The sequence below is a fragment of the Lycium barbarum genome, chromosome 9, assembly GCF_019175385.1.
Source record: "Lycium barbarum isolate Lr01 chromosome 9, ASM1917538v2, whole genome shotgun sequence".
NCBI classification, from domain to species: domain Eukaryota; kingdom Viridiplantae; phylum Streptophyta; class Magnoliopsida; order Solanales; family Solanaceae; genus Lycium; species Lycium barbarum.
Window position 1 is genome coordinate 4,326,880 of NC_083345.1, and position 144,179 is coordinate 4,471,058.

Consider the following 144,179-nt stretch of genomic DNA (forward strand, 5'->3'; position numbering starts at 1 on the left):
TGATATAAAATTAGGATTTACTTACAAAAACAATAATATAATATGGAAAGCAATAAGTTACATATTTTAACACTTAAATGTATATATACATGACTTATAGTCAGTTTGGTAGGACATAAAAGGAACTTGAGAAGTGCTTTTATAGAGAAATATTATCTTTTCCTTTTTTTGAGATGTTTTTCTAAATTCCTGATAATAAAAAATATTTTGAATGTTTCTACAAAATGAAGAATGTTCTTGAATGTTTCTACAAAATGAAGAATGTTCTTGATAAGGTGAGCTTGAAAAGGAATGTTTTTAGGTTTTCCATTTTTCTTTTTCTTTGTTGCTCTCTTTTTTCTTTTTTTGGAAATGATTAAATGAACCTAAATAGAATAACCAAAATTTGCAAATCTTGTGGACAGGGGTGTTCACGGTTTGGTTAAAAACCAATCCGAACCGTAAACCGAACCAAACCGATTAAATAAATCGATATTTGTTTGAGTTTGATTTGGTTTGGTTTCAACTTTTACAAAATCGATAATACTTGGTTTGGTTTTATTAAAAATTAACCAAAGATTAAACCGAACCGACCAAATAATATTCACAATTTTATAATTATATATACATTATATTAATTTTTATAAATAATTTAAATACTTTATTTACTTTTTCATCAATATTGTCTTTATCTCTATTAGACTAATAAACTTTACACTTTAAGCCCATTTCTTAAAAAAAAAAAATCATGAATTCACACTCATTTATCAAAGAAAAAACTATGAGATTTACCTAAAAAAAGTTATATTTCTTTTAAACTTTGTTCCCTTGATTAAAGCTTATAGATCTCAAGACATTATAATAAAAGAAAATTATAGCTCCCACAATAAAAGGATAATAACGAATTATAAGTTGAAAAAGGATGGAAAAGTCTTTCCTAATCGTAGAAAAAAAAATGAAAGAGAGAAATGACATTAGATTTCTTAAAACCGAATCAAACCGAACCAAACCGATGGTTATGTATTATATTTGATTTGGTTTGATTTTAATAAGGCCAAACCCATCGGTAGACATCTGTGGTCGTCCAGTTCTTTCACTTGAGCACCTAAAGTGAACCTTATTTCATTTAGACACCCGAGGTAGGATTTCAGTGGGTCATTTAGACATTTTTTGCTGACATGGCAACTTGGGTGAATTACACACTAAATAGGCGCGTGAGGAAGTTAAATTTTATGATTTTTTTTTTTAATCTTTTCCTCTTCCTTCTCTCCTTCCAACAAGTTTTATTTATTTATTTTTAAATTACTTTTTTCTTCTTCTTTTTCATTAGTACAGTAGTACTTACGAAAGCTTTAGTTCCATTTTTTTGCCTTTTCTTTTTCTTCTTTTCTCTTTGCCTACTTTTCAGCCTTTTCAGATTCAATTTTGTCACTATTTGAAGTTTGTTGCCAAAAATAGGACTAATGTGTTTAGCTAAGGCCTAAGGTGAATCAAATTCTTTGCTACAAGAAAGAGGTGACGAAGGACAAAGAATCATGGCTGGATTGAAGAAGCTTTCAGAACTTGTTGCTGGACCCAAATATGGATGAACTTTGTAAAGTACTGGAAAGTATTAATTGTAACCCAAAAAATCTTCATGATTTATAAAGTTATGCTCTCAACTTGAATAATGTAGATGACTGTGTGTAATGAACTTTTGCATAATTTTTCATTTGGGTTTGTTGTTTTTTATTTGGAATTGCTTGCTTGATAAATTAATCATTGTTGAAAACGAAATGAATCTGTAAGAAAATTAGGAGAGAAAATCAAGTAGAAATTTTGATAGTGATAGAGAAGATGGATGAGAAAGAAAAGAAAGAAAAAAAAATGGAGGAAGAGGGTGAGGTTGGGGGAACGGAGCTGGAGGAAACATGGAGGAAGAGGGTGAGGTTGGGGGCAACGGAGGTGGAGGACAGAGGGGTTAGGTGGGTGGGGTGAAAATAGTTTTTTTTTTTTTTTTTTTTGCTCCTTTTTTTAATTTACTAAATAGTTTTAAAATAATTTTTCTACTCATATTTTATTCTTTAATAATTATTTTAAATATATATGCCACATGTCTTCACTTAATTCGCTGTTTTGACACGTCATTAGCGAGTATATTACACTCATTTTATATACTTGACTGATAGTACAAAAATTGTCTAACTGAATAAGGTATTATCCATCTTAAGTGTCTAAATGAAATAAGATCCACTTTAGGTGCTCAAGTGAAAGATCTGGACTATCACAGATGTCTACCGATGAATTTGGCCTTTTAATAATTAAGAAACCGACTAAGTTGTCTTGGTTTTGATTTTACCCAAAAACCGACCCATGAGCACCCCTACTTGTGGTATCCGTGAGACACAATAAATGTAATTTCAATTCTCACTGTTCCCTTTTTCCCCTATTGTACTAGAAAAATTAGAAGAAGAGAAAACTAAAGATAACAAATCTGTTTCTTCTCGTTTTCTTTTTCAATTTTTTTTTATTTGAATTAACTTTAAAGTGAAGTATTTTTTAGCATTTGATGCTTATCAGTAGGGGTGTACAAAGAAAATCGATAAATCAAGTCAAACCGAGAAAAAAATTCGACTAGTGATTTGGTTTGACTTGATTTGGCGTTGGAAAAAAAAAAACCAATCATAATTGGTTTGGTTTGGTTTTAGCTAAAAAAAGTCAAACCGAACCAAATCAACCCGACATTACATGTATTCAAGTTTATAAATATTTTATACATAAAAATATTTATTTGAGATGTAATTCATAAATATTTCTTAAATTTTTCATAGTTTTTTGTCTTTTATCATATTAATTCAAGCTTGGACTTAGAATTTTGAATGTCAATAAGTTTTTATAGCCTATAAATGTTAATAACTCAAATAAAGTCCAACAAACGAAATTCAATTCTAACACTAGGACCGACAATAATGTTGGATATCTTTTCTTTAGTTTTGCATAATTGGTTTAGAGAGTGAAAATACATAACTTAATTTTATTTTTTCTTTGTCATGTGATTAATACTTATTAGCCGTACTTATTTTAGCATGACTTAGTATTTTTAGATTATGATCATTTTTTATGGCTTATTAATTAGCAATATTTATTTTAACCGATTTTTTTTTAATATTTTAATACAATGTCATCACTCATCTCACATTTTGTGTTATTTTCATAAGAAACACCTTAATTATATAGTTGCATCTTACTAGGACTAAAGAAACATTTGAAGTAAAAGTTATATGTTTTATATGAAGACTTTTCCGGAAAAAAAAAACCCGAAAAATCCTAGAAAGCTCAAGGTTGAAAAACCCGAATTTTATTAGTTTGGATTGATTTATAAATTTAAAAACCCGACGCAATTGATTTGATTTGATATTTAAAAAATCCGAACTAACCCGGTTCATGTACACCCCTGCTTATCAGCTTATAATTTTAATCGGCTAACCCAAAAGAAATCATAGCTTCATATCACTCTAAATATTAGGAATAAACAGAAAACATAATATTTCACGTCGAATTCGATAGGCAGTCACAAGCCGAACTGCTAGCTTTTCATAGTTTGTAATAATCCACGATCCAAGTCTTTCATAGGAAATATTGATCACTTATTATATTTTACACAAAGCATTACACACAGACACACACAAATTACATTTTGCATAAAACATTCATAAACACACAATTTAATTTATCATATATCTTAAGCAATATTCTTTTGTTGGTTCATGAGCTTAGCTTTAAGGAGAGTTCCAAAATAACCTTCACCAGTAACAGTAGTTTTGTCACATTGGGACCTCCATCCTGCAAAAGCAGAAGGGACACAATTGTAACAGAGCCAACCATCACTGCAGTCACTTTCGACATTGCAATATTTGAGACAAGTTACTATGTCCCCCACTGGAAGTAATTTTTGTTTCATCATTTCAATATCTACCGGTAATTCTCGTGTAGCCATCACTTGTGTATTCGGAGACCATGAGAAATTAACTGCATGTAATTACAAACATAACAACTATTAGAATCATTAATATATAGCTCCTGGCCGTAATTTATGTGAGGGTGTTTGACTGGGTACGACAAAAAAGAAAGACTTTAAAACTTGTGGTCTAACTATATACATTTTTGTGGTATTATAAAATCATGTCATCAAGACTAAAATGAGAGGTTTAAGTTAAATAGTTTCTAAATGTAGAAATGCGTCTGTCTTTTCGGGACAGACTAAAAAAGAAAATTGTCTCACATTAAGACATATTGACCAGCGGACAAATTATCTAAATGCAGGTCGCAGAAGAGTCCACACTATGGGAAGTTTTAGGGCTCGAACCCGAGAATATAATATACGTATATACACTTACACACACACGTTAATATAATTTTTTTTGGTTTTCCACCCGGTGTCCCGTTTCCGCATTAGAGCCCCACTATATCCGAATTCGCGCCGCGTACGTAGAGCCATTTGGGGGGGGGGGGGGGGGACCGCTCCTTACAGGGGCGAATTTGTGTGTATTTTTTGGATCACGTGAACACATGATCACTCGACTAATCTCGATATATTATATGTATAATTCTGAAAATATATTAGATTAACTAAGTGAACACATGGCCCAAATAGGCTAAGTGGAGCACTGGTCAGAGGTTATATTTATATTATCAAGGTCAGGGGTTCAATCCCCCGCTCATGCAACTTTTTAAATTTTTGCTAAACTGCAAGCTTGCAATGAACCCACCAAACTTGGTCTCTTGTTTATTTACTTGTGAAGCTGACTAAGGTATTTGCAACTATAAGTAATGATGCTATTATGGATCGTTTTCAAAGGATGAAGCCATGTCGAGTACAATTGTAATAGAAGGGTTGTTTAGTGTTTTTGGATTTTATTAGCTCTTCATTCAGTCTTATGATAGGCCCTTGGATTTTGTCAACTCTTTAGACTTATGATAGGTTTTTGTTATCTTTGTATGAGTTGATATTTCCTCTTCTTTTGTAACTATGCATCTCTTTGATGCCATTGTAATTATAAAACAACTTACTTCCTAAAAAGATGTAATTAATTATCTTTTGCTCGAGAAGTCGATGTCCCCATAAAAATTTATATCTTATCTTAAAGCAATGGTGAACCCATCCTCATGAAATCCTGGATTCGTCTTTGGCTCCTTACCAAGGATATTTCCATACCCAGGGCTCAAGCCCGAGACCTCTGGTTAAGGGAGGAGCAGTCTCATCCGCTGCATCACATCCTTTGGTGGATCACGTTAATATAATTTAACATGTTATAACATGTTACTTACCATATATTTTACGTGACTTATTAATTGTGCAAGTATTTATTATTATACGGGTAATGCATGAACTTAACACTCCTTGCATATATACATTTAGAACATTGATATAAGTTATTAATCTTCAAAGAAAAATAAATTAAGAATGGTAAAGTAATGAACCTGCAGTTATAACAACAAGAGCAATCAAGAAAAATGATAGCTGAAGGAGGGGACGTCCAGTTTCTGCCATGCTGAAAATATATAAACTTGGCTTGCACTTGAAAAGTAGAATTAAGAGTGTTAATAATTAATCAATGATGTTTTCATCTCTTCATCAAAGGATATATTTATAGTGCTAGTAAGGTGCATAAGTACTATGCAAGGTGATGAGGAAATATAAGTTATGAAACTTTTTTTTTTCCATTATCAGTTGGCTCACTTAGATGGTACATTACAAACGTGAATCACACCACTCACATCCACATCACAAATCAATTGGGATGGTTGACTCAAATTGATTTGTGATGTGGATGTGAGTGGTGTGATTCACGTTTGTAATGTACCATCTAAGTTAGAATTTTGAATTTATGGGATCTGAATTCTAGAAGAAGAAGAAAAAATAGTTTATTTAGGCACTGAATAAATTATTTATACATATTAAGTGAATCTTTAAAGATAAATATAGTGTCTAGGCTACTGGATTTTGCCGAACCTATAAGCAGAACTATTGCTTCACCTCTGAATGATGGATTCAACCTTTAAAATGTTAACACTGATCTTATTAGATTTTTGAAATTATAGGTTATTCAAAATATAATATTTATTTAAGTTTTAGTAATCTTTTAATATATATTTATGTTCCGTATTAAAATAGACTGAACACGTAGCTAATGAGCTGCATGCATAGCAACGAACAATAAAGAAAAAAGAGCGACCCTACTTAGGCTATAGATCAACTTATCTTCCATCCCCACATATCTGTCATGCGTGATGATATATTCGATATCAGTTTAATTTTATTAGTACGTCGATAATGTAGAAGAATATTTATAATACCAAAGTTATTTTAATTTTATCCGTTGTAGTTGGTACTCTGTCTTATTTTAAAAATTATGAATTTCACTTTTTATAATGTTGACTTACGTGTCTATATCTTTAATAGGTGATATAATAGATGAAAAAATTATTTACATTAGTGATATACATAAGTTAAACTCACCCGATCAAGGATTCGAAAAAATGTGCCTGGTAGCCATATATCTAAGGTCTAATTAAGAACGTTGTTTCAGTTAAAATCCTTTAGAGGAATCACCCGATCAAGGAGGTGAATTGGGAAGCGTATATATTTTATTTTTTATTTTTTTACAAAATTAAAGATGCAAATACATTATGGTTACCAACTCCCAACTACCATATTTTTGTACAAAATTAAAGATGCAAATACATTATGGTTACCAACTCCCAACTACCATATATTTTATATATATAATTAATTAATATCATTTTTTATAAACTAATGATATGTCTAGTAACACAAGTCAAACTTACTATATCTAGCACCTAACCCTAATTAGTGTTTTTTTCCATTATTATATATCACATGATAATGACACGATAAAATTCTTATTCAAAAGGAAATAGATGTAAGCCTGTGAAAATAAATGTTCACATATGATGCTCCCTCCGTCTCAAATTACCAGTCACTTTCTCATAGTAATTTCTATTTTGAAATAAAAGAAATAGCTCCGTACATGTTTTTTTAACTCTCATCATCTAGTGATCTCAATTTTCACTACTAAATAAACTGTCAATAATTACGCATATATAGCTAATTCAAATGTGTTGGAAGTTTAAAAAATGATTTGGCCCACTTTGGGAATGCAGTCTTTAGGTTTAATGCAATTACTTTAGGGGTCTTACGCTTGAATCAGCCTTGTCTAGGACTTCCAACATCGGCTGCGCTCAACTGTTTTGCCTCAGGCAAATACACTCCTCCCTTTCTTAAATATTAGTATTCGTACCCGTGCGATGCGCGGATAATATTAAAAAAATTATTTCTAATCATTTTAAATTGCTACATCATATCATAATTTGATATATTTTTTGTTTGAGAAGTTTTGATCATATTGTCTTAAAAAAGTTCAACCACTATATTATTTCTCTGTAAAAATTATGCCCCCAACACCACTCCCTAGTGACCAAACAAACCTATATGAAAACAAAGATAACGAATTATATAATTATCAAATAACTTTTATGTTTCATTTTTTTTTATTACATTGTTCATTATTTAAAACTATTAATATAAGTTTGTATTACCTTATTACTTGTCTTAATTTACCTATCGAGTGTTCTCCTCATTAATATAATTTTTCTTACTCGTGAATTTTAATTTTACTCTGTTGTTTACAATTATTCAATTTCTTAAATTTATGAATATTTGTGTATCACTATATTATTTATTTATTCTATTATATTCTTAAAATTAATTAAAAGGATAAATAACCTCATTTATCTCTACCCCCACCCCCCCTCCTCCCACCCCAAACTCCCACTCTCGTTGAACATATGTTGCTGCTGTATTTTAATCAATTTTCTCTATTTAACATTTTTACGTATAATCAATAAGTAGGGACATTGTTTTTGCATTAATTTTTTTTAAGAAAATCACTCATCCATTACTGTAATCAATATAATGGTTGAAAAGATATAAAAATCTATGCTAGTGCATATAAATGAAATTAAAAATTAAACAAAAGGAGATTATGAAAACTACCGTTTAACATAAAAGCTAAGAAATGTAGAAGATATCTTGCAACTAATTTAGAGAGCAAATAGGTTAATTATTAAGTGGAATATGAAACAAATTATTCCTGTAGAGTTTTCTGAAGTCACGACCCCCCCCCCCCCCCCCCAACCTAAATTCATATAATTTTATTTTGTCATTCATATGCTTACATGATCAAAGAATATTAGTATGATATATGATATTTCATAGTTTGTATGTTATTTAATATTTTTCTCATCACCTCAATTTTTTAAAACTTAATGTAACATCTCTACTTTATTTCTAGATGTTTCAGTTTCAATACATCTTAATTTGATATGCTCATTATATATATATATATATATATATATATATATATATATATATACATACACACACACGCATACTTCGTCAATAATGCTTCATTGTGCAATTCTCAATATGCAAAAAGCAAATCTAAGGTACAAAAAACTCATCCATTTACTTATATTCAAATTTAAGAAGTTGCTTATTTACTGTTTCTTTAACATGAATGCACTATAACAAAAAAAATCATATACTGGTAAACAATAGAAGCATATACTATATTTTTTCCAACTATTTTATAATTAGCAGTTTAGTCCCAATTAATATTTTACCTATAATCCAAATAATTCAACAAAAATTTATGAATTGCATCTCTGAATTCGTACTAATTATAAAAACAGAAGTTTTTAAAAAATCATTTTCCATATGATCTATCATTATTTTGAATAAATTAGTATCAAGTGCAATAAAAAAATTAAAATTTCGTTATCTTCTATTTTCAGAATAAATATTTGAGTTTCCCTACTATGATTTTTTGTTTTTAGAAATTTGTAATATATTGTATTTCTTGTGTGTATAAATTTTGGTATGCGGAAATATATGTTCAAGATTTTATCATAGTCATTATAAATATATGAACGTACCTAAAGAACATATCTAAAATTTTACTTGACTTTGGTAAATATAACTTAATTAACTTGTATATAACTAATATACCCAAATAATCATAATTTTTTCCAATCATGATAATTTTTGTTTATCAGAAAAGTTGTTACAAACCTGCAAGTGCATAATGGTTGACGAAGGCATGAAGTTATTACTCTACAATTCTTCTTTTTTGGTCCTTGCGTCAAGCTTCCAGTTCTGTTGTATCCTTGCAGAGTATAGTCAACCTCTATCACCATTAATTGTATCTGATTATCTAGTTCATATTGCACCTATCGGTTCAAAGGAAGAAAAAAAACGCTTATCAACCTTAAGCAAGAATATGGAAAAAATCATAACAAATAATAAGAAACCTTTTGTTCGTCCTAATACAATAAAAGAAAATTAAAAGGATATCAATTTTATGTCGTCATATCCCGTAATACAACTATCACCATCTGCACACAGGAAATGAAAACGTTAACATAGAAGAAATCTTTGAAAATAAAGAATAGGAGAAATGCGGTAAATATAAATTCACAAATATAGCTCACGATTAATAACAAAAGAGGAGAACATCTAATATTATGTATTACTCAAGGGGTATATATATAAGAGGTTAAGAAGTTGGAAGTTTATTCCAACTCAAATTTTATTTGAATTCAACTATCATATCAATTTGTTAGAGATAATTTTAAAAAATAATATAATGTGTGTTTAAGAAGATAGATTTCTAAGATATCTTTTATCTCATGAGATCAATTCAAAATATTCATACGAAACAGAAGAAGATGTAGTTACTATTCCTTATCCTTGTTTTACCTTTTCCTTACGTTTTTTCCTCTGTTTTTTTTTTCATTTACCTTCTTTTCTTTCTTTATATATTTATAAATTTTATTTTCTAACATAAAAGGATAGGTTTCTGCCACATTTATTTTATGTTTCCTACGTGAGAAATTCACCATATTTATTAAACTTTGTTTGATTTTTTTTCTTTCCATTTTTTGTTTTTACTTTTGATTTTATCTTTTATTATTTCAGCAACATAGTCTTATTCACATGATGCTTTATCTTTTATTTTTTAATTAAAAATCTATATATAAGAACATTTATTAAAAAGCTTTATTTTTGAAGTTTAATTTGATGTGCTTACGTGACTCTTTTCTGATATACATAAGATTGGATAAAAATGTACTTATCTAATGAATTAGTTTCCTTTTTTCAGTTTTAATAATAACAAAAGAGAAAGAAATAAAAAAAGTTAATGGGATATTCTGTTACGTTGCAATTTAATTTGGCATTTTCCATGAAAGTATTAGCATGATTTTTCCATCTCTTGTAAAACTGATACTTAGAGTTGATTTTATGACCATTGCTTTTTTTTGTTAAACAAAAAAAAAAAAAAAAAAAACTTATTTGTTATCAGTTAAAACCATAAACTTAGTTATACTTTATCAGAAGAAGCAAATCCTTATATGAAAATTCAAATTCAAACTCAAATTCAAAAACTAACCATAAACAACTCAAACAAATTATCTTTCTATTAAGTAGTATCTGCCGATAATATCCATCTTTATCTTTAAGATTAACTTTCATTCATTATTTTTTTTTTCTTTCCGTTAATTAACAAAGCAAAAGTTAATAGGTGCATGTATGAGAAAGTTTCTGTGCTGATATTTGTTTTCAATTTGCTCCAGTTAATTAATATCACTATCTAACAACTTGCCACTTGCCTTAATTGCATGACAGACTACCCTAATTGTGATATTATATAGATAATATAATATAGATACAGTCATATCGGTATAAATATATATTTATTTTGTCTTAAGCTTTTTTCTTTTTGTGAAAATACTCTTTAATTTGCTTACTGAAATACATTTCAATTGCTTAAGTTTAAACTTCCAACTCACGTTAGCTTAAGCAAAAAAATTATTGATTACCACTTTACAGTAGCTTCTTGTTTTAATGATAGAAATAAGCTAGCTTCGTGTTAAAGGAGGAATGTACTGTAGGGTAAATGTAGTTGCATAAACTAATAGAATGTACACAGTTTATTTTGACATACCTCCCGCACAAACATCACGCAATACGCTACGAACTTGCTGCCTTGTTACCTTGCTTTAAAAAATTTCCTTCTGTAACAATAATTTTTTGAGAAATATATAATTATGTCAACCATCAAGTTCATGGCAAAATGATGAAAAAAGTGTAAATAAACATGTCATGATTAAAAGATAAGTAACATCTATTATATAAGCCAAAACATAATTTTCTTCTGTCAAAATAAAACCAATTTCTTTTGCCTTAAAAAATGATATGGAATTTGATGCAAAAACAAAAGTAATTATATGAACAAAAGATCGAAAATAGAGAACATAGCTTTAAGACTTTCTATAGCAGTTTATACAAAAGCAAAAACCGCGTAATTTTAATGATTTTACCCCTTGAAAATCTAAAATCGAAATGACACAAATACCCTTAGGTTGAAATTTAATCACCAAAAACAAGCATGTCGATCCAAGCATTATATTCAATTCACTCTTCTAATATCGTGTGTGTATGTATATACATATATATATATATATATATATATATATATATAGAGAGAGAGAGAGAGAGAGAGAGAGAGAGAGAGAGAGAGTCTCCTGGTGCTACTTACATCAAACATAGAAACATATGGAGCATGTATATATTAGAAGAATTCTTCTACTTTAATAAAAATGGACTCGAGAAGCAAAAAAAGTATCAAAAATAATATACATGAATGAATTTAAATTGCCTCTAAAAAACTCACACATCATACGTGCATCAATGGCCAGTAGAACTTACTATTAAGGATCACAATGACAACATAATCTTTATGTTTTCTTGAAAGACTAAGCAAGAAATGATACATAGAATAAATATTTGAGAGAGAATTTATGTAAAGAAAGAAAATTAAATTACCTCTGCAAAGTACCAAAGTGATATGTGGATGTGGAAATAGCTAATAGAGCTTAATGTAAAAGCATAAATATAGCAAAGAATAAAATGTTTGAGTTCATGTAGAACTTTTCAATCGTGAGGTCTCAGTTCCTTCAGTTTTTAAACGAAAATTATTGATATCATGCATGATATACTTATCCTATTATCTCTCATTCAAAAAAGATTTCTATTTTTTATCTAGTTGAAGCTCAACAAACATTTAAATGTAAATACTTATCCTATCTCTAATTAATTAAAAAAGAATGTAAATATTGATAGAGAAACAATTTAAAATACTACTGATCATCCGTTGACTTCAATCTTTTTAGATAAATGTCAGTAGATTCAAAATATACGATATAGATAAAGATTGTTTATTATTTAAAAAACCTTTATATTGATTGCAAATTCAATTTTATTACATAGCCAATTAAAGTTTGTCTTAAAATTGCCAAGTGGCTTGTTATTAGCTTGTCACTTGGCTTAACCACATTGCTTATACCTCTCCTTTTTATATATATATAGATAGCCAATTAAAATTTGTCTTAAAATTGCCAAGTGGCTTGTTATTAGCTTGCCACTTGGCTTAACCACATTGCTTATACCTCTCCTTTTTTATATATATAGATATAGATTAACTAGATGACCTATGCCCGTGCTGCGCACGGGCCCAACACTTCGGATTATAGTATATCTATTTATATGCAGTTGTGTTTAGATATTATTAATATATATATATATATATATATATATATATATATATATATGTTCAAAATATGATTAATAAAACATTGTAGTTTGTGCTCCTTATCTAAAACTTTATTATATTCATGTTTGCTACGAAAATTTATTAATACTTTTTAAAAGAGAAGACTTGTTTAAAAGAAAACTATTTCTTCTCTTTGAGATAAAATAATAGCAATCTTTAAGCATTAGTTGATACTTTCAATTTTAATTCGATTAATTTAAAAGTATAAAATACTTTTTATTTTTTTTATCAAATTTTGATTTGGATAATTCTAATTCAAATTATTAAATTAATTTTACATGTTTAAAACGAAACAAAGTAGAAATTGATTTTCTATTTAAAGGAAGAAATGCTACTCCCTCTGTTTTAATTTGTTTGAACCTATTTCCTTTTTAGTCTGTGCCAAAATGAATGACCTCTTTCCTAATTTGGAAACAAATTCACTTTATGAATGATTTACAGCCACACAAATTTTCAAGGCTTATTTTGAACCACAAGTTTCAAAAGTCTTCCCTCTTTCTTAAATGTCGTGCCCATTCAAATGGGTTCATATTAATTGAAACGAAGGGAGTATTTTTTAATTTTTGGTAAATATTCTCGGTTTAGCTCATTTTACTTGTCATGTTGTCTTTTGCATGGTTTTTTAAAGAAACGTGAATTATAATTATAATTTGACTAATTTACCTTATTCATTATTTGATATTCATTTAATATTAATCTCTTTTCACATTTATTAGAGTAAGAATAAAAATAAAAAAGTAATTAAATTATATCTTATTTTTTAAATATATATATATATTTTAAGTATATTTATTTTAGTAAACATAACAAATAAATGACATGGCGGAATAACAAATACAACAATTAAATATTTTGAAGAAAAGTAATAATATGGGGTCCATGTTTTTTGCTGTGCAATAATTTCATTTGCTTCCACTAATGGGTTAATATGCATGTGACAATGAATCCACTATAACTGACTTGATGGGGATACTTTGGGAATTACTTGAATTTTGTTTGATTTTTTAATATATGGGGTGCACGTTTTTTTTTTTTTTTTGGTGTTGCCTTTTTTTTTTAATATGGGGTCCATTTTTTTTCATGAGTTTGGAGAGGGTGGGGTCCACTTTTTTCTAATGAGTTTGGAGATGGTGGGGTCCACCCTTTTTTTAATATTGTTTGAAGTTTTTAGTGTGGGGTCCACCTTTTTTTTTAAGAGTGACTGACGACGAAGCATGGGTAAACTACTGCTTCTATATAGTAGAAAAATAGAAATATAATAAAGTATTTCTATCTACTTTTTAGAAGAGTTGGTAATATAAAGTATAAAACGTTATTTTTTTGCCCTTAAATAAAAAAGTGGGTGGGACCACAAAGGATTTTTTTTGCCCTTAAATAAAAAAGTGGGACCGAACACGGACGATGATCTTGCCGCTATAAACCGGCTCTTCTATATAGTAGTAATAGTAAAGTAATACATATAATTTTTTTATCAAATTTTGATTTGAATAATTTTAATTCAAATTATTATATTAATTTTACATGTTTAAAATGAAACAAAGTAGAAATTTGATTTTCTATTTAAATGAAGAACTTCTATTTTTTAATTTTTAGTAAATATTTTTTGTTTAACTCATTTTACTTGTCATGTTGTTTTTTACACGGTTTTTTAAGGAAACATCAATTAGAATTAGAATTTCACTAATTTACCTTATTAATTATTTGATCTCCATTTAATATTTTTTATGACATTAATCTCTTTTCACATTTATTCGAGTAAGGAAAAAATGAAAAAGTAATTAAATTATATTTTATTTTAATATATAAGTTTTTTAAGTATGTTGCTGTGCAATAATTTCATTTACTGCCACTAATGGGTTGATACGCATGTGGCAATGAATTCATCATTATTGATTTAATTGTTTGATTTTTGTACTATATAGAAAAGCCGGTTGGCTCAATTTTTATTTTTACCATTGTTTGTTTTTTTAATATAGGATGCACTTTTTTTTTTAACATTGTTTATTTTTTTAATATGCGATTCACTTTCTTTTTTTTTTAATATTGCTTGATTTTGTTAATATGGGGTCCATTTTTTTTTCCAGTGAGTTTGGAGGTGGTGGGTTCCACTTTTTTTTAAAAAACATACTACTTGGTGTTTAATATGGGGCCCACATTTATATATAAGTATTTTAAGTATGTTGCTGTACAATAATTTCATTTGCTCTCACTAATGGGTTGATACACATGTGGCAATGAATCCATCATTTTGATTTAATTGTTTGATTTTTGTACTATATAGAAGAGCTGGTTGGCTCAACTTATTTTTTTTTTACCATTGTTTGTTTTTTTAATATAGGATGCAACTTTTTTTTAACATTGTTTGTTTTTTTAATATGGGATTCACTTTTTTTTTTAATATTGCTTGATTTTGTTATATGGGGTCCATTTTTTTTCTCGTGAGGAGGTGGTGGGTTCCACTTTTTTTTTTTTAAATACTGGTTGGTGTTTAATATGGGGCTCACATTTTTTTTAATATTAGTTGTTGTTTAATATATATGGGTTACATTGGAACAGACGACGAAAATTTTAAATTGGAACGGACGACGAAATGTTGAGCCAACCGGCTCTTCTATATAGTACTAATGTATCGATAATATGATTAAGTTTGTAAGCTTAATTACTTGCAAGATTATAAGTTTCATTAATATGATAATAATATCTAAATGTTGGTTGAAGTAAGCAATACGAAGCTAGAAGTAAATATAGTTACAAGGAAAATGACTTTTGTCTATAAATTTTTGGGGAGATACTATATATAGACATTCGAGGTAGGTGTTACTATATATAGACATTCGAGTTAGGTGTTCGCCTTTCCTCGAAAGCGAGCTTTCACCCCCACCACACATGCAGGTGCGACGAGTTACTTGATGTCCTCGTGCCTTCCACTTGATGACCTTCGCTGCCTTATACATTGGTGTCCTTGGGTACCATTTATGATAAGTAGAGTGGTAAGTAGCTAGGCGGATTTCAACACTTGTTGCATTGAGAATCTCACAAGAAACTAGGAGCGCCTACTGTAGTGTATAATTAATTGACTTCTCCTTCGTGGCACTATGGGGGACCAGCATCCCTGACCTTTTCGTGTTGAACTACTATATGTTACAAAGATACTGACTGTTATGCAAGTAGATTAGGGTAAAAATTTACTCGGCACCTGATGTTTATACAAACCAATTGATGCAAGACAACTGTAACATACACTACATTAAGTTTTAACTGCTAAAGTTAAATTGCCTTATTTAGATTGATGTAAACACTGAATTCTGGTAAATATTTACTGGGTAAAATAGGTGGATTTGTTGCATTTAAAACAACTTTTGTTCTTGTATTGGAGAAAGAACATTCCACTCTCATTCGTCTTCATAGAATCTAAGCCCCGATCAAGCTTTAAAGCTTGAGTACAACAAAAAGACTTACATATGAACACCTTTCAGAACTTTGACAAGCAATCGATCAGATTTTATCCAATGTACATATCAATGTAAACACTAATCTTAAATCTGAAGGCATATAAACATCAAACTCGCACGGATTAGATCCGTGTTTCAGCATAGGTAGAAGTACTTAATAAGAAGAAATATGTCGTTGCATTGGTAGCCTCAACAGGGATGGCCAGAGGCAGAGCCAGGATTTGAACTTTATACGTTCTACCTCGGGCCGAACCCGTACATCTTTTAGCTCTGCCCCTGGGCATGCTAATGACCAGCAACGACGACAGCTTGCAACATGTTCGTAGCATTCATCAGAGTGTAAATCATCTCAACCTTTTGATCTTGTTAGTGGCTTCCGATATATTTTGGCCCCACAAGGAGTTTTCTAGGTTTAATCTGGCAAGTTGTTGAGAAGCCTCGTGAAATTTATCCTCCACGGTACACGTCTCTGTCTTAAGAGCGAAAATAACTTCGTTGACATCTTCGTCCAGCTGAAGGTGGAAGAGGTGAGGAAACACCTGGAGAAATAACACACAATTTGATTCGGATAAAGCATCTAATGTCGTGAGCTTAAGCTAATTTTATCCAAAAAAAAAAAAACTCTCGGCCAGGGGCGCGACTGTTAAAAAGTGCTCTATCGATGATTTGTTATCAAATCGAAAGCACCAATTTATCGAATTTGGGCAGCAGATTATCAGGCTATGTTGCTCGGACTCTAATATGTTGACGGGTACGAGCGGATCCTCCAAAAGTACTATATTTTTGGAGGACCCGACATGGGTGCAGCAACATTTTAGGAAAGTCCAAGCAACATATTTATCAGGCTGGTAAGCCAAGTCAAAGTCATATGATAAGGCAACTAAAAATTGTGCAAAAAGCTTTTAGTTGAAGGACAGAAGCTACTATGTAATTCGCAAATTCGTGTGAGGGACAGTTTAATTCTCACCGATTTTAATTTGGAGTAAATAGAATCCTTGATGGCTTGTGACCTCGATACCAAGTTTATGGCAAACAGGCCTTGATCAGAAAGAGAATCTTTTGCTGCCGTAAGGAAAGACTCTTCTACGAAGTCTGCAGCAGGACAACTTAAACCAGAACTGCCAAAAAGATAAGAAGTTCAAAAATTAGCTACATAACATGGTGATATAGTGAAAAAAGGAAAGACGTATATAAGATAAATAGGCGGTGAATACGCTCATTTACCTCGAGTCTGAAGAGTCCACATCAACGATGAGCATGTCAATTTCTTCAGTGCTGCATCCTTGACATACTTTAAACCATCTGTCACGTGTACCTGAAACACCAAAGACATTGAAAGGTGACGGTTATAAGTTCTAACGAGTATCTGATTCCTGAGTTAGGTCTCTTATATTATTTATAAGAGATCATTTTGTTCTCCCGTAAAGGGAGCATAACCCTAGGTGTTAGTCAAGTTACAGTGGAGCAGGGTAATTCACTAATGCTCACATAATATTAAAAAAATTATAAGGTTTGATTGGCTTACATTCCCTTAGCCTTAAGCACAGAGATATAATGCCATGGCACGGGTGACCGAATGTAACAAAATGATTTTTAAAATCAAACTCTCATCATTGAACCTCTAAATCAAGCTATTTTATTCACCTTGTAATTTTAATAAAAAGTAGTTACAGAGAAGAGTCAAACATTAAATAAAGAAACAGAGGTGCTTTGAGAGCAAACAGTGTTGTCTACAGAAGTTCAAGATGAATTTTTTCGGTCTTTATTACTTTTGGTGTAAACAAGTAGTTTTAGTGCAAACAGAAGATAATTTTGACGTTTTGGATTTACTGTAAAAAGGAAGATCATGTAAGATACAAGCTGTAAGATGGATACATAGATTAACTGTTACCATTCTCCCAAAAAAAAAAAAAAAAAAAAAAAGGAGAGGGAGAGAGAAAGAGTCAAACATTGATTGAAAATCTCTCCGGTGATCTTGAATGAATGTTGCATTCTTGCATCATCCCATTCAACACTTGCATTTAGTTGTTAACTAATTAACCGAAGAATAAGCAAAAGAGAGGGGAGAGAAGAGAGGAGAAATAACATTAGTAAGAAAGGGTGGAGTGAAGAATGTTAGTTACCTTTAAACGTTCATCATCTCTAAAATCAAAATACTCTTTAGCAAGATCTACAACTACAGGATCTAACTCCAAAACCTGTGAATGTCATTATGAGCCAGTTTGGTAAGAAAAAATAATAATAACTAACAATTGGAAAAACAAATATAACTTATAAAAACCTATAAAGATTAACCACAACCATTTTTTTTTTTTTTTGTTGATAAGTTATTAACCACAACCAATCTAAAGGTTTATTTTCAGTTAGACTAGTCATATTTCTTAACGTTGGTCATGTTGCCACTCAGTTGACTATTCATACTTCTTTACCACATGGAATTGGCCCCCGTAAATACTTGGTTTGGTTTTATTAAAAATTAACCAAAGATTAAACCAAACCGAACCAAACTGACCAAATAATATTCACAATTTTATAATTATATATACATTATATTAATTTTTATAAATAATTTAAATACTTTATTTACTTTTTCATCAAAATTGTCTTTATATCTATTGACTAATGAACTTTACACTTTAAGCCCATTTCTTAAAAAAACAAAATCATGAATTCACACTCATTTATCAAAGAAAAAACTATGAGATTTACCTAAAAAAAAGTTATATTTCTTTTAAACTTTGTTCCCTTGATTAAAGCTTATAGATCTTAAGACATTATAATAAAAGAAAATTATAGCTCCCACAATAAAAGGATAATAACGAATTATAAGTTGAAAAAGGATGGAAAAGTCTTTCCTAATCGTAGAAAAAAAATGAAAGATAGAAATGACATTAGATTTCTTAAAACCGAATCAAACTGATGGTTATGTATTATATTTGGTTTGGTTTGATTTTAATAATTAAGAAACCGACTAAGTTAGCTTGGTTTTGATTTTGACCAAAAACCGACCCAAATCGACCCATGAGCACCCCTACTTGTGGTATCCGTGAGACACATAAATGTAATTTCAATTCTCACTGTTCCCTTTTTCCCCTATTGTACTAGAAAAATTAGAAGAAGAAAAAACTAAAGATAACAAATCTGTTTCTTCTCGTTTTCTTTTTCAATTTTTTTTATTTGAATTAACTTTAAAGTGAAGTATTTTTTAGCATTTGATGCTTATCAGTAGGGGTGTACAAAGAAAACCGATAAATCGAGTCAAACCGAGAAAAAACCTCGACTAGTGATTTGGTTTGAATTGATTTGGTGTTGGAAAAAAAACCCAATCATAATTGGTTTGGTTTGGTTTTAGCTAAAAAAAGTCAAACCGAACCAAACCAACCCGACATTACATGTATTCAAGTTTATAAATATTTTATACATAAAAATATTTATTTGAGATGTAATTCATAAATATTTCTTAAATTTTTCATAGTTTTCTGTCTTTTATCATATTAATTCAAGCTTGGACTTAGAATTTTGAATGTCAATAAGTTTTTATAGCCTATAAATGTTAATAACTCAAATAAAGTCCAACAAACGAAATTCAATTCTAACACTAGGACCGACAATAATGTTGGATATCTTTTCTTTAGTTTTGCATAATTGATTTAGAGAGTGAAAATACATAACTTAATTTCATTTTTTCTTTGTCATGTGATTAATACTTATTAGCCGTACTTATTTTAGCATGACTTAGTATTTTTAGATTGTGATCATTTTTTTATGGCTTATTAATTAGCAATATTTATTTTAACCGATTTTTTTTAATATTTTAATACAATGTCATCACTCATCTCACATTTTGTGTTATTTTCATAAGAAACACCTTAATTATATAGTTGCATCTTACTAGGACTAAAGAAACATTTGAAGTAAAAGTTATATGTTTTGTATGAAGACTTTTCTGAAAAAAAAACCCGAAAAATCCTAGAAAGCTCAAGGTTGAAAAACCCGAATTTTATTAGTTTAGTTTGATTTATAAATTTAAAAACCCGACGCAATTGATTTGATTTGATAGTTGAAAAATCCGAACCAACCCGATTCATGTACACCCCTGCTTATCAACTTATAATTTTAATCGGCTAACCCAAAAGAAATCATAGCTTCATATCACTCTAAATATTAGGAATAAACAGAAAACATAATATTTCACGTCGAATTCGATAGGCAGTCACAAGACGAACTGCTAGCTTTTCATAGTTTGTAATAATCCACGATCCAAGTCTTTCATAGGAAATATTGATCACTTATTATATTTTACACAAAGCATTACACACAGAGACACACAAATTACATTTTGCATAAAACATTCATAAACACACAATTTAATTTATCATATATCTTAAGCAATATTCTTTTGTTGGTTCATGAGCTTAGCTTTAAGGAGAGTTCCAAAATAACCTTCACCAGTAACAGTAGTTTTGTCACATTGGGACCTCCATCCTGCAAAAGCAGAAGGGACACAATTGTAACAGAGCCAACCATCACTGCAGTCACTTTCGACATTGCAATATTTGAGACAAGTTACTATGTCCCCCACTGGAAGTAATTTTTGTTTCATCATTTCAATATCTACCGGTATTTGAGACAGTCACTTTAGTTTTTTTGGATTTTATTAGCTCTTTAGTCTTATGATAGGCCCTTGGATTTGTCAGCTCTTTAGACTTATGATAGATTTTTGTTATCTTTATATGAGTTGATATTTCCTCTTCTTTTGTAACTATGCATCTCTTTGATGCCATTGTAATTATAAAGCAACTTACTTCTTAAAAAGATGTAATTAATTATCTTTTGCTCGAGAAGTCGATGTCCCCATAAAAATTTATATCTTATCTTAAAGCAATGGTGAACTCATCCTCATGAAATCCTGAATTCGCCTTTGGCTCCTTACCAAGGATATTTCCATACCCAGGGCTCAAGCCCGAGACCTCTGGTTAAGGGAGGAGCAGTCTCATCCGCTGCATCACATCCTTTGGTGGATCACGTTAATATAATTTAACATGTTATAACATGTTACTTACCATATATTTTACGTGACTTATTAATTGTGCAAGTATTTATTATTATACGGGTAATGCATGAACTTAACACTCCTTGCATATATACATTTAGAACATTGATATAAGTTATTAATCTTCAAAGAAAAATAAATTAAGAATGGTAAAGTAATGAACCTGCAGTTATAACAACAAGAGCAATCAAGAAAAATGATAGCTGAAGGAGGGGACGTCCAGTTTCTGCCATGCTGAAAATATATAAACTTGGCTTGCACTTGAAAAGTAGAATTAAGAGTGTTAATAATTAATCAATGATGTTTTCATCTCTTCATCAAAGGATATATTTATAGTGCTAGTAAGGTGCATAAGTACTATGCAAGGTGATGAGGAAATATAAGTTATGAAACTTTTTTTTTTCCATTATCAGTTGGCTCACTTAGATGGTACATTACAAACGTGAATCACACCACTCACATCCACATCACAAATCAATTGGGATGGTTGACTCAAATTGATTTGTGATGTGGATGTGAGTGGTGTGATTCACGTTTGTAATGTACCATCTAAGTTAGAATTTTGAATTTATGGGATCTGAATTCTAGAAGAAGAAGAAAAAATAGTTTATTTAGGCACTGAATAAATTATTTATACATATTAAGTGAATCTTTAAAGATAAATATAGTGTCTAGGCTACTGGATTTTGCCGAACCTATAAGCAGAACTATTGCTTCACCTCTGAATGATGGATTCAACCTTTAAAATGTTAACACTGATCTTATTAGATTTTTGAAATTATAGGTTATTCAAAATATAATATTTATTTAAGTTTTAGTAATCTTTTAATATATATATATATATATATATATATATATATATATATATATATATATATATATATATATATATATATATATATATTTATGTTCCGTATTAAAATAGACTGAACACGTAGCTAATGAGCTGCATGCATAGCAACGAACAATAAAGAAAAAAGAACGACCCTACTTAGGCTATAGATCAACTTATCTTCCATCCCCACATATCTGTCATGCGTGATGATATATTCGATATCAGTTTAATTTTATTAGTACGTCGATAATGTAGAAGAATATTTATAATACCAAAGTTATTTTAATTTTATCCGTTGTAGTTGGTACTCTGTCTTATTTTCAAAATTATGAATTTCACTTTTTATAATGTTGACTTACGTGTCTATATCTTTAATAGGTGATATAATAGATGAAAAAATTATTTACATTAGTGATATACATAAGTTAAACTCACCCGATCAAGGATTCGAAAAAATGTGCCTGGTAGCCATATATCTAAGGTCTAATTAAGAACGTTGTTTCAGTTAAAATCCTTTAGAGGAATCACCCGATCAAGGAGGTGAATTGGGAAGCGTATATATTTTATTTTTTATTTTTTTACAAAATTAAAGATGCAAATACATTATGGTTACCAACTCCCAACTACCATATTTTTGTACAAAATTAAAGATGCAAATACATTATGGTTACCAACTCCCAACTACCATATATTTTATATATATAATTAATTAATATCATTTTTTATAAACTAATGATATGTCTAGTAACACAAGTCAAACTTACTATATCTAGCACCTAACCCTAATTAGTGTTTTTTTCCATTATTATATATCACATGATAATGACACGATAAAATTCTTATTCAAAAGGAAATAGATGTAAGCCTGTGAAAATAAATGTTCACATATGATGCTCCCTCCGTCTCAAATTACCAGTCACTTTCTCATAGTAATTTCTATTTTGAAATAAAAGAAATAGCTCCGTACATGTTTTTTTAACTCTCATCATCTAGTGATCTCAATTTTCACTACTAAATAAACTGTCAATAATTACGCATATATAGCTAATTCAAATGTGTTGGAAGTTTAAAAAATGATTTGGCCCACTTTGGGAATGCAGTCTTTAGGTTTAATGCAATTACTTTAGGGGTCTTACGCTTGAATCAGCCTTGTCTAGGACTTCCAACATCGGCTGCGCTCAACTGTTTTGCCTCAGGCAAATACACTCCTCCCTTTCTTAAATATTAACTAGATGGCCTATGCTCGCGCACGGGCCCAACACTTCGGATTATAGTGTATCTATGTATATGTACTTGTTTTAGATAGTGATAATATATATATATATATATATATATATATATATATATATATATATATATATATATATACTATATTCAAAATACGATTAATATAACATTGTAATTTGTACTCCGTATCTAAAACTTTATTATATTCATGTTTGCTACGAAAATTTATTAATATTTTTTAAAAGAGAAGACTTGTTAAAAGAAAACTATTTTTCTCTCTTTGAGATAAAATAATAGCAATATTTAAGCATCAGTTGATACTTTCAATTTTAATTCGATTAATTTAAAGGTGTAAAATACTTATTATTTTTTTATCAAATTTTGATTTGGATAAATCTAATTCAAATTATTAAATTAATTTTACATGTTTAAAACGAAACAAAGTAGAAATTGATTTTCTATTTAAACGAAGAAATGCTACTCGCTCTGTTTCAATTTGTTTGAACCTATTTCCTTTTTAGTCTGTGTCAAAATGAATGACCTCTTTCCTAATTTGGAAACAAATTCACTTGATGAATAATTTACAGCCACACAAATTTTCAAGGCTTATTTTGAACCACAAGTTTCAAAAGTCTTCTCTCTTTCTTAAATGTCGTGCCCAGTCAAATGAGTTCATATAAATTGAAACGAAGGGAGTATTTTTTAATTTTTGGTAAATATTCTCGGTTTAGCTCATTTTACTTGTCATGTTGTCTTTTGCATGGTTTTTTAAGGAAACGTGAATTAGAATTAATTTGACTAATTTACCTTATTCATTATTTAATATTCATTTAATATTAATCTCTTTTCACATTTATTAGAGTAAGAATAAAAATAAAAATAAAAAAGTAATTAAATTGTATCTTATTTTTTAACTATATATATTTTAAGTATATTTATTTTAGTAAACATAACAAATAAATGACATGGCGGAATACCAAATACAGCAATTAAATATTTTGAAGAAAAGTAATAATATGGGGTCCATATTTTTTGCTGTGCAATAATTTCATTTGCTCCCACTAATGGGTTAATATGCATGTGGCAATGAATCCACTATAATTGACTTGATGGGGATACTTTGGGAATTACTTGAATTCTGTTTGATTTTTTAATATATGGGGTGCACGGTTTTTTTTTTTACGTTGCTTTTTTTTAATATGGGGTCCATTTTTTTTTCATGAGTTTGGAGAGGGTGGGGTCCACTCTTTTTTTAATATTGCTTGGCGTTTTTAGTGTGGGGTCCACCTTTTTGTTTTTTAAGAGTGACTGACGACGAAGCATGGGTAAACTAATGTTTCTATATAGTAGAAAAATAGAAATATAATAAAGTATTTCTATCTACTTTTTAGAAGAGTTGGTAATATAAAGTATAAAACGTTATTTTTTTGCCCTTAAACAAAAAAGTGGGTGGGACCATAAAGGATTTTTTTTTTGCCCTTAAATAAAAAAGTGGGACTGAACACGACGATCTTGCCGCTATAAACCGGCTCTTCTATATAGTAGTAATAGTAAAGTAATACATATAATTTTTTTTATCAAATTTTGATTTGGATAATTCTAATTCAAATTATTATATTAATTTTACATGTTTAAAATGAAACAAAGTAGAAACTTGATTTTCTATTTAAATGAAGAACTTCTATTTTTTAATTTTTAGTAAATATTTTTTGTTTAACTCATTTTACTTGTCATGTTGTTTTTACACTGTTTTTTAAGGAAACATCAATTAGAATTATAATTTCACTAATTTACCTTAATAATTATTTGATATCCATTTAATATATTTTTTTATGACATTAATCTCTTTTCACATTTATTCGAGTAAGGAAAAAATGAAAAAATAATTAAATTCTATTTTATTTTAATATATAAGTTTTTTAAGTATGTTGCTGTGCAATAATTTCAATTTGCTGCCACCAATAATTTCAATTTGCTAAATTTTGTATTCAATTTAAATGTATTCAAATCAACGGTATTCATTATAGTTACTTTTACAGTGTATTCACTTTATCATATTTAATCGATTGTATACAAAACACAAAATTTTGCACTAAAAAAGTTAACAAATACACTCAAAAAAATTGAATACGAAGAAATAAAATTCACTCTGCTCATTTGTATACACTTCAAAAATTAATGTATTCATTTGTATACAAGAAATAAAATTAACGAATACACTCAAAAACAGAATACAAGAAAATAAAATACACAAAACACTGAATTGTATGCCAAAAAATTAATGAATACATTGAATTGTATGCTAAAATTTTAATGAATACACTAAAGAAAAAGATTTTCCAGATTCGGCACCGGAATCTAACCGGAAAAGTCACCGCCGGCCAGATTCCGACAAAGCAAAATCTGACCAGAACTAAGTAGATCCGGTCAGATCCGGCCAAGATCTAACCGGATCTGACCGTGAAAACTCAAAAGCCACCGCGTTAACAACAAAAAATTTCACTGTTGGATCAATGAAGCAATGAAGATCTGATTTCAGCTCAACAAATATTCTAGCTTAAACTTTACAGATACTCATATGCTTGCATCAACCATAGATTTCTCTTGTAAATCTTTTCAGTCTTTCCATATCACCTGAGCATAAAAGATATCCCACCGTACATGAGCCTGAGTTTGGTTTACATGTAGCTCTTGGTAGATGCTTTTTGATACGCGTTAACAACAACAAATTTCACTGTTGGATCAATGATATTTTTAAAGTAAAACAGCAAGTTGGAGATGGCATCAATTCAATTATGAGAAGGTTTATGAGAAGAAGGGACGCTAATTAGATGAGAAGGTTGAAAATTGAAAGTTGCTTGACTGTTTCTTGCCGGAGAAGAGGGCGCCGGAAGCTCCTCACCGGAGCAGTGGGTAGCGGGGTAGGGAGGAGGGGTGAGGGGAGAGGGGAGAGGGGAGAAAGAGAGATGAGAAGGATAATTTGGAACTGAATAATGTGATATGGGGTATTCTACTTTGTATATATATATATATGTAGTTATAAGTTGTATTTAACATATTATAATTAGCTATGAGATGTAATTATTTTAAACTATAGCTACTAAATATAAATATGTGATAGAGTTAGTTATGCCATATAGTTATCCCTTTATATATAAGTATTTTAAGTATGTTGTTGTACAATAATTTTATTTGCTCCCACTAATGGGTTGATACGCATGTGGCAATGAATCCATCATTATTGATTTAATTGTTTGATTTTTGTACTATATAGAAGAGCTGGTTGGCTCAACCTTTTTTTTTTTTTACCATTGTTTGTTTTTTTAATATAAGATGCACTTTTTTTTTTAACATTGCTTGTTTTTTTAATATGGGATTAACTTCTTCTTTTTTTAATATTGCTTGATTTTGTTATATGAGGTCCATTTTTTTTTCTCGTGAGTTTGGAGGTGGTGGGTTCCACTTTTTTTTTTTAATACTGGTTGGTATTTAATATGGGACTCACATTTTTTTTTAATATTAGTTGTTTAATATATATGGGTTACATTGAAACGGACGACGAAAATTTTAAATTGGAACGGACGACGAAATGTTGAGCCAACCGGCTCTTCTATATAGTACTAATGTATCGATAATATGATTAAGTTTGTAAGCTTAATTACTTGCAAGATTATAAGTTTCGTTAATATGATAATAATATCTAAATGTTGGTTGAAGTAAGCAATACGAAGCTAGAAGTAAATATAGTTGCAAGGAAAATGACTTTTGTCTATAAATTTTTGGGGAGATACTATATATAGACATTCGAGTTAGGTGTTACTATATATAGACATTCGACTTAGGTGTTCGCCTTTCCTCGAAAGCGAGCTTTCACCCCCACCACACATGCAGGTGCGACGAGTTACTTGATGTCCTCGTGCCTTCCACTTGATGGCCTTCGCGGACTTATACTTTGGTGTGCTTGGGTACCATTTATGATAAGTAGAGTGGTAAGTAGCTAGGCGGATTTCAATGCTTATTGCATTGAGAATCTCACTAGAAACTAGGAGCGCCTACTGTAGTGTATAATTAATTGACTTCTCCTTCGTGGCACTATGGGGGACCAGCATCCCTGACCTTTTCGTGTCGAACTACTATATGTTACAAAGATACTGACTGTTATGCAAGTAGATTAGGGTAAAAATTTAATCGGCACCTGATGTTTATACCAACCAATTGATGCAAGACAACTGTAACATACACTACATTAAGTTTTAACTGCTAAAGTTAACTTGCCTTATTTAGATTGATGTAAACACTGAATTCTTGTAAGTATTTACTGGGTAAAGTTGGTGGATTTGTTACATTTAAAACAACTTTTGCTCTTGTATTGGAGAAAGAACATTCCACTCTCATTCGTCTTCATAGAATCTAAGCCCTGATCAAGCTTTAAAGCTTGAGTACAACAAAAAGACTTACATACGACTTACATATGAACACCTTTCAGAACTTTGCAAGCAATCAGATTTTATCCAATGTACATATCAATGTAAACACTAATCTTAAATCTGAAGGCATATAAATATCAAACTCGCACGGATTAGATCCGTGTTTCAGCATAGGTAGAAGTACTTAAAAAGAAGAAATATGTCGTTGCATTGGTAGCCTCAACAGGGATGGCCAGAGGCAGAGCCAGGATTTGAACTTTATAGGTTCTGCCTCGGGCCGAACCCGTACATCTTTTAGCTCTGCCCCTGGGCATGCTAATGAATAGCAACGACGACAGCTTGCAACATGTTCGTAGCATTCATCAGAGTGTAAATCATCTCAACCTTTTGATCTTGTTAGTGGCTTCCGATATATTTTGGCCCCACGAGGAGTTTTCTAGGTTTAATAATCTGGCAAGTTGTTGAGAAGCCTCGTGAAATTTATCCTCCACGGTACACGTCTCTGTCTTAAGAGCGAAAATAACTTCGTTGACATCTTCGTCCAGCTGAAGGTGGAAGAGGTGAGGAAACACCTGGAGAAATAACACACAATTTGATTCGGATAAAGCATCTAATGTCGTGAGCTTAAGCTAATTTTATCCAAAAACAAACTCTCGGCCAGGGGGGCGACTGTTAAAAAGTGCTCTATCGATGATTTGTTATCAAATCGAAAGCACCAATTTATCGAATTTGGGCAGCAGATTATCAGGCTATGTTGCTCGGACTCTAATATGTTGACGGGTGCGAGCAGATCCTTCAAAAGTACTATATTTTTGGAGGACCCAACATGGGTGCAGCAACATTTTAGGAAAGTCCAAGCAACATATTTATCAGGCTGGTAAGCGAAGTCAAAGTCATATGATAAAGCAACTAAAAATTGTGCAAAAATCTTTTAGTTGAAGGACAGAAGCTACTATGTAATTCGCAAACTCGTGTGAGGGACAGTTTAATTCTCACCGATTTTAATTTGGAGTAAATAGAATCCTTGATGGCTTGTGACCTCGATACCAAGTTTATGACAAACAGGCCTTGATCAGAAAGAGAATCTTTTGCTGCCGTAAGGAAAGACTCTTCTACGAAGTCTGCAGCAGGACAACTTAAACCAGAACTGCCAAAAAGATAAGAAATTCAAAAATTAGCTACATAACATGGTGATATAGCGACAAAAGGAAAGACGTATATAAGATAAATAGGTGGTGAATAGGCTCATTTACCTCGAGTCTGAAGAGTCCACATCAACGATGAGCATGTCAATTTCTTCAGTGCTTTTAAGTGCTGCATCCTTGACATACTTTAAACCATCTGTCACATGTACCTGAAACACCAAAGACATTGAAAGGCGACGGTTATAAGTTCTAACGAGTATCTGATTCCTGAGTTAGCTCTTATATTATTTATAAAAGATCATTTTGTTCTCCCATAAAGGGGGCATAACCCTAGGTGTTAGTCAAGTTACAGTGGAGCAGGGTAATTCACTAATGCTCACATAATATTAAAAAAAATTATAAGGTTTGATTGGCTTACATTCCCTTAGCCTTAAGCACAGATATATAATGCCATGGCAGAGGTGACCAAATGTAACATAATGATTTTTAAAATCAAACTTTCATCATTGAACCTCTAAATCAAGCTATTTTATTCACCTTGTAATTTTAATAAAAAAAATAGTTAAAAAGAAGAGTCAAACATTAAAGAAAGAAACAGAGGTGCTTTGAGAGCAAACAGTGTTGTCTACAAAAGTTCAAGATGAATTGTTTCGGTCTTTATTACTTTTGGTGTAAACAAGTAGTTTTAGTGCAAACAGAAGATAATTTTGATGTTTTGGATTTACTGTAAAAAGGAAGATCATGTAAGATACAAGCTGTAAGATGGATACATGGATTAACTGTTACCATTTTCCCAAAAAAAAAAAGGAGAGGGAGAGAGAGAGTCAAACATTGATTGAAAATCTCTCCGGTAATCTTGAATGAATGTTGCATTCTTGTATCATCCCATTCAACACTTGCATTTAGTTGTTAACTTATTAACCGAAGAATAAGCAAAAGAGAGAGGAGAGGAGAGAGGAGAAATAACATTAGTAAGAAAGGGTGGAGTGAAGAATGTTAGTTACCTTTAAACGTTCATCATCTCTAAAATCAAAATACTCTTTGGCAAGATCTACAACCACAGGATCTAACTCCAAAACCTGTGAATGTCATTATGAGCCAGTTTGGTAAGAAAAATAATAATAACTAACAATTGGAAAAACAAATATAACTTATAAAAACGTATAAACATTAACCACAACCAATATTTTTTTTTTTTTGGTTGATAAGTTATTAACCACAACCAATCTAAAGGTTTATTTCAGTTAGACTAGTCATATTTCTTAACGTTGGTCATGTTGCCACTCAGTTGACTATTCATACTTCTTTACCACATGGAATTGGCCCCTGTAAATATACATCAGCAGGGGATTTGCCTTCTGGATCGAGCTCGTCGCACGGGGCTTGCCTAGTGTGGGTTACCTCTCCTGTGTGGTTTGCGAGCTATTGCACAGGAGCTGGGTTTACCCTGTGCGCACCCAAAGGGTAGCGGCTGCGGGTTCCCATGTCATAAAAAAAAAAAAATATATATATATATATACACACACACACACATCAGCCAGGTTTGGGACTTTGAGTACTCATACCAACTCGGAGCTTGGAGATGGCAGAAGGCTTAAGTTTTGGCATGATAACTGGTGCCGGAAACAATCCTCTCAAACAAGAGTTTCCCTTCAGACAGGTTAGAACAGGTGCAAATTGATCCCTTGAAGGAAGATTGAATTAGATGGAAACACAGCACGGGAGGTGACTTTACTGTCAAGGATTGATATTCCATTCTCGTGAGAGAAGATGACATTACTGATAATTGGCCATGGTCCATGAAAAATCATTCGGGAAAGTAAGGCCCCTTTGAAAGTTAGTTGTTTCATATGGTGCTTAATGTGAGTCCTGATGAGTCCTGCCTCACGCAAGATATTCTACGTGTACCAATATAATTAACATAAGACTGTATGGATTACAAATAGATATACATTCTTCGGTCCCCTACTGTGCATTACCCTCAAGTACACGAGTGAGTAAATATAAATATCAGGTAACATGGACCTTGATGTCGGAAATAAAGCTAAATTCGCATTGTGTATGGTGAAGGCCGCGAACATGTTCAATTACGAGTGTTTGTAATTCCACATTGTGTTACTTGGCATATTAACCCTTATTTCCTTTTTCCATTATAAGTACTGCTTTCACATCATTTTCTTTTCCATCCTTTTACAACTCAAAGTTGGACCACAGATAGAAAATTGAGCGTCAAAGGTACAAACGGTACAGGAAAAAATTAAAAGGCAAACATAAAAGTCACATTTATGTAACCATATTTACCGTGATCTCTGCAAAAGTCAGGTGCTTATGTAGAAACATGGGAAGCAATCCTGCTCCAAGACCAATTACTACCGACCTCACCTGAAAGAGGGAAAATTGCAGCTTTAGCTAAAGCAATATTCTAGTTCATACATGTTATGTTCTTATCAATATGGACAAACATGTGGGCGGGAGGATGACTATTTATTTCTGTTCGTTCAGTCAAGACAGATTTTGAAATTCTATTAGAGTACCTTTTATGGTTCTTTTTCCTAACTTTGCTTTGCAATTATAATAATGAAAAAGGGCATGATGTGCAGTCTAGCACAATAAATTTGATCAGTGCCATTTATGTTGGCGTGGTTCTGATTTCTTATCTTGTTTATGTTACGTTTCCTCAGCAACCAATTAATTAGTACTCTAGTATGATATGAGTGCTGCACTGTTGCTTAACCTGATGTTCTGTCAAGCTCAATAATGTGTTAGAGATGTTGGTATTTAATAATGTCAAAAATCTTATGCACGAGTCTCTTTTAAAAAAGATATAAGTTGACTTCTTACCATGCCTCCTGTAGATGCCAAACCATCCAAATGAGAAGATATCAATGTAAAACCGGAGATAATTCCAGTATGATATGAACTCGCCAAATAACAGTGGTCAACTTTCAAATCGTTGCTCAATCCTGTAAAAGAGTTAATTTAATTGCACACCATACTGAAACTCAAACTTATAATTGATGCCTCCAAATAAATGGCTCTAGTTCTCCTTCCCCCCACCAACTCCTATTTTCACTCCCTTTCTTCCTTTGGTAGTTTGCAACTTCATTATAAGAAAAAAAGAAAAAAGAAAAAAAAAAGGTAAAAAGATGTTTCTTTGTGAGAGATTTTGTCTCAAAACTAGTTTTATTATTCGCAAATTATTTACTCTTGAAATGTCAAAGTTTTCCTTTGTTATATTCCAAATAATATAAAAGACCAGTAATATCGATATTCATCACATGGCTTACAAACAGATTTTAATTTTTTACATTTTTCTACAATTTAATTGGAACATATCTCTAACTCCGTCTAACAAAATAACACATCAAATTTCGGTACACAGTTCTATTTGGAACATGTGACATAAATTAGCATTACTGCAATGTTTTAATGTAAACAAAGAGGTTTTGAAGTATGAAGGATCATAAAGCTACCATCAGATGACGAGACATTAGAATTGGATCTTTTCGAATTTCCTTTCTTCTTGGATTTTGAAGATGACTGGCCTATCTTCTGATTAATATCAGCTATAGTTTTCGGTGACCCTTCTCTTGATAGCACAGCCTCAGATTGAACTAAACTCTCCGTTCTTTGGAAAGTGAGTCGACGAAATATCACATCCGTAGAGCCAAAGAGACAGCTGATATTGTCATCAACCTTCTCATAGATCACATCATCTACAATAATTGGACCAGTCAAGGGAGATGTGATCTACAGAAGACAATGGAGTACGAAAAATAGGTTAAATATTAAGGTGAAAAGATTTTCAAAAAGGCAAAACCGTTTAAACAATATAATATGTTGTGCACCTATTAAGATAAATTCAAATTTATAGTTATTCAACTTAATTTTCATTGACCTCTCGAATAATTTCCCGCTGCTTGATTCCATCACCTGCTGCCATAAAACTGAGAAAAGCACAAAAAACTTCTGTAAAATTTCCCAAATTAGAAACACATATGAAAACAAAACTTGGGTAAGCTTAAGTTTGTTTGCTCTTTCACTGTTGGTCCCCAACTACAACATGAAGGCAAAATTATCTTAAGAATTTCAGTAAGAATACTTGGAAGCATGTATCCTCCCACCGTAAACTTTATTATTAACAATCCACTAGGGGGTCTGAAGACCTCCCTGAGGCAACCTACAGATGCCCTCATCTTCCGAGTAATGTATAACGAAAGGGTAACAATTTCTTATTGAGCACCTTATCCAAGAAATACCCAAATTATTTTCTTAACCAACGAAATTGACGAAGCACCAAGGGTTTGCTAGCTCGTATAGAAAATCTGTTGAGCTCAAGATTTCTAGAAAAACATTTTTTGGTCCACAAAGATGGCTATTAGAGAGCTATCAATCAAGCTTACTAGGAGTTTGTTATTTCCTCATCAATAGAGCTCTACACGGAGACACTAAAATCTCATTGCTATGTAGCCAAAGTTATTATTCGCGTAGTCTGTGAAGCACTAAACAGTGCTGGACATTACTATATCTGCACTTTTGGGAGGTAACATGTACTCAGTGAATTAGTCAAGGGCACACATCAGCTGGCCTGTATACCAACATTTATAAATATAAAATAATAAAAAAGAAACTAGAACAGCATTGGACATAACAATGGAGACACTAAAGACTTACATTTATAGCTTGAAAGAACTGTCTTTATTTGTATAAAGAGTTTTGGGATTGCAAACTACACTAAAAACTAGTTGAATTGATTGATCAGACATTAGACCACTTTCTACCCATTCTACTCTATATATTTAGGTAGCTGTCTTTGGGTAATGGATAATAAAGGAGCTATTCACAAGTTAAAATCAAGAAATTCCCTTAAAATTGAAAACCCATTCAATATCAAGTAAAGGGAGATGGCTAAAGCTAAAGGTAAATTATGAGAAGTAACTTACGGTATCTGAGCTTCATCATCAGAATCTCCCGGCGCCAATTGCATTACCAGAGGAGATAGATCTTTCTGAGCAAGAAAAAGAAATACGCAGCTAAGCTGACAGGAAATCACTATTTTCATCAACTGATAAAACAACATATTACCAAAATCTAGCAAAAGTCACCTGGATATCGTCCATACTGGCGTCGGAATGGCTAGAATCCAAAAAAATCTAAGAAAACAGAATTCACTCCATCAGAGTTTTACAAAGATATCAGGAATAGTAAACAAGAGTATTTCAATGAACAAGTACCATTATTAAACGAGCAGCCTTAGAGCTTTCTACAACCACCCATTGTCCTTCTTCTGAAGAGAACAGCCATTCACGAGCTCGAGTCTGAAATCTAAGCATCAGTTAAATTCTTACACTTCTCAAAAAAAGACTAATGAACATGATCTAAGAACTCAGTACATACAAACATAATATCAAGATTAGGTCGACGGTCCAAATTTTCGTTTTCATTTCCATTTAACATGACTTTCCCAAACTACTGGCAGTGCAAAAATGAACTATTCATAAAAACAAACCCAAAAAAAAAAAAAAACAGCAATTTACTTACTGAAATACAAATTCATAGGCCAAACTGGGAATATTATAACACAGCACAAAATTATGTCAGCCTCCCAAACCAGGAATATTATCATCCGTCCACAAAGAAGTTCTGACTGTTGTACTTGTCAGAAAATTAGATAGACGAAAATCAAAAAAGTACATATCTGCACCATCTATTTCTCCAACAGTGTTCATTGTACCAAGTTCTTACTCATTAAAAAGTGAAACTAAAGGGTATCTTAAGCTTTTGTTCATAGATAATACAGTGGCTAACAGAAGAGAAAAGGAAACCCCAAAAGAGGGATCAGCTTAAAACTGGAAAAATATAATGATTTAACGAGCAGTTTGATGGAAGTGGAAGAAACAAACCTTTGGAACGAGAAACACAGCACAACGATATGCAAAAGGTCCAAAATCTTTTCGCGCATCAAGAAGCACAGCTCTGTAACAGAATAGTGAAACCCCAAGTTCACCTAAACTAAGCTGAACTCTACGACTTGGACGAAGCTCTGCCAGATTCCCCTCAACTCCGATTTTCAAGTCTTCTAGTGCATAAGTTATATCAGAACCACTGGAATAATCTGCACGAATTTTATTTTCATCTTCAAGTGCTTGAAAGAGTCCATGAACCTGTAAAGTAAAAAGGATAGCATCCCAAGATCTCATGATGTGAATATATAAGCATGCTTATAGCCTGTTTTGGCTAAGCTTTTGGAAACGCAACAGTGCTTTTTAAAAAAAATGCTTACTATATAAAGTTGAGGTTTTTGGCAAAGCATTTAGAGAAAAATAAGTGCTTTGGAGCAGTAGCAGAAGATGTTTTTCATAAGCTAAAAAAAAAATAGCTTTTCTCTAAAAGCACTTTGGAACATTGGCCAAGCACAAAGTTCTGCTCTAATATTGGCAAAAGTGTTTTTCAAGTTAATTAGCCAAACACAAACTGCTACTCTCCAAAAGCACTTTTTCGAAAAGCACTTCTAACGAAAAGCACTTTTCAAAATAAGCAAATTTTAGAAGTTTAGCCAAAGAGGTTATTAGTGAGCCAGCAATTGAAATTATCAGAAGGGGATGAAAGCCTTTACCTGGTTCTTTGGACCACCAAAGGATGACTGATCAACAGTTGACAATATTTGGCACAACGACGGAGAATTGTCTTTCTCGGCTACCACCATAAAAGTCTGTAGGCTCGACTTGTCAGATGGTTTCATAGCAATGGGATGAATCTCCATCTTCCACCCATACCGAAACTTCAGGAAGAGTAAACCTTACAAGAGAAGGATTAAGCAATAGACTGATCATTCTTGAACGCTGCATGGTATAGATTGAATAACAAGGAGCAAAAATGCATAAATATGCAAGGAGACATTTTGATTACCTAATACATGAGATTCAGCCAAAGTGAGGCAAATAAATCTCCCCCCAACTTTTAGCAATCTTTTAACCTAGTCGGTTTAAGGACATTTTGGCATGAGTCAGAACATAAAACACTTCATCATTTGCCTAATAGAAAATGATATTATATTGAGAACATACATAAAATGAGTGTAATGACAAAAAAATGATAATCACGTTTGATTTTTAGAACACCTCAGACAAATACTGAGTTCCTAACTTTGATCCAAGCTCAGGCTCCATTAAAGCATCCAATCCTCCCTTGTCAAGAATCACGCCAAAGCTCTCGTTTGCAAACTAAAAAATAACAACAATAGTTTAGAGAAGAATATAGTCCAAAACAGAGAACTATTAGACAAGAGAAACATCTTGCAAATTAAGTAGCATCCTTGACAAACAGCCAATAAGCAAGCACCATTTGCACCAGAATCAGGATGTGGCAGAATACTTATGTCTGCAAAGCAAAATAAAGTACTCAACCATCTGTAAAAATATTCAATTTTTTTCAGTTACCTTCACCTCAAAATAAAAATAAAAATTCAATTTTCCCCCCTTTTTTTTCACTGGTTTCTTTTTATAAGTGAGAACATTCAATCTCTCTAAAAACGATACCTTTATCCCAAACTTGGTAGTTACACCATTATATTACTGCAGTTTTAGTACCATCAAATGCTTAGATTTATGTCATTATAATAGGGGAGTGAACTCTTGGACAATATAATTTGCTCAAATCCTCAATGGACCAAGATTAGTGAGAACCTGGGGTGAGCGTTTGGTTCTTCGGTTCAGTTTTCTCAACCTTCAGTTCGGTTCTTCGGTTTTTGGTTTTGGCAAAGTGGGTACAGAACACCGAACCTAATTAGTTCGGTTCGGTTCAGTTTTATAATTCGGTTTTTTTGATATGGGCCTGATTAATGGGCTATTTTGTGTTTTTCTTTAAAAAAAGGACTACAAAGTTACAAACGCAGCTATTTTTCTCCATTGTAAATCATAATGCCATTTATATAATACTAATATCCAAACTACTCTATAATGTTTGTCACTTGCATTTCGCAAGATTCATTTATTAGAATCAGCAACTAAATTTTCACGTGTGGAAATCACTTCACTTCTCAACTGATGGCCACATATTACTAAAACAAAAATACTAATATAAAATTTTAAATAGTTAGAAGTTTAACCCATTTGTATAACTCAAAAGAAACTTGACATTAATATGTTTAATTTGATATTAGCATACGTCATACATTACAACAACTCCCTAAGGCAAATAGCAGCCATTAAGGCAAATAGCAGCTATTAATGTTATGCTAAAAAATTAAGCATGAATATACTCTTTGGGAATGATAAATAAGATGGATAATTTTAATTTTTCCTCCAGATTCAAAGGCAACTTTATCCAAGAAAACATGTAATGTTGCCGTCCCTGCATCTAATGCTCCGTGTTCTGATAAATTTATGCATTTATTGCTATTTATATCTTGCAAATTAGCTGCAAAAGCAAATCGACAATGAAGCATACACTGAAGCTAAGCGCAAACATGAAAATTTCGGTTAAACTGAAGAACCGGGACTCTTAAACCGAACTGAATACCGAAGTTTTAAAAAATTTGAAACCGAAGAACCGAATTAATTCGGTTCGGTCCGGTTTTTCGGTTCATCAGTATTTATGCCCACCCCAAGTGAGAACTGAGAACACCAAGGCAGCATTGCACAATTTCTTTCCAACATTTCATCCCGGTTCTATCGGAAACAACCACTCTATCCCATAAAGGTAGAGGTCAGGTCTGCCATCTTACCCTCCCCAGACCCCACCTGTGGGATTATACTGGGTATGTTGTTGTTTTTTTATTTCCTTCCAGTTCAAATTCAAAAAGAATCATGCTTTAGCTAAAAACCGTTAACAAATGGGACCTTTTTCTACCATCTACTGCTTTAAAATAACAGAATTTCTCCTGGTAACAGATTTATATTTTGTGCTATAATACATTACACTTAACTGTTCATCATAAAAAAAAGGGACATATTTTCACCTCTTGAAAGCAGAAAATGCATGATATACATTCTATAGTATCAAAAATTATAGTAACTGTGAATTCCAAACTACTTTTTGGAGCTTTTTTCAGTTTTCAATAACTGAAAAGCTGAGTTCCGAAATCTTTTTAAAAAGGTGACCTTTTTCAAGATTTAACTTAAATAAACCTTCTTGCAAAAGCTCAAAAACTAAATTTGCATACTCAACAATTCCAAACAAACCCGACAACGCTTTAACCCCAAAATAGATTAAGACCTCAAAGTTACTCATAATATGTATATAATAGAAATAATTATGTCCTACTACTTATTATTAGATAAACTCTTTTAAATGTTACTCCCTCCGGATCAAAAAGAATATCCACTTATCAAATCAAGAAAGAATTAACCTTATTTTTCCAAATTTTCCCTTATTAAGTATTATATGATCAAATCTCAATACTTATTTAATTAAAAACAGTTTAGTCAAATTATCTATTTTTGTCTAGAAATTAGCTTGTGAAAATTACTACCTGGACACTCTTTTTGATCCGGATGGAGTATTAAATAAACTTCTTCTTTTTTCTTTTCTTTTTTTAATTTAGGCCACCTATTTTATTGAGCCGTCCTTGAGCACATCACTCCATTTAATTCAACTCATGCCAATATTATGCAAAATTGTAACAAACAATGTTACCTGCATATTTGTCATATCCATAACGCGCCACTTCATAACAGGTCTGTCCCTAATATTTCTCCTTAACATATCCGAAATTACAACCTTAGAGAAATCAACATTGGTAATATTACAAAACCCCTCATCATAAACATACTCAGATAGCTTTGAATTCCCACAACCTGGTACAAGTATTTGCAATTCTTTTTTTGCAGAAACGACGTCGTTTAATGTGAGGTTAGAAAGAAGTGGTTCTTTGAGCTGTGGCCACTCTGCATACCATTCAAATGCATTATTTGAACCTCTGATAGTGAAAAAATTGTCCCAATTCTCTTTGCTTGTGAAATCTGTTAAGGTTTTTAGTAAGTCTTCTTGATTTTGGACATTCTTTTGCTGTTTTTTCTTACCCATTTTGGACATGAGGTTTTGGAGAAATGATTGATTTTTTTAAGGGTTTAGGGTTTTGACAAAGGTTTAAGGTTTGATGTCTTGTTTTTGGGCAGAAGGAAGAGAAATATGAGCTTTTATGAAACTAAAGGGGCTTTAAGCACAAAAAGATTAATATATTTAGACCATTTAGAGTACTATTTTACTGAGAGCCTGTTTGGATGGGCTTATGGCTAAAAAAAATAAGTTGGGGTAGTCTAATTTATTTTTTTTGGCTTATAAACTGTTTTCAGCTTATAAGCTGTTTTAGATAAGCTAAGTCAAATGGGCCCAATTATTTTTTTGAGCTTATTTTAAACACAAAATGATTTTAAGCTGGCCAGCCAAACACTCAAAAAAGCTAAAAATAACTTAGCAACTTATAAGTCAATCCAAACGGGCTCTGAGTCGTCCTTGAGCTCAAAATTGATATACATATATTTATTTAGACAACTTATTTTATTGAGACTAAGGCGTTATTTGGCCATAAATACTAAAAACAAATTTATTTTGTTTGGAATTTTTTAAGTTGGAGTTGTGTTTGGTCATAATTTTTGAAATTATAATTTTTGGTGAAATGTAATTGTAAGAAAATAAAAAAAGTAAAAAAAAATTGAAAAATAAGTTTTCCTTATTTTTGATATTCCGGAATACAACTTCAAGTTATATTTCGAATATTTATGACCAAACGTCCAAAAGTAAAAAAATTTAAAAAAAAAATCTGAAAAAAGTGAATAATTTTTACAGCCAAACGGCTACTAAAAGACTATAACATTTTCAATGTACCATAATAATCTACGTCATATTTGTCATGTCCATGACGCGCCACTTCATAACAGGTCGGTCTCTAATATTTCTCATCAACGTATCCGAAATAACAACCTTAGAGAAATCAACATTGATAATTTTACAAACCCCTCATCGTAAAACTACTCAGATAATTTCGAATTGCCATAACAGGAAACAAGAATTTGCGGTTCTTATCTAGAAACCCCTCAACATTGATAATTTTACAAATGGTATAATACAACTATCTCAATAACGTTGAAAACGTCCCATTCTTAGAAGCATAGTAAATACCATTCAAGACACAGTGAAGGCCATTCAAAACAATTTAAATCATCTAATTATATTTTGCAAGACTTTTAATTCAATGACAGTCAAATGGTTTGTTAAGATTTAAAACCAACGTTATAGTATTACCAAATTATTAGCATATTAAAGAGCCATCAGCTTAATATTAAAATAATGAAAATAGATACTAATAAAAGTATTTCTTTTTTGAGATATTCAAATTATTTTTACAAGAATTCCATCCGTCCCAATTTCTGTGGGGGTGCAGAGGTTTAAAAAATAAAGAAATATTTTTGAAATTTATTGTCCAAAATAAGTCACACATACTTGTTTGACCCTTTTGCGCTAGTACAGGGCTATATTTGGCCCTTTCCCTTTGTTATTATACGCATTATAGCACATGCATAATGAATTAGTTAACCAAACGATCCGTAGATTTTAGATGACAAAACTTAAAACTCAATAATTAATAAACAAAATATACTTTCACGTAGAAAATTTATAATCTACAAATAAAATATCTATGTAAATCAAAAACTCAGTTGTCCACACTTGCCACTGATAATTTAACTATTGACCATACACATATAAGTTTGGCCTAAAACTAATGGATTCTGCAGAATCCGTCTAACATACGGTGCATCCACCCCTGTTAAACAAGAAGATGCCATGATGATGAACTTGAAGGGAAAAAAAAACAGCATTGGAATCATAAGGAGAGACCTAATTGAGCGACTGCTACCATAAAAGATTTTACATTCCTCAAAAATATGAGAACAAGTACATGGGGTACATATAAATGTATACAAAGAGCCCGTTTGGATTGGCTTATAAGTTACTTATAAGCTGTTCTTAGCTTTTTTTAATGTTTGGCTGGACAGATTAAAGCCATTTTGTGCTTGAAATAAGCCCAAAAAAAAATTGGGTTACCCCAACTTATTCTTTTTTTGCTTATAAGTTGTTTTCAGCTTATAAGCTGTTTTTTTTAAGCCCATCCAAACGGGCTTTAAGTCAACAAACCCAAATAAAGAAGGTGAAAACTTTAACCATAAGCAGCAAAACAAAAGCTTAACCCAGCAAGCTGAAAAACCCATTAATCAACAAGTAATAAGGTGATCTGAGAGTAAAATTAAGATGAAAAAGATAAAGTTATCTTGATCAAAGAGGGGCTTTTTGAAATACTGTGTGCTCCTCGAAACTAAATGAAGACATGACTTACACCCAGTGGCAGAGCAACTGCAGAATTAGGCTCCTTTTCTGAACTTAATTGTCATTCTTTTTTGTGTAGAGAAAGCAGAATAAAAGAGTTTTTTTTTTTAAATGAAGATCTTTTTTTTTTAAAATAAAAAAAGAAAGCTAGCTGAGATTAGGTGGACCCACAAAAAATCTCTTGAAAAAAGGGGTCTAACTTTAATTTTTTGTCTTTCGCCAAAAATACACCGAGGTTCTGGGTACGAACTCCGGCTCAGTAAAAAAAAAAATGCAACGCAGAGTTTCATTGCCAAATTAGGCCTATTCGGGCAATTCAAGCAGAGTTTTTTTTCTTTTTTTTGCCTTCAGGCAAACCCCGAATTAAGGCAGACTTTTCGTGAAGCCTTGCCTTGTGAAATTATATTCTTTTGACTGAGTGAGGGTTCGAACCCAGATTCCCGGGATATTTTCTGCCACTTTTTTAAGCGAAGGATAAAAATTAAAGACCGGCAATTTGAGGGGCAAAAATTAAAGATCAGCGCCTTTAAAGGAAAATTCATGGAAAAAAATGTATATCAAGGACCAAAAGTCAAGCCAATATATTAAGGACCATTTTCTCATTTCTTAAACATTTGCCCAATATCTACGCAACCCACCCGTTAACTTTGACCCATACCCGAAAAAAAAGGAGTCTAGGTATGGTGTTTATTTGATCAAATAAATTTTTATCTTTTTTCAACTTAATTCAATTGAAATCAATTATCAATCCTTTGAATGAAACACAGGGCCCACTTAACTAAATCAATACTTTTCTACAAAGCACATTTTATCTCTCTATTTGTTTTATTTATTTTTTTGTGCCCCTTTGCTTGTTTAAATTCACCACAATTTTTGTATTTGTTCTTTACTTGATGCTTTTGTTTCATATGAAATTTATAGTTGATCCAATTCTTTTTGTTTCAGGTCAGTGTTAAGATTTTGAGTTTGTGGGTTCATATCGGACTTATTTTTTAAAGCCACGAGACAATTTTTTTTTGCTAGTGGGTTGCCTCATTTGTTTAAAAAAAATATCTGCTTGGCTTTAAACAAAAATAAGTCTACCCATTTTTTTAAACGAACCAGACCCAACTACTAAAAAAAAATTATGTCGTGGCTTTAAAAAAAACGCCTACTAAAAAAGTAGATAGACTTAAAAATCAAAGTCCAGCCCATTTGAAGGGCAAACCGTGCAATTAGAGATCTTTGCCCATTTGAGGGGTAAAAATCAAAGTCCGGCCCATTTGAAGGGCAAACCGTGCAATTAAAAGACAAGTAACAAGCTGGAAACAATATTTGACGAAGTCAACAGACCCAAATAAAGAAGGTGGAAACTTTAACCATAAGCAGCAAAATAAAAGCTTAACCCAACAAGTCGAAAACCCCATTAATCAACAAGTAATAAGGTGATTTGAGAGTAAAATCAAGATGAAAAAGATAAAGTTCTCTATTCTCTTTTATCTCTCTATTTATTTTTGTTTGTTTCAATTCTCCACACAATTTTTTTTGTTTAGGATTGTATTTGAATCGTAGACGGTTTCTACTTTGATTTAAATGTAACCTTATAATAATACTGTGTGCTGATAGAAAATATTAGGAACCTTCTCTGAACTTGATTGAGATTCTTGATTGTATAGTGAAAGCAGAGTAAAGGAAAAGTATATTATTCTATAAGTCAAGGTCTTTACCCCAACTTACACTCTCATCCTAACCAGCCAAAATTTTAAACCTGAAAATGACTAGGTGACCTTCCTCGTATTGACTAATCCAAAGGTACAGTAGTAAATGTTCTTTGCTTTCTATTATATATAACTCAGTATTATTGAATAGATGAACAGAGCAAAAATTTTCTTGATTTCTTCTCTACCAACTCAATTTTGATCTTTTTAGTAACAAAAATGGGTTATGGAATACTTGCGTTGTTTCTGCTATATATAACCTTTCTTTGTCAACTTGTTTCCTCTTCATCCTTACCTCATTTATGCCCCAATGATCAAGCTCTTGCTCTTCTTCAATTCAAGCACATGTTTATCATAAATCCCAATGCTTCTGATTTTTGTGAATTTTCTCATCCAAAAACAGTTACGTGGAACAAGAGCACAGATTGCTGTGAATGGGATGAAGTTTATTGTGAGGAGATGACAGGACAAGTGATTGAGCTTAACCTCACTTGCAGTCAACTTCAAGGCAAGTTTCATTCCAATAGTAGCCTCTTTCAACTCTCCAATCTCAAAAGGCTTGATTTGTCTTTTAATAATTTTTTCGGGTCGCTCATTTCGCCAAAATTTGGTGAGTTTTCTAGTTTGACACATCTTGATTTGGGGGATTCAGGTTTTTCTGGTCCAATCCCTTCTGAAATCTCTCATCTTTCAAAATTATGCGTTCTTCGTATCTGGAATATTTCCCCATATGGGCTTAGAATTGGACCTCACAATTTTGAACTGCTCCTTAAGAACTCGACCCAATGAAGAGGACTTGACCTTAGCTTTGTGAACATCTCTTCCACCATTTCTCTCTTCTTTTTTAACAACTCTATGGCTTATGGACACACAGTTATTTGGTATATTGCCCGAAAGAGTTTTCTACCTTTCCAGCTTGCAATCTCTTGTTTTATCATACAATATCCAGCTCATTGTTGGATTTCCCACAACCAAATGGAATAGCAGTGCATCTCTCATGGAGTTATATCTTGCAGGTGTGAATTTTACCGGTAGGATACCTGAATCATTTAGCTATCTAACTTCACTACAAACATTAGACATGCATTCTTCCAATCTCTCAGGGCCCTTTCCTAAACCTATATGGAATCTCACCAGTATTGACTACTTATCACTTAGCGGAAACAACTTGAATGGCCAAATTGAGTGCTTATCTTGTAATCAAAGTTGGACATAACTTGGATCCTTAATTATTTCACCCAATTCCCTAACTGGTCTAATACCTTCTTGTATATTCTCTCTTCCTTCACCAAGTGAATTAGACTTGAGCAATAACAATTTCACTAAAATTCAGGATTTCAAGTCCAAAACATTGAGCACAATTGTTTTAAAACACAATCAGCTGGAAGGTCCTATTCCAAAGTCACTCCTAAACCAGCAGAGCCTATCTAATCTTCTCCTTTCTCAAAATAATTTTAGTGGACAGATTGATTCAACTATTTGCAATCTGAAAACACTATCATCGCTAGATTTGGGAAGTAATAACTTGTAGGGAATGATCCGCCAATGTTTGGGTGAGATGAGTGAGCTTTGGCTTTTGGATTTAAGCAACAATAGTCTAAGTGGGACAATTAATATTGGAAACACACTCGGGGTCATTAAATTGGATGGGAATAAGCTACAAGGGAAAGTGCCACAATCTTTGATCAATTGCAAGGGTTTGGATACTCCTTGATTTAGGTAACAATGAGTTGAATGACACATTTCCAAATTGGTTGGGAATCCTACCTGATTTGAAGATTTTAAGTTTGAGCAAATAAGTTGCATGGCCCTATAAAATATTCAAGGGCTGAAAACTTGTTTGCTCAAATTCGAATAATAGATCTCTCATCCAATGGATTTAGTAGTGAATTACCGGTGAGCCTTTTTGAGAATTTTCGAGCTATGAAAAAAAATGATGAGAAAAGTGGAACCCGAGAGTATGTAGCAGATGTAACTACTTATTACTACACAAGTTCTTTGATAGTGACAACACAGGGATTGGATTTTGAACTTCCTCGTGTTTTGACAACAAACATAGTTATAGATCTCTCTAACAATAGATTTGGAGGTTATATTCCAAATATTATTGGAGATCTCATTGGGCTTCGTACGTTGAACTTATCTCACAATGGCTTGGATGGTCATATACCTGCATCACTACGACAACTATCTGTACTTGAATCACTGGATCTCTCATCTAACAAAATTGGCGGAGAAATTCCGCAACAGCTTGCATCCCTCACATCACTTGAAGTCTTATATCTCTCTCACAATCATCTTGTTGGATGCATCCCCAAAGGAAAACAAGAAAAGATATTAGTGTGTAACCTCTAGGTATTCAACTTGATCTTTATCTTTCAAAAGATTATTGTATATATATCAATGTATTTTCTACCTCCTTCATCCTTAAAGCTCTTAATTAACTTTAATTCTTCATTTTTGTAAATTGCAGGATTCAAGTCTAATATGTTGCTGGTGATGCAAATTTAAGCCTTTATCTTCATAGTTTGTGATTTTTCTGAAGTATTTGTTATCCTGTGAATAAAGACACTTGTTTTCTTCCTTTGAGACTCAGCCAAATTTATTTTCATTTATTTAAAGTGTTAGATTATTAGCAGAGTTCATGGCCACAACTGGTAAAGTTCATCCTCGTTATAATTAGTTGAGTAATTGGGCTCAAGCATAAAGTCAGTTAATAAATAATTGAGGTTATCTTGACCTTTGGTATTTCTATATATTATAAGCCACAGTTTGGTGGGACGAGCACAACACTCAAAGATTGTACAACAAGCAGTACAAATTGTACTATAGGGTTGGGCCTAACTCAACACGTGTATCTTTCTCCTATAATTCAATCTGCTCAACTTCTGAATACACAATGCTCCCATTCACTCGAAGACGCATCTCTGTCTGTGAGTATCTCAACTTTCTTTTGTTTTCTAGGTACTTCAATCTTTCACTTTGAAAATTCTTTTGTTGATGAGTATGTAATTTTTTATCTTTGTTGTACTTGTGATGTCTGGTGAGTTTTACTTATTCTCTTTCTTTCTTCTTTGCTGCATTCATTTCTTGGTGATGGCATTTTCACCGATCTGATTTAATTTTCTTCATATCTTGAATTTTCCTTTGGTGAAGTCTTACATGCAGGTCAGTATTTGTGCCCCTTTTGCTTAGAATTTTTCGGAAAGATACTTGATGTGTGTATTAGAATACATATATGTTTTCTTATTTATATCTGGGTGAAAGGTTGCAAGTGAGTTAAATAGAGGGAGAAGAAAGCACATAATGACTTCCTCTCTCAGATTACTTGAAATGAATAATCCAGTTAAATCCTGAAGCATCTCCATTATGTAATTAGAAATTAAGTTTCTCATTCTAATCAGAATCAAGTTACTTAAATTTCTTCCCGAGGCTCCATTGGTGATGAATCATGAATGTTGTTTAGCCCATACATGGAATAAATCTGATTTAGCTAGAGAATATTGCATTTAACTATTTATATCTACAATATCCATTAAAACACGTCAATGCCCATTGTAAATTGAATGTTGAGATGAGAGAAAAATACAGGGCTTGGATAGCAAAGACTTTCTATGTCTATGAACTAATTTACATGCCTTTTTTAGCAGTTGATGACATATAAGCTCTGCAATACTTTTGACTCCTAAACTGGGTACTGATTAGAAGTTTCTCATTCTAATCAGAATCAAGATAGATCAATATGCTAAGCTAGGCCTTCTTTTTTTCCTGGACTGTACTTATTTTTGCATAACTTAGTACTTTTAGATTATGATCATTTTTGACATGCCTTATAAATTAGTTGTATTTATTGTAGCATGACTTAGTACTTTTAGATTATGATAATTTTATTTTATGCAATTTCATTAATTTTTTTCGTTGAATATTTTAGTACAATGTCATCTCTCATCACGTTTTGTGTTATTTTCTTAATAAATATTTTAATTAGATCGTTGTATCTTACTAGGTCTAAAGAAATATTTGAAGTATAAGTTATATGTTTTGTATGAAGACTTTACCGAAAAAAACCCGAAAAACCCGAGCAACCGAAAAAACCGAGAAAACCCGAGGTTGAAAAACCCGACTTTTGTTGGTTTGGTTTGGTTTATAGATATAAAAACCCGATGCAATTGGTTTGGTTTGGTCTTTAAAAAACCCGAACCAACCTGATCCATGTACACCCCTAGTAAATACCATTCAAGACACAATGAAGGCCATTCAAAACAATTTAAATCATCTATTATATTTTGCAAGACTTTTAATTCAATTCCAGTCAAATGGTTTGTTAAGATTTAAAACCAACGTTATAGTATTACCAAATTTTCAGTATATTAAAGAGCCATCAACTTAATATTAAAATAATGAAAATAGATATTAATAAAAGTATTTCTTTTTGAGATATTCAAATTATTTTTACAAGAATTCCATCCGTCCCAATTTCTGTGGGGGTGAAGAGGTTTAAGAAATAAAGAAATATTTTTGAAATTTGTTGTCCAAAATAAGTCACAGGTACTTGTTTGACCCTTTTGCGATAGTATATGGGTATATTTGGCCCTTTTCCTTTGTTATTATACGCATTATAGTACATGCATAATGAATTAGTGAACCAAACGATCCGTAGATTTTAATTGACAAAAACAATAATTAATAAAAAAAATATACTTTCACGTAGAAAATTTATAATCTCCGAATAAAATATCTATGTAAATCAAAAACTCAGTTGTCCACCCTTGCCACTGATAAATTTAACTATTGACCATAAAATTCACGTTAACCATCTTTGTTTTATTTTCTCTCCATCTAGAAGTAAAAACATTAAAAGATACTTAGCATTTTGGTATATACTTATCTTGGATTACAATAAATCTGATGAAGATGTATGCATTTACTACTTTCAAGTCTATATAAGTACAAACCTTTAACTTCTTCTCTAATTATACAAAAAAGATCCAAAGGTATTGTGAAAAATGAGTTTCTCTACAACGAAAATTGTCTTCTTTATAATCTTAGCATCACTTACTCCTCTTGAAGTTACAAGTCTTTCACAAAAGACATATCATGTGTATATTGCTAGTGCTCTCCCATACTCAAGTCCATTGGAATTTCATTGTAGATCTAAAGATGATGATCTTGGTAATCACACACTTCTTCCAGGGCAAAATTGGTATTTCTCATTTCATGAGAACTTCGTTAGATCTACTCTTTTTTATTGTGATTTTGGGTGGGGTTCAAAAAAGAAAACTTTTAATGTATTTGATGATGCATTTACATGTATTAAGCAAGCAAAAGGTGATGAGACTGATATATGTTATTGGTTGGTAAAATCAGATGGGTTCTACTTAGCCGATATGGTTAACCCACCAGCACGGGCTTTAACCAAATACTATAATTGGTGAACATTGTAATCTTTTATCATCTTTATTTGGTTATAGTAACAAAATTAAAAGAATTCTTTATCTAAGTGTTGCCTTCATTACATGATAAAAAAAATTAGTACTCTATTTTAACTCGTGTCTCACTCTCCCTTTTAATCTGTTTGAAGAAAGAGTATCACTTTTTATATCTAGTAAAAGTTTAAAACTACAACATTAAAAAAAAACATTTTCCTAAACTGTGTTCAATCAAATGAAAACACATAAATGCAATAAAGAGAGAGTGTAATTGCCTACAGGATCTTTTGTTCTTCAAGCAAATTATTTAGATTCCCCAGGTTATATCATTTTATTGAGAAGTTCGTAAGGTGAAAGTATTTGTCTAAAAGTCCATGACCTATATATATAAACGCATGTGACTCCATTAGTACGTCATCTAACGATAAGCATAGGCTAGAAGACTCTTAGATTATTCTGTCATAGTGTTTTAAGGTTACAATTCGGTGTTCGATTAAGTTAATTTTCTACACACACTTAAACAATTATGACTAAATGTACGTTCCTAGCTATTTGATGTTTTCACTGTAATGGATCTGTATTTGTATTTCTTTCAACACGCATTCATTATATATACAAACACATATAAGTTTGGCCTAAAACTAATGGATTCTGCAGAATCCGTCTAACATACGGTGCATCCACCCCTGTTAAACAAGAAGATGCCATGATGATGAACTTGAAGTAGGGCTGGGCATAAATACCGAAAACCGAACCGAACCGAAACTTCAACAAACCGAACCGAACTAGTTTGGTTCGGTGTTTGGTGTCCATCGTCAAAAAACCGAAACCGAAATAGCCGAACCGAAGTTTGATAAAACCGAACGCGCACCGAAATTTAATACATTACCCAAAAAAATTAAAATAGTCCAGACCCATTAAGTTTAAAGCAAAAAAAACCCAATTGTAATAAGTCCTCTTTTGCATTTGTATCCCTAATTTTCCACTTCAATTGAAAAAATCAAATATCCTTAACAAAGAAAAGTAACTAGGATGTCTCTTTAGGATTAATGTATGTCCTTTATGTGTTTTCTTAATTATTTTTACGGTATGTATATAACACCTAGTAATCCTATATCATGATTATAGTTTTCTGTTCTTGTGTATCCTGTTTGTTTGATTTTAATTTATCAGTTTTATGTTTTATTGCTTTTGAGAATATGAATTAGTGTCAATGGAATCGCTTCTAATATTATATTAAAAAAACCGAATTGAAAAAACCGAAATCGAACCGAACCGAACTTTAAAAAACCGAAACCGAACCGAACTAGTTGGGTTCGGTGTTTGGTGGACACCTTCAAAAAACCGAATCCGAAATACCCAAACCGAAGTTTGATAAAACCAAACGCCCACCCCTAACTTGAAGGGAAAAAAACAACATTGGAATCATAAGGAGAGACCTAATTGAGCGACTGCTACCATAAAAGATTTTACATTCCTCAAAAATATGAGAATAAGTACATGGGGTACATATAAATGTATATTTAAAAATCTATACAAAGAGCCCGTTTGGATTGGCTTATAAGTTGCTTATAAACTGTTCTTAGCTTTTTTGAGTGTTTGGCTGGCCAGCTTAAAGCCATTTTGTGCTTGAAATAAGCCCCAAAAAAATTAGACCCGTTTAACGGGTGGGTTACGTAGATATTGGGCAAATGTTTAAGAAATGAGAAAATGGTCCTTAATATATTGGCTTGACTTTTGCGAAAGGCAAAAATTAAAGTTAGACCCCTTTTTTCAAGAGATTTTTTGTGGGTCCACCTAATCTCAGCTAGCTTTCTTTTTTTATTCTTAAAAAAAAAAATCTTCATCTTAAAAAAAATCCTCCTTTATGCTGCTTTCTCTACACAAAAAAGAATGACAATTAAGTTCAGAAAAGGAGCCTAATTCTGCAGTTGCTCTACCACTGGGTGTAAGCCATGTCTTCATTTAGTTTTCAGGAGCACACGGTATTTCAAAAAGCCCCTCTTTGATCAAGATAACTTTATCTTTTTCATCTTAATTTTACTCTCAGATCACCTTATTACTTGTTGATTAATGGGTTTTTCAGCTTGCTGGGTTAAGCTTTTGTTTTGCTTCTTATGGTTAAAGTTTCCACCTTCTTTATTTGGGTCTATTGACTTAGAGCCCGTTTGGATGGGCTTAAAAAAATAGCTTATAAGCTTAAAACGAACATGCGGATCATTTGCGTACCGTTCTTGCAGTTCTTCAGACTCAAGAGTTATTTGCCCAATTTTCTAAGTGTGAGTTTTGGTTGAACTCAATGACCTTTCTAGAGCATATTATTGCAGCCGATGGTATTCGGGTAGATACCCAAAAGATTGAAGCGGTGAAGACTTGGCCAAGGCCCACAACACCTACGGAGGTTCCTAGCTTCCTGGGCTTAGCAGGTTATTACAGGAGATTTGTAGAAGACTTTTCTTCTTTTGACCCATACTCGAAAAAAGGAGTCTAGGTATGGTGTTTATTTGATCAAATAAATATTTATCTTTTTTCAACTTAATTCAATTGAAGCCAATTATCAATTCTTTGAATGAAACACAAGGTCCACTTAACTAAATCAATACTTTTCTACAAAGCACATTTTCTCTCCTCTTTTATCTCTCTATTTGTTTTATTTATTTTTCTGTGCCCTTTTGCTTGTTTAAATTCACCACAGTTATTGTATTTGTTCTTTGCTTGATGCTTTTGTTTCATATGAAATTTATAGTTGATCCAATTCTTTTTGTTTCAGGTCAGTGTTAAGATTTTGAGTTTGTGGGTTCATATCGGACTTATTTTTTAAAGCCACGAGACAATTTTTTTTGCTAGTGAGTTGCCTCATTTGTTTAAAAAAAATATATGCTAGGCTTTAAACAAAAATAAGTCTATTCATTTTTTTAAACGAACCAGACCCAACTACTAGAAAAAAAAATTATGTCGTGACTTTAAAAAAAAAACGCCTACTAAAAAAGTAGATAGACTTAAAAATCAAAGTCCAGCCCATTTGAAGGGCAAACCGTGCAATTAGGGATCTTTGCCTATTTGAGGGGTAAAAATCAAAGTCCAGCCCATTTGAAGGGAAAACCGTGCAATTAAAAGACAAGTAACAAGCTGGAAACAATATTTGACGAAGTAAACAGTACCAAATAAAGAAGGTGAAAACTTTAACCATAAGCAGCAAAATAAAAGCTTAACCCAACAAGCTGAAAACCCCATTAATCAACAAGTAATAAGGTGATCTGAGAGTAAAATCAAGATGAAAAAGATAAAGTTCTCTCTTCTCTTTTATCTCTCTATTTATTTTTGTTTGTTTCAATTCTCCACACAATTTTCTTTGTTTAGGATTGTATTTGAATCGTAGACGGTTTCTACTTTGATTTAAATGGAACCTTACAATAATACTGCGTGCTGATGAAAAATATTAGGAACCTTCCCTGAACTTGATTGAGATTCTTGATTGTATAGTGAAAGCAGAGTAAAGGAAAAGTATGTTATTCTGTAAGTCAATGTCTTTACCCCAACTTACACTCTCATCCTAACCAGTCAAAATTTTAAACCTGAAAATGACTAGGTGACCTTCCTCGTATTGACTACTCCGAAGCTACAGTAGTAAATGTTCTTTGTTTTCTGCTATATATAACTCAGTATTATTGAATAGATGAACAGAGCAAAAATTTCTTTATTTCTTCGCTACCAACTCAATTTTGATCTTTTTAGTAACAAAAATGGGTTATGGAATACTTGCGTTGTTTCTGCTATATATAGCCTTTCTCTGTCAACTTGTTTCCTCTTCATCCTTACCTCATTTATGCCTCAATGATCAAGTCCTTGCTCTTCTTCAATTCAAGCACATGTTTACCATAAATCCCAATGCTTCTGATTTTTGTGAATTTTCTCATCCAAAAATAGTTACGTGGAACAAGAGCACAGATTGCTGCGAATGGGATGGGGTTTATTGTGAGGAGACGACAGGACAAGTGATTGAGCTTAACCTCACTTGCAGCCAACTTCAAGGCAAGTTTCATTCCAATAGTAGCCTCTTTCAACTGTCCAATCTCAAATGGCTTGATTTGTCTTTTAATAATTTTTCCGGGTCGCTCATTTCGCCAAAATTTGGTGAGTTTTCTAGTTTGACACATCTTGATGTGGGGGATTAAGGTTTTCCTGGTCTAATCCCTTCTGAAATCTCTCATCTTTCAAAATTATGCGTTCTTCGTATCTGGAATCTTTCCCCATATGGGCTTAGAATTGGACCTCACAATTTTGAACTGCTTCTTAAGAACTTGACCTTAGCTTTGTGAACATCACTTCCACCATTCCTCTAAATTTCTCTTCTTTTTTAACAACTCTAAGGCTTATGGACACAGTTATTTGGTATATTGCTCGAAAGAGTTTTTCACCTTTCCAGCATGCAATCTCTTGTTTTATCATACAATACCCAGCTCACTGTTGGGTTTCCCACAACCAAATGGAATAGCAGTGCATCTCTCATAGAGTTATATCTTGGAGGTGTGAATTTTACCGGTAGGATACCTGAATCATTTAGCTATCTAACTTCACTGCAAACATTAGACATGCATTCTTCCAATCTCTTAGGGCCCTTTCCTAAACCTATATGGAATATCACCAGTATTGACTACTTATCACTTAGCGGAAACAACTTGAATGGCCAAATTGAGTGCTTATCTTGTAATCAAAGCTGGACATAACTTTGATCCTTAATTATTTCATCCAATTCCCTAACTGGTCTAATACCTTCTTGTATATTCTCCCTTCCTTCACTAAGTGAATTAGACTTGAGAAATAACAACAACAACAACAACAACAACCCAGTGAAATCCCACATCGTAGGGTCTGGGGAGGGTAGATTATACGCAGACCTGACTCCTACCAAGGTAGGTCGGCTGTTTCCGAAAGACCCCCGGCTCAATAAAAGCATAAAAAGAAGTTAGATAAGGTTAAGAGATTCGGATAAGAGATTTAAAGCGATATGGAAATGAAATAATGCAAGCGACACAGATAATACAGGATAATTAGAGCACAGAAAATAACCGATAATAGCAGACTTGAGCAATAACAATTTCACTAAAATTCAGGATTTCAAGTCCAAAACATTGAGCACAATTGTTTTAAAACACAATCAGCTGGAAGGTCCAATTCCAAAGTCACTCCTAAACTAGCAGAGCCTATCTAATCTTCTCCTTTCTCAAAATAATCTTAGTGGACAGATTGATTCAACTATCTGCAATCTGAAAACACTAGCAACGCTAGATTTGGGAAGTAATAACTTGGAGGGAATAATCTGCCAATGTTTGGGTGAGATGAGTGAGCTTTGGCTTTTGGATTTAAGCAACAATAGTCTAAGTGGGACAATTAATATTGGAAACACACTCGGGATCATTAAATTGGATGGGAATAAGCTACAGGGGAAAGTGCCACAATCATTGATCAATTCCAAAGGTTTGGAACTCCTTGATTTAGGTAACAATGAGTTGAATGACACATTTACAAATTGGTTGGGAACCCTACCTGATTTGAAGATTTTAAGTTTGAGATCAAATAAGTTGCATGGCCCTATAAAATATTCAAGGGCTGAAAACTTGTTTGCTCAAATTCGAATAATAGATCTCTCATCCAATGGATCTATGCCCATCCCAAGTGAGAACTGAGAACACCAAGGCATCATTGCACAATTTCTTTCCAACATTTCGTTCCAGTTCTATTGGAAACAACCTCTCTATCCCATAAAGGTAGACGTAAGGTCTGCCATCTGTCATATCCCGTATTTTGTACATTCGGATATTTTAAGATAGTCGTGGTAAGTTAAGGGCAAGACTATTTTCCAAAGTTATTTTAATATACAAGTTGTTTATTAGTATGGAAATATTGAGAAAGGCTAAGGGTAAAAAGGGAAATTCACAAGGTGGTTCATGGTAATATTGTGGAAGGCTAGGGGCAAAAAGAAAATTTCACAAAAAAAAATTCAAGAAGGTTCTAGCCAAGGCCCCTCTTGTCCGTGTGGTGTGGGGTGGTCCCCACCCCAAGGCTTGGCCAATTGACTCAAGCCAAGGGTGGGGGCATGTGTCCCCCTTACACTTGAAGGAACTATATATATATATATATATATATATATATATATATATATATATATATATATATATATATATATATGAATAAGTGGGAAAAATCTAGACATATTTCATCTTCCATAAGCTCAAGAAATTTCAAGAAAAAAAAAGGACCATATTCGGCCATGGCTTGGCCGAATTTAGTGCTCTTGGGTTTGATCAAGAAAAATAATTTTCTTCTAGTAATTCAACGAAGTGGAACGTCCCTAACAACATGGAGTAGTTGTTGGAGCAAGCAAAGCATTCGTTGTGTAAGTTGTAGACCCTAGCCGAGTGGCGGAATCAAGGGATAAAGGTAAGGTCTAATCATCTCTTTCATATGTTATGGATGATTTGTGCATATTGTGGTATGTGGAAATTCATGAAATATGTGTGTGTAGGATGTGGACGAATGGGGATTGAATTGGTGAGATGTGAAGAATTGATTTTACTTAGTATTTTAATTGTTGTTGTGGTAGATTCTATGATGTAAAATGAGGATTTAATGGTTTGAAATGAAGTTGTAATCATTGTGGGATTGTTGAAGAAGTTAATATGATATTAGTATGGTTTCTTATATTTGTATGAATGAATTTGTTAAGAGGTGGGTTGTTGATATAATTCATGAATTTGGAAGCGAGAGATGTGTTTGGAAGATTGTAAGTTGGGTTGTTGTGATTGAATTGAATATAAGTAAAATGTTGTCGAATTATGTAAAAGGAGTTACTAACGTTAGAATGCATTTTGAATTGATTGATGAAGTCGTTGATGTGTAGATTATTGGCGTAGTTCATGAATTTGGAAGAAAGGAAATGTGTTGTTATTGTTCTCGTTGAATTTGAAAGGTTTCGGGTGAAGTGGTATGTTGGTTGAGTTGTTTTGAATATTGCGTGAATTATTTGAAGTGTTCTTGAATCATGTTAGAATGATTTCGGATTATTATTGATAAATTGGCCGAGTTCTCGGATTGTTGATTAATAAATTGGCCGAGTTAAATTCTCGGGGTGTGACATTTACAGGGGAAATGCTGCCGAAATTTCGGTAGATTGTAAATGAATTCATTTGAAGGACTAAGGCAAGTATATGACGATGAGTCTAATGATTGTGTCAATTCTCTTGAATGTAGACTAGAAAGCTTGGACAATTAAGCGTAGCTAATAGGACGTGGAGCAGGTATATAAGGCTTACCCTTTCTTTCTTTTGGCATGATCCTTGTGAAACGAATAGACAATGTATATGTATGATTTCAAGGAAACTCCTATTCTTAGAGCCACTAGGATGGCTAATGTTCTTGACTTCCGAAAACTGTTTTGCTATGTCTTGATACATGTGTGTGGCTCCAAAAGTTCTATTTTGATTTGATCCATAACGATATTCGAAAGGCTTGATATGACTATTGCTTTGATTTTCTAAAGATAGCTTCTGAAACGTTCAAAGAGGTTTCTGTAAGGGATATTGTCCATAACTTTCTCATACTAACTCGGATTGACTTGAAACGTGTTTATGATCCTCAAGTGTCGATTTATGTACTTATCCATCGAGTCTTAAAATTTGTTTTATATGCATATAGTTTCTCACTACTCTGCTCGTGCACGCCTCAATATGTCTTTCACTGAGTCCCGGGCCAGGATATGTCATCGTGCACACTCCACTGCATTGTTCACCGAGTCCCTCATCAGAGGGTCGGGTACGGTATATGTATATGATGATATGATTATGGCACCGAGTCCCATGACGGGCCGGGTACGGTATATGTATATGATGACATGATTATGGCATCGAGTCCCATGATGGGCCGGGTACGGTATATGTGCACATAACTTCATTCACCGAGTCCCTCACTAGAGGGTCGGGTACGGTATATATATATATATATATATATATATATATGCATGCATGCATGATGACATGATAGTATGATGACATGATTTTATCCACCGAGTCCCATAACGGGCCGGGTACGGTATGTGATAATGATATGCATGATTTATGTTTTAAAGGCAAGAGCTTTGGTATTCTGCACATTGTACACGTTTCTGTACTCCTTATATCAATTATGATCCTTTTACTGTGATTCCTGCCTTACATGTTCAGTACATATTCCGTACTGACCCCCTTTCTTCGGGGGCTGCGTTTTATGCCATGCAGGTACACCCAGATGAGTAGAAGACTTTGCTAGAAGGTGTTCCAGCGGGATTGGCTAGCTCCACTTCCTTCCAGAGTGTTGCCGAGTCAGAGTTTATATGTTATGATTTCTGATTGATGTTAGAGACTTTGCAGATAGAGTCGTGGGTATAGAATGTCAGTCTTGTAAGCGGCTCCACCAGCCGATGTGTCATTATGCATTATGTTATAGATTCCTTATGATTACAGATTCTACTTGACTTAAGAACGATGAAAAGAATGATTCTGGAATCCTTAACTATGTATTTCATTTTTATTTGATTAAGAGTCCAAAACGATTATGTGTGTAGTAAGAGTCAGCGGGTTCGCTCGGCCCTAAGTAAGGGTCGGGTGCCCATCACACCCTAGCGAGGTTAGGATGTGACACCATCATACCTTCCCCAGACCCCACTTGTGGGATTACACTAGGTATGACTTTTTTTTTATTTCCTTCCAATTCAAATTAAAAAAGAATCACGCTTTAGCCAAAAATTGTTACCAAATGGGACTTTTTTCTACCATCTACCATTTTGTGCTTGAAATAAGCCAAAAATAATAATTAAACCCGTTTGGCTTAGCTTATCTAAAATAACTTATGAGTTGTTTTCAGCTTATAAGCTATTTTTTTAAGCCCATCCAAACGGGCTCTAAGTCAATAGACCCAAATAAAGAAGGTGGAAACTTTAACCATAAGAAGCAAAACAAAAGCTTAACCCAGCAAGCTGAAAAACCCATTAATCAACAAGTAATAAGGTGATCTGAGAGTAAAATTAAGATGAAAAAGATAAAGTTATCTTGATCAAAGAGGGGCTTTTTGAAATACCGTGTGCTCCTGAAAACTAAATGAAGACATGGCTTACACCCAGTGGTAGAGCAACTGCAGAATTAGGCTCCTTTTCTGAACTTAATTGTCATTCTTTTTTGTGTAGAGAAAGCAGAATAAAGGAGATTTTTTTTTTAAGATGAAGATCTTTTTTTTTTAAGAATAAAAAAAGAAAGCTAGCTGAGATTAGGTGGACCCACAAAAAATCTCTTGGAAAAAGGGGGTCTAACTTTAATTTTTGCCTTTCGCCTAAAATACACCGAGGTTCCGGGTACGAAGTCCGGCTCGGTAAAAAAAAATGCAAGGCAGAGTTTCATTGCCAAATTAGGCCTATTCAAGCAATTCAAGCAGAGTTTTTTTTTTTTTTTTTTTGCCTTCAGGCAAACCCCGAATTAAGGCAGACTTTTCGTGAAGCCTTGCCTTGTGAAATTATATTCTTCTAACTGAGTGAGGGTTCGAACCCAGATTCTCGGGATATCTTCTGCCACTTTTTTAAGCGAAGGATAAATGTTGACACGCAATTTTGTCCCACTTTTTCTTCAATTAATTTATGTGCGTTTCTTGATCGTTAATAATTTGGACGAGTCATTTCAAATTTACTTAACAAAGCATTATATTAATACTTTCAAATATTTATTGCACGGTTATTTACTTTAATAAGAAGTTGTATTATATATTTGAAAGTGGTTAATTCTAGTCCAAAATTAGTAAGATGAAGATGTCCAAATAAATTAATTAAAGGAAGAAAAAGGCCAAATTCGGATCCCCACCAGCCCACACTTTAAATTCATTAACTCTACCAGCCCACACTTTCGGACCAACAGACCAGCCCAACAACACCTGACCCGACCCGACCGACCCATATCTTGTCCTTTTCATTCCCAACCCTAAACAAATTAACGCCGCAGCTCTCTCTCCCTCTTTCTCTCTCTTTTTCTCTCATCTCCCTCCATTTCTAGCAAAAGCCCAGTCCGCTTTAGCTGTGAACAAGTTTGTCCCCCACATTTTCATACCAAAAGTTGTCTAAACGTCTACTTTACCTGAGCTCTATCGTTGACAGAGAAAGAATTTTCCCTCTTTTGCTACAAGATATGTTGATCCTCAAAAATCATAGAATGGTCGACCCATTTTTGGTAACTCCCGAATCAAATCACGTGAAGATTTTCCCAGATTTAACGGCTCATTTTTTATTCGTTTTCAAAAATTCAACTTCAAATCCCTCCCAAAAATGAGTGAAACCCTAGTTTTTCGTCTACTATAAAATGGCCTTAAGTCCATAGCCGAAAGGGGATTCTTTTTGAGCCGCCTTGAAATATCTATATTTTTCACTATATCTCAGATATATTCATTTGATATATTGAGGGGTTTACTCTTTCGATTCTGCTGTTGCGTTGAAATCAAGTGTAGATCGGAGATTTACAACCCCGTTCACTGCACTCGGATACGGTCAGTAATTCGTTTAAATTTTAGTTCAGATTTACGTTTCTTAATTTAATTTCCTATATGTTTAATTAGTTAATTGTTGTTTAGTTTAGATTCACTGTTTTTCGTAAGATATAGAGTGTAGTTACATGCTCTGTTTGGTTAGCTTAGTTATATACTGTTAGTATGTTTATATGAGAATAGATAAGCCAAAAGTAGTCTCATAGTTTATACTGTATCCAGTGTTAGTTTAGTTTTCTTTTTTAGGTCCTTATTTGTATGAGCATGTTGTTCATCAAATTTCGGCAATAGATAGTGCCTCTGTTAGTTTAACTACTGGGGTTATTTAATCATATGGTCTGATAATGGAACTTGTTTTAATCTATCAATTTTGAGCAAGCATCAGGTACTACAAATACGATCACCTATTCGGATCTGTTCATTGCTTATAAGTGATACAGTCTGTCATACCCAATCTGTAACATGTCTATTGTGAATGATTGAGATGTTTCATGTTATCGTTAGTTGAAACTTATCATCATCTCGCTTTAGGAACCTGACTATTATTCGCTTCTTTGCTAAAATGCTTATATGATTCATTATAGTTCGTTTCATTAGCATAGTTCAAGGAGGCAATATTTCGCCATATGGTCAGGACGTTCGTCAGTACCTCTAGCAACTATCTATGCTTTGTATTTGCCTCATTGTATGTGGATAATCTGCTTGCGTGTCTGAATCTCAAACTGACCAGTGCAATATTTCCTAATCTTGAGTTTTGGTTATGGGTAGAGCACTTGCACAATTTCTTTTAGGATAATTTCAATATGAGGTTTGGTTATCTTGATATGAGTGAACCTCCACGTTAAACCCTATTTTAAAACAGTCTAAAGAAAAAAAAATCTCTACTTTGATGAAGTTGGCTACTTAATTCTGAAGCCTATTTTGCGCTGAAACTGCTGGTGCATTTTAGCCATCTTGTTGGGTTGAAACCGCTGCTGCATTTTAGCCATTTTGCTGCTTTACTTTTGGGCCATGAACCACTGCATTTTCGAACTGCATTTCTGCTACGTTTTGAGTTAAATTTCAGCTTCATTCTGAGTTGAATTATTATTGTATTTTGAGGTTGAAAATACTGCTTTTAGATTAACTTTGTTGCTGCAAATTTTCAGCAAGTGTTTACTACACTTGGCTGGGCCGATACTTTATTTGGTACCTATTTGAGGAGAGGTTACTGCTTATGATTACTCTACTGTTTTACTGTTACGTTATGCTACCTCTTATGCTACTTTTCTTTGTTTGCATGAACACCGGAGCCGAAGAGTCCCACGTTGAGAGTCGACGTCACCGCAAGCCCTGGAGCGTGCATCTGCATTTCCCTCTGTGTCTCTCGCTCCCCCGAATACATCTCAACAAAAATGAAAAGCTGGGGGAAATAGGGAACATCCTGCCATAATTTTCTTCTAACTCCCTATCATAAAGTGATATGCTTGTTGTTTTTTTACATATTATCTGAGCATGAATGTTTGTTGCTTACTGTTGGTAGAATCCTTTTAAAATTCTAAGTTTTTGTGCTCATTTTGGTTTAGGGCTAAGCTTCTGTTATTTATCTTTGTAGGGAATCACGGAATCACGTAGGGTTTTCATTTATTTAAATTAGCTAGCACTTAATTAGTGAACTTATTTTCTAAGTTAAGTAAAATATCTAATCTTTTTTTAAAATCTCAGCTTTTCTAAGAAAAGAAAACTTCATCTCATTTTGATTGAGTTTGGCCAGAACTGTCAAGTTTAGCTATGATAAATGACAACAAGCCTTGGATTTTACTTTTGAGTTAAAAGATAATCTTTCCAGAAATATTGCGTCAAAAGGATTTGATTTCAAAGTTTAAAATTCTAAACCACTGTGATACCACTATGATCCTTAATAAATTTTCAGCCAAAGGATATTTTTAGTAAGCCTAGAAATGTTTAAACTTGGAAATATAACTTGAGCTAAATGACATCAGTTCATGTTTCTTTTCATTGGGGTAAAACTTTTGCCAAACCGAAGTCCTGCTTTCCAAAATCATATTTGCCTTTTGTTAAAACATCATGTTAACCAATTTACACTCTGCACTATATTTATAGACATATTTTCAACATACTTTCTTTCATAAAATGTTCACCTTTTACACTTAGCCTAATTAATTGTAAGTCCGGTCAGTTAACCATTGTTAATGGGTCTTAAAGGATACCTAATATCTTCCCTTCAGACTAATTGAACCCTTACCTAGAATCTTAAATTTTGTAGACATTAAAGCGGAGTTAACTTTAGATAATTACTTTAATTAACTTTAGGTGTCCTAATTAACCATAAATAATTAGGTGGCGACTCCTTAACTTTAATTAACCCCGGAATTACCGAAATGTTGTAAACTATTTTGACTCCGGTTAAAATAGGGTATAACAATAAAAATTAAACACCAGCAATTTGAGGGGCAAAAATTAAAGATCAGCGCCTTTAAAGGAAAATCCATGCAAAAAAATGTGTATCAAGGACCAAAAGTCAAGCCAATATATTAAGGACCATTTTCTCATTTCTTAAACATTTGCCCAATATCTACGTAACCGACCCGTTAACTTTGACCCATACCCGAAAAAAAAAAGTCTAGGTATGGTGTTTATTTGATCAAATAAATTTTTATCTTTTTTCAACTTAATTCAATTGAAATCAATTATCAATTCTTTGAATGAAACATAGGGCCCACTTAACTAAATCAATACTTTTCTACAAAGCACATTTTCTCTCCTTTTATCTCTCTATTTGTTTTATTTATTTTTCTGTGCCCCTTTTGTCACGACCCAGCCCCGTGGGCCGCGACTGGCACCCTACTTGGGTACCCAGACCAAATCGCATATTCATTTATCAAATCAAAACTTATTTCGAAATTTCATAAAAGCCATTTCGAACATAATTTATATCGAAATCTGTCTTAAGCGGTCGCATGTATCAAAATATCATATCAAATCAGAAAAGAGCGGCGGAAGATCCATCGCCGGTCATAAGTACAAACATAAGCACAAGGGCCATTTAGGGCCACCATCACAACAGACCGCATCAAGACCAAATATCAAAATCAAACAAAAGCATATAGGACCCTCGCCCCACATACATGACTACAGGCCTCTACGAATCCAAAACAAAGACATATGGCGAGACAGGGCCCCGCCGTACCCAAATAGTCAAATGTACAAAATATATACATAGCAAAAGATGTATGTACCAAAAGTGGACTCCGGATCGAAGAGGAGTACTCCGAAATAGCAGAAAGTAAGGCCTACAGCGGTGGATCACCGGCGTCTGTACCTACGGGCATGAAACGCAGCCCCCGAAGAAAGGGGGTCAGTACGAAATATGTACTGAGTATGTAAAGCACGGAGTACAGAAATATAGGCCACAACTGAAAGCAAATAAGATACAAAAGAGGAGTCTCGAACAGTGTGTCAAAACTTTATATAAAAATCATATACATATATATAATGCAAACAAAATCATGCAACGCTCAAGAACGTGGTCACCACTCCGACGCTGGTGCCACACACAGCATAACACCAGAAGGTTCAAATCTCCGTACATCCCCGAACACACACATGTGAGCGTATCGCATCACCAGCCATATCACAACATAACTCCAAACGGAACCCGGCCCTATGGCGAGGCCTCGGGAAACCGTGACACAGCATACGGCCGAATCATCATATGGCGCACGAACCATAACCGGCCCGGGAACCGGTGAACGAAGTCATAATAAGGCACGAGCGGAGTCATGAGCAAACAATGCAATTTGTATATCAAAATAGCCTTTCAAAATTTGATGATTTCATAAGTCATTTCATTAACCAAAGTAGTCGGAAAATTAGCTAGTACAAAAGTTCATTTGACAAAATGTTTCCCAAAGTGGTACGTATGGCTCAAAACATAGATTAGCATATCATAGTGATCAAAACATATTTCATAGAGGAAAGTTTCAAAATCGAAGATTCTTTATCGAAGCTTATCCAAAAAGAGAGCCTAATAGGACAAATAAGGCATCTCGGGGTTAGCGGGCCCACCTCGGGTCAAGTCGAGGTGGCGAACATAATTTATGGACATTTCGGGTCTATAAGATCATACATAGAGATTTCGAAATAACCCGATCACATTTACATAGGTTTCGGACGTTTGATTGATTTCTAGCCAAAATAGAGTCATTAGGCTTCAATCGAATTGAATGAATAGTAGTCATTCTATAGATCGGATTTCGAGGAGCAGAATTGCTCCGGGGGTTCCGATATCAACCTAACATACTAAGACATGCCAAAAGAAGAAGTGGGGAGCTTTACATACCTTATAGACGTCTTATGCTCACCCCAAACTCAAATCCCGTTTCGTCCGGAATCTGCAAATGGTCAAAGTTACCAATTAGAGATTCTAAGGCTTAAGAATTCCCTTAACTTCATTGTTGTCTACCGAAATTTCGGCAGCATTTCCCCTATATATCTAACACCCCCGATACTTAGCTCGGCTCAATAAACATCAACAACAACAACCCAAACATCACAAACAACATAAACCACAACTAAATCATTCTAACTCCAATATTCTTCCTTATCATATAAGTTTACAACTTCCATTCAAACTTCACAATACCAAACTAATGTCCACATTATTGTATTCACTCACTCACTCAAGATTATTCCAACACATCCCAATTAGGTTCCAAACAATATACACAAATTCAAGAAGTTCGTCACTTTCCATAATTCATCCGAAACGTCAACAATTTCCAACGAACATACTAACTCGTATTGTTTCATTCCGAATTCATTAACAACAACCATAAGTCACATTCAAAGTCTTAATATCATAATTATACAAGGATATACACAAATATACCGAAATCATATACTTTTCCATAATAATTCGCAACCATTTTCAAATGCCAATTCGATTCATTAAACATTCATTTACGTCATAAGTGTCACAACGACACAACAAACAACTAAACGAATCAAGTTCACGTTGCCTTACACACCTTATGGCTCACGGCTACCACATCAAACACACATATACAGATGGCTTCATACACACACATCAAAACTACGAATTTCTCGTCTATTCTCAATCCTTAACATATTCATACCAATTCCATAACATTTAAGGGGCAAAATTCTTACCTTTTCTTGAAAATCCGACTTGTCGCAAATGTGATCCTTGCGCCAAATAAATTGTATCACGTCGGAGAGCGTCTTGAGTACTCTACAAATATGGGAAGAACAAGATTTTTGGATCAAACACAAGGGCTAGAAAATATTTTCTTTCTCTCCCACTAGCTTCGGCCGAGAGGTGTAGTTGGTGTTCAAATGATAAGTTTGCTTGATTTCTTGATAAGTCTAAAGGGGACTTGATATATATCCAACTAAGGGTCATGTGAAAATCACATGACCACTTAATAAGGGCTTGGGCCAAGCCTTGTGGCCGGCCACCCCATATCTTTGGGCCTCAATTTTTGTTCCAATTTTCTTGGTCCAATTCGTTAAAAATCCCGTTTTGTAATTCCCGAAACTAATTTCCGAAATTCCAAATTTTCCCTCGGCCTTCCCCAATGTCTTAGCACCAATGGTTTCATAACCAACATAGTCATATCAACTAGAATCAAGATATTTCCTTATAACATACAAGTCTTAATTATTTTCTCAATTTCCAATTATACGAAAACACGGGACATAACACCTTTGCTTGTTTAAATTCACCACAGTTTTTGTATTTGTTCTTTGCTTGATGCTTTTGTTTCATATGAAATTTATAGTTGATCCAATTCTTTTTGTTTCAGGTCAGTGTTAAGATTTTGAGTTTGTGGGTTCATATCGTACTTATTTTTTAAAGCCACGAGATAATTTTTTTTTGCTAGTGGGTTGCCTCATTTGTTTTAAAAAAATATATATGCTTGGCTTTAAACAAAAATAAGTCTATTCATTTTTTTAAACGAACCAGACCCAACTAATAGAAAAAAAATTATGTCGTGGCTTTTAAAAAAACACCTACTAAAAAAGTAGATAGACTTAAAAATCAAAGTCCAGCCCATTTGAAGGGCAAACCGTGCAATTAAAAGACAAGTAACAAGCTGGAAACGATATTTGACGAAGTCAACAGACCCAAATAAAGCAGGTGGAAACTTTAACCATAAGCAGCAAAATAAAAGCTTAACCCAGCAAGCTGAAAACCCCATTAATCAACAAGTAATAAGGTGATCAGAGAGTAAAATCAAGATGAAAATGATAAAGTTCTCTCTTCTCTTTTATCTCTCTATTTATTTTTGTTTGTTTCAATTCTCCACACAATTTTCTTTGTTTAGGATTGTATTTGAATCATAGACGGTTTCTACTTTGATTTAAATGGAACCTTACAATAATACTGTGTGCTGATGAAAAATATTAGGAACCTTCCCTGAACTTGATTGAGATTCTTGATTGTATAGTGAAAGCAGAGTAAAGGAAAAGCATGTTATTCTGTAAGTCAATGTCTTTACCCCAACTTACACTCTCATCCTAACCAGTCAAAATTTTAAACCTGAAAATGACTAGGTAACCTTCCTCGTATTGACTACTCCAAAGCTACAGTAGTAAATGTTCTTTGCTTTCTGCTATATATAACTCAGTATTATTGAATAGATGAACAGAGCAAAAATTTCTTTATTTCTTCTCTACCAACTCAATTTTGATCTTTTTAGTAACAAAAATGGGTTATGGAATACTTGTGTTGTTTCTGCTATATATAGCCTTTCTTTGTCAACTTGTTTCCTCTTCATCCTTACCTCATTTATGCCCCAATGATCAAGCCCTTGCTCTTCTTCAATTCAAGCACATGTTTACCATAAATCCCAATGCTTCTGATTTTTGTGAATTTTCTCATCCAAAAACAGTTACGTGGAACAAGAGCACAGATTGCTGCGAATGGGATGGGGTTTATTGTGAGGAGACGACAGGACAAGTGATTGAGCTTAACCTCACTTGCAGCCAACTTCAAGGCAAGTTTCATTCCAATAGTAGCCTCTTTCAACTGTCCAATCTCAAATGGCTTGATTTGTCTTTTAATAATTTTTTCGGGTCGCTCATTTCGCCAAAATTTGGTGAGTTTTCTAGTTTGACACATCTTGATTTGGGGGATTCAGGTTTTTCTGGTCTAATCCCTTCTCACCTTCTGAAATCTCTCATCTTTCAAAATTATGCGTTCTTCGTATCTGGAATATTTCCCCATATGGGCTTAGAATTGGACCTCACAATTCTGAACTGCTCGTTAAGAACTTGACCCAATAAAGAGGACTTGACCTTAGCTTTGTGAACATCGCTTCCACCATTCCTCTAAATTTCTTTTCTTTTTTAACAACTCTAAGGCTTATGGACACATAGTTATTTGGTATATTGCCCGAAAGAGTTTTCCACCTTTCCAACATGCAATCTCTTGTTTTATCACACAATACCCTGCTCACTGTTGGGCTTCCCACAACCAAATGGAATAGCAGTGCATCTCTCATGGAATTATATCTTGGAGGTGTGAATTTTACCGGTAGGATACCTGAATCATTTAGCTATCTAACTTCACTGCAAACATTAGACATGCATTCTTCCAATCTCTTAGGGCCCTTTCCTAAACCTATATGGAATATCACCAGTATTGACTACTTATCACTTAGCGTAAACAACTTAAATGGCCAAATTGAGTGCTTATCTTGTAATCAAAGCTGGACATAACTTTGATCCTTAATTATTTCATCCAATTCCCTAACTGGTCTAATACCTTCTTGTATATTCTCCTTTCCTTCACTAAGTGAATTAGGCTTGAGCAATAACAATTTCACTAAAATTCAGGATTTCAAGTCCAAAACCTTGAGCACAATTGTTTTAAAACACAATCAGCTGGAAGGTCCAATTCCAAAGTCACTCCTAAACTAGCAGAGCCTATCTAATCTTCTTCTTTTTCAAAATAATCTTAGTGGACAGATTGATTCAACTATCTGCAATCTGAAAACACTAGCAATGCTATATTTGGGAAGTAATAACTTGGAGGGAATAATCCGCCAATGTTTGGGTGAGATGAGTGAGCTTTGGCTTTTGGATTTAAGCAACAATAGTCTAAGTGGTACAATTAATATTGGAAACACAGTCGGGATCATTAAATTGGATAGGAATAAGCTACAGGGGAAAGTGCCACAATATTTGATCAATTGCAAGGGTTTGGAACTCCTTGATTTAGGTAACAATGAGTTGAATGACACATTTCCAAATTGGTTGGGAACCCTACTTGATTTGAAGATTTTAAGTTTGAGATCAAATAAGTTGCATGGCCTTATAAAATATTCAAGGGCTGAAAACTTGTTTGCTCAAATTCGAAAAATAGGTCTCTCATCCAATGGATTTAGTAGAGAATTACCGGTGAGCCTTTTTGAGAATTTCTGAGCTATCAAAAAAATTGATGAGAACAGTGGAACCCGAGAGTATGTAGCAGATGTAACTGCTTATTACTACACAAGTTCTTTGATAGTGACAACACATGGATTGGATTTTGAACTGTAACACTCTGTAAATTCGGGTTAGGTGTGAATATGTAAAAATCTAGTGTTAAGATGATATTATATATATATATGAATCCATTCTTGATGAATTCGGGTGGAAGATGGTCATTTTGAAGTCAAACCAATAATTGAAGTTCTTAAGGGCTCTTAACTTCGCCTAAGTTTTGGTAGGACTGTCTTCTGGGCGATTTTCATAAAAATTTATTGCGAATTGGAAAAAACTTCCTTAATGAAAGTTGTAGATCTTTGAAATAGCTTTATAACGGTAGGTCGCCCAGCTGGATAAAAGCTATGTACAAATAGTTATGTCCGTTTTACTGAAGAGCAAAAAAGTTGGAGAATTCGCCCAAAGTACGCCCAGAAAGTACGGGCCATACTTTAAAGTATGGGACGTCCTTTTAGATGTACTTCTTCGGTTCTTCACTGGTATTGGAAACCTAAATACGGGCTACAAGTACGGGACGTACTTCAAAGTACGGGACATACTTTGTAGGCCGTATTTTCTCCGTTTCTGGCAGAAAATTGGGTTTAAAATGGGTTTGGTCTTATTTTGTTCCCATTTTTTTTTTCATCCTTCCAAACCCTAGGGACGAAAATCATCCCTACAAGTCTTCAAATCAAAGGTAAGAACACCCTTAACATTACTAATCTATTCTAACATCAAACCCATGATTCTTACCATGATTCTTGTGATCAAAACCTAGGGTTTGCAGTATAATTCTTCCTAAAGTGATTCAAGATAGGGTTTGGGTGTTCTTCATTAGGAAAATGAATTTTTAAACTTTGTTTAACATATTTAGGTATGTCTCCCTTTTAAAAACCTTATTTTGGATATATGTCTCTTTTGAAAATCATTTTCTTGACTATAAGGATGATTTGTATGTCTCTTTAAAAAATAAAATCCTTTTTTAATATAAAAATAATTCATATGTCTCTTTTACAAACTCTCTTAAAAGATTGATTATTTATAAAATCATGTTTTGAATGATATGATGAATTGGTTTTACATTCTTGAAATATATTACATGCTTTGATTAATGGTTAATGTGCATGAAGGGACGAGTCCACATTGAACCTAGATTGTAACAAACCCTATATATATATATATATATAAGGTATTATGAATGTTTTCCTCTATGAGAGATGCTTAGTGATGATGGTTAATTGTTGGTATTGATGATTTTACAAAGGAACTATGACAAAGTAATCTTGTTTAAAGAAGTGGAAACGTTTTTTCATGATTATTTATGATATTATGAATTTTCGTAATGGCATAATGAGCTTTAATGCTATTTGATGGTGTGACTACTTTGAGACAAATTATGAATCGGCTTCTATGCTATGAACTTTATTGTTGTGTTTGGCCTAGCTACTCGGGAGGAAGGGTAGCCACTATGGATTCTAGTGTGGTAATTGCCTAGCCATTCGGGAGGAAGAGTGGCCACTACCGGGTTCGCTACCCGGGGTGTGATTCATGCCTAGCTATTCGGGAGGAAGGATAGCCACCGCTGGGTTCGCTACCCGGGGTGTAATTTATGCCTAGCTATTAGGGAGGAAGGATAGCAACCGCGTACTACATAGTCCGGTGTGATTTATGCCTAGCTATTCGGGAGGAAGGATAGCCACCGAGAATTATATATTCCGGTGTGTTGCGCTATGCGCGATATGATTGATTCTTGGGCCTGTATTGGCATATGTGATATTCTTATTGTCTCATGAAACTGTTGTTGACAATCATGATCAATTTGCAAGGCATAATTGAAAGTTATAAATTGACAAAAGGCTTTGTAATCGGTTTTGATAATTCTTATTGAAGTACATATGCTGAATACCTATTTTTTTATTGATTAATGGCTTTGTAAACTGTTTAACAAATGATATTAAGAATCACAAAGTGGAATGACTGTTTTTATACTATCTTTTCAGAACTGATTTCTTTATGTATTATTATATTTTATTTTTATAATACTTCTTGTCCCCGAGGCATTCACTGAGTACGAAAGTACTCAGGCATACCATTGTTGTTTTTGATGGTATGTTAGGTAACGAAGAAGAGCAGGTTCGTGATACTTTCGACGCTTAGGAGAATTTGCTGCTGCTGTTGATTTGGTGAGCCCACATCCTTGTTCGTGGGACACTTCCTGTTTCATTTATTATTCTAGATTTCCGGACTGCGTCCCGAAGTTAGATGATTGTTGTGTCTCTTAGAAGCTCCATAGATAGTGGTCAGCATTGTGGGTAGATTGTCAAAGATCGTATGACTTAATAGGCGGTTGCCATGTTTATAACTATTTACTTATATTAGACTTTCGTTGATCTTATTTCACAATTGTGATCCTGATATATGCAGTTACTTATAACTTTGTTTAATTTAATAAGGAAAGACTATTAAATAGGAACTTGATGTTACATTTATTTTATAAACTATTAGAGGCGAATGTTAAACCTGGCGGGTTCAAGTATTATTATTGTGTTGTTTAGGTTCTTCCGATGTTGTTCATGACGTCGGATGCCGGTCACGTCTAGGGTGGGTTTTGGGGCGTGACATGAACTTCCTCGTGTTTTGACAACAAACATAGTTATAGATCTCTCTAACAAGAGATTTGGAGGTTATATTCCAAGTATTTTTGGAGATCTCATTGGGCTTCGTACGTTGAACTTATCTCACAATGGCTTGGAAGGTCATATACCAGCATCACTACGACAACTATCTATACTTGAATCACTGGATCTCTCATCTAACAAAATTGGCGGAGAAATTCCGCAATAGCTTGCATCCCTCACATCACTTGAAGTCTTATATCTCTCTTACAATCATCTTGTTGGATGCATCCCTAAAGGAAAACAATTTGATACCTTTGAGAATAATTCATACCAAGGGAATGATGGGTTACGTGGATTTCCACTCTCAAATGGTTACGGCGGTGATGATGGGGGTACCACAAGCAACAACTCCAGTTGAGCTAGATCAAAGAGAAGGACATTCATCAATGATCAGTTGGCAGGCGGTTCTCATGGGTTATGGTTGTGGTCTAATTATTGGACTATCTGTAATATACTTAATGTTGTCAACTCAAAGTCCAGCATGATTTTCGAGGATGATTGAGGAATTGGAATACAAAATTATACTACAATGAAAAAACACAAGAAAAGATATACCAGCATCACTACGACAACTATCTACACTTGAATCACTGGATCTCTCATCTAACAAAATTGGCGGAGAAATTCCGCAATAGCTTGCATCCCTCACATCACTTGAAGTCTTATATCTCTCTTACAATCATCTTGTTGGATGCATTCCTAAAGGAAAACAATTTGATACCTTTGAGAATAATTCATACCAAGGGAATGATGGGTTACGTGGATTTCCACTCTTAAAAGGTTGCGCCGGTGATGATGGGGGTACCACAAGCAACGTGTCATGACCCAACCCCGTGGGCCGCGACCAGTGCCCAAGCTGGGCACCTATACGTACCCGATACCCCAAATTAGCATATTAACAAAATAGTATAATAATTAGATTAGTGGACGCTACAAAATTTAGCAGAACTGCAGACTTTGCACGTAGAAGCCGATAAGGCCGTCATAGAACAAAATATCCCAAACATATGTACAGAACCCACACAGATGCATCCACAGACCTCTACAGAACATAGCATAATCATAAGACGGGACAGGGCCCCGTCATACCCTGAATAATGCACATATACAGATAGTAGTGGCAGACTGTACCAAAAGATGGGCTCTGAAGAAGAGAGCGCCCCAAAATAGCAGAGTATGATCCTAAACGGGTGGATCAGCGAACCTGTCGTCTGTACCTGCGCGGCATGAAAACGCAGCCCCCGAAGAAAGGGGGTCAGTACGAAATATGTACTGAATATGCAAAGCGGAATCACAGAAGTAAAATCATAACGGTTACAGAAAAATAAGTAGAAAATCCAGAGTGTCAAATGCATATTTCCAAAACATACAGAATGTGTACAAAAACATATGTCATATCATATCCGGCCCCTGCCAAGGGACTCGGCAGACAGAACGTGGCCACCCTCCCGACGCTGGTGCCACCACACAGAGGAATCAGAAAAAGGGGCGTGGCCCCGTAACATAAAATGTCATATCAAAATGGCCATACAGATCAGATCAGAATAAGCGGACATGGCACATCATACTCCACAGACCCATGTACGCGTATACCTGCCCCCTCACATCGGGGCACGACGAACAATGCAGAGGATCACGCTTGACAACATATCTTAGCCCGGGATCAGTGTGGGAAACATTGGGGCATCCACGAATGGAGTAGTGAGAGACTAATGCAATTTAGAAATATCATAATTGTTTTCAAAGACTCGATGAAGCATATCAAAGACAAACAAATTCAATGGAGTTGGACGGGATCATAATAGATGCATTTCGGATATCATATTAATTCACAGAAGTATAGCCTTCCCGAAGTCGTTCCGAGTGCCAAAATAATTTATTAGACTTAATAGAATATTTAAAACCATATTCGTTAGGAAATAAAAAGGGTAGTCAAAACGTTTCATTCAAAAATCGCTTAAAAAGAAAGCTTTAGTACATTAAGGGCAAAACCGGGAATAGTGGGCCCGCCTCGGGACAAACAAGGCGGCGGGCTCAAATTGTGCCCTCTAAGCTTATGGGGTCACCTAAAAAGGTTCTACAGACATTCTATGACTTTCCAAGTAATTTAGAGCAAAGTTGCATTATTTCATGAAAAGCGTACTAAAATGATTCAATTCTACTGAAGGAAAAACTGAGAATTTCTCTTGCGGATTCCGAGGGCCAAGAAGTCTTTCGAGGCCCGGATCCGACCCTAACACACTAAGGGCATGCCAAGGGAAGAATTGGGGTTGCTTTACATACCTTTCAAGCTCATCACGCCTTTCCAAACTCACTTCCCGTTTCGTCAAAAATCTGCAATTGGTCAAGTTTACCAATTGTGGGTTAGAGATGCCATAATTTTAGCTTAATGCATTTTTGTCTACCGAAATTTCGGCAGCACTTCCCCTATACATATAGCACCCCCGAGAATTCAACTCGGCTAGAAACCATCAACAACAACCCAAACAACAACATCAACATCAAAAACAACCATTAAGGCACAATATCCTTCAACTAGTCATCTTTCTAACAAGTTGACATATCCTTCATTCCAACCCAAACTTTCAAACTAATATCAATGATTTCACATTCATTAACAATCAAAATCATCACAATATAGTTTTAGAAACATCTCATATCGTTTTCCTTAAGTTATACACTCGATATACATAATATACAACTTTCCGTCAAAGTCATAACTTATGCAAAACATCAAATCTTCGGCATACAACTTCATAACATGCTTCCAACTTCCAAACTCATCAATGATCATCACAATTAACCACCAAACAACTTCATTTCTTTAATGTTGAAAAATCATACTAAAACGACATAAGTTTCTACATTCCAATTCGATACAAACTTATATCATTCTAACTTCATTTACATTACAAACATCACAATAACACACTAACACACTAAACAACTTAATTCATTTCTATCCCAAGCCAACACACCCTACGGCCAACATGCCTATTTTATCAATATCAACCAAATTCATCCAACTTTCAATTCTCATATGCATTTCATCACAATCACAACTAGAATATAACATGAATTCAACACATTAACACCACACAACACATACATGCCCACGGCTACAAACCATACTCCAACCCCACTTTGCAAACTTCCATTTTTCCACACAATCAACACATTTCTATATACTACAACACAACAAGACTTAATAACACAAAGATTAGGGATAAATTCTCACCTTTTACCTTAGTCTTCTTCGCTTGATCAAGTGGTCACTTTGAAGAATCAAAGCTCCTTTCTTCCAAAGCAACTACACCAAGTTAAAAAGGGACCTCAACTTAATAGAAATTCACCAAAAGAAAATTTTTTGGAGCAATATTCTTGCTAGCCAATTTTCCAAGGCAAACCCGAAACCCTCTATTTTCTTGCTCTTGTTCTTGCTTCTAATGTCTTGAACCTTCTAGTATAATTAATATCAAGACTTGGTCACATGACCAAGTAAATGGGCTTGGATCATGGCCATGTTGGCCGGCCATGGTCCTTATTTTGGGCCTCAATTTCAATTCAATTTTTGAGCCCAATAGCTTGTGAATCATATTTTGTAATTCCCGAAACTAATTTCCAAAATTCCAAAATTGCCCTTAGCCTTGTCCCACACTTCCATGACTCTATTCTTTCATGCATAACTCCTATGTTCAACAAAATATCAAATTTGACCTTACATCTCAAAAATCCAATATATATCAAGTTTTTCCAAACGTGTGAAAACACGGGATATAACACAGCGACTCCAGTTGAGCTAGATCAGAGAGAAGGACATTCAGCAATGATCAGTTGGCAGGAGGTTCTCATGGGTTACGGTTGTGGTCTAATTATTGGACTATCTGTAATATACATAATGTTGTCAACTCAAAGTCCAGCATGATTTTCGAGGATGATTGAGGAATTGGAATACAAAATTATTACTACAATGAAAAAACACAAGAAAAGATATTAGTGTGTAACCTCCAGGTATTCAACTTGATATTTATCTTTCAAAAGATTATTGTATATATATCAATGTATTTTCTACCTCCTTCATCCTTAAAGCTCTTAATTAACTTTAATTCTTCATTTTTGAAATTGCAGGATTCAAGTCTAATATGTTGCTGGTGATGCAAATTTAAGCCTTTATCTTCATAGTTTGTGATTTTTCTGAAGTGTTTGTTACCTTGTGAATAAAGACACTTGTTTTCTTCCTTTGAGACTCAGCCAAATTTATTTTCATTTATTTAAAGTGTTAGATTATTAGCAGAGTTCATGGCCTCAACTGGTAAAATTCATCCTCATTATAATTATTAGTTGAGTAATTGGGTTCAAGCATAAAGTCAGTTAATAAATAATTGAGGTTATCTTGACCTTTGGTATTTCTATATATTATAAGCCACAGTTTGGTGGGACGAGCACAACACTCAAAGATTGTACAACTAGCAATACATATTGTACTATAGGGTTGGGCCTAACTCAACACGTGTATCTTTCTCCTGTAATTCAGTCTGCTCAACTTCTGAATACACAATGCTCCCATTCACTCGAAGACGCATCTCTGTCTGTGAGTATCTCAACTTTCTTTTGTTTTCTAGGTACTTCAATCTTTCACTTTGAAAATTCTTTTGTTGATGAGTATGTAATTTTTTATCTTTGTTGTACTTGTGATGTCTGGTGAGTTTTACTTATTCTCTTTCTTTCTTCTTTATTGCATTCATTTCTTAGTGATGGCATTTTCACCGATCTGATTTAATTTTCTTCATATCTTGAATTTTCCTTTGGTGAAGTCTTACATGCAGGTCAGTATTTGTGCCCCTTTTGCTTATGATTTTTTGGAAAGACACTTGATGTGTGTATTAGAATAAATATCTGTTTTCTTATTTATTTCTGGGTGAAAGGTTGCAAGTGAGTTAAATAAAGGGAGAAGAAAGCACATAATGACTTCCTCTCTCAGATTACTTGAAATGAATAATCCAGTTAAATCCTGAAGCATCTCCATTATGTAATTAGAAATTAAGTTTCTAATTCTAATCAGAATCAAGTTACTTCAATTTCTTCTCGAGGCTTCATTGGTGATGAATCATGAATGTTGTTTAGCCCATACATGGAATAAATCTGGTTTAGCTAGAGAATATTGCATTTAATTATTTATATCTACAATATCCATTAAAACACGACAACTCAAATATACAAAATATTCACAATGTTTATCCCATATCAATGAATTAATAGTCTTCACATAGAAATTAAAAACAATCTATGCTTCAATATTTCAATTCCAGTCAATAAGACACTCCATTGTAGGCAACAATGCTTGCAACTCACCCTTCTTGATTCTTTGAAGCTCTCTAGCAACATCAATCATATTTGGCCTATTTTCTCCAACATTTTTAGCACATCTCAAAGCCAAATTCAAAAATGCCTTCAACTTCTTTTGTTCCTCTTGCAAAATCTTGGAATCAATAAGATTATCCTCTAACTTATTGTTCTCAATACACAGTGATGCATAATTCTCCAAAGAAATCAAACCATAATCGTCACTATAATATTTTCCCTCATGATTTACCTTAATTTCTTTCCCACTCAACAGCATAAGCATAAACAGACCAAAGCTAAAAACATCTGATTTTAGTGTAACATTACTAGACCACACATATTCAGGATCTAAGTAACCAATTGTCCCTATTAACTCATCTTGTACGTGTACTTTACCAACTGGAAGTGGTATACAACATTCAAAATTGTACAATTTCACAACCCCATTTTGGTCCAAAATCACATTATTGGAGGTTAAATTCCTATGAATAATTGATCTTGGAAATTCAGTGTGAAGATAAAGAATCACACTTGCAATATCTATAGCAATTTTAACTCTTTTTTCCCATGTCAAGAATTCAGTACAGTTGAAGAGATAGTCAAATTGTGAATATTCATAAACCAAAGCTACCCTCTCAAACTCTAAGCAATAGCCTATAATTTGGAGTACATTTTTGTGGTAACTCATTTCACTAGAAATTACTATGTCACGTATGACATGGTCATGCTTACGTTTCATTGTAGCTTTTTTCTCGTATTTTTTCACTAGCACTTTTTTCTCATTGAAATTACCTTTGTATAAGAAGGGGCCAACACTTTCTTGAAATCCATTTGTTGAATTGATGATTTCTTCTGCAGTGAAGCTTCTAAGGGGTAGTTTTTGGTGGCCATTTTTTGAAAATGAAAGTTGTTCTTCTAGTAGTGAACTTCCATTTGTGAGATAATTTAGATATTTTTCTTTGTCTTCTTTTTTGTTTTCCTTTTTTTGAAGAAAAGAAGGAAGCTTTATCCCTATATTATTCATGGAGATGGAGAGAATGAAGAAGTTATTAAAAAATAAATGTGACAACTAGTAGAGGGATATTGAAAGTATTCGTATGGAAGAGACCATTTGGTCAAACATTGAAACCGTGTGAAAGTTTAGTTTGAATTGTTGGGAAGGAAGAAGGAAGCCACTTGGCTTGGTTCGTATGTTTACGTTGTCTCAACTTTTCCTTCTGCCAAACGTGTTTTAATAGTTAGTAGAATGTTATTGGTTCAGTAGAATTCAATTATTTGGCTCTAATACAAATATTTTATAATGATGCTGTTTTTTGGATATTTTTTGATTGTTATAGAGAATATATATATATATATATTACATAACATGAAAAATCGATTTCAAGGAAAGCTTAACCGTTATAGTAAAATATTATTGTAGGAGATGACTGTTATAGAGAAGTCTCAGTATATCATCAACTGTTTTAAACATTCATTTAATATGTATAAATAGTTTCTTCAGAACACAATAAGTAAAAAAAAAATTATTATTTAAAACTCATAAATTAAAAATTCTGGCTCTACATTTGCAGAGTACAGATCCCTCCCCTCGTATCCTTCCCTTTTAGGAGTATTTAAGAAGTTCCTCCGCTTTGTTATATCTGTCATTTAAAGTCTTGACACACTCTGCGAAAAGTATCATTTTAATTGCGTTAATGGAGTTATCGAACAGATTAACTTTTATCTTTTCCTTAACTAAGTTATACATGACTAAATTCCTTCTTGGAGTTTAAAGATGAATTAGTTAAAAAAAAAAAAGGGATGTTTATAAGTAATATATCATAGACAATCTCCATAAATTCAAAAGGGTAATAGGGTAAACAACATTCTTGCAGACGCTGCAATATTAGTTATTTGATTAGTCGAATTTATAATCTCCAAAGTTATAAGTATACATTTACTATTCCTACAGTTTCATATGTGTGTGTATATATATGAGTGAGTGTATATATATATATATATATATATATATATATTAAAGATGTTTTCTCAGAAACAACTATTCATTGATCAATATTATGATCTTCAGGATAACTACATAGCATAACTAACTCTGGCACATATTTAGATTTATTAGCTATAGTTTAAATTAAATACATCCTATAGCTAAAAGTAATATGTTAAATACAATTAATAGCTACATATGTATTTAAAGTAGAATATCCTGTTAGTGTCAAGTTTTTATGATGACAATTTTATTTGTGCAGCTAAAATAACTGAATCGCACAAGGAACCAAAGAGCCCAAGGCAGCCCAAACGCGATGGGCTTACAAGAGTCAACTGTTCAGGGGGAGCTTGCAAGGACAAGTGAACTGATCAGACGAGATGGGCTTACATAAGTGAAATCAGACGAGATGGGCTTACATAAGTGAAATCAGACGAGATGGGCTTACACAAGTTGAACTCGGTGAAAAACTTCTCAGCCCTACAATTGGATACTGCGATATTATAGATATTGTGGTGACTGACAAGATACGCTCCAGCAGTACAAAATCAATTCAAGGAAGGAAAGAATATCTGCGCATTAAAGAAGGAATATTCTGGGCATGTAACGATCTTGATGACTGATTAATGCGGCCTCATCACACAAGGAAAGAAGCAACAGCTCCAGCCTTATTCTTGGAAATAGGATCACTAATTCCTTTTTCCAAGGATCAAATCCCTTGGGTTGATTTCTTTGCGTGAAGAGCCTGACCAGCCATAAAAGGGCTGCTTCACAAAAACAACAGTATGCTTAGTCTCATTACCATAGTGCTCTGCTTTACTTTTCATAAACATTATATGTCTGAGTAATTTATAGTGTAAGAAAAAAGAAAGGAGAGTTATAATATAGCTTGTGAGGCTTTGTATCAAAAAGACTAAGAGTGATTTGAGTATAGACGTAGGAACTCCATTCAAACCTCCATTGTACCAAATCTTTAAACAAAGAGCTGCAGAGAACACCCTTGCAACCCAAGGGGATTGGACTAGGATTCACATTGAATCTGAACCAGTATAAAATACCCGTGTCATTTATCTTCTGTACTTTACTTTAGCATTCTCAGAGCAAACAGTCGACTACCGATTCAACCTAGTCGACTAACAGATCGAAAAATTTACAATTCACCACCCCCCCGCCCCCCTCTTGCACTTTCATATCCATCATCACATTACTCACTACCCTTCCATATCTTTCTCTCCCCTCTTCCCTCTTCCCTCCCCCGGCTCTGGTGAATCGGAGCAACCACACCATCACCGCTGCCCATCCCTTCGTCACATCAGCCACTCCATCTTCTCTTCCCTCTCTTTCTCTAACTGTAATGGTATAAATTAAGCAAAAGTAACAGAGCACTAAAACATTTCAATTTTTCAACATTCAAAACTCAATTGCTTACCCAAAACTAAAACTAAAGTAGTAACTTTTCATTTACTAACATTTCAAAACAAGAAACCATTTCAAACACAGCAAAACTACTTTATAATGAGCCCTCGTACCGAGCAGTAGCATGAGTTTTACGATGGTTGGAGAGAGGAGATGTGGTGGCTGTTTTGGGGTTGTTTCTGGCAGTTTATTTGGTGTTTCTAATGGTTTTTATGGTCGGTTTTTTGTTGTATTTCCGTTGGTCTCTATTGGAGCATTAACAAAGGTTTCTTTTTTATGGCACTTTCATGGAGTTGTTGTACAGATCTGACCGGCGTTAATAGTTGTTGTATCTGATGCGAACAATAGACATTCCGGTCAGATCTAGACGGAAACAGTCAGATCTGGCCGGAAGTGGCTTTCTATTTTTGAATGCAATCCGGTGTTGATGACGACAATGGTGACATCGGTTAGATCTGGATGGAAACAACTAGATCTGGCCGGAATCTGACCGGAATTTTATTTCTTATATTCAGTTTTGAGTGTATTCGTTAATTTTATTTCTTGTATACAAATGGATACAGTGAATTTTGAAGTGTATACAAATGAATAGAGTGAGATTTATTTCTTGTATTCAGTTTTTGGGTGTATTCGTTAAGTTTTAGTGCAAAAATGCGTTTGGGGTGTATTTTTGTTTCTTGTATTTTGAAGAATATTTTTTTGTATACAATCAATTTTAAATATAATAAAGTGAATACAGTGTAAAAATAGCTACAATTGAATACGGTTGAGTTGAATACATTTGACTTAAATACAACTTAGTTGAATACATCTAACTTGAATACATCAAAATTTGACTTGAATACAGCGAAATTTAAATTGAATACACCAAAATCTGACACAGCCGAATTTTGAATACAATCTACTGTAGCGCGCAAATACAATCTACTGTAGCGCGCGTCTGCTGTAACTGCAAAATGTAATTAGCTAAAATGTAACTATACCTAAAAAATAGCCCCAAAATGTAGTCATTTATGTAAGTTTCCCATCTTCATTCTACTCTTCTGTATCTTTTCCTTTTTTTCATTTCATAAAAGTGGGACTGCATAGCAAGTCATATATGGGCTCATTTATTAATAATTTGCAAAATAGTTCTGTTCCGTTAAGAATTCAGTGTCAATCCAAAAATAACGATCTTGGATATCTAATCTTTTTTATGATCAAAATTTCGATTTTGAATTTGAAGAGCATCTATTTCATAGAATTCTTTTCTTTTATCATTTTTGGTGGCATCCAAAGCAGAACATTTTTTATGTGCTTAATGATGCAAATAGATATACCATAAAGCATCATGACTGGTCATAATTTTAGCTATATTACCTTCTTGTAGTTTAGAACAAAAATATAAAAATATAATGTTTATTGAATAAAAACCATGTTATGTTATTGTGATTTGTAACCCCCCCCCCCCCCCCCCCCTCACACACACACACCCACACACAAAAAAGCTCCCTCTGTCTCTCATCCTTTTATTAATGTGTTAGTGTATACGTTCAAAATTGAGACAAGATAAAAAGAAGAATAACTGATATATCCCTAGTTTAGTTCTTCTCAATTAAACAATAAAAAAAAAATCAGCAATTCTATTAAAAGACATATTAGAGAGGGATTATAGACATTTTTATTACCTATTAGCTATCTGGCGATATACTAGTCGCAAATTCCATAACGAATTCTTGTTTCCTTTTTGGTAGTGCACGGTGTTAGTAACTAGCAGATTAGTGTTTTAAAGAAAGTTTTGGTAAATTTTGATGGACAGAGTTTTAAGCACCCCTCGTATGTCTTGAGGGGTAGTGGGTATCCGATAAAAATAGTTGAGATGGATACAAATGAAACCGATCAAAACACCACCGTTAATTGACCAAAAAAAACTAAACTAGAAATATTTTTGTGGAAAGCTATTCTAAACAATTAAACACCATCTATTGTTTCCAATTCTTTCAACTATATATAAGTACAAACCTTCAACTTCTTCTGTAATTATAAAGAGGATCCAAAGGTAGTGTAAAAAATGAGTTTCTCTATGAAGAAAATTGTCTTCTTTATAATCTTAGTATCACTCACTTTTCTTGAAGTTACCAGTCTTTCACAAAAGACATATCATGTGTATATTGCTAATGCAAACTCAAGTCCATTGGAATTTCATTGTAAATCTAAAGAGGATGATCTTGGAATTCACAAACTTCTTCCAGGGCAAAATTGGAATTTCTCATTTCATGAGAACTTCATTAGATCTACTCTTTTTTATTGTGATTTTGGGTGGGGTTCAAAAAAGAAAACTTTTAATGTATTTGATGATCCAATTACATGTATTAAGCAAGGCAAGGGTGATCAGACTTCTACATGTTATTGGTCGGTAAAATCGGATGGTTTCTACTTAGCCAACATGGTTAATCCACCGGCATGGGCTTTAACCAAATACTACGATTGGTGATATTCGTAATCTTGTATATCATCTTTGTAATTTGGATATTTTGACAAAAATAAATAGAATTCTTTATCTTATTGCTTTCATTTCATGAGAACATGATTAGCACTTGGTTGTTTAATTTGTGTGTCATCTTTTTTTAGTTCGCTTAGAAAATAAATGTCATTTTTTATATTTAGTAACTCTTTAACATTTCGCTTGTCATATTTAAGATCACAAGATTTACAGATACTTTGGTACAATATACATATATTTAGTTTAGATCACGAGATTCAAATTTTAATTTACTCAAACTCTATGCTAGGTCAAACTTATAAGACACATATAAATGAAACGAAAGGAGTAATTGCTTGCAGGGTTATCTTGTGTCTCTTGTATTTGTCGGAGAACAATGAAGTCAAACTGAATCCATCAACGGAATGAAAGATCTAACATGAATGTATAATTATTAATAAGAATGAATAGATTGAGGACAAGTTAACTATTCGCAAAAACCTTGTAACATTTGAAAACATGCAAGAAAAGTTCTCGCCAAATCTTTCCCTTTGTAAAATTTATAAAGAACTGAATTTTGCGCCTAATTCAACTTTGAAAGGTAGCTGTGAGCGGAAGATTGCCCAAGTCCATATAAGGAGTCCAAATACTCATTCCGATGTGGGAGAGTCAACACCCTAGCATGGCCAGAACTGGACATCTGGAGTCTGAACAATATAAGATGGGAGCCCAACATCGGATAAAAAATGTGTTGGAATGGGTATGGCTCTAATACCATGTTAGAGTAAGGATGGAATTGCAACCTAGATAGGAAATTTTCTGTGTATTTCATCATCCAATCCGTACATCCATTTATACAAATGTAAAATTATGTAAAGTACTTACCCATGTAACAAAATCTAACCGAAATTATCCTACTCTATCTTCTAGTAGCTTCCTAGCTTGTTATACAAGAAATGTAACAAGCAAAAATACCTATACAATATACATGTACAAAATTGAACTCCCTCATAATTGAGCTACATATGAGCAAGGGTTGTTTAATTTTGTTAGGCCCAAAATGTGATTTTGACCCACGAGCCCACTTCAGATATAACTAAGTTGTTCACCGAGTGGGCTTCTTCATCTCTTTATTTTCACTTTTTTGTGTCGACTGGAATCTTCTTGAGCTTCAGATGAAGCTCCGGCAACCCACTTGGTTTGTATCAGATGTTTGCATTGACTCAAATTTTCCTTTTGCTAAATAACTCATTTGGTGTGTGGAATGTTACGGGTTCAGTAGAGTTCAGTAATTTTGGCTCGAATCCTTAACGATTAAATTTTTTTTTTATAACAATGTTGTCTTCGTTTAATTGTTGCAGCGAAATGTTGTGATAAAAATATATATAATAATATAATAGAAAATAACACGGAAAATCAATCCCAAAGAAACCTTGATTGTTATAGTGAAACGTTATAAATGATGATTGTCATAGAGGGGTCTGACTGTATCTTTTTAAATATTATTTAATTATATATAAATAATTTATTCAGAACTCAATAAATAAATAAAAATTATATTCCCTTACATCATTCCCTTTTAGGAGTACTTAAGAACTTCCTCCGCCCACTAATATCTATCATTTAAAGTATTGATGCACTCCTTAAAAAGAATCATTTAATGGTGTTAATGGAGTTATTGACTTGATTACTTTTATTTTTTCCTTAACTAAGTAATTTATGAATATATGCCTTCTTGAACGCATTAAAGTTAAATTAGAAAAAAAAATGTTTATTTTTAAAATTTTCTTAAGTGGCAAATATTTTCGACCATCTTTTTGGTTAGAGATAAAAAGGATTGGAAGGAGTATATAATAAAAAATGAACATGAGGTAAAATAGCCTATTGCAGATGTACGAGATAATACAATTGAAGCGAAACTAATATCCAACAGTGTAAAATTTATTGTCCAATATTCTTATGTTAAAGTTATAATAATATCTAATAAAATATTTTTATGAATATTGGACAACAAATTGTACAATATTGGATATTATTTTAGCTCTAATTATATTATCTCATACACCTGTAATAGGCTATTTTACCTCATGTTCATTTTTTATGTACGATTTCTATAAATTCAAAAGGATAAAAGAGTAAACAACATTCATGTAAACATTGCTATATGAACTGTTTGATTAGTCAAATAGATCACTAATCTGTGTCTTTGTTTATTAATCTCTAAAGTTATATACATTTACTACTCCTATATTTCATGTCTGGATATATATAGATCCAACTTCTAAATTTTCTATACATAGTAAAAATGTACTACAACAACAACAACATCTATATTCTTACAAGTGGAGTCTATGGAGGATAGAATGTACGCATACTTTATCCTTACATCTGTGGGGTAGGGAGACTATTTCCGACACATAGTAAAAATGTTTTCTCGAAAAATAAACTATCTATTGATCAATATGATGATCTTCATCGTGCTGCTCTTATCTCTTCTTCTTTTTTTTTTTTTTTTTTTTTAATTCATAGAAGCGGGACTCCGTAGCAAGTCATATTTGGTCTCAATTAATAATAATCTGCAAAATATATAGCTTTGTCCCGATAAAAATTCATTGTCAATCTAAAATTAACGATCTTGGATACAACCTTTCTTATTATCAAAATTTTGACTTTGAATTTGAAGGGCAATTATTTCATAGAACTCTTTTCTTTTGTCATTTTTGGGGGCATCCAAAGCAATTTTTGATGTGTTTAAAGACGCAAATAGATGTATCAAGCATGGACCTGTTCATACTCACACATGCATCTGGTTAGCAAGTTTAGATGGATTTTATTTGAATGGAGTTAAAATACATGACTGGTCATAATTTTAGCTATATTATATATCTTCTTGTAATTTAGAACCAAAATATTGTATTATATTGAATAAAAACCATGTTGTGTTATGGGAAAAAAAATGCATATAGCCAGTCCATTGTGATTTGTTTTCCCGCTTACTCCCTCAATCTCATCCTTTTATTTAATATGTTGGTCTATACTTTCAAAATTGGGACAAGATAAAAGAAGAATTGCTCATGGATTTCCTCTAAATCAACTTAATTAATACAAACTTATTTCAAAAAATTTGACGGGCTCGTAGTTCTCAATCATTTTGTGGTATCGGCGTGGCTGAACCATCTGTGATCGAGAGCTAATGCACAAGTGATTAGTAGCAGGGCCTTGATCTGATCCCTTCTAAGGAATAAATATAGTAAGTTTCACGGATTTTATTTTATGTTAGATGTAGAGGTGGAGAATTTAACCTTTTTTTTTTTTTTTTTGGTAATTTATCCAATTCGTTCAAAGTTCAAACGGGTTAAATTATAATCCATTTGTTGATTTAATACAATGGGCTGAACTCATTGAACATAAGATTGAGATGGGCGAAATTTTCGTTAAAATCAACTTTGTATACGGTAAAAATCGGACATATGTTAGAACCGGTAAGACCAGAGATCGAAGGAAAAGAGGGAAGATCGTCATCTGGTCCGATTTCTCCATAGCCGAATTGATCGTGGCCGTTGGTCCGAATTGATCGTGGCCGTTGGTCCGTTTGATCGTGGCCGTTGGTCCGAATTGATCGTGGCCGTTGGTCCGAATTGATCGTGGCCGTTGGTCCGGGAAATCCTGGCCGTTAGTCCGTTTTGGTCATGGCCGTTGATCCGGGAGATCCGTTACGCGGTTGCCACGTGTCGGTAGCGTCCTGCCATGGTCAACCACCAGTCATGCGTGTGTCAGATCGTACGGCCAACCTAATCCCACAAAATCTGCTCAGAGCTGTCCTTTTTATTATTATTCTAATCATTTGTATGGGAAGAGGCCCATAGAGGCACCACTATAAATAAGAGCACATCCCCCTCCTTTGGGGGTTGACCCCTTTACTTTCCAAGAACATTTATAATAAAAGAGCTCATATACACAATTTCTCTCCCTCAATATTTGATCCGGCCAAGGCCATTTATTTCCATTTATATTGTGCTTCTTCCATTAAGTATTGAACGGAGCTCCTAAATGTTCATGTCCATAGCAAATCGAGCAAATTATCGTTATTAGCCGTTTTATTACTAAATACTCACATGTTTATTTTTCACTATCAAACATATATCAAGATCCAAGCACATATCCTATACCCGCATACAAATTCAATTGATTTTTCAAATTCGGGGTAAACAGTTTGGCGCCCACCGTGGGGCTAGGATAATAGTGGTCTTTGATCTTGATCTTTATCTCACCCATCAAAATCACAAACATCTACTGTTCGTCTCTGAAAAAACGGACCAAATGGCTAATAGTGGGCAATCTGGTCACGTCAACAACAACGAGATCGTGGCCGAAAATGAAGGCAGCCGGCCACGAGGATTGCCAAACCCCACTGACCCTTTAAATACTAACAATTCTATTACTTTGTCCGGGACACAAGTCCAGAAAGAACCGGATACCCCGAATGATAATATTGACTTGCGCTTAATTTTTGAAATGTTGCAGGAACAGAGAGCGGCGATTGCCGAACAGGGAATCGCAATAGCCCAGTTGCAAAACGGAGGAGATAAAACGACCCCGGTAAAGGCGAAGGGTGCTGCTGAACCCAGAAGAGATGAGGCACGGAGGGTTGAAAGCAATGGCTCCGGAGCTGGTTCATCCACCGAGGTTCTGAGAATGCAACGTTGGCGAAGCGGGTGGACTCGACCGAAAAAAGGGTGGAGACATACAACTCTCGGGTGGATCAAATCCCGGGGGCTCCGCCGATTTTGAAAGGGCCGGATTCAAAAAGGTACATCCAAAGGCCTTTTCCTCCGAGTGCAGCTCCGAAATTGATCCCGAAGAGGTTCAAAATGCCGGATATCCAAAAATATGTCGGCACAACGGACCCTCACGAACACGTGACCTCATACACCTGTGCTATAAAAGGTAATGATATGGAGGAAGATGAAATCGAATCCGTGTTGCTGAAAAAGTTCGGGGAAACTCTGTCAAAAGGAGCATTGACTTGGTACGATCATCTGCCCGAGTATTCAATCACTTCTTTCGAAATGCTCGCCGATGCCTTCATAAAAGCACATGCCGGAGCCAAAAAGGTGCAAGCTCGAAAGGCGGATATTTTCCGTATAGCCCAAAGAGACGAGGAGTTATTGCGTGAATTTGTCAACCGGTTCCAAAGGGAACGAATGGAGCTCCCCTCGGTTCCGGAGGAATGAGCCGCACAAGCTTTCACAAAGGGGCTCAATGTTCGGAGCTCGACGGCTTCGTTCAAATTAAAGGAAAGCTTGTTGGAATACGAGGCCATGACCTGGGCGGATGTTCATAACCGATACGAGTCAAAAATTCGGATAGAGGATGACCAACTCGAGCTTCCCCCGGGGGCCGTAAAAATGGACAAAAGCTCGGAGAGATCACGAAAGAATTACGAACCGAAGGCCGGACCATCGAGGGAAAGGTATCGGCCATACTCTCGAGAACCAAGCTTCAGGTCGGAAAAATCAAGGGGTGGCCCGAGTCATTTCTCCGGGCGGGGGTAATAAACGGGCCGAGTCCCCGGTTTAGGTATACCATCGAGGAGTCAAACGAGGAGGCCACGGCTGTGAAACTCGATCTCATGGATGAACTTCGCGAAAACGCGTTGGTCCGTATTGTAGCCCAAAAACAGAGAATGGAAAGATACTACAATCGGAGAGCCAACTTTTGGCATTTTCGAGTTGGGGACTTGGTGCTTCGAAAAGTCACCTTACATACAAACAACCCCAACGAGGGAAAGCTAGGACCGAACTGGGAAGGACCGTACAAGGTAACCGGTGTAACGGGCAAAGGATCATACCAGCTGGAGTCCATGGAGGGGCAATGCCTGCGCAACAACTGAAACATAGCCCATCTAAAAAGATACTACTGCTAAGGTATGATCTTCCCATATACTTTTTGTTAACCGTATTTTTCTTTTGCACGAAATCAAAGACAGCATAAAATTAGAATTTAGGACTGAAAGCACGTGTTGCACTCTTTTCCTTAGTGCGGTTTTGTCCCAAAATGGGTTTTCCGACGAGGTTTTTAATGAGGCAACAAGTACAACGCGCTACGCAACAAAGATAAAGGGCCAGCACTCGGAACACCCGAGGTCACACCTTCCGAGTGGGGGCTTGATAACACTCACCCGACCTCGAAACTCGGATAAGTGTTAGGGGGGCACAGTACCCACATCGAAGCATGCCACGATAAAGAGAAACAAAGAAGCTCAGCATTTGCCACGGCAAAAACAAAGGCTGGCCACCGACCATCGCCTTCGATGTAAGGACCAAACGATCATAATGAATCGTGTCCCATTCAACATTTGCTACGGCAAAACTAAGGCCCGGCCACCGGCCTCCGATGTAAGGACCAAACGATCATAATGAATCGTGTCCCATTTCACATTTGCTACGGCAAATCCAAGGCCCGGCCACCGGCCATAGCCTTCGGTGTAAGGACCAAACGATCAAAATGAATCGTGTCCCCCCAATATTTGCTACGGTAAAACCAAAACCGGACCTTCTGCATTCGGTGTCGATGAAAGGACCAAACGATCAGAATGAATCGTGTCCAAACAGTATTAGCTACGGCAAAAACAGAAGGAAACAAAATTCTCGTATCTTATACAAATACTTGCAATACAAAAATCATCGAAAGTTTGGATAACGATATCTCGAATGTCTTCTTGTTAAAATACTCTACCCTGATGATTATCGCCGTATTTCAGCATTACTTCATTCGTATACCCTATTCCGGGCACTACGGTCGAAATTCGACAAAGGCAACAAGGTCATAGTGAACCGAGCCAAAATCGTTAACCCCTCAAACGGGTACTATTACATCGAAATTTAGTTAAGGCTGAGATTCAGGTGTCCGAAAAATACCGGCACTAAAAAAATGCCTATCGTGATTCGGAGACGTCTGAATTCACAAAGCGTAAGATAAGTCCCACGGGCAAAAACTCCATCAAATTTCCGGACAAAACATACCGGATGAAGAGAAAAGCCAATATTCAGGCACAGCGCGGAATAATGACTCCGAGTCTACTTGCCCTTAAATCGGACCGACAACTCGAGCGAAGGTCATAACAGATATTCAAGCAAAAGGATAAAGAAAATCAAGAAAAATGTGTGTTTCATTTATGCGAAGGTCTTTACACCGGAAACCCCTACAAAAGCAAAAAACAAAAGGCTAAGTACAACCCCTGGTCTATCCTGTATGGCTGGATCCGGAGTGTTCGGACATTGTCCGCTCGGAGTCGCGAGAGTCAGTCTCGAGGGCTCTCTTAGCTTCTTCCTCGAGCCTCTTAGCTTCAAGTATCAGGGCCGGAAGATCCGCGAAACCATGCCCGGCTTGCTCAAGGGTGACCCTCCGAGACTTCCACCGTTCATAATACAAGCGATGAACCAAAGGGGATAAACGGTTAAATCAGCAACAAACCTGAGATGGAAGATGATTAGAGGTGACGAAATGAAGAGAGAATAAAGTGAAGTGAAGAAAATAAAATGGAGGAAGAATGAAATGAAGCCGTGATTCATCCACTTCCCGTTACTCCGATAAAACTACGGTCCGGAAAGTGTGGGGGCTATCTGTATACGGTAAAAATCGGACATATGTTAGAACCGGTAAGACCAGAGATCGAAGGAAAAGAGGGAAGATCGTCATCTGGTCCGATTTCTCCATAGCCGAATTGATTGTGGCCGTTGGTCCGAATTGATCGTGGCCGTTGGTCCGGGAAATCCTGGCCGTTAGTCCGTTTTGGTCATGGCCGTTGATCCGGGAGATCCGTTACGCGGTTGCCACGCATCGGTAGCGTCCTGCCATGGTCAACCACCAGCCATGCGTGTGTCAGATCGTACGGCCAACCTAATCTCACAAAATCTGCTCAGAGCTGTCCTTTTTATTATTATTCTAATCATTTGTATGGGAAGAGGCCCATAGAGGCACCACTATAAATAAGAGCACATCCCCCTCCTTTGGGGGTTGACTCCTTTACTTTCCAAGAACATTTATAATAAAAGAGCTCATATGCACAATTTCTCTCCCTCAATATTTGATCCGGCCAAGGCCATTTATTTCCATTTATATTGTGCTTCTTCCATTAAGTATTGAACGGAGCTCCTAAATGTTCATGTCCATAGCAAATCGAGCAAATTATCGTTATTAGCCGTTTTATTACTAAATACTCACACGTTTATTTTCCACTATCAAACATATATCAAGATCCAAGCACATATCCTATACCCGCATACAAATCCAATTGATTTCCCAAATTCGGGGTAAACAAACTTAAGTATTAAATGTTGTTGCAGACCAACTTAATTATTGTCATAAATCAATGTACAGTACTTTATTTGTGCACAGATCTTAAACTAGTCAATTAATTCCCAATCTGTCTAATTTAAGTTGACTTGAAGGAAACTACAGCCATGTTTAATTCTTCACTCATCTTGCCTCATTTTCTTAAGGTTTAGCCAAGTACATTAAATTAAAAGGAGGAGAGAGAGGGATGCATAAACATTTATCTGGTAATATACTAAATTAATTAACCTTACTTTATTATTGAGAAATAGAGCAAAAATACATATTATCATAACCCGAAGACATTATATTAAACTATTACCAGTCATGTTCTTTAACTCCATTCAAATAAAAACCATCTGACTTTGCAATCCATATGCAATCATGACTATAAACGGGTCCCTTTTTAATACATTTTTGCCCTTTATTAAACACATCGAACATAATTTCTTTTGGATGCCACCAAAAATGACAAAAGAAAAGGGTAGTCCAAGTAGGATTCTCACGAAATGTGAAATTAAAACTTTGGCCGACAGTAAGATTATGATATCCAAGATCATCATCTTTAGATTGACAATGAAGTTTTAAAGGGACATTGCTATTTGGTAGATAATTAATTATCGCAACTAAAAACTTTGGGCGAAAAAAACTTGCTCCTGTAAGATGAAAAGATAAGAGGAAGAAAATGAAGATTGTTTTGAACAAAGGATGACTCATTTTTCAGAAGAAATAAAAAAAAACTATTTTTACCCTGTAGGAACTAACAAAATTGGATTTATTTATATGCATACATGGAACTATGCGACATTAGATGAATAAAACTTTAGAGGTAATGATAATCTACGTTTAAAGTGGTCAACCACTAATTAATTGTGCAGCGTCTATAATACTCTTTTGCCTCTTGGAATTAAATGAGATTTTCTATTAAAATAGTAGTATTCATTTGGATAATATTTTATTGAAGTCGAAAGTTTAAAAAAAAAAATGGTACTTGGAAATTACTATAGTATTTGGACGAAAATTTCACTTGCATAAAATAGTTGAAAATCAGTAAGTGAAAGTCATTTATTTCACTTGAAATACTGCTCAAATAAATTGTAAATTATTTCATCAATATTCAAATACATAAAACAATATTCGCAAGCGCTAATAATCAAACTAGTATGCGATGATTTTAATATTTATAAATACTGAAATATTTAATGCTCATATAGTTAGTGGGATCAAGTTAATCAACCCCTAGCTTAAAGATTTTGAATTAGATTTCACGACTCCGCATTAGTCAAACCTCAAAATAAATATTGGACACTGCGTGAAAAAATATTGGACCCTATGAATATTATAAGTTGTTTTTTTTTCAGAAGCTTGTGAAGCAATTTTTTCAAAATTACAAAAAAAAATCAATTTACTTTCAAAAAATGTTTTGAATTTCTTTTTTTTCAGTTAAACACCACTAGGAGAAAAATTCCAGTATTTGCAACAACTGAAAAATACTTTTGGAGTAGTTTTTTTAGTTTTATAATAACTGTAAAACTTTTCTATAATGGCGTTTGGTTGATAAAAAAATTTCATCGTTATTTGATAAAAATTGACAGAATATGAATAGGGTCGGGTAATTGGGTTAAGGGTCTGGACTTGGGCTGGGTTCAAGTAGGTTTATGGGCAGAGGCTATTGGGCTGGGGGAAAGGGTCATTTGCACAAATAATCCTATTTCAGGGTGGTGTTTAAATTCTGTCCCTCAAATTTGTGGTATTTAATTTTTGTGCTTCAAAGCACTTTTCGCACCGCATAATAATAGATTTCGCTCTGCATAGTTTAGATTATATGATACAAGCTATGCCGGATATGGCAAAACTTTCAAACTCCACAAAAATAGAACTTATGCCGGCGATCTTAATTCCTACAAAAATAATGCCGAGGGAAGCAAAAGTTTAGTTCCGAAAGATAAATGTTACAGAACTTGTACAGAGTAAAGTAGGTCCAGATATTTTCATTTAATAAATATGAGGGATAAAAATTAAAGACCACAAATACGAGGGACAAACCAATGCATTCGAAGGAAATTCCGTGCAAAACCTTCAGAGGAAAAAGGGCCTTCTCGGGTTTCTTGCTTGGGCTGAGCCAACTTTTTTTCATTTTTGTTTATTATTCTTTTTCCTTTTTCTGTTTTATTGTTTCTTTTATCTTAAAGGAAAATCAAGATCTGTTAACATGATATATTTTTTTAATGATTAAACTATAGAAAATATATGAAAAGTAAATTAACACAGTAAATCAGCTAATTAAATCTAACACTATAAAATTAGAGAGGAGACACTACCGAAATCCTATAAAGGAAGAAAAATACTATAGAATCTATATATAAAAAATGTGGATAATTTTTTAGAAATGTAATAAAACGTTGGAAAATACAGGGAAAATGTTATTGAATTAAGATTAAAAGCTGGAATTTTCTTTTTCTAGGTTAAAATTAGTAGAAAAACTAATATCCAGAAGAAAAACATTTTAAAGATATATTTTTTCGGATTAAAGTGGAGGTGCGAGAATTAGGTGTCTAAATTAAAAAAAAAAACATCTCTAAATAACATTTATGGTATAGACATAAAGCAACAATTGATGAGAATTTGAACTTAAATTAAAAAGGGGGGAATAGACCACAATCCACCTATCTTTTTTTTGTACCCGTGGAGTCCAGATCGGCTTGCTCTTATCTCGGCTAACTCTATGAGATATTTGCTACCTCCCACCAACATATGTATAGGGTAATTCTATCCACCAAAGCTTAGACAGATTGGAAAAGATCACATGATGTGTTTGTCTTTGTTGGAATTTGAAAAACATACCACATATGAAGTTGTATATAAATTTAAAATAAAGTAAATTACAATATTTTAAGAAATATTTTTAAAAACTGTTATTCTCGTAAATATAATATACGAAAAAGGTCCAAAAATGCCCCGGACTATTAGAAAAGGTTTAAAAATATCCTCCATCCACCTATTTTAGCTCACTTATGCCCTTTGACCAACGGTCAACACTAAATTAAAATATAAATTTATATAAATTCCACGTAACATTTTATTACTGGTCTAATTTTACTTTGACCCAATTAAATAAATGCACCCACCCAATTTTCTCACTTATCCGACCCGCTCAGAACCTACCTGAAAAATATAAAACGTCACCGGAAAAGTCATCTTCGGCCATTTTTGTTCTACTTCCTCATCTTCTTCGTGCTTTCTCAAAAACGTAACAAAATGTTGTTTTTGAGATTACAAGTCTATAAGTGAAGAGGCACCAGCTAATTAAAATTTTAAAAATGTGCAAATGTTCCAACTACTTAAGGCCTTGTAGTTTCTACAATCTTAGCAGCTTATATTTAAAAACTTACGCTAACTAGATCGATCCATTTGTTTATCAGGTGAACATTTCATTAGTTTTTTTATCAAGTAGGTAAACATTTCATTATTTGCGTAGAGAGAAATTTTGAAAATACAAGATGGACCAGTTGTTATCCTTTCTTTTAAGAAAGGAAACCAGACTTAGAGCCCGTTTGGATTGGCTTATAGCTTAAAGCTGTTTGCAGCTTATAAGCTGAAAAAAATAAGTTGGGGTAATCTAACTTATTTTTTTTGGCTTATAAGTTGTTTTCAGCTTATAAGCTGCTTTAGATAAACTAAGTTAAATGGGTCCAATTATTTTTTTGAGCTTATTTTAAGCATAAAATGACTTTAAGCTGGCCAGTCAAACACTCAAAAAAGCTGAAAACAGCTTATAAGCCAATCCAAACGGGCTCTTAATCCAGCAAGCATGTAAAATACCGAACCACACATATCTGTCGCTATTTCAAACTGATTAGATTTGAGTGAATAATTTTAGAAGCACCATTATTAGGTTTTTGAGAAAGCTTGAAGTAGAGCAAAAATGACCAAAAATGATTTTTTCGGTGAAATTTTATGTTTTTATGGCGGGTTTCGGGCTGATCCGGTAAGTGAGAAATGTGGACCAGTAATAAACACGTTTTTATTTAATTCAGTGTTGGCAGTTAGTCAAAAGGCGAGCCAAAATATGTGAATGAAGGGTATTTTTAGCAAAATAGATAGATGAAAGATATTTTAAAATTTATTCCAATAGTCTAGGGGCATATTTGGACCTTTTCGGTATAATATGTATTAAAAACATTTTCAACCCTTTCCTTTAGAACATTCTCCACATTTCACCATATATAAGCTGTTGTGGGAATTAAAATCCTATTATTAGTGTACCAAATTCTCACATGAATCTTGAGAAACCAACTTTGATCAACTTTGGTAGTTCACCATTCACTCGTGTTGCCTTTATATACCTACCAATATACCATAAGCACAAGAAAAGCTATATTGAAAAGTCCTCAGTTAATCAAAATAGAATTTAAAGAAAAAGCTCAACCAATGTTTTTCCTTATTTGAATTGTTTACATTGGGAATGTTTTGTAATTGAAACAGTTACCTAACTTACATTTCTAAAATCAATATGAGCTGTGGTGAGATGGTCGGAGTCAATCACAGGTCCAAGTTCAAGCACCCGGGAATAGAAAAATTTTTGTTGGGAGGGGAAATTTGCACGATCGCCCTTATTCGGCGGTCTTTAACTTTTGCCCCTCAAGTTGTTGGTCTTTAATTTTTGCCCTTCGCTTAATACTCCGAGGTTGAATCCCGGCTCAGTAAAAAAAAAAAAAGTTGCAAGGCTGAGGTTTGCCTTCAGGCAAACCTTTACCCAAAATTAGGCCTAATTTTAGAAAATTAGGCTTATTCGGGCAAACGTCAGGCCTTAAGGCAAACTTTTGCCCAAAATTAATTAAACCTAACTTTTGCCTGAATAGGTCTAACTTTGGGCAAGTGTTAGGCATTTAAGGCAGAGGTTTCGCGAAAGCCTTACCTAGCGATTTTTTTTTTACTGAGCGGGGGTACGAACTCAGAACTTCAGGGTATATTCAGTCACTTTTTTAAGTGAAGGGAAAAAATTAAAGACCAACAGTTTAAGGGGCAAAATTTAAAGACCAGTGCGTTTGAAGGGAAATCCGCACAAAAAAAATGGTTGGCAGTGCCGCCCTAGAAATGGGTCATGTTGTCACGCCCCGAACCATGGCTTAGGTGTAACACGGCACTGGGTGCCATACTGTATGTGACCGAGCGGACCACATGGCTTGCTGAATTATCATGAGACATATCATAAGCGGAATAAGACATGGATGCATAGTGAGCCTTTGTAAAACATAGTAAATCCTAATATTAAATAGAAATACTTGTTTAAATCATGAATGCGGATAATATCATAATGAGCCAAAATGGCTAACTGACTCTGAAAGTCTGACATAACCTAGCTGACTTGTCTATGTATAAAACTTCTAACGTAAGTCTGAACATGAAAACATACCCGCTGAGACAAAGCCTTTAGCATACCTTTAAATGCACATCTTATCATGAAAATAAATAAATAATAAATGTCTAAACCCCGGAAGAGATGGGGCTCACCCAAAAGCTGATAAGTACGAAGTCCTACTAAGCAGATGCGTCGTCTTGTAAATCAGTACCTGCATCATGAAATGCAGGCTCCTGGGCAATAAAAGGGGGCGTCAGCACATTGAATGTACTGGTATGTAAAGCAACTGAAAAAAATAACATGGGACATGGAATAACATGATAAGAAGTGAAACTGAAAACCTGAACATGAACATGAGCATGAATATATATATATATATATATATATATATATATATAACATAAGTAAAACATGGTAAGTAGGGAAAGTATTTCATAAACCGACAACATGATATCACCACGTGGGTAGAGTCTGGTACCTCGCTGGACCAGCAGAGCCCCCATACCTTGCCAGGGTATAAGGTGTAACGTGCCTGATGGATCTATTCAGTGAAAAATTAAGGAATCGTCCTAACTGGGCAGAGCGATCCTTGTCCTACGGTGGCTACGATAATTTGTGCAACTCCCAAAAACATGAACATGATATAGTTGGCTAAGAAGCCCTTGATTTTCGTGACATAACTTGTAAACATGGTTTCATAAAAGCATGACTTGTATTTAGCATGTATGTATTTTGTATCATGGCATGAGAGTAATTATATAATATAATTGCATGAAAACTTGTAAAACATGTAGTATATCTCTTGAAAATATCATAATAGTCATAGCTTGCATGTAAGAACCCATAGGATGCAAAGCATGGGTTTTTCATAGATTAGGACAGATTCTCAATAATCATAAGGAATCATCAAGAACTTCAATGAAGAATTACTAAAAATTTCATACATATTATGATCATGGGACATGAGCCTAGGGTTATCATGATCATGATCAAAACCCTAGTTTTCGTATAACTTCATAATTTATGGAAGAAGGGTGCGGGGAAGAACAACGATGTTTCCATACGTAAATAAAACTCTACATACCTAGTAACGCTCCAAACTCGTAATGAAAATCTGGACTTTGAATAAGAATCCCAAAGTCTAGTCTTGAATCCCTTTAATTGAGTTTTCTTGAAAACCCTATGTTAAGAACATGAAATTCCTACATAGAATTCATGGGAAATTGATGGAATTCATTTAGGATGGTCTTAAGGATCTTACCTTAATGCTTGGAGAAGTTGAGAGGAGAGAACTTTCTTGTTAGGGCTTGAGAGGAATGAGACTTATGAAATAAAAACTGAATTCCCGTCTTTTAATTATCTCAGTCGCAGCACTGTTACGGACCTTGTTACGGTCCGTAACACTTGACCATAACGCGTGTAAAATTTCAAGTGAGGGTCTGATTTTTGAGGTTGGGTTACAGTTACCTGTTACGGGCCGTAACACTTGTTATGGTTCGTAACGATGAACCGTCCTTTGGTCCAAGTTACGTTACGGTATGAATGACGGTCGGTGACACATGTTACGGTTCATCCCTTGTAGCGTAACACTGGGTTTTTCTTAACTGAAACATATTTTCGATTCCAACACTCCCCTTCTTGGGTTTCTAACCTCCTGAATCATGAATATGGTTTAGTATGGATTTTACAAGGTGTTACACATGCAGTGCGCAATCCCAATTTAATCGGACTCCAATGCAAATATCAGACACTAATTAGGAAACCAAAAAAGAGTAAAAAAAATATATTTGCAGCAGTAGTACTCTCTCATGTTTTTCAATTGTTTCGACCATTTTTTATGTATATTATTTGTAGTGTGTTCGACTCACCAAAAGCATCACCAAAAAAAGATTAGCGAAGAATAATTTTTATCGTTAAGTAATAAAAATTTGTCACCAATTCTATTTAAGGACATATATAGCAATGAATTAATGTAGACAATTATATTAGCTATCAGCTATCTGCGATAGATTAGCCATAAATTTCATAACTAATTTTTGTTTTTTAGTTATCGGTGTTACTTGGAAGATTAGTGTTTTAAAGAAGTTTTGTGAGTTTTGGTGGACAGAGTTTTAGACACCTGTCGCATGTCCTAGTGGGGTTAGTGGGTATCCTGAAAAATAATCGAGACATGTATAAAAATTAAACTGATCAAAACACCACTGTTAATTAACAAAAACTAGAAATATTTTTGTGAAAAGCTATTCTAAACAATTAAACACCATCTGGCTTTTCCAATTCTTTTCTTTTTCCCAAGATTGCAATGCTCAAACAGGATACAAAACAAAAGAACCCCCAATGTATTCCAGACATAAACTCGTCATAGCCTATTCATCGACACAAAAATGTAAGAAAAGCACGATAGCCAAAAAAAACAATAAGGCAATATATATCCAAGAAACTTTCATAAAGTCAGTTTTATTAGCTGCCTATTTATATGCAAATTTGTCATAAGAGTAATGTATAGAACCTTTTTGGCTATAGTGATGCTTCTTTTATATTATTTCTACTATAAGAAATTAGAAGTGTGGGTTGTCGTCAACCACCCACTCTTCTAATATAATTATTAATTAAATATTTTTTTTTAAAAAATTAAGGCGGAGTCCACGTGAAGAATTAGAAGACAATTGGGAAAAAAATTAAAAAAAATTAAGGTGGGATCCACGTGAAGAAGTAGGACACAATTGCAAAAAAAAAAAGACATTTAAATAATGATAATAAGTTCAGAAAATGGTAAAGGTACGCTTAGAGAAAATTTAAAGAAGAGAAATTCAGGAAAAAAGAAATAACGATTTAAATTGAACACAAAAACCGCTAAAAAAGTCGTAAAACCAAAAGATTTAAAACTTATACCTTTGGGTAAAGATAAAAATGCACTAATTTTAGACACATATATCTCACACAAATAATGAGGAATAACATCAAGAAGACGAAATATAAACGGTCAAGAAACGTATACACATATTTTATTAAAATGATGAAGTTGGTCTATATTTAAAAATTTAAGACTACAACAGATACTAACACATGAAAGCGTTTTTCAGTATTGTTTAGTAAAAAGAGACGATGGCATGAAACTCTGTAGGAAAAGGTGTATTTCAAATCTTTCAATTGGAGAACCAACCAGGAAAGTCATATATGAGAGAAGCGGACTAAGTAAAATAATTTATTGATAGTTTCAATTAATTGAATTATAATACTTTCTATAATAAAAATTCCATAATTATATTACTAAAAGGTACTCTCTTTGTCCTAATTTATGTGACATAGTTTGACTAGGCACGAAGTTTAAAAAAAAAGGAAAGTTCTTTGAAACTTGTGGTCTAAAACAAGTCATATATATTTGTGTAGATTTAAATTATTTCATTAAAGGCAAAAGGGGAAGTTTCAAGTTAAATGATTTCTAAACATAAAGATATATCATTCTTTTTTAGACAGACTAAAAAAAAGTGTGGTACTGTTTTTGTGCACGGGCCTTCATCATCTAGTATAGATAGATAGATACACATGGAAAAAAGATGCATAAAATTTTATTTTTCATTTTTAATTGTCAAAATCTAAACTTAATCACACTTTGTGTAAAGAAGGAAATCTTTTAATGATGAAAAAAAAAAATATATTCATGATATACTTTGTCATAAATGGTGTATTAAAGGATCAAATATTTGGTCAAAATCTCTACACTTATTAGTGGTAATCATGGATATTCTATTTTTATAGAGATGGGCAATTATTATATTACCAAAAAAAGAAGATAGCTGTTATATGGTTCAAATTATGTGATACTTTTCGCTTTTTCAAAGTTAATTTGAATAAATTTTGAAGCTAAATTGGATCAGATTAACTCAACATTTTAAGATTAAAATTTATATATTTGAAAACTACATGAAAAGTACTATACTTGCAATTTTTCTCATATCAATTTGGTAAAGAAATACATCTTATGATATTTGTCAAAGTCCATGCAGTTTAAATTTCGGAAAGCGAAAAGTATCACATAAATTGGGATAGAGAGACTAAATATCTTATGAAGCCTAAAAATGTTAACTTTAAGCAAATCTAAAGGATCAAATCCGTTAATTACAAACTAAAGTTATTATTTTAGACCTAACCTCAAACTAAAGGGACCATATTTTTCAATTTTTCTCAAATTTGACTAAACAAGCTATGCAGCAGTCGCTGCTGGCGACCTACACAAACATTTTTTGTTTTTTTAGTTTTTTTTTTTTTTTTTTATAAAAGCATTTTTGTTGTTATATTTGTTTGAACCGATTACAAGTAGCACCTATCATGACTTAAAAATAAATCATGAAACTTTGCTAGTATTAATTAATACTCAATTAATATTTACCACTGCAGTAAACACCTTAAACCAAAGTTCATTACCCATTATATTAACCCGCGTTTGAAGGGAAATCCGCACAAAAAATGGTCGGGAGTGCTGCCCTAGAAATGGGCCATGCAGTGCGCAATTCCAATTTAATCGGATTCCAATACAGATATTGAAAACTGAATAGAAAACCAAAAAAGAGAAAAAAATATATTTCCAGCAGTAGTACTCTCTCATGTTTTTTCAATTGTTTCGACCATTTTTTATGTATATTATTTGGAGTGTGTTTCGACTCACCAAAAGCATCACGAGAAAAAAATTAGCGATGAATAATTTGTTAAGTAATAAAAATTTGTCACTAGTTCTATTTAAGGACATATATAACTATGAATTAATATAGACAATTATATTAGCTATCAGCTATCTGCGATAGATTAGCCATAAATTTCATAACTAATTTTTGTTTTTTAGTTATCGGTGTTACTTGGAAGATTAGTGTTTTAAAGAAATTTTGGTGGATAGAGTTTTAGACACCCATCACATGTCCTAGTTGGGTTAGTGTGTATCCTGAAAAATAATCGAGACATGTATAAAAATTAAATTGATCAAAACACCGCTGTTAATTAACAAAAACTAGAAATATTTTTGTGAAAAACTATTCTAAACAATTAAACACCATCTAGTTTTTCCAATTCCTTTTTTTTTTCTTTCCCAAGATTGCAATGCTCAAACAGGATACAAAACAAAAGAACCCTCAATGTATTCCAGACATAAACTCGTCATAGCCTATTCATCGACACAAAAATGTAGAAAAGCACGATAGCCAAAAAAAACAATAAGGCAATATATATCCAAGAAGCTTTCATAAAGTCAGTTTTATTAGCTGCCTATTTATATGCAAATTTGTCATAAGAGTAATGTATAGGACCTTTTTGGCTATAGTGATGCTTCTTTTATATTATTTCTACTATAAGAAATTAGAAGAGTGAGTTTGGTCGTCAACCACCCACTCTTCTAATATAATTATTAATTAAATAAATTTTTTAAAAATAATTAAGGTGGGGTTCACGTGAATAATTAGAAGACAATTGGGAAAAAAAATAAAAAAAATTAAGGTGGAGTCCACGTGAAGAAGTAGGACACAATTGCGAAAAAAAGGACATTTAAATAATGATAATAAGTTCAGAAAATGGTAAATGTACGCTTAGAGAAAATTTAAAGAAGAGAAATTCAGGAAAAAAAAATAACGATTTAAATTGAACACAAAATCGCTAAAGAAGTCGTAAAACCAAAAGATTTAAAACTTATACCTTTGGGTAAGGATAAAAATGCACTAATTTTAGACACGTACGTCTCACACAAATAATGAGGTATAATATCAAGAAGACGAAATATAAAAGGTCAAGAAACGTATACACATATTTTCTTAAAATGATGAAGTTGGTCTATACTTAAAAATTTAAGACTACAATAGATGCTAGCACTTGAAAGCGTTTTTCGGTGTTGTCAAGTAGAAAGAGACGATGGCATGAAACTTTGTAGGAAAAGGTGTATTTCAAATCTTTCAATTGGAGAACCAAACCAGGAAAGTCATATATGGGAGAAGCGGACTAAGTAAAATAATTTATTGATATTTTCAATTAATTGAATTATAATACTTTCTATAATAAAAATTCCATAATTATATTACTAAAAGGTACTCTCGCTGTCCTAATTTATGTGACATAGTTTGACTAGGCACGAAATTTAAAAAAGAAAGGAAAGATCTTTGAAACTTGTAGTCTAAAACAAGTCATAAATATATGTGTGAATTTAAATCATTTCATTAAAGGTAAAAGGGGAAGTTTGAAATTAAATGATTTCTAAATATAAAAATATATCATTCTCTTTTAGACAGACAAAAAAGAAAAACGTGATACTATTTTTTGTGCATGGGCCTTCATCATCTAGTATAGATAGATATATACACATAAAAGAGGAAAATACTAGAGTACATGTTATATTTGAGGGGCACCCAAAGGTGTTGTTTGTGCAATATTTTAAGGCTTAATGTATAGACATGTCCTCAAATTTGCTAGCAAATTTAGACACTCGAAATACTTATTTTTAATTAAGCATCTGAACACATGATAAGGTGTTTATATTAGACAGTTAAAATATGTCACCTCTTTAATTATACACATCATCCTCAATTAAAACATTTTTGAGATTTTACGTTAAGACTAACCGTATAGAGGTTAAAGGAGGTAAGGAAGGATTATCGACGGAGTAGCAAAGAGAAAGGAACAAAAAAAAATTAAAAAAAATTAAGGAGAGCTATGCTGAAGGTTCAAATTTACACTTGGTTTAAAATATTAATGCTTAATTGCAAGAAATATGCATGGGTTAAAATTTTCTTTTATGCATATATATTAAATGTTGAATCACCTTGACACAGAAGCGAGAATTGGTCAAATTCAAATGTACAATTTTTTGCTGTTTTTAATTTATTTTTAGAGAATGATCTATGCAAATACACCATTATTGTTTTTTAATATCTTTTTAGTGTCTAGTGTAGTTTTTTTGTGTTGCAGATTTTAGGATTTAATGTGACTTTCTTTTTCCTCTATTTCCGTCAAATCTAATAGGTAGAGCTTAGTACTCATTCCGTCCCAATTTATGTGATACTTTTCGTTTTTTCAGAGTTAATTTGAATAAATTTTGAAGCTAGATTGGATCAAATTAACTCAACATTTTAAGATTAAAATTTATATATTTGAAAACTACATGAAAAGTACTATACTTGCAATTTTTCTCATATCAATTTGGTAAAGAAATACATCTTATGATTTTTATCAAAGTCCATGCAGTGTGAGTTTCGGAAAGTGAAAAGTATCACATAAATTGAGATAGAGAGACTAAATATCTTATGAAGCCTAAAAGTGTTAACTTTCCGCAAATCTAAAGGCTCAAATCCGTTAATTACAAACTAAAGTGATTATTTTAAACCTAATCTCAAACTTAAGGGACCATATTTGTCAATTTTTCTCAAATTTGACTAAACAAGCTATGCAGCAGTCGCTGCCGGCGACCTACAGAAACATTTTGTTTTTTTATAAAAGCATTTTTGTTGTTATATCTGTTTGAACCGATTACAAGTAGCACTTATCATAACTTAAATAAATCATGAAACTTTGCTACTATTAATGGGTAGAGATATTAATCATCTTCTTGACCTCATTAAAAAACACCAAAATTACCGCAAAGCAATCACCCAAATTCATACTCAATTAATATTTACCACTTGTTAGGAATCAGTAACCTGGAAATTAAAGTTACTTTGAATGTCTTTACTGTTTTATTAAGTTTTCGTATTGTCATTTTAGTCCTTTAAGTTTTTGCTTTGTGTTTTGCAATTCAGTCCCTAAGGTTGTTAGGAGAAGGGACAGCTGTCACTAAAATCCAATGCTGGATTTGTATATATCCAGCTGCTATGTACTGCATTTGTCATTTTATTGAATGAAACAACTTTCTTCTTTCTCAATTCTTCTCTGCTTCTTTCTCTTTTCTTATTTCTGTAGAATTTCTCCTGAAATTCATAGTAACAAGAGGCACTCTCTTGTTACAAATGGCATCAGAGCCAACTGGGCTCATTGCTTCCGCCGCCATGGTTCCGATTTCAGATCTTCAGAGCTTGCAAAATGATGTGAAAGCCATGCAAGTCCAACTATCTTCATTTGTTGAAGATTCCGGGAAGAGGTTTGAAACAATGGAAACAACTCAGACTCACTTTCAATCACAGTTAGATGAGGTCCGAGAAGCTAATAAGAAGCTGGATTTTATCATCTCCAACATGGGATTGGCCTCACGAGCAGGTTCTGCCCCTTGCACACCACCAACCACCATTCAATCTTCTCAACCTATCAACACCAACAGCTCCTTGCAATCTGTTCCACCGGGAACTTCTGTTTGTCCAGTGATTCAAGAGATTGGAGGAACATCAGGTAACAAAACCCCGATTCAAAATACCCCTTTTACTCCTTCCACTTATCCTATAGGCAGAGGATTCACTTTTCCTCCTGCTCCAGTGTTCAATAGCCCTCCAATTTTTCAAAACCATCCTTACACACCTACTGCTTCTCCTCTTTTACCCACACCTGTAGACCACACTGATTCTTCTTTAAAAAATTTGAAGCCTAAAATTAATTTTCCAGAATTTGATGGAACCAATCCAAGGGGTTGGTTGAGGAAATGTGAGAAATTTTTTGAACTTTACCACATTCCTGAACATGAGAAGCTAAACTATGCTTCTGTTCATGTTAGGGATAGGGTAGATGTGTGGTTGGATAGTTATATAGTCAACAATAGAGGAAGGATAACATGGGCTAAATTTTGTGTTGAAGTCTGTAGGAGGTTTGGTAATGTAAGGCCTCAAGATATTGTGGATGAGTTTAATAAGATAATGCAGGCTGGCAGTGTTGATCAATATCAGGAAACATTTGAGGAACTCACTAGTTACATGTCCATTATCAATCCCTTGTTGAATGAAGCTCATTTTGTGTCCAGTTTCATTAGTGGCTTAAGACCTGAGCTAAAACCTTTGGTGAAGTTAGCCAATCCCTTAACCATAATGGATGCATATGAAACTGCTAAAGTATATGAAGAATCTTTTTCAGCCTTAGCCTATCTTGTTTCCCCTCCCAGACAACCTCAATACAACTCTTACCCCAGAAATCCCTTAATTACCTATCCCAGAACCCAAACTAATCCCAAACCACCAACTTTACCAACCCCAAACCAGCCCTTAAGATTGACTTACCCCACTCAAAAACCAAACCCAAGAGCTGCCCTCAAACCAAACAACTTGGAGACTCTTAGAACTCAGGGACTTTGTTATAAATGTCATGAGAAGTACTTCCCCGGACATCAATGTAAACCTAAGACCCTTCATGCCATGGAAGGGGTGGAAGGTGAACCAGAACCGGAAGTTGAAGAGTTTAGTGATGTTCCAGAAACCTTGGAAGAGCCAGTGGAGGAACAAGCTGAAATATCAATCAATGCAATACTTGGCTTGTCTAATACTAGTAGTCCCCATAAGACCATCAAAATTATGGGATTTGTCAAAAAGATTCCAATAATTATGCTCATTGATACTGGTTCCACTCATTCATTTGTGGATCCTATTGTTCTTAAGAAGCTTAACAAACAGGCACAATTCTTGTCTAAAACAATGAAGGTAGTGGTAGCTAATGGACAAATCTTAACTTGTGATAAGATTTGTACTGGTTTTAATTGGAATATGCAGGAGGAAGGGTTCATTTTTGACATCAGAGTGCTAAAAATTGGTGGTTGTGACATGGTACTAGGAATGGATTGGATTGACATGATTGCTCCAATCATTCTGAACACTAGACCCTTGAGTTTATCATTCTTGAAGGAAGGAAAAATGATCACTCTACTGGGAATGACAAGAAAACAAAACATATCTCAGGTGGATAGCAATGAATTATACAAGATGCTCAAGTCAGGCATCTGTGAGATTATGGCAGAAATGTGTATGATCAGTCAAGGTCATTCCTCAGGTGGTGGGAACCAAGCAGGTTCAAAGATAAAAGCACTGTTGACATCTTTCACTGATGTGTTTCAAGAACCAACTGAATTACCTCCTGCTAGAAACTGTGATCATGCTATTCAACTCACTCAAGGAGCTCAGCCTTTCAACCTAAGACCATACAGGTATTCCTTTGACCAAAAGAATGCAATTGAGGGTATAATACAAGATATGCTTAAAGCTGAGACTGTAATGCCTAGTCAGTCCCCTTTTGCTTCACCTGCTCTATTGGTTAAAAAGAAAGATTCTACATGGAGGTTGTGTGTCGATTATAGAAGGCTAAATAGCATGACTGTTAAAAACAAATACCCTATCCCTATTATCGAAGATTTATTGGATGAGCTCAATGGAGCCAATGTTTTCTCAAAAATTGACCTTAGGGCAGGGTACCATCAAGTGAGAATGAAAGTCAGTGATGAACATAAAACTGCTTTTAGAACTCACCATGGTTTGTGGCAGTTTAGAGTAATGCCTTTTGGATTAACAAATGCTCCTGCTACTTTTCAGTCCCTTATGAATGATGTGTTTCAGTCTCAATTAAGGAAGTTCATACTTGTCTTTTTTGATGATATTTTAATATATAGTAAAAATGAGGAGGATCATTTCAAACATCTGGAAGTAGTACTGCAAGTTCTAAGGCAGCACAAGTTGTTTGCCAAACAAAGTAAATGTGACTTTGCTCAATCACAAATTGAGTATTTAGGATATATTATTTCTGGAAAGGGTGTAAGTACTGATTCCAGGAAAATTGCTGCTATGGTGGACTGGCCCCAACCATCTACACTCAAAGAACTAAGAGGATTCTTAGGATTGACCGGCTATTATAGAAAGTTTATCAAGAATTATGCAATCACAAGCAGGCCTCTAACTCAGTTGTTAAAAAAAGGAGGTTTCAAATGGGGACCTGAGGCCTCAAAAGCTTTTGAGGAACTGAAAGGAGCAATGACAACAGCTCCTGTTCTTGCATTACCGGATTTCAATAAACCATTTGTGCTAGAAGTGGATGCTTGTAATAGTGGCGTGGGTGCTGTACTAATGCAAGAAAGGAGACCTTTGGCTTTCATGAGTCAAATGCTGAGCAAAAGGCATATGGGTCTGTCAACATATGAGAAGGAACTCATTGCCCTTCTGATGGCAGTGGACAGATGGAGACATTACCTTCACCCCAACCACTTCATCATCAAAACTGACCATTTTAGTTTAAAGTTTTTGCAGGAACAAAAGATCAATACTTGTTTACAACATAAAGGTTTGACAAAATTGATGGGGCTGAGCTATGAAATTCATTACAAAAAGGGAGTGGAAAATCTGGTTGCTGATGCATTATCCAGGAGAAATGAAACAACAGAACAAGCTCATTTCCATGTAATCACTCAAGTACTACCATGCTGGATTGAAGAGGTCCTCAACAGTTACAAAGAGGATCAGAATATCACTCAAGCCATTACTTCCATCAGTGTTGATCCCAACAGCAATCAGAATCTCAGTCTGCAACAAGGCTTATTGCGGTACAAGGGAAAGGTTTGGGTTGGCAACTATGGGGAGTTAAGGCAGCAACTAGTAAGGACCATTCACACTTCAGGATTAGGAGGTCACTCTGGAGTAATGGCTACTTATCAAAGAGTGAAGGCTGTGTTTTACTGGCCAGCTATGATTGAAAACATTAAGAAAATGGTGCAAGAATGTGATGTGTGCCAAAGATGTAAAGATGAGCAGGTGGCTTATCCAGGATTGTTGCAACCACTACCTATTCCTGAGAGAGCTTGGGAACACATTTCTATGGACTTTATTGAAGGATTACCAAAGTCAGAAGGGAAGGATACTATTATGGTGATTGTGGATAGGTATAGTAAGTATGCTCATTTCTTATCTATATCTCATCCTTTCACAGCTGCACAGGTTGCAAGAGTGTTCATGGATCAAGTTTATAAGTTGCATGGTCTGCCTAAAAGCATTGTCTCTGATAGAGACAAAATGTTCCTTAGTTATTTCTGGAAAGAATTATTTAAGCAACTGCAGGTTCATTTATTGTATAGCTCAGCCTACCATCCTCAAACTGATGGACAGACAGAGAGAGTTAACAGGTGCTTAGAGAACTATTTAAGGTGTATGACTGGGCACAAGCCTAAGGATTGGCACAAATGGTTAGCCTTGGCTGAGTTCTGGTACAACAGTAACTATCATTCTACATTAAAAATGACTCCTTTCAAAGTGCTCTATGGTTATGACCCTCCCCAACTTTCATTTGAGCTTATAGCTCAGTCTAATGTGGCTGCTGTTGATCAAGTATTGAAAGAGAGACAACTGATGGCCAAAGTTTTAAAGGATAATTTGGAGAAGGCTCAAAATAGGATGAAACACTATGCTGACAAGAGAAGAACTGAAAGGGAGTTCAATGTTGGTGACTGGGTATTTTTGAAATTACAGCCTTATAGGCAAACTTCCATTGCAATCAGAAAGAGTCTCAAATTAGCTTCAAAGTTCTATGGTCCATATCAAGTTTGCAAGAAGTTGGGGCCAGTTGCTTACGAATTGAAGCTACCAGTTACAGCAAAAATCCATCCTGTCTTTCACATTTCTCAACTCAAGAAAAAGGTGGGAGCTCACATTGTTCCTGCTGTTGATCTACCAATCTCTTCACCCGAAGGGCAACCACTGGTAGAACCAGTTGCCATACTTGAAAGGAGGATAGTGAAGAAAGGCAACAAGGCTACAACACAAGTTTTGGTGCAGTGGGCAAATTTGCTACCCGAAGAGGCCACTTGGGAGGATTACCAGTTCATGAAGTCTCAATTTCCAACATTTGATCCTTGAGGTCAAGGATCTGAAGGAGGATGGATTGTTAGGAATCAGTAACCTGGAAATTAAAGTTACTTTGAATGTCTTTACTGTTTTATTAAGTTTTCGTATTGTCATTTTAGTCCTTTAAGTTTTTGCTTTGTGTTTTGCAATTCAGTCCCTAAGGTTGTTAGGAGAAGGGACAGCTGTCACTAAAATCCAATGCTGGATTTGTATATATCCAGCTGCTATGTACTGCATTTGTCATTTTATTGAATGAAACAACTTTCTTCTTTCTCAATTCTTCTCTGCTTCTTTCTCTTTTCTTATTTCTGTAGAATTTCTCCTGAAATTCATAGTAACAAGAGGCACTCTCTTGTTACACCACTGTAGTAAACACCTTAAACCAAAGTTCATTACCCATTATATTAACCCTTTGGAGCTCTTTAATTAGACATTATGCACTTGGGAGGGGAAATTTTCACGCTTGCCCTTATTCGGCGGTGGTCTTTAATTTTTGCCCTTCGCTTAATACCCCGAGGTTGAACCCCGCCTCATTAAAAAAAAAAAATCGCAAGGCAGAGGTTTTCCTTAAGGTAAACTTTTATCCTAATTTTAGAAAATTAGGCCTATTCGGGCAAACGTTAGGCCTTAAGGCAAACTTTTGCCCAAAATTAATTAAACCTAACTTTTGCCCAAATAGGTCTAACTTTGGGCAAATGTCAGGCTTTAAGGCAGAGGTCTCGCGAAAGCCTTGCCTTGAGATTTTTTTTTTTTACTGAGCGGGAGTTCGAACCCAGAACCTTGGGGTATTTTCAGTCACTTTTTTAAGTGAAGGGAAAAAATTAAAGACCAGCAATTTGAGGGGCAAAATTTAAATACCAGTGTGTTTGAAGGGAAATCCGCACAAAAAAATGGTTGGGAGTGCCGCCCTAGAAATGAGTCATGCAGTGCGCAACCAGACATTAAGCATTATGGATGCTTGATAGACATGTTAGGGAGGGAAGGTAGGTTAGAAGAAGCAGAAAAGATAGCGTTGGAGATACCTAATACTATATGTCGAATGTTGTGATTTGGACAACACTATTAGGTGCTTGTAGTTTTCATAAAGAGTTATGCAGAAGATCATGGAGATGCAAAAAAAATACGGTGGTGATTATGTGCTTCTTTCGAATATCCTGGCAGGTATATATGTTGATTCTGAGGCTGTGAGGCGAGTGATGGATGAGCAAAATGCACTGAAAGCTCCTGGCCTTAGTTTTACTTAGTGTAAGATTGTAAATTGATTGATATATTGTTTATATGTCACATTTCCCTTGATATTGTTCTTTCACCGAATTGGTACTTTTCTGCATTTCTTGGTTTCTTCTCATTTATTTTGTTCCTCCTTTAGCCTGTCGCTTAAACTGATCTCAAAGCTTTGGCTAATCGGAAGTTGTCTCCTGATCTGATTAATGCTAGTTTTTTTTTATAAACTTTTTATTTTCTTAGAAACAGAATATAGAGGGTGACACTTCTGAAGATGTACATATAAAATTGTAAAGATAACCATAGTACGTATGATATGAATCTTATTGCACATTGGATCACATTTACATGTCATGAGCCAAAATGATTTAGATATTATAGTATATATATGTGATATCTTATCATGATTACAGCACATAAAATTAAGCTTGTAATTAAAAAAATCGATTCATTAGTTTAATTTTTTTTCCTTATAAAAACTATATATGCTTGAAAGATGGTATCAATTCCCTCTTTAATGATTTTTTTAGTAATTGGCCTGTGTTTTTTAATAATTGAAAAGAAGATTAGTTTTTTTTTTCTTCTTTTTCTAACGATATTAAAGATGGACAGTTTGACACTATCAAGCCCAAAATTGAAACTTTCTTGCATCAAGTGAAAGAGAATAGAGGTCAAAATCAGTTTGAGTCAGATAAGCCCTAATATATCTTGCCGCCTAAAATTACTATATTTCTAAAATAATTACATTTTACATAACTTTAATACATCAACAAATAAAAACAATCTACATATAAGTTAATTTCATGGATGATCGGACTTGAGGCGATGATTTATTTGAGCTTGTGAGGTAGATACCTTGTTGTTGGAGGTTCTGACTATTGAAGAAGATGATGTTGCTACTGTTGGAACAATGATCCCCTTCTTGATCAACATTTAGGGGCAAAGTTGGACCTTTTTCCATTATATTACACCAAAACTATTTTTTGTAATGTAAAAATCACTTAGCTTTACCTAAGTATTATAGAAATCCACTAAACAGTCTTTTGTAACAAAAAAGTTTTGCTCTCAACTTTGGATAAGTATAATAGAACGTATATATCTTATTCGTTTCCTTACATTTTGGTTACATTAAAATAAATTGAATTCGAAATACTTGAAAAAAGTTGAATAACTTTTTCGGTAGAAAAACTATTTTATTGACTTAGATTATAATATAGTAAAAATGAACGAACATATAGTAAAAATTACCGTCTACATATATGTGTGTGTCGTGCGTTAATTCATATGTTTAACTAGTTAAGGCTAATATTGGAGACATCAAATACAAAATGGTAAGTTACTCCTGCCACATGATGGACGTAACACATCTATTCTATTGATTCAAAAATTTGTGGCAACCATATCATCATCCTAACTAGTAGTAGCCACCATCAACCAAACTCTTATCTCCTTGTCATCTTTAGCCTCTTTAACCTTTTACACACAAGTTGCTTTCCAACATTTTAAATCAGTTCCAATTATTTTTTGAAATTTTTGCCATTCCTTGAATACATGCAAACAAAAAAAAAGTGAAGAAGACAAAATTTGGCCTAACTTGATACATGTGTCACTTTTTTTTGGCTTTCCTTTTCTCATTCTGAAGTACTAATGCTATACTTGATTGATTTATTTTCTTTCACATGGATGTCCTTCTCACTTGAATATGTTCATTTCATACTAACATTATATATATATACATATATATATATATATATATATATGTATATATATATATATATGTATATATCAAATAAAAAAATATTAGAAGTTCTTTATATTTTTATATTGACATATAACTATCTGATCGAGCTAAAAGATGTCTAGAAAGCATAAGAACGTAATCGTACTAATGTGACTAAAATATTTGCTCTACTAATTGTTATCACCTGTATAACGTTTTTTCTATTGTGCTTTATCTTTTGTTAAGTCTGCATGGATTCCAAGATATTGCATGTCTTTAGAGACAACTTCAAAATGATACGTTGCGCTAGAATTGATAAAATTCCGTGGAGTTCATAATTGCATAAAAGGAGTCAATGTAGTGGTTGCGGTGCATCGATGCATGTAATTTAGATCTATCCCATCCCCTTTTAACATCTTCATTTACCATGACTTCATATTTATGAATGGATTTATGTGGAAGTCCAGGGGCGGAGCCAGAACATTTGATAAGGGGGTTCAAGAAAAAGGGACTGGATGAAAGACTTCATATTTATGAATGGATTTATGTGGAAGTCCAGGGGCGGAGCCAGAACATTTGATAAGGGGGGGCGGAGCCAGAACATTTGATAAGGGGGTTCAAGAAAAAGGGACTAGATGAAAAAGAGTTAAGAAGTGTTGTTACAAAGAATCGAACCCACAACCATAGGCTCAATAATAGGCACCTCAACCGCTGGGCTGAGTTCTCCAACATTAATATTTACACATGAATAAAAAAATTGACCCCATATATAGATTGCAATTTTCCGACGAAGGGGGTTCGATTGACATCCCTTGCACCCCTATAATTCCGCCCCTGTGGAAGTCGACGTAAAATATGGCTAAACCATCTCAAGCGACATTCTCTTAATTGTCCAAATAAATAAATAAATAAAAATAAAGAATTAAGCCAATTGCTAGAAATTAATACCCTCTAGCAGAAAAGAAAGTAAGTGCCGAAAATAGTATTTATTATACCTAAAAGATATAGCAAACTAGGGAGAGAGCTTAGTATATATTTGCTAGGGGCAAATTACATATGTTGTGTATATAAAATTGGGACAAACACAATTATATGATTAGAAGATATACCAAACCATTGTAGGTGATCATCGAGTGCCAAACCTAAAGTTGGGCACTTGCTATATGCGGAGTATACGACAAAGATCAAAGAGAGGATAAAAGTGTAGGAAAAGTGAGTAAAGACATGACCGAAAACCTGAAACTTATAGAAATTGCAATAAGTAATTTGAAATATCGAATAAGAACGCTACACAATACAACAATTACTATGCATGCCACAGTCCCAAATAAATTAGAATCGACTATATAAACAAAACCAAAAAGGTTATCATAATATAACTAAGAAAATGACCAGGTCAAGAAGAATTTATATTAGTAGGTATTCCAGCCATCCTATCTATGTGGACATATTTTTGATTTTTGGTCTGTGTCACAAGAAATGATATATTTGTTTAAAAATTATTTCTTTAAACTTATCATTTTATCTTTAATGAGACGAATACAAATGCCTATGACTTATTTTGAGCCATAAATTTCATTTTTTTTTTCTCTTTCTTAAATCTCGTGTCTAATCAGCCACTGCCACATAAATTAAAACGAAGACAGTAAAATATTATGGCGGATAACTGAATGCATTATAAACATTAAATAGTTCTAACTTTTTGTAAAAACAACTAAAGAACAAATTCTGAAAAGGAAATAAGCAAACTAAAGAAAACGACAAGTCAAATAGACTTTAATTAAGTCTAACTTAATCTCAAAAGTAGTTTATTATGTGACTATGCAAAGATCATTATGTAAAGAGGCAACATCTTATTCTCATTTTTAAGTGGAGACACGCAAAACCCTCTTCTTCCTTTCTTTGCATGCCCATAATTGGACATCCCAAACATGAATAGCAATAATATTAGGGCCTAGCATTGGGCAAATCAAGATTTGGGATTGGATTCTGGATCATCACGTAAGAAAATTTTGAATGTAATTCCACCTCAAAAGTAAATTTATGTGCAAAAAATTACCCCTTATGGGCTATGGCCTATGGCCTTATTTCAAGCCTATCTTTAAATTTGTCCCCCTTTTTTTAATGCAAATATAGTCTCATGCTTTCACAAGCAGATGGAGTCTATTATAATGTGTAAATTAAGTTGAATTACATTTAATATAATAACGTAATATTATGACTTGATTGTCATAATGAATAAAGTTATGACTCTATGGGAAATTAACCCTCTCTAGCAACATAAACCAAAAAGTTCAAAGCTGTTCCCCTAGTTACTTTCCAGCAACATATGATAGATGAATTTCTCACTACTAGCTAGATTAATCCCCTTTGAATTCAAAGTGAACTTTCGTTTGTTACGTCAAAGATTCCTCTAAATTGTCAAAATTTAATGAACTTATCTTGACAATTTAATGATAAATATAGCTAGATAGATACTGTATTAAATAGCAAAAGTTCTGATGTGTTTTCTCTTTAATTAATGAAACCATATCATATCTTACAGACCGATTCTTCTACACTATCAATGACTTTTCTTTTAATCACTTTGACGTTTATATTCTTCATTTTGATCTAGTTATGCAGAAAAATTATATGTCCGGAAAGAACTATTAGGGCCTGTTTGGAAAGCCACCCAGGTAATTGGAATTGAGTGTAATTACACAGTTTGACCTGTTTGTTTGACCAAGTAATTACACAGTTAGGTGGGAATTAGATGTAATTGACAGGGTGTAATTACACTCTCCAATTCTCAAGGGGGGGGGGGGGGTCTGAGAATTGGGTGTAATTACACCCTGTAATTACAGGGTTACTTTTTAGTTTGTTTATTTTTTTACTTTAATTTATTTTTATTTTTAATTTATTTTATTTCTATTATTTTTATTTTTTTGATTTTTAATATTTTTTTATTTCTATTATTTTTATTTCTTTTTTATTTTTTTTATTTTTTAAAATGTATTTTTCTTTTTATATTATTTATTTTTCATTTTCTTTCTTTTCATTCCCAACCTTTACTTCTTGTGATTCCATGTAATTGCTCGTATTTTTTTATTTTATTCATTTAGCATAACCGTGTTATTATTCTAATATTTGAAACTACACCTCTTAATATTGAAAAAAATGAGTTATTAACAAACTTGACATATAACGGGTGACATTATTAAAGTAGAATTTCATTGTGAATGGAGTTATAGAGTTATATTTTTCCTAGTTATATTTTTCCTTTCTTTTGAATTATTTACTTAAGTTACGTTGGAACTTATGTAATGTTGGAATTTGACATAAGAGTATTATGTTGAACTTTTTCTTTTGGATTTTGAATTTAGGTTATATTTTCAATTTTAAGTTATTTGCTTTCACATTGCATGTTGTTTATTTTTCACTTACATTTGATGGATTTTTTGTGTCAAACATTTGAATAATGTTATGGCATTATATTTATTAATATTATTTTTTTGTCAAACATTCAATCCATGACGTTCTCACAAAAAAAGTCTTCTTTTAAGTTTTATAATTAATTAAAATTAAATATTAATTTGAAAAATATATATCAATTATTTTTGTTACAATATTAGTTACAAATATATGATTATTAATTAATATATTTTCAAGAAACAATGTGTTATTAAATAACTAATTTAATATCATTTATAAAGGAAATATTTTTTAAATATTAATTTTAATTTTTTTATAATTAAATTTTATTTTTAAAGTAAACTGACTGTGTAATTACACTTATGCAACCAAACAGTACACTTGTAATTACATTATAATTACGTTATGACAAACAAACATGTCGTTGTAATTACACTACTGTGTAATTACTAGGCTGTGTAATTACTACCCTAGTAATTACACCAGTTCCAATTACCAGTTGGCTTTCCAAACAGGCCTTATTGTTTGAAAATAATATTCACTAATCCAGAAACTATCTAGAATAAACTACAAACTTTTCGCGTTTGAAAAATTATCAAAATATTAAATTTATTACGTATACCAATATCAATTTGGTTTTATCTTCCGATCCGCTGGTCTTCAATGTTGTTCTCATCTACTTTAATGGTTTATTTGCACAAAGATTGTAGTAATATGCACCTTTTCTGTTAAATATAGTATGATTAAGCATAATCATATGAGTAATCAGTTACTTTGAAATGTTAGTAATTAATCCATGACTGACTTCCCCAAGACAATTCAAAATTAACTAGTTATTCAGTTTCACAACAACTAACACGATAATTTATTATGTATATAACATCTCTGACGTTATATTCATCATAAAATTATGTTTTTTTTTTTCTTGAAATATCTCTGACAAACACATTCACCATCAATTTTAGAAATTATCAAGTTCTGAAATTGAAAGTTGAACTAACTTTCCGATAATTTTCTCGTAGCTATTACTAACAGTCTAACATATATGAACAATAATTACGTCAAAATATTTCCTTTTTTGAAGACGTTTGAAGGCTCACGTAAAAAAATCAGCAAGCAGAGTTAAGTCAAATAATTACCACGATGGTCTTGGAAGATTCACTTTATCCACTGAATGATTGATCTTATATTTGTGAGGACAACAAAATAGTCATTTGTGTGCAATAAAAAATGAGTAGATTATATTACAATATAACTTGAAGAAGAAAATAAGGGAAAATATTCATAAAAGCTTTCTCTTGTTTTGAAAAATTATTTTGAGGATAATATCTTTTACAATTTTTCTTCTAAGTTCCAATTTTAATCTAAATTTTCACATTATTTTGTTCCACCAAGATAGAATTTTTTTAAAATGTTTAAAAATTGAGTGTATAACAAAAATGAGAAGATTACAAGATTACAGTATCACTCCTTCTATCCCAATTTATGTGGCATACTTTCCTTTTTAATTTGTCTAAAAAAAGTCATATTTTCACTTTAGATACAATTTAACTTTATGAGATGACTTCTAATCATAAAAATATTTAAGACTTGTTTTGGACCACAAATTTTAAAAGTCTTTATTTTTTTCTTAAATTACGTATGGTGTCAATTGAGACAAAGGAGTAATATAACTTCAAAAAGGAAAAAAGAAAAGAAATTATTCATAAAAACTTTCTTTTGTTTTGAAAACGTTACTTTGATAAATTTCATTTTATAATTTTCATCTAAGCTCCAATTTTAATTTTAATTTCACCTTTTCTTTATTCCACCAAGACAGATTAATATATATATATTTTTTGAAAAAGCCATAAAATTCTCCTATAACCAGTATTTCGATCCAAAGGAGGCGCCCACTTCGCCTAGGGAATCGCACAAACCTTGAAATTTGTGTCCTTCATTCTCCTCCTTTGTCTCTCCTAAATTTTATATAAATTCCACGTGTCACCTCCTGGTCCCACCTTCAACTGCCATGTGGTTCTCTTCCTTTTCCCTCCTTTTTACATATACATACGAAAATCTCTCTCTTTCATCATATCTCACCATTTTCAGGAACACACAAACAATTTTCATAGCCCAAAAACAAAAACAAAAAAAATCCAAGAATTTAATTATTTTTTTCAGCAAAAAAAAAAATCAATCTTTCATGTAAAGTTTTAATCTTTTCAAGCTTATAATGAAACCCATTGGTTGATTTTTCATTTTCAGGAACACACACAATTTTCATAGCCCAAAATAAATTTAAAAAAAACCAAGAATTTCAATTTTTGTTTTAAAAAAATCCAACTCTCATGCAAAGATTCAATCTTTAAGTGAATTATCTTTTCATTTTGAGCAAGACACACAAATTTCTTTTTTTTTTTTTAAGGAAAAATCAATCTTTCATGTAAAAGATTCAATCTTTTCAATCTTATAGCAAACCCCATTGTTTTTGTTGTTGTTGTTTTTGAGGTGGGAAAGAAGAAAAAATGGCTGGTAATGAATGGATAAATGGTTATTTAGAAGCAATATTGAGCAGTGGAGCATCAGCAATTGAGGATAAAACACCATCATCATCAGCATTGAATTTGGCATTCAATCCAACAAAGTATTTTGTTGAAGAAGTAGTAACAGGTGTTGATGAAACTGATCTTCATAGAACATGGATCAAAGTTGTTGCTACAAGGAATACAAGAGAGAGAAGTTCTAGATTGGAAAATATGTGTTGGCGCATTTGGCATCTTGCTCGCAAGAAGAAGCAGGTTCTTTTTTTTTTTTTTGAGATTTTTCTTATAAGCATGGTGCCTGCTGGTAATTTTGTCCAAGAGACTCTGTTCTAGTGATATTTTCTTGATAACTGTGGTGTCCGGGTCGGTTGTGGACTCATTTTACGGGCACTTGTTTGTAATTTTGTGCAAGAGACTCTGTTTTAGTGATCTTTCCTTAAAATTGTCGTGTTTGGGTCAGCTTGCCCTCATTATTGTGCGCATCTCGACTAATTTTACAGGCACCTGCGAGTAAGTTTTGTCCAAAGAGAATCTCTGTTTTAGTAATTTTCTTTATAATGTTGGCTCTGAGTTAGCTGGCGCGCATCTCGATTAATTTCACAGACACACTCTCCCGCCGGTACTTGTACCTATCCACTGAGGCTTGAACAGCTGTAAAAGGCTTGGACAGATGAAAAAAAAAGGGCCTAGCGTTGAACCTGAACCTAATCGGTTTTCAACCCACTTCATTAATCGTAGGCTACACTCTTGGATGCTCGATGTTTTAGTGATTTTTCTCATGCAAAAGATGTTGTAGAAATACTTCATCCGTCTCATTTTAGGTGAAGGTATTGCCATTCGGGGAGTCAAACAGTCTTTTCTTTAATTGTAATTTTTTTTTAAAACTTTTTGAATTATTAGGTATGTTTGACTTGTAGTAGATTTTGTGCTGTTTATAAATATGTAAATTTTTATTTTAATATATTTGAAAACTCTATAGCTGAATTCATGGTCAAAAATAAGTTTGATCCTAGTACTCTAAACCTTTACATAAGTTGGGACAAAGGGGGTTGTGTGTTTATATCATTTGGGAGATTTTGAATTTTGGATTAATATGTGGAAATGGTTTTGTCTGGTGTTTCTTTGTTATTTTTACTTGTGTTTTGTAGCTCAGCTCATTTCTTGAATTGGGTAAATGTCAAAATGGTTTTGACTTTTGAGTTTGCTCTCTGTTTTTTCCTGTGTGTTTGTGACTTGTTTGGGGTTGTTGAATAAAGGGTCACCAGTAAAGTTTTTGTCTTTGTGTGTTTTGCCTTGTGTTCTCTGGATTTTCTCATGTAGGATATTTGTATAGTCATTTGTGCATTTCTGTATACTATGGCTTAGATTGTTATTTATATTTTGCAGATTTTGGAATAAGCTTTCAATAACTAATGTACTTAAAATAGAGGAAATCTGATTAAATTTTTAAATAGAAGGGAAAAGCAAATGAGTTAGATCTTTTTGACTTGTAGAGATATATCCGAACCACCTTCGCCCTGAAAACAAAAGGTATATAAAAGGACAATGTTTTTTACCATACCCCCCTGGTGAAAATCCTGCTTCCATCACGGTAGATACATGTACGCGTGGTGAATTATCTATAGATTTCAAGTCTTCTAGTAATTTCTTCATTTATAGTTCTGCCAATGTACTGGCATGAGTTTCCGCTTATTCTTTTGCAACTTAACAATCTATTTTCCATTTTGGCATTAAGTAACTATATGTCATTATGTTGCAAGGTTGTTTAGCTTATAGAATTTATATTGATGCTAAAGATTATTTGACCTTGTCGTTGTTTAAGATAAAACAGCTTTATTTTCAACCTTCATACTTATCAAAGGGATAGTTATTTCTTTTACCTCTTCTAAAACAATCCACTCTTTTCATAGTTGGAATGGGAAGACCTCCAGAGGTTAACAAACAGAAGATTGGAACGAGAACAAGGACGCAAAGACGTTACAGAAGACATGTCAGAAGACTTGTCTGAAGGGGAAAAAGGGGATGTTTTAGGGGAGACGCCAACACTTGACAGCCCGAGGAAAAGGTTTCAGAGGAACTTTTCCAATTTGGAGGTGTGGTCAGACAGTAACAAGGAAAAAAAGCTTTATATCATCCTAGTTAGGTATGTATATTTTGATGCAAACTTAAGTAGATTTCAAATGCTTGTTTCCAGATTTGAAATCAGATTTGAATTGTCATATCGTAGCTGAATGTTTGTGCTTTTGTAATTTCTCCTGTGCTGTTGGTAAGCTTGTACTACTAACTGCTAGCATATGGAATTTTGTCTAAGTGATGCCACTTTCAATCTGAACTTCCTTTTAAGTGTTTGACTAAGCTAGTGACTGAAGGCGGTATACAATTTAAATTACCAATTTTCTTGACCAGTTTGCATGGATTGGTCCGAGGTGAAAATATGGAGCTTGGTAGTGATTCTGACACAGGTGGTCAGGTAAACGACATCACCTTCATTATATGGGAATAACTTGCTTCCAAATTGCCTTCTTAGCACTAAGATCCTTACCCGAGTCTATCCAATTTTCAGATTAAGTATGTTGTGGAGCTTGCTAAAGCACTTGCTAACATGCCCGGTGTATATAGAGTTGATCTGTTCACTCGCCAAATTGCGTCACCTGAAGTGGATTGGAGCTATGGTGAGCCCACAGAGATGTTAAACACGGGTTCTGAAGATGGTGATGACACTGATCTTGGAGAAAGCAGCGGAGCTTATATCATAAGGATACCCTTTGGTCCTCGTGATAAGTACCTCCGGAAAGAATTGTTATGGCCTTATATTCAGGAGTTTGTAGATGGAGCTCTTGCACACATCATTAATATGTCAAAGGCTTTGGGTGAACAAATAGGTCGAGGCCAACCTGTTTGGCCATACGTAATCCACGGTCATTATGCAGACGCAGGGGACAGTGCTGCTCTTCTTTCAGGTGCTTTAAATGTTCCAATGGTCCTAACAGGACATTCACTCGGTAGAAACAAGCTAGAACAGCTTATCAAGCAAGGCAGGCAATCAAAAGAGGATATTAATTCAACATACAGGATCATGAGGAGGATTGAAGGTGAGGAGCTCTCACTGGATGCTGCAGAACTCATTATCACAAGCACCAAACAGGAGATTGATGAACAATGGGGACTATATGATGGATTCGATGTAAAACTTGAGAAAGTTTTAAGAGCTCGTGCTAGACGAGGAGTCAATTGTCATGGTCGCTACATGCCAAGGATGGCGGTAAGAATCCGGTTTCATGAATATATATGTAGACATACATTCATGCGTGCATATATATAATGGTGCTTCTGACAGTCTTTTGGTGATGCAATTTTGTAGGTTATTCCTCCTGGAATGGACTTCAGTAATGTTATGGCTCAGGAGGACACAGCAGATGTTGACGGGGATCTTGCAGCACTCACTAATGCTGATGGGCAATCTCCTAAAGCAATCCCTACTATATGGTCTGAGGTGGGTAGCAAAAGTTAACAAAAATGTCGATGTGCTCACATGCAGATAATGATCAAGTACGTGTTTCTTTGCAGGTCATGCGTTTTCTAACAAATCCACATAAGCCAATGATTCTGGCATTGTCCAGACCAGATCCAAAGAAGAATATAACCACTCTCGTTAAGGCCTTTGGAGAATGTCGCCCGCTGAGGGAGCTCGCTAATCTGGTAAATTGGTTTGACACCATTTGCTAAACTTGCTGAGAATGAATATGATATTGTCCAGTACTAATACAATAGCAAAATTTTGGACGCAGACTCTTATAATGGGAAACAGAGATGACATAGATGAGATGTCTGGAGTAACTGCTAGTGTTCTCACAACTGTGCTGAAGTTGGTTGATAGGTATGACCTTTACGGTCAAGTTGCCTTTCCAAAACATCACAAGCAAAGTGACGTTCCAGAGATATACCGTCTAGCTGGCAAAACGAAGGTTCTTTAAGTCCTCTGGTCCTTGCAATTTGTGTAATATTTTCCTTATGACGATGGTTCTCATGCTATACAAACTTCACAGGGAGTCTTCATAAATCCAGCTTTAGTTGAACCCTTTGGATTGACTCTAATTGAGGTTTGTTGAATTAAATCCACTTCTGGCATCCTTCAAATTCCTGTTATGGTTATTTCCTAAATTTTCTGTAAAATTCTGTAGGCTGCTGCACATGGACTTCCTATGGTGGCTACTAAGAATGGTGGTCCAGTTGATATTCATCGGGTAAAAAGACTAGCGTTCCATGCTTTAATTACCTTCTTCATCATTAAATCGATTTCTACTATGGTTTATTATTGCATTATTAACAAATTGAGCATGATTTCTGATCATATTAATCTATTCCAACGTTGTCAAAAAGGTGCAGACGGAAAAGAACGTCGAAGGATCAGCATCATTTTCGTTTTATACATTAATTCTGCTATAGCTATATAAGTATGAAATAAACTACGGATGACAATTGTGGAAACTTCTCTTTATTAGGCACTCAACAATGGATTGCTTGTGGACCCACATGATCAGCAAGCAATTGCTGATGCACTACTTAAATTAGTATCAGAAAAGAACCTGTGGCACGAGTGTAGGAAGAATGGTTGGAAGAACATACACCTCTTCTCATGGCCCGAACATTGTCGAACATACTTAACTAGAGTTGCTGCATGTCGAATGAGACACCCGCAATGGAAAACCGACAATCCGTCAGATGAACTGGCTGCAGAAGAGTCGTCCCTGAATGATTCACTCAAAGACGTGCAAGATATGTCCTTGCGACTATCCGTTGATGGAGAAAAGACATCATTAAATGAATCATTTGATGCATCTGCAACTGCTGATGCCATACAAGACCAAGTTAATCGGGTTTTGAGCAAAATGAAGAGACCGGAGTTGGGTAAACAAGAGTCTGAGGGTGACAAAAAGGACAATGTTCCTAGCAAATATCCCATGTTACGAAGACGTCGTAAATTAATTGTAATTGCTCTAGATTGCTATGACACAAATGGAGCTCCTCAAAAGAAAATGATTCAGATAATCCAGGAGATTCTTAAGGCCATTAAATCAGATCCACAGGTTGCAAGAGTATCAGGATTTGCCATCTCAACAGCTATGTCGATTTCTGAATTGACAGCCTTCCTAAAATCCGGGAACATTAAACTAACTGAGTTTGATGCTTTAATTTGTAGCAGTGGGAGTGAGGTGTTTTATCCAGGAACTTCCACTGAAGAACATGGCAAGCTTTATCCCGACCCTGACTATTCATCACATATTGAATATCGGTGGGGTGGCGATGGTTTAAGGAAAACGATTTGGAAATTAATGAATACACAAGAAGGTGTTAAACAGGAGAAATTTGTAACCAGTGTTATTGAGGAAGACGTGAAATCAAGCAATTCCCATTGTATTTCCTACTTGATCAAGGATCGCAGTAAGGTGGATATTTATTCTCTGAAACAAGAAATTCACTCATCATATCTAGTTTAATTTATTCCAAGTAATGTATATGTTTAATATTTCATCAGGCAAAGAAGGTAGATGATATGCGACAGAAGCTTAGGATGAGGGGTCTTCGTTGCCATTTGATGTATTGTAGGAATTCAACAAGAATGCAAGTTGTTCCTCTGCTTGCATCTCGGGCACAAGCACTCAGGTATTGTCTTCCAGATTGATGGGCTAATAGTCAATACGGAAATCATTTCACATTTTGTTGTAATGTCCTTGGTCTCGATCAGTAACCTCATCAAAAAACGGTTGTGGGGCATTAGTTGCTTATTCTGTAGGCTTTTGTATCACTTTTCGCAACCAAAAAAAAAAAATGGTTTGCGAAAAAAAAAAAAAACCAGTCTTTGCAAAAGCAGCTTGTTTTGGTGGAGTTTTCGCAAATATATGCAACTTTTTCGGTTCAAGAACCTTTTTTCTTTTTATAAGGGCTAACATTACTTAATTTGCCTTTTTTATCCCATATTATAAGGTGGATCTCAAAAGATATGAAAGATCTCCCTCCAAGCCATACATACGACTTTTATACATGGCTTTCTAGATCCTAGTCTTAATCACTAACAAAGGACATAAGTTATGAAGACGGTAGCTTTAATAGGACATTAAGCCATGAGTAGAAGCACTATAGTCTATAGATGCCCAAAAGAGTAAAAAAGTTTGTACATTATCCTTGGTATTCCAGTTATACTAACAGGAAGCTCTTATATTTAAGGCATGTAAACTGCATTGGTGAGCCGGGAGCCCAAACCTTATCTCATCTTAAACCGCGCCATTATACAAATATTAATTACGAATGTAGCTTTAAACAGGTAAGCACAATACAACAAAAAATTAGTGCTACACGGAAAACTGGTCATTATTTGATTGAATAAAATGTTCTTTAGCTAAATAATCCATCATCACATATAGGAAGATTTATTGATCAGTATCTCCGAGTACTTTCTTTGCTCATAATGCTCTGTCGTTTTTGTAGGTATCTTTTTGTACGCTGGAGATTGAATGTGGCAAACATGTGTGTCATCCTCGGTGAAACTGGAGACACGGATTACGAGGAGCTTATATCCGGAACTCACAAAACACTGATCTTGAAGGGTGCTGTCGAGGAAGGTTCCGAAAATCTGCTAAGAACATCAGGGAGCTACCTAAGAGAAGATGTTGTCCCACCAGAGAGCCCCCTGATCACCTACACCAGCGGGAACGAAACAGTAGAAGAGTTTGCCAATGCATTGAGGCAAGTGTCTAGATTAGGCACATAAACAATGTTACTTATATACTATTCCTTACAGAAGGCATATATATACCATACACAACCTTTACTCTCTCTCTCTTTTTTTTTTCTTTCTATTTTTTATGTTCTATTTTGGCAAGTGTAAGGAATGCAATAATGTGCATTTCAAGCATTTCTTGATTACCAATCCTATTCTCTCTTAACTGATTTTGTCTTAACCGTTTGTACGGTGGATCTTGACAACTTCTATGTCAAACTTTGACTTCTATTAAAAGGAGTAATACATATTTTCTTATGTTATCTGAAATCAGAGGTAGATCCAAAATTTAAATTTGACGAGTTCAACCTTTAAAGTGTTTTTTGCACTAAACTCTTTGTACTTTTGTTGAATAGCTATTTCGTTGTATATCTATGTTATGTGTCGAAAATACTGGTTAAATCGATAGTACATGTGCTCAAGCTCTATACGCTTCTTTTTGGCGTGGCGTTAAAGAATTGAAGCTTGCTAAATCCGAATGTGAGTGTCAATTTTGTCATTATCTGAGTGCTGCAATTCCAGGGAGTGACTTAATTTCTTTGGAAGATCAAATAACTGAATTACTACATCTATGATGTTGGGAATGATGTTTGAGTTGTCTCATATTGAGCTTCTAAATTTGTTCATTGCTAGTTGATGAATTTGTTCATCACATGAGTTGATATTGGGCAGTATCTTGTTATTTTCCCGTTTTTGGTTTTCACGCTGTGTCTGGTAGCATTGGAGTCCCGACTAATTTGAATTCTCGCCGTGTAAGCCTAAGGGAGAAGCACTTTCTATCCAGATTTTTTTTCCTCTCGAACTCGAGATCTCTAGTTCTTAACTAGGCAAAAAGTATTTTTTGCTTTAAGGTCTTAAAAATGATGTATATGCCCCTATATTTATAAACTTTGCATAATGAAAAATTTGATCAAGACGATAGTAATTTAGGCATGATTGTTATTATAATAAAATTTCATAAAACGGCTCCACTATAGCCTTTCTATAGTGAAATGGATTTACTAGTTCATCGTCTCTTTTCAATCAAAAATATCAGACAGGGCCCAATTGAATCCAAAGCGTCCGTTAACGTATTCTACAAGTTCAATTTACGAGTTTGATTTTTGAATATCGAGTAAGATACGATCATTTTTTAATATCGAGTCAGATACGATCAAGTTAAAATTCGTTGTTTAATTTAATTATTGTGCAAAGATCAAACACAATCACATCTGACGTTTGATTTTCAGAATCTATCGGAGCAACATCTAATTTGTTATGTGCCACAAGTGATGGACTGTATTTTTATTGGTGTGTCCTCGTTTGACTGTATAAGATCTTTCAAGCGTCATTCTAGCTTAATTTTGAAAAATACAAGCAAACAGAAACAACTCCAAGCGAGCATATGCACTTGATTATTAGCTCACAAACTGTAGTGCTTTGTGCAATTTCCTAATTTCATCTACTAATTAATCAAGTCCATAGATTTGAAATCAAAATAAATTTTACATGCATCTTTATTATTGTTTATGTCTATATTAATCATCATGTATATTATTAATTAATCTATTAATCCAAAAAGAAATTAAGACATTTAAATTGGAACGGAAAAAGTATAAATTAATTAGTGTCCGAAATTCAAACTTAAAACCTCAAGGCAAATTTTGAATTATCTCTAACTGTTGAGTCAACCTCTAATCTAGTAGTTAAGAAATTCAAAATCTATATGTGTATATAAAAAAATTTATCTTATATATACCGCATAATTTTTAACCGAGAGAGTTCGGGTCAACATCTCACCCCATCTAAATCCGCCCCTGTCTGGTATGATTCTTTTTTCGTTTTCCTAGAAAAGCTATCCGACAAAGCTTAGTAATCAAAAACCAACTTTAATTAGGAAAAGGACTCAACTTCTTTTATTTGCAGCTACGTAATTCATGTCGACTGGCAAAATCACCAACCAAAATAAATATAAAAAGTTAGAAACTAAATTTACAGATTTATAAATTGAAAATAAGGGTCAATGAAGCAATGATGTTATAGTTCTTTATAGACTTATTTTTTTTTTTTTTTAATAAACGACCTTTATTTTGACACATTATAGATCTGAAAATAAACAAAAACTTTTATGTAGGATCATTCGTCTATTCAAATTGCAAAAATTGTTGTTTATTCATTTCTAATTTTGACTTAAATTAGAAAAAGTGCTAAATTTTATAAGAATCAACAAGTCAATGGTTTTATAGTTTTTTTTTCATTAAATTTAATTGCAGTTATATATTTTTTAAACGTTTTTTAATTTTTACACATAAGAAGTCAGAAAACAATTTTGTTTTACAGGATAATCATTTAATTCAAATTGTAAAGAGCACTATTTATTCATTTTCCTCGTAAATATTTTCCAGACAAATGTAAAAATGCCACCTGGTAGTAAATATTCCACGTGTCATCCAACCAGCTGAAACGACGTGACCCGTTAATTATATCCAACGGTTGAGATGATTCACACGTGCAAGCCAACTCAGCCTTGTTAAAATAAAAAAGCTTCCCCTCCTAGAATAACGAATCTCCTTTTTTCTTTTTTAAACTAAAAAAAAAAAAACTGCCCATTATTATTCTATTTTTCTATGCTTTTTCATTTTTCCCTAACCCTAGCAAAGAAGAAAAAAAGCAAAAGAGAGAAGAAATAAAAAAGAGATCTTGTGTGTGTTTATATTTGTATACACACACACATATATAGAAGATTTGTAGGATAATTTTGGTGTGGAATTTGGATCTGACATTGAAAGGTTTGTTTTTTTTATTTTCTTGAATTTTTTAGAATTAAAAAAAACTGCATATCATGCACAATTAATTATACATATTTTTGCATGTATTGGTTGCTATGTTGTGTTTGTATTTGTATATGTTTTAATCTTTATTTGGGAATGTTTTATTTTTTGGGATCTATAATGGTGATTATAGATTGGTTAAAATTTGAGGATATTTTTTTGTAGTGTTAGGGGTGATACTGTAGTTTGATTAAGTAGTGTAGGAGGTGGTTTAATTGATATAAAATACACAACATTTAACAAAACCCAACTTCAAAGATCCATTTTTTTTTTATCCCATTTGAAGATAATGGAATAAAAAATGGATCTTTGGAGTTGGGGTTTGTTAAATGTTGTGTATTTGTATCAATTTAGATCAGTATTTTGTTTGCAGTTTAGTGATGATTTAATTGATTTTGTGTCAAGTTTTCTTGTATAACAGAAATGTAATGTAGTGGCTGTATTAGGGGTCTATCTTGGAGAGTATAGCTGTTATAGAAAAACAGAAAAGGTTTGTAGCTGAAAGATGGTTTTTCAGACAGGGAGTGATTGGTATATTGTGAGTTGGAATCAGAGGCGAATCTAGGATTTCTATAACATGGGCGTACCACTAAAAAAAGAGAAAAAAGAAAGTACTAAGTGAGAATTGATCCCTGTCCCTCTAGGTAATTAACTCGGCATTCAACCAATTGCACCATTTAGCCTTTTGAGAGCATGGGTGTCGCCATATAAAATATTAGATCACTTCTAGGACACATGTACATAAAATACCTAGTTTGGCAGTAAGACCATTGGTTCACGAATAAGGATATAAATCCACCCCCGGTGGGAATGCTTGTGGTCGCTGATGGTAATGTTGATGAGTGTTTCAACTAATTGAGGTTAATGACTGGACTAAAGTACTTGATTCATGTGAGTTTGATTTAATGGGACTTCCAGGTTTTGCACATTAATTCATGAAAGAGGAGGAATAAGTTTTCTTGAATCAAAATGGTCGAGTTAGTGATTGGCTGGGGATGAAAGGTTGCACTATTTTGATTGATAATGATCTGTGGCAAGGCGAAATTTCTTTTTCGATTTCTTTGTGGAAGGGTTAGTATAGGAAGTTTTGTATTGAAGTAGTTTCTCGAAGTGGAAGTATTTGTGTCATGCTTTTGGTTTGAGTCTCTTTTTCATATCATAATTAATTAAATTTTGTTTTTAGGTGTCTATTGTACATTCATTCGATTAAACTATAAGCATCTACTGATCTTTTCATCTATTCACTCAGTTAGAGAAGAATTGAAAGAATAGGCCTTTTGTATTTCAACAACTTGTAGGATGGTTCATTTTTCGTCTTTTGCAACTACCCTTATTGCTATAACAGGGGCTAAATCACTAAGAAAGTTTCTAATTGAATTAGTAGTTTGTTGTACACTATTCTCAATGGTTTGTAATGACTTATGGCGCATAGAGATGGATGGATAGATTTTCTATTTATTTGTACTGAAACTGAAATTGAGCAATTTTTACTTAAAAGTTAATGGTAATGTTTCTTGAGAAAATATTCAAGCAATGTCAACCTCTATGTAGGTATAATAGTTTAGCAGTCTATTTGATCTTCCCACTAGAAGTAATATCCGATCTTATATGGGAGCAAATATATTTCAGTTTCTATTGAGATGTACTGATCTTAAGAAAGGTGCATTGGAAAAAAAGAAGTGATTTTGTTGATTGATAAGAAGAAATAAAGTATGCATACTTCATATTTTACTCCACCTGACCCACTTTAGGGATGTAAGTTCTCTTTGATGGCCAGTTTCTGAGTGATATTTGATCTCGGAATATTGGTTGCTAAAGTCACGCAAAGTTAATATGAGATGCAGTATAAAAGAGCTAGTCATAAAGAACACGAAGTTATTGGAGGTCAAATTTGAATTAGCATGTTCACGACTTTTTAGACCTGGGGCCAAATTTTTAGGATTGTGTATACTTTTCTAAAGTTAACAATAATGAAATGTCACCTAAACTGCCATGAGCACTAGTATAACCTATACACGGAGATCCTGTGTTGCAGTGTCATATGGATATCGTCATATTGTGACTCATTACTGTCTCAAGATTTCTTGGGCCCCTGTCCCTTCTCTTTTTTTAGTTTCATGTTGTGTTGATTCTTTGTGGTTCATCGAAGATCATTGCTTGTTGTGCGTTGTATTTGTATTGAAGATTATAATCGTTAGTGTTGCAATTTCTTTTGTTCACTCACATGCAATGATGCTGATTATAATCCTTATAAGGATATATTTAGAAAATTTGAATCTCTTTAATTGAACTTTAACTATTGAGACATGCTAAAATGCTTCAGTAGTTTACTTACATCAAATACTGTTAAAGTGCCTATGAGCTGACTTTTTCAATTAAGATTGCAGAATGGCAGATGGCATATTCTTTTGGGGCCCAGTAACATCTAAAGAGTGGTGTGAGCCAAATTATGTGCAGTCATCCTATATTGCAGAATTCTTCAACACCCTTTCAAATATCCCATGCATTCTCTTGGCTCTTATTGGTCTTGTGAACGCCCTCAGACAACGGTTTGAGAAAAGGTTCAGTGTCCTTCATATTTCAAACATAATACTTGCCTTAGGGAGCATGACATATCATGCCACTTTGCGGCAGATGTAAGCACTCTCTCCGTTCTTTTCTATTAGATTCTCTGTAAAGCTTGCTTGGTGTATAATAGACATGTATGTATGTACGTGTTTTTTTAACCGTCCTTTGTTTGCTAAAGTACGAGGAAGTAGACTCAAAAGGATGCACCATAGCCTCATTTTTTGAGATTTTTATATTGTGTAAATCTCTGTAGAGCTAAAAGAGACTGAACTGAAAATATTATATGATGCGTGCTAATGTGAGTGCAACTTTTCACTACCTTCTGCGAATGAGAACTTGTATCATGGCCTAACAACCAATCTGTGTTGCTCGGACTCTTCAAAAATGTTGCCGCACCGTGTCGGATCCTCCAAAATGCATTGCTTTTGAAGGATCCAACACTCTTTTGATATTTTTGAAGAGTCCGAGCAACATAGCAGCCAATAAACTCCTGCTGGATTGAGGCTACCTTCCTTTTAGGATTTTTTATGGTGGTGTTTTTTGTAGACTGAAATAAGAGAATACACTGGTGGAAGACCTTGATTCTTCTTATTTTCGTGTATGTTGGTATCTAAAGTATTAGTTTTGTGAAGTTTTAAGTGAGTTGTAGCCACAATGTCATGTAATCTGATTTGCCACAAGCTTTCTTTTGAAAAATTAATTGGCATTTTTCTTGCAGATGAACACAAATTGCATATTTTGTTACTTTATTGGTAGGATGATTCGTGAAAACTGTATTAGTGCCAAAACTAATTCTGCTTTTCTAAAAGTGTGTGGAAAGAGGAGCACTGGGATGCATGGTCTGATCCTGTCAAGAAGTTTCTAGTGCATTAAGTAATAATCTCCATACTGTTAAAAAAAAAAAAGTAATTATCTCCATGACAGAAAAAGTGGTAGACCAACTGATTTGTTTTGTTTAAGGAAAGACTACATCAAGATGCCATAACAATGATTTAGTATTTCTATACAATTCTAAAGCAAATTCTTAGTCAGCTGCATATAGAGACTGCCTCCCAACTTTTGACTTCGATGTACTAAGTTGGAGGAAAAGTTTCACTTGTAAAGATGCTGACAGTATTGGCGCTGTGTAAGCAGCTCTTTTCATCTTGCTGCATAACAAGATAAAGCTTACTGTTAATCATATACCAAGTGCCATTTTCACTGTGTGCCTCTAGCTTGTTTTGTGCTTGTTTCTGTTTTTTTTTTTTTTTTGGAGACAGTCCGTTCTGACTTTCAAATAAGGTATTCTCTATGCATGCTAGGAGACAACAGTGATGAAAATAATTGTCCTTGAAAATACTGCCTGCTTTTATGTGTCCTGTGATTTTCTTTTGTACTATGATCCATGTATTAAATTGACAGGCAACAGCAAGGTGATGAGACACCAATGGTCTGGGAGATGCTTCTGTATATTTATATCCTATATTCACCAGATTGGCATTATCGGAGTACAATGCCCACCTTTTTGTTCCTTTATGGTGCACTCTTTGCTGTCGTGCATTCACAGCTGCGCTTTGGCATTGGTTTCAAAGTACACTATGCACTATTGTGCCTTCTTTGTGCTCCTCGTGCATATAAGTATTACATTCATACAGAAGATACGATGGCAAAGCGGCTCGCAAAGTTTTATGTGGCGACTTTATTGATCGGAGCTGCTTGCTGGCTATGTGATCGATTATTCTGCAAGCAAATTCAGGGCTGGTACTTTAATCCACAGGGGCATGCAGTTTGGCACATCTTAATGGGTTTCAACTCGTACTTTGCAAATACGTTCTTGATGTATTGCCGCGCTCAGCAACGTGAATGGAATCCCAAAATTAAGCACTTGTTCGGACTTTTCCCATACGTGAAGATCGAGAAACCAAAAACCCAGTAGCAGAAGTTACTTCTCTTTTGAGGCGAGCCTGTAATACAAAACTTGTGCAGGAAATGGCACGGGTGAGCGCACAAAGCAAGCACTTGCAATTGTTTTTTCTCTTTTCCCATTTTGCAGAATGTAATGTAAATGAAAGTCTGGAATAGTTTTGACTTGACCGAATAGTGGTTAATTTTTGACTGTACAATTAGTGGTTTCCCAGTGTACCATATTTTATACTCCCACAGAAGATGTCATGGATTAACCAGTCGATTCTTTTTCTGATAATTTTTCTTCTTTCTTCTACTCTTGAAAATTTGCTAACATGTTTTCTGCTATGTGAACACGCAACGTGGTGGTTTGTATGTTTATTTAGCATAATCTTGAGGTTTTCTTTGATTACTTGGCTTACCTTTGCACTCCCCCTTGTGCTTATTGTCATTGTAAAAATTCTTTTATACTTTTGTCAGCATTCAGATGATTTGAATCACTCACAAAATCATCTGGAAAGTCGTCGTTAACACTACGGATGATGTAGAACTTGAAATTATTGAGTGAAGTTTAACACATTCTGCTCCTCCAATCCACAATTATCAGAAGAGAACACTATGAACTTATAGGACCACATAAAGTAAACGAGAAATCTGTTTCATAACTCAAAATTGGGTTAAATTTTAAGTAAGATCTCGTGATATAATGGTCTATTGCTGTAGTGGCAAATGTGCCCACGTTTAAACCAAGAGCTTGGGCTTCTGTTATACATGACATCTCAACTCCTGGTACATTTGTTACTAAATAAAAGTAAGCTTCAAGCACTTAATGAAGAAAAAGAAGGCAGTTAACCTGTATCCATTGTTACTTTATACAACTTTTCCTTAATCTAGAGTGGTCTTAAATAATAGTCTGTCTGCCCAAGTTTCTCGGAGGTCCAAAGAGCTTATTTTGAAAACAAGTGAGTCATTTGACTTTTGGGAGAAAATAAGTACTTTTGTAAAGTAACGGAAGCCGTTTTTCAGAAGCTCAAAAAGTTGTTTTTCTTTGAAAAGCACTTCTGAAAAAGTACACTTAGAAACACTTTTAAGAAAATACACTTAGAAGCTCTTTAAAAACTTAGTCAAACACTAATTATGTTATTTAAATTGATTAATCAAATATAAACAACTTCTCACAAAACGTACTCTTTTGGAAAACACTTTCTAAAATAAGCTGATTTTTGAAGCTTGACCAAACAGGCTACAAGTCTACACTAATGAAACTACTTATCGAAAAAGCTAGTTATTGTTTTTTCTCCTATCCTTATCAAGAAGAGCTAGTTTTAGAGATAACTTCCGTTCATAAATGTGGGTTGATCCAACATTAAGTAATTTACTTGATTTCACAAATATTATTTAATTTCACAAATGATGTAAGCATTTCTTATCATATTCTATCATCATCTAAATCTGAAAGATGAATTAGCCTTTTATATACATCTAAAAAGGTTATCACTTTGGTATTATAAGAGCTAACTGTAGTTTACCCAGACAACAGAGTCTGGCTGGGTTCTTGTAAACTGTCACTTTTGCTGCATTATGAGGTGATAATACAACATGTGCTATGCTAAAAAGTTCACCTTTCTCAACTGCAAACTGCCATTCCCTCAAGGTGATATGTAGCCAATCCTTTGTCGCTGACATAAATGATACAAATACTTTATTATGAATCATTTTGTTACGACAGAAGTATTGAAATAAATATTGTATCATGCTAACATTCTTTTTTACTCTCGGTTAAGATAAATTACCCACTTAGTTTTGTTCAGTAATGATTTACACTAGTTATCTATAAATTCAACTAATGAGCAAGAAATTGAAAAGTAAGCTCTTCAGGATAATAATGTATAATAATTCATCCTCATGTTAGATTCAACTTATGAGCAAGAAATTGGAAGGAAAGACCTTTACAACAAAAATGCATAAAAAATCAATCTCGTGAATTTATATTATTATATTATACAAGGGTAAAAAGAAATGTTAGATTCAGTGTACTTTATATTTAAAATAAAATAAAAATGTTATCATAATTAATACTATGGTTGATACATCAAGCATGCTCCAATTGAGATAGATGAGTAAATGAGATGACTTTTTTTTTAAGTAGTTAACAATCAATGTAAACAACTCAACTCCCCTTTCCATTTCAATTTTACACAAACAATGCATTAATGTGAAAAATATAGATACTTCGCCATGAAGGAGGCAAACAGGGAATTAAGAAGAGGACTTAATGTACATGTCTTTTTCAACAACTATTGGGAGGGACAATATAATTACCATAACGCGTGCATTCTACTTTTCAGAAGTGCGTAACTTTTTCAAAGTTAACAACAAATCCTATGAACCTATCCATTTAACCTTTTTCATTACAAACTGATTAAGGAGCCGTTTGGACGATTAACCAAAAAAAAAAAAATCCGTACAAGCAACCTTTATATGTAATTGCCTGTTAAGGAGTCGTTCAACTAAGAGGTGTTCACTCAGAAAGTCATTCAATTTTATTTTCTAACCTAAAAGTCACTCAACTAAAAATAGTACACTCAGCAAGTCACTTAACTTTGCTTTCTAACTCAAAAGTTACTTAACTATTAATATTTCACTTAGAAACTCACCCAACTTATTTAAGAGATTTTTTTCACTTAAATTTAGCTGATATGAAATTTTTAGTTAAAGCCAAATTTTTAAGAAAATAGTGAACAACATTGTGAGGAAACGGAAGGAAAGAAGCAAGAAATTGAAAATTTCATGTCGATATGAGTGGATTATACTTGCCTTTACTGAGCGTCATATATGAAATTGAATAAACTTTAGAAGATGAGAGGGAAGAGAGAAAAGAAGTTGTTACGGAGCATATCGACCTTTAAACGTTAATTGGTCTATATGGTCTTTGGCCAACTTTGCCTTTAATTAATTTTCCTTTTCCTGGAAGTAATGCCACTTATATAAATAATCAAATTTGTCGTTTTCTCTAGTCTAGTTTCTGCTTCTACTATATATATTATATACTAGATGGGCTATGCCCGTGCTGTGCACGGGCCCAACACTTTAGATTATAGTGTATTTATATATATGTAGTTGTGTTTAGATAATGATAATATATATATATATATATATATATATATATATATATATATATATATATATATATATATATATATATATATATATACACACATACAATGTTCAAGATACGATTAATATAACATTGTAGTTTGTGCTCCGTATCTAAAACTTTATTATATTCGTGTTTGCTACAAAAATTTATTAATACTTTTTAAAAGAGACGACTTGTTTAAAAGAAAACTATTTTTCTCTCTTTGAGATAAAATAATAGCAATATTTAAGCATCAGTTGATACTTTCAATTTTAATTCGATTAATTTAAAGGTGTAAAATACTTATTATTTTTTTATCAAATTTTGATTTGGATAATTCTAATTCAAATTATTAAATTAATTTTACATGTTTAAAAACGAAACAAAGTAGAAATTGATTTTCTATTTAAACAAAGAAATGCTATTTTTTAATTTGTGATAAATATTCTCGGTTTAGCTCATTTTACTTGTCATGTTGTCTTTTGCATGATTTTTTAAGGAAACGTGAATTAGAATGATAATTTGACTAATTTACCTTATTCATTATTTGATCTTCATTTGATATTAATCTCTTTTCACATTTATTAGAGTAAGAATAAAAATAAAAAAGTAATTAAATTGTATCTTATTTTTTAAAAATACATATATATTTTAAGTATATTTATTTTAGTAAACATAACAAATAAATGACATGGCGGAATAGCAAATACATCAATGAAATATTTGGAAGAAAAGTAATAGTCTATGTTTTTTGCTGTACAATAATTTCATTTGCTCCCACTAATGGGTTAATATGCATGTGGTAATGAATCCACTATTATTGACTTGATGAGGATATTTTGGAAATTACATGAATATTGTTTGATTTTTTAATATATGGGGTACACGTTTTTTTTTTTGACATTGCCTTTTTTTTTTTATATGGGGTCCACTTTTTTTTCATGAGTTTGGAGAGGGTGGGGTACACTTTTTTTTTTCATGAGTTTGGAGAGGGTGGGGTCCACTTTTTTTTATTGCTTGGCATTTTTAATGTGGGGTCCACCTTTTTTTTTTTTTTAAAAGTGACTGACGACGAAGCATGGGTAAACCGATGCTTTTATATACTAGAAAAATAGAAATATAATAAAGCATTTCTATCTACTTTTTAGAAGAGTTGGTAATATAAAGTATAAAACGTCATTTTTTTCCCCTTAAATAAAAAAGTGGGCGGGACTACAAAGGATTTTTTTGCCCTCAAATAAAAAAGTGGGACCGAACACGGATGACGATCTTGCCTCTATAAACCGGCTCTTCTATATAGCAGTAATAGTAAAGTAATACATATAATTTTTTTATAAAATTTTGATTTGGATAATTCTAATTCAAATTATTATATTAATTTTACATGTTTAAAATGAAACAAAGTAGAAATTTGATTTTCTATTTACATGAAGAACTTCTATTTTTTAATTTTTAGTAAATATTTTTTGTTTAACTCATTTTACTTGTCATGTTGTCTTTTACACGGTTTTTTAAGGAAACGTCAATTATAATTTCACTAATTTACCTTATTAATTATTTGATCTCCATTTAATATTATTTTTTATTTTATGACATTAATCTCTTTTCACATTTATTAGAGTAGAGAAAAAATGAAAAAGTAATTAAATTCTATTTTATTTTAATATATAAGTATTTTAAGTATGTTGCTTTACAATAATTTCATTTGCTCCCACTAATAGGTTGATACGCATGTGGCAATGAATCCATCATTATTGATTTAATTGTTTGCTTTTTTAATATACGATGCAATTTTTTTTTTTAACATTGTTTGTTTTTTTACTATGGGATTAACTTTTTTTTTTTAATATTGCTTGATTTTGTTAATATGGGGTTCACTTTTTTTTTTTCCAGTCAGTTTGGAGGTGGTGGGTTTCACTTTTTTCCTTTTTTTTTTAATACTGGTTGGTGTTTAATATGGGGCCCACATTTTTTTAATATTAGTTGTTGTTTAATATATATGGGGCCCACAATTTTAAAAAAAAAATTGGAACGGACGACAAAAAAGTTGAGCCAACCGGTTCTTCTATTTCATTTGCTCTCACTAATGGGTTGATATGCATGTGGCAATGAATCCATCATTATTGATTTAATTATTTAATTTTTTAATATAGGACACAGTTTTTTTTAACATTATTTTTTTTAATATGGGATTCACTTTTTTTTTTAATATTGTTTGATTTTGTTAATATGGGGTGCACTTTTTTTCCCCGTAAGTTTGAAGGTGGTGGGTTCCATTTTTTTTTAATACTTGTTGGTGTTTAATATGGGGCCCACATTTTTTTTAATATTGTTGTTTAATATGTATGGGGCCCATAATTTAAAAAAAAAAAATTGGAACGGACGACGAAAAGTAATATGAAATTCACTTTTTTTTTAATATTGTTTGATTTTGTTAATATGGGGTCCACTTTTTTTTTCGTGAGTTTGAAGGTGGTGGGTTCCACTTTTTTTTTAATATTGGTTGGTGTTTAACATGGGGCCCACATTTTTTTTAATATTGTTGTTTAATATATATGGGGCCCATAATTTTTTCCTAGCAAATTATCTCCTACTTCTTCACGTGGACCTACCTTAATTTTTTTTTATTTTTTTTGCAATTGTCTCCTAATTCTCCACGTGAACACTACCTTAATTTTTTTTAATCTCTACTATTATAAAATAGTGGATCCCACCTTAAATTTATTTTTTTAATCTCTACTATTATAAAAGCTTGGGGCCCACCTTTTTTTTTAAACATTTTTCTACTATTAATTTTTATACTATTGAAGAAGATTGGGGCCCATTTTTTTTTTTTTTTTTTTTTTTGGGGAGGACTTACGACGAAGGACTGACGACGAAGCTCTGCTACTGTATAGAAACTGACGTTTCTATATAGTAGTAAATTATATAAACGAGAATCCACAAATTTGTCGTCCTCACAGGGCCACTCTAGGAATTTTGACAAATTGATGACATCACTCTGCTACACGTGGCTCCTTTTCTGCCTATCTCAAATTCTCAATGCTTGCGCTCCTTTTTTTTGTGTTTAAGTTCACTGCTACATGAACCTCTATTATTGGTACATATCTTTTTTATTCTTTTCTTGCTCTTGCCCTCTCTCCGGTTTATATTTTATGATATTGTTAACTTTTACATTTAATTCAAAATAAATAATATTTTACGTAATAAAGAAGTTATTAATAGTTTTTTAAAAAATTATTTTTATTTTGATAGTGAATTTTTACATAACCAAGAAATCATATTAAATTGGTACTATTTAATTAAGAAAAATTTAATAAAAGTACTTTTTATTTTCTAGAGGTAAGTGATTCTTAAGGGCGTGTCTATGCTAAAAACACCATATAATATGGACAGAAAGGAGTATTAGATTACTCTTTACATTATTCGTCTTTATATATTTTACTAAAATTTAGGCAACTTTGGAGCCACATTTTCGTTTTCAAGTAGAGCATTTATCAGATCTTTCTCATTACTCTTCTTCGTTTTAATTTATATGACACCTTTAATTTTTCGAGAGTTTTATTTGACCAAACTTTGAAGCTAAATCAAATTAGATCAACTTAATATTTTAACATTAAAATTTAGATATTTAAAATTATTCCAAAGTTACTACACTGAGAATAATATTTTTAAGCATACTTGTATATATAAAGAACTAAATTGATTCTTGAGGTTCATTTGATGAATTTAGTTTTCCCCTTAATCTTGTCTAAAACTAAACTTAAATTAACACTTTACAAGCATAAACTCTTGCTACATAAAATATCACAAGTGAAATTAAAATTTTATAAATGCCAAAAGTCTATTTCTATTTATAAATTAAGAAAGGATATGCTCACAAATTCATAAAAATTGTAATGTTTTTCAATTTATGATTTTCACCGAGTTTTAGCTATTTTATATAATTTAAATCATATTACTTTACATAATGTCAGGTTATTTGTATCCCGTTAGCATTTGTTGATTCTCCTACCAAACTTCCTTTCGTATAATCTGTTTAAATTTTTTGATTAGGTGGCTAACAAAATTTAATAATTATGAAGACTTACCAACAATATATTTTTAACGTGCCACTAAATTATATTAATTATGGGGGAAGAAAATATGATACAGATTATATTCTTTATTTAAAATATTATTATTTTTATATCTTGAATTTGGGTCTGGGCTTAGCACAGGCCGCGGATAACTAGTATATATAGAAAGGTGAAGCCTTGGACGATCAAGGGCAAATATGTAATTCAACTCAATCAATTATGCGTCTCTTTACATTGTTTCACGTGCCATTCAATCTTAGATGACTTTCTTTCCAGCACAAACCCTCCATTTCTGGACGCAGTACTATTCTTTGATCAAAATACACTCTAAAGGAAACGTCCATTCCTTCATCAGTTCTCAAAATACTTTTTATTCATCTTTACAATTTCAAATTAGCTTTTCTCTCAACTTTTATCTAAAATCTTAAAATTAAAAGCAATGTACCTGTGTACCAATTATGAACGGCAAGATACTCCTAATAGTATTTTCATTTCTTCATAGCATAATATAATTCATTACTCCTTCCCGTCCATAATAATTGTCCACTTAACCTTTTTAGTTTGATAAAAAAAATAATTGTCTTCCATACTCATATAATCAAAAAGATATTATTGTTTTCTTCCATATTTACCTCTATTTACATAAGTAATGTTTAATCAAGAAATTATATTACTCGTAATTATGTAGTATTTAATTAAGGGAAGTTTAGTCAATATACTTATTGTTTTCAGGAATTAGTATTTTCTTAAGGGTATAATGCTAAAGACTAGGTGAACATCTATTTTAAACATGAGGAAGTAATAATAATTTAATATAAAAGCTTTGATTAACCGCAATAGTTCAACAACTAACAAGGAACAACCTATTAAAGCCATTAGGTCAAAAAATACGAAATTCCAAGGGATTGTTCCTATATCTACAACTCAGAAGTGCTTCAACAATTCTTGATGTAGTTTTTCTTACGTAGGTTTCTTGAATATCTTACATATTTTCATACAAAATAGAATTTAATAAATTCATTACAAACAGATTTCATTTAAAAACTTTTATTTTTATTTCTGTAATACTTTCTATTTAAATAAACAAATATAAATCATTTTGTGAAAATATATTTAATAGATATTTAAACCAAGAAAATCCAAAACCACTTGCTTGCATATGGTTGAAAACAAAATTGAACTTTTATATCCATTTCTACTCACGCAAAATTATGTTTATATAACTTCAATAATTAATTTACATACATATTAGTAAAAGGAATATGTGTTAGATATTTAAAGAAATAGGAGCAATTTGTCGAATCATTTTAATGATATAAAAGTGGTAAAATTTTATGGTGATGGAATGTTGTCTAGGATAAAAAAAAAATAAAAAAAAAATCACACACGGAGTTTACACTAAATCGTACTAATTTATCATGGTTAGATAAAAAAAAATAATGTGAGAATATGATTCAATTAACTATGATTTAAAATACTATAATTTCTTTTTAACAAATTTTTCTCTTGTTGAATATTGTTATACAAGTACACGTGAAAAAAAAAAAATTAAATCAAAATTGTCTAATGTTTTGCATATAAAATGATGAATTAATGAGAAGTTCATTTAGATCACATTTGAAAATCTGAAAGAAAAAAAGAAGTTAAAATTAGATAAAAGTAAGTTTAATAGAAGTTAATTAAAGTTCAACAAAAAATTAAGAAAATAAGCTTTTTATTTTTTTATTGAGATTTTTTAAGCTTTACTTGAATGTTGTGAGCATTTAACTCTTTAGAATTTCATGTGAAGAGTTGAGGAGGAGCTTGCAACTATAGGTATTCTAAGAAATTAAAGAGAAAATGAACAAACTAATTAAGAGTTAGATTCTAAATAAGAAATTTTAAATTTTCATATAGATCACCTTAAATTACATGCATGATTGATACGCTCAAATTACACATTTTATTAGCGTAAAGCGAACGATGTCAAATATAGTAACCCAGCAAGGTTGGGGTCAAATTCCACCTGGAATATGGTGTGAAAAAGTTACTAAAATCGTAGAGTGCTTAATTTAGATCTAATGTCTTAATCCGATGACTGTTGTAAAAGTTGGTTGTTTATGACTAATTTATAACTAATTGCTTTGAATTGTAATTTATGGTAAAAGAAACTAAGGTTGTGTTCCCTTTAGATAAAGTGTATGATCATGGGTGTTAATCTTGATATACTTCTAATAGATCATTTGTATGGATGCACTTAACCTCTATGTGAATCTTTACTATTTCCCAATAAATAAAGATTATCTCTTTCTATGATTTTTCCCAATACAAGAAAATTGATATGAAGAACGGTTAATTATGCCAAGTAAATTCTTCTTATTCCTAAGTGAATTTATTAAACAAAGTTTAAAGCTTTGAGTTTTTGTTATTTATTCTTACCAAACCCTAATTATTTTCCCAAACAAATCAAGGTTTATGGCTTTAATCAATGTTTGCAACCATTAATTATGAATGAAGAATAAATAAACCCTAACAATCTATTATGTGTATATCAATCACAAAACACTCATCTTTAGGTTCACAACCCTGGTAAGAATGTTTAGCTACTCATAACAAAGAACAAGAAACATGAAATTGAAGAATTCATAGTTGCTTACTTTTTATGAAAAGAGGAATTGATAATACTTGAATCGATGTTTTCAATCTCCAAAACCAAAAGAGTATCTAATGTTCTAAGCCAAAAGTCAAAATATAATAACTGATAATAAATAAACCCTACATTGGACTATTTATAGGTTTCAAAAACGTAAAAGTACAAAATTCGCACTTAAGTCCCAGGCGGCACTTACACGGTCCATATAACATTACACAGATAGTATAAAAATTGTACGACCTTCAGTCCACGTCTGCAGAGAAAGACACGAACTGATATTACACGGTTCGTATATACTTATACGGCTCGTATAACTTGCTCGTGAAATTCCTTCTTCCAACACAACTTTCTGTCTCATCTTGAATCTTCCAACACATCCAATTATATGGCCCGTATAATACTATACGGTTTGTATAATATTGTACGGACTGTGAAAGTCAACCTTCAGTGCAACTTTTAGTTCTTGAACCCGAACTTTATGATTTACCTGAAACACAGCAAAAACACATCAAAACAACACATACTTGCCTAAAAACAAGTAAAACTTCTCGTAAAAAGGTATCAAATATGCTACAATTTCCCGGCACATCAATGATAAAGCACGGGCTGACCTAATCTAGTACTTAATATAAGAGGGAATCTCTTATTTTTGTCGTCCTCACAAGCATTGGGGTAGGGCCTCCTTGGTGAAATTCCAAACTTATCCAAAGCTTACCTTTTTATTTATCTCCCATGCTTATTGATCTTATCTTAAAAGGATAACTTTGGCTGTAAAGATTTGTACAACGAGTTATGTAAATGGTACCTTGTACTTGGTCTGATTTTCTATATCACCATTAGCTTCTAAATAAACACGTGTATTAGACTAAGAAAATTATTTCTTCATTTTAAAGTGTTTGTCTGATTTTTACTTGGTACGGAATTTAAAAAAGTAAATAAGACTTTTTAATCTTGTGGTTGTTAGCTAAACATATGTAAAATGTACCAAAATGCCATTTAATTTTATGGTCTTAAACATACCATGTGGAAAGTTCAAATTAAAGAGTTGCTAAAAAAAAACATGCATTCTTTTTTAAACGGACTAAAAAGGAAAATAAGACAAACATGTACTTCTTCCTATGTCCTTTTTGTGCGTAAAATGTTCAAATTGCCAATTTTCCTATTTTCATTAGGGAAACTATTTTCTTCATTTTTAAGAAAATTTATTTTCCACAAAAAAATATTTATCAAAAATTGACCAGTCAATAATGGAAAAGTTGAGAAAATGTTTTCTGAAAATGTTTTTTTGCCATACCGAACTCACCCTCTATTTGTTTTAAACCTCTAAAGTTTAGCTTCTTTAGTGAATATCGAATACTGTGTTCCTTTGTATTTGCTAAGTCTCCTTCCACACTTCCTTCCTCATAAATAATTTGTTCTTTATAAATTATTCAATTATGTGAGTGAAAAACTTTAATAATTATAAAGACTTACAAACAAAATAATGATACACGTGCTAAGAGATTAAACTAATTATGCAATAGAAATATGTAATATAAGTTATATTTTTTTTTTTAAAAAATAAATTAATATTTTTGTAGCTTAATTTTGGGAGGGAATGTGAGTTTTTTGTAGTCCTCATGAGACCCTTTTTTTTGTGTGTGTGGATTGCCATTCTTCTGGGGTGGTCTTTAATTTTTGCCCCTCAAATTGGTGGTCTTACCCTTCACTTAGTACTCCGAGATTCTGGGTTTGAACTCTCAGCTCAGTAAAAGAAAAGAAAGAATTTCGCAAGGTAGAGGTTAAGGCTGAGTGTTGCCCAAAACTCTACCTTAGTTTGCGAATCATGCAAAACTCTACCTTGTGATTTTTTTTTTTTATTATTTTTAACTGAGTGAGGGTTCGAACCGAAATCAAAAGGTTCTAATAAAGGATAAAAATTAAAGACCATCCCAAAATAAGAGCAATCCTGCGAATTGCCCTCACGGAGCTACTTTTGGAATTTCAAAATTTTAATGCTTACGTGTGGCTGCTGGAGTTATATTTGCCCCTCATAATTTCTCAAGACCACTCCCACCTGGGCCTTCGTTATTGGTGGGTAGTGTGACTTTTTGTTGATCTCTTTTTAGCCTTTATTAAATTATTATTAAAGTAATTGTATTAATATGACTATAAATATTAAAGTAATTGATGTGGAGGAATCAATCCCTTTGCCATGATGAGCTTTTTCCAGTGCACCTTTGGGTATTGAGGCAATCCTGAATACTTTAATCGGGCTGAGAATATAGTATAGTCATATTCATACAATTACTTTAGGTCATCACCTTTTGTGGAGTCTTTTAGCTCAATTAATTAACAAGTTTAATGGTAAATGTTAGCCTATTATATCCTTCCTCCTCCATTCGGGTTTGAGACTCAGCAATGTGCGCCAGCTCACATTAGCGGAGTTAGGAATATATTTTAGTCATGTTAATGTATTAACTTTTAACTCATTTGCATTTTAGTCATGTTAATATATTAACTTTAACTCATTTGCTTTCTTGGAGTCTATTTAGTCCGAAAACAGATTGTTACGCAAGTAGCAAGTATATACAAACTAACTTCCGCTACTTCTCATTTTTATTTTTTATAATGTGGGTCTGAAATGAAGTTGAATGGAAAATATTACTAGTGAAGACTCATATAGTCGATTTCAAACATTTTTTGGAACTGAGACATAGTTAGGAGACACTCTGCAATAATAGTTCAACAATATTTCAGCATCACTCAGAACATTTTGTGAACTTTTTTCCAAGCGTATGCTTCTAGGGAATTGGATCGATCTACAATGCAACAAAAACAACTCAAACCACAGTCACTTCTCGAATACATTAGGAGTATCAACTAATATAAACTTCTGCCTATTCCTCTTGAAATACAAGAATTGTTGACTACACACAATTAAGTTAAACCGTTCTACCACACAAGTAATTATATAGAAGAGAATACAAACCATAGCTTAAGAGGAATTAGCTAATTATTAGAGCATCGTATGTCCATAATAATGCCCAAGTGATCTTTTCTCCTTAACCCCAAAAGAAAAAGAGAAAATCCATTATGATTATCTATTGAGCTTCTCATGAGATTGGACTTTCAATACAAACAGTACATTGAGCAAAACTGGTGAGGGAATTCAAGTAGTTGATCAACTGACAGGACATATAGTATATAGCTCAGAGAAAATAATGATGCGCAATTTATTGGCGCAGTGCACAATAAACTAAATATGTCTTCACCATTGTCCATCTAGTATACAGATTACTTGAATAAATGATATACTCAAGAAAATAGATGTTGAGAATAAGTATCTAATTATTAATTAGTGTGTATTAGTTAACTGAATTAGTTAGAAGCAGTTTAGGTGGTTACAAGTGCATCCAGCTCACTGCCAGCTGGATACTAGTAATAGGTAGATATTTTCATTCTTTACACTTGTATAAATACATGTACTCATTTTAGTGGAATTAATTCAAGAAAAATTTACCTGTTATAGCTACCTCTAAGACTTATTTATGAATAATAACTACCTTATTTTTTTATTTAATTTTTGTAGCTTTATTTTTCCAAAATTACATTTCATAACTAGTCCAGTAACTTTTGAAATACATGTACCTCTTTATTCTCCCTCACTACACATTTAAGATTTATCATCTTCTCCAAAACCTAAAAAAATTCTCTCTCCTCTTTCCCTTTCCCT

The 144,179-nt window shown here is 33.4% G+C and overlaps 6 protein-coding genes, 1 long non-coding RNA gene and 3 pseudogenes across 10 annotated transcripts; 5 read left to right on the plus strand and 5 right to left on the minus strand.

Annotated features, from left to right (window-relative positions):
- Positions 1–3,480: 3,480 nt before the first annotated feature.
- LOC132608888 (uncharacterized) lies at positions 3,481–5,599 on the minus strand. Its single transcript, XM_060322664.1, has 2 exons — positions 5,440–5,599; positions 3,481–3,987 (listed from the first exon to the last, which is right to left on the minus strand). Exons 1-2 carry the CDS (start codon positions 5,507–5,509, stop codon positions 3,701–3,703), a joined length of 357 nt encoding a protein of 118 aa, XP_060178647.1. The 5' UTR covers positions 5,510–5,599; the 3' UTR covers positions 3,481–3,700.
- Positions 5,600–9,121: 3,522 nt separating this feature from the next.
- On the minus strand, positions 9,122–11,255 carry LOC132610963 (uncharacterized). Its single transcript, XR_009571382.1, has 2 exons — positions 11,046–11,255; positions 9,122–9,270 (listed from the first exon to the last, which is right to left on the minus strand). It is a non-coding gene; the product is annotated as an uncharacterized LOC132610963 (long non-coding RNA).
- Positions 11,256–16,168: 4,913 nt separating this feature from the next.
- LOC132608887 (uncharacterized) lies at positions 16,169–21,597 on the minus strand. The gene is made up of 5 exons (XM_060322663.1): positions 21,382–21,597; positions 18,289–18,363; positions 17,390–17,480; positions 17,133–17,283; positions 16,169–16,704 (listed from the first exon to the last, which is right to left on the minus strand). The coding sequence occupies exons 3-5, from the start codon at positions 17,422–17,424 to the stop codon at positions 16,510–16,512; spliced, it is 381 nt and encodes a 126-aa protein (XP_060178646.1). The 5' UTR covers positions 17,425–17,480; positions 18,289–18,363; positions 21,382–21,597; the 3' UTR covers positions 16,169–16,509.
- A 6,148-nt stretch (positions 21,598–27,745) lies between these two features.
- LOC132608953 (uncharacterized) lies at positions 27,746–38,999 on the minus strand. 3 transcript variants are annotated; one of them, XM_060322773.1, is made up of 16 exons: positions 38,489–38,999; positions 35,974–36,075; positions 35,762–35,828; positions 35,469–35,650; positions 34,756–35,016; positions 34,087–34,170; positions 33,958–34,005; positions 33,796–33,860; positions 32,751–32,799; positions 32,326–32,602; positions 31,694–31,815; positions 31,154–31,234; positions 29,857–29,931; positions 28,961–29,061; positions 28,704–28,854; positions 27,746–28,279 (listed from the first exon to the last, which is right to left on the minus strand). In XM_060322773.1, exons 1-16 carry the CDS (start codon positions 38,885–38,887, stop codon positions 28,082–28,084), a joined length of 2,262 nt encoding a protein of 753 aa, XP_060178756.1. In that variant the 5' UTR covers positions 38,888–38,999; the 3' UTR covers positions 27,746–28,081. The 3 variants fall into 3 exon arrangements, with proteins under 3 accessions (XP_060178756.1, XP_060178758.1, XP_060178757.1); XM_060322775.1 differs by lacking the exon at positions 38,489–38,999 and having other exon boundaries at positions 35,956–36,018; XM_060322774.1 differs by lacking the exon at positions 38,489–38,999 and having other exon boundaries at positions 35,920–36,016.
- Positions 39,000–42,435: 3,436 nt separating this feature from the next.
- LOC132610322 (receptor-like protein 9DC3) lies at positions 42,436–45,326 on the plus strand (annotated as a pseudogene).
- Positions 45,327–52,045: 6,719 nt separating this feature from the next.
- Positions 52,046–53,989, plus strand: LOC132611541 (receptor-like protein Cf-9; annotated as a pseudogene).
- An 11,600-nt stretch (positions 53,990–65,589) lies between these two features.
- LOC132611542 (receptor-like protein Cf-9 homolog) lies at positions 65,590–70,287 on the plus strand (annotated as a pseudogene).
- Positions 70,288–75,198: 4,911 nt separating this feature from the next.
- Positions 75,199–76,446, minus strand: LOC132610019 (non-functional pseudokinase ZED1-like). The gene has a single exon (XM_060324273.1). It carries the CDS (start codon positions 76,392–76,394, stop codon positions 75,327–75,329), a length of 1,068 nt encoding a protein of 355 aa, XP_060180256.1. The 5' UTR covers positions 76,395–76,446; the 3' UTR covers positions 75,199–75,326.
- Positions 76,447–116,122: 39,676 nt separating this feature from the next.
- Positions 116,123–123,654, plus strand: LOC132610467 (probable sucrose-phosphate synthase 2). The gene is made up of 12 exons (XM_060324756.1): positions 116,123–116,829; positions 118,485–118,717; positions 118,981–119,044; positions 119,138–119,836; positions 119,936–120,067; positions 120,142–120,273; positions 120,363–120,539; positions 120,621–120,674; positions 120,756–120,818; positions 121,077–122,021; positions 122,111–122,238; positions 123,061–123,654. Exons 1-12 carry the CDS (start codon positions 116,557–116,559, stop codon positions 123,341–123,343), a joined length of 3,183 nt encoding a protein of 1,060 aa, XP_060180739.1. The 5' UTR covers positions 116,123–116,556; the 3' UTR covers positions 123,344–123,654.
- Positions 123,655–125,926: 2,272 nt separating this feature from the next.
- Positions 125,927–130,912, plus strand: LOC132610468 (alkaline ceramidase-like). Of its 2 annotated transcripts, none has more exons than XM_060324757.1 (3): positions 125,927–126,120; positions 128,543–128,798; positions 130,132–130,912. In XM_060324757.1, exons 2-3 carry the CDS (start codon positions 128,551–128,553, stop codon positions 130,643–130,645), a joined length of 762 nt encoding a protein of 253 aa, XP_060180740.1. In that variant the 5' UTR covers positions 125,927–126,120; positions 128,543–128,550; the 3' UTR covers positions 130,646–130,912. The 2 variants fall into 2 exon arrangements, with proteins under 2 accessions (XP_060180740.1, XP_060180741.1); XM_060324758.1 differs by having other exon boundaries at positions 125,928–126,120; positions 128,550–128,798.
- Positions 130,913–144,179: the final 13,267 nt, after the last annotated feature.

Excerpts from the sequence above, each read along its gene's own strand:
- LOC132610019 (XM_060324273.1), bottom strand. The coding sequence starts at position 76,394 with ATGAATAATATAGGGATAAAGCTTCCTTCTTTTCTTCAAAAAAAGGAA.
- LOC132610468 (XM_060324757.1), top strand. The coding sequence starts at position 128,551 with ATGGCAGATGGCATATTCTTTTGGGGCCCAGTAACATCTAAAGAGTGG. Across the intron at positions 128,799-130,131 it reads CATGCCACTTTGCGGCAGAT|GCAACAGCAAGGTGATGAGA; the intron begins GTAAGCACTCTC and ends TTAAATTGACAG.
- LOC132608953 (XM_060322773.1), bottom strand. The coding sequence starts at position 38,887 with ATGTCCAAAATGGGTAAGAAAAAACAGCAAAAGAATGTCCAAAATCAA. Across the intron at positions 33,861-33,957 it reads CCAGTATGGACGATATCCAG|AAAGATCTATCTCCTCTGGT; the intron begins GTGACTTTTGCT and ends TTTCTTGCTCAG. Across the intron at positions 32,603-32,750 it reads AGCGGGAAATTATTCGAGAG|ATCACATCTCCCTTGACTGG; the intron begins GTCAATGAAAAT and ends TGTCTTCTGTAG.
- LOC132610467 (XM_060324756.1), top strand. The coding sequence starts at position 116,557 with ATGGCTGGTAATGAATGGATAAATGGTTATTTAGAAGCAATATTGAGC. Across the intron at positions 120,675-120,755 it reads TTGGATTGACTCTAATTGAG|GCTGCTGCACATGGACTTCC; the intron begins GTTTGTTGAATT and ends AAAATTCTGTAG. Across the intron at positions 122,022-122,110 it reads TGATCAAGGATCGCAGTAAG|GCAAAGAAGGTAGATGATAT; the intron begins GTGGATATTTAT and ends ATATTTCATCAG.
- LOC132608888 (XM_060322664.1), bottom strand. The coding sequence starts at position 5,509 with ATGGCAGAAACTGGACGTCCCCTCCTTCAGCTATCATTTTTCTTGATT. Across the intron at positions 3,988-5,439 it reads TCTTGTTGTTATAACTGCAG|TTAATTTCTCATGGTCTCCG; the intron begins GTTCATTACTTT and ends AATTACATGCAG.
- LOC132608887 (XM_060322663.1), bottom strand. The coding sequence starts at position 17,424 with ATGCTCATCGTTGATGTGGACTCTTCAGACTCGAG. Across the intron at positions 17,284-17,389 it reads GTGGACTCTTCAGACTCGAG|TTCTGGTTTAAGTTGTCCTG; the intron begins GTAAATGAGCGT and ends TCTTTTTGGCAG. Across the intron at positions 16,705-17,132 it reads TTTACTCCAAATTAAAATCG|GTGTTTCCTCACCTCTTCCA; the intron begins GTGAGAATTAAA and ends TTATTTCTCCAG.